The sequence below is a fragment of the Gorilla gorilla genome, chromosome X (assembly GCF_029281585.2).
Source record: "Gorilla gorilla gorilla isolate KB3781 chromosome X, NHGRI_mGorGor1-v2.1_pri, whole genome shotgun sequence".
Taxonomy (NCBI): domain Eukaryota; kingdom Metazoa; phylum Chordata; class Mammalia; order Primates; family Hominidae; genus Gorilla; species Gorilla gorilla.
The window spans coordinates 89,910,993-90,055,171 of record NC_073247.2 but is presented as its reverse complement, the minus strand read 5'-3'; the positions used below and the strand labels follow the sequence as shown (position 1 = coordinate 90,055,171).

The 144,179-nt window shown below is 37.6% G+C and overlaps 1 protein-coding gene across 1 annotated transcript; it reads left to right on the top strand.

The window, feature by feature from the left end:
• Window positions 1-49,276: 49,276 nt before the first annotated feature.
• CYSLTR1 (cysteinyl leukotriene receptor 1) lies at window positions 49,277-112,062 on the top strand. The gene is made up of 3 exons (XM_031005919.3): window positions 49,277-49,784; window positions 98,969-99,055; window positions 108,700-112,062. Exon 3 carries the CDS (start codon window positions 108,727-108,729, stop codon window positions 109,738-109,740), a length of 1,014 nt encoding a protein of 337 aa, XP_030861779.1. The 5' UTR covers window positions 49,277-49,784; window positions 98,969-99,055; window positions 108,700-108,726; the 3' UTR covers window positions 109,741-112,062.
• Window positions 112,063-144,179: the final 32,117 nt, after the last annotated feature.

Below are 144,179 nucleotides of genomic sequence, written 5' to 3'. Positions count from 1 at the left end.
GTCCCCCTGTATCTAAAATAGAAGTTGAAGTTTAAAAAATAAAAAAGTTCCTCTGCATCTAAGTAAGTTTGTGAAATATAACCTGCTTTTTTCAAGAAAGGCATTGTCTGTTCAGACATATGTTGGGCAAATGGCCTTTGATAAAATAAGAGACTCTATTGGTCTTTGATAAAATAAGAGACTCTATTGTCTTGAGTTTTATATACCCACCCTGATATTGAATATTTTGGTTGCTTTGTTCACTTAAGTTACACACTGAGAGCCTACTATGTACCAACCACTGAGTAAGGTAGCAAGGATACAAGACAAAACCACAGCACCTTCCCTTAAGTTCACAATCCCATGGGGAAGAAAGACATGAATACTAGCCATTAAAACACAATGTGGTAAGTGTTGTAATGGATAGTGTAAAGATTTCCTTCGCATGTCACGATGTCAAGATTTTCCTCACTGCCTTTTGATACCTTTTGTTTAGAAGGGTAGATGTGTAGCAATAAAATGTAGATGAACACAGCAATGAGCAATCAAGATGGGAGAGGAAGAATTGAAAACATTGGGGAGAGGAGCTTTTCTCAGACTGGTGAATAATTGAATGTGGGCAAGGAAAAATCCTCCCATACCAATTAGAGTCCAGAACAAGTCCACAGACTGACATAGTCAAGAAAACCTTGGCCTAATGAGAAAATACTATTCTAAGAGCCAGGGTTGAAATCAGCTGCTGTCCAGGCAAACAGTGAGGGAATCATCAAAAACAGTAAAAGAATAGAAACTAAACAATAAGACTGTCAGAGAAGTACCTGAGGAGAGGAAGAGAAAGAGGGAGAGGAAGATAAGAGTCCAGGCAGATGATCATAATGGGATTACATTGGTGAAATAAAATTGATTTCAGACTCTCTAAAATAGATTCCTCTCCATTTACCTTGTCAGTCAACCTTACTTATAAGTGGTGTGCTAAAATTTCCTAGCTCCTCATTTTTCCAGGAAAACAGGAGGACTATTTCTAGTGCTTTTATGGGACTGCTAGGTCACTATATAAATAATATGTGTGAAAACTTGTGCCAAGATTATTATCTTAAGCTTACAATCATTATTATTAACAAAATAGGTAAGACTACTAAACAGGATCCCAAACCCTCCCAAATTCTCTTCTACCTGCTGGCTGATACTTAAAATTGAGCTTCATTACCTTAACTCAAATTATTAGATTACTTACTATGTGCCAGGGACTGCACTAGAAATACAAAGACACCTGAAACCTATTCTTTTTCTTTTTACTTTTATTTTATGTTCAGGGGTACATGTGCAGGTTTGTTATATAGGTAAACCTGTGTCATGGGAGTTTATTGTACAGATTATTTTGTCACACAGGTACTAAGTATAGTACCCAATAGTTATGTTTTCTGACTCTCTTCCTCCTCCCACTCTCTACCCTTAAGTAAGCCCCAGTGTCTGTTGTTGTGACACAAAGTAAGTTCTCATGAGTTCTCAGCATTTAGCTACCACTTATAAGTGAGAACATGTGATATTTGGTTTTCTCTTCCTGCATTAGTTAGCTAAGGATAATGACCTCCAGCTCCATGCAAGTTCTGGCAAACGACATTATCTTATTCTTTTTCTGGGCTGCATAGTATTCCATGATGTATATCTACATATTTTTATTTATCCAATCTGTCACTGATAGGCATTTAGGTTGATTCCATGTCTTTGCTATTGTGAATAGTGCTGCAATTAACATTCATGTGCATATGCCTTTATGGTAGAATGATTTCTATTCCTTTGAGTATATACCCAGTAATGGGATTGCTGAGTCAAATGGTAGTTCTGTTTTTAGCTCTTTGAGGAATTGCCACACTGCTTTTCATAATAGTTAAAGTAATTTACACTCCCACCAACAGTGTATAAGTGTTCCCTCTTCTCCACAACTTCTCCAGTATCTGTTATTTTTTGACTTTTTAATAATAGCCATTCTGACTGGCATTAGATGATATCTTATTGTGGTTTTGATTGGCATTTCTCTAATTATCAGTGATATTGAGCTTTTTTTCATATGCTTTTTGACCACATGTATGCCTTCTTTTGAAAAGTGTTTATTTCCTTTGTCCAGTGTTTAATGCGTTTGTTTATTTCTTGTAAATTTGTTTAAGTTCCTTCTAGATACAGGATATTAGACCTTTGTCAGATGCATAGTTTGCCAATATTTTCTCCCATTTTGCATGCTGTCTGTTTACTCTGTTGCTAGGTTCTTCTGTTGTGCAGAAACTATTTAGTTTAATTGGATCCCATTGGTCAATGTTTGCTTTTGTTTCCATTGCTTTTGGCATCTTTATCATGAAATCTCACCCATTCCTATGTCAAGAATGGTATTGCCTAGGTTGCCTTCCAGGGTTTTTATATTTTCGGGTTTTACATTTAAGTCTTTAATTTGTCTTGAGTTGATTATTGTATGTGGTGTAAGGAAGGGGTCCAGTTTCAATCTTCGGCATACGGCTAGCCAGTTCTCCCAGCACCATTTATTGACTAGGAAATCCTTCCCATATTGCTTGATTTTGTCAGCTTTGTCAAAGAACAGATGGTTGTAGGTGTGTGGTCTTATTTCTGGGTTCTCTATTCTGTTACATTGGTCTATGTGCCTGTTTTTGTACCAATACCAAGCTATTTTGGTTACTGTGTCCCTGTAATATAGTTTGAAGTTGGGTAATCTGATGCCTCCAGCTTTGTTCTTTTTGCCTAGGACTGTCTTGGCTATGTGGGTTCTTTTTTTTTTTTTTTTGGTTCCATAGAAATTAAAAAAAATTTTTTTTAGTTCTGTGAAGAAGGTCATTGGTAGCTTGATAAAAATAGAATTGAATCTATAAATTGCTTTGAGCAGTATGTCCATTTTAATAATATTGATTCTTTTTAACAATACTAGATACCAGCTTTATTGGCTTCAAAGCACTATACATTTTCTATTTTTTTATTTCCAACATTTATTTTAAGTTCAGGGATACATGTGAAGGATGTGCAGATTTATTTCATGGGTAAAAGTTTGCCACGGTGATTTGCTACACAGATCATCTTGTCACTCAGGTATTAATCCCAGCATCCATTAGCTATTCTTCCTTATGCTCTTCCTCTGCCCACCACCCTATGACCAGGCCCAGTGGGTATTGCTGCCCCCGCCATGTGTCCATGTGTACTCATCATTCAGCTCCCACTTATAAGTGAGAACACTCAGTGTTTGGTTTTCTGTTCCCACGTTACTTTGCTAAGGATAATAGCCTTCAGCTTCATCCATGCCCCTACAAAAGGCATGATCTTGTTCCTTTTTATGGCCACATGGTATATATGTAGCACATTTTCTTTATCCAGTTTATCATTGGTGGGCATTTAGGTTGATTGCATGTCTTTGCTATTGTGAATAGTGCCACAATTAACATATTCATGCATGTATCTTTATAATGGAATGATTTCTATTCCTTTGGGTATATACCCAGTAATAAGATTGCTGGGTCAAATTGTAGTTCTGTCTTTAGGTCTTTGAGGAATCACCACGCTGTCTTCCACAACAGTTGAACTCATTTGCCCTTCCATCAACAGTGTATTAGCATTCCTTTTTTTCCACAAACTCACCAGCATCAGTTGTTGTTGTTGTTGTTGTTTGACTTTTTAATAATAGCCATTCTGACTTGCATGAGATGGTATCTCATTGTGGCTTTCATTTGCATTTCTCTAGTGATCACTGAAGAGCTTTTTTTCATATTTGTTAGCCGCATGCTTGTCTTCTTTAAGAAGTATCTGTTTATATCCTTTGCCCACTTTTTAATGGAGTTGTTTGGTGTTTTTTTTTTCTTGTAAAATGGTTTAAGTTTCTTATAGAGGTGGATATTAGACCTTTGTCAGATGGATAAATTGCAAAAATTTTCTCCCATTCTGTAGCTTATATGTTTACTCTGTTGATAGTTTCTTTTGATGTGCAGAAGCTCTTTAGTTTAATTAGATTCCATTTGTCAATTTTTGCTTTTCTTGAAATTGCTTTTGGCATTTTTAATCATAAATTTTTTTGCCTGTGCCTATGTCCTGAACATTGCCCAGGTTTTCTTCTAGAATTTTTATAGTTTTGGGTTTTATATTTAAGTTTTTAATCTACCTTGAGATGATTTTTGTATGTGGCATAAGGAAGGAGTCCAGTTTCAATCTTCTGCATATGGCTAGCCAGTTCTCCCAGCACCATGTATTAAATAGAAAATCTTTCTGTTCCATTGGTCTATGTGTCTGTCCTTGTACCAGTGCTATGCTGTTTTGATTACTGTAGCCCTGTAGTATAGTTTGAAGTTGGGTAGCATGATGTCTCTAGCTTTGTTCTTTTTGCTTAGGACTGCCTTGGCTATTCAGACTCTTTTTTGTTTCCATAGGAATTTCAAAATAGTTTCATCTAGTTCTGTTATGAATGTCAATGGCTGATGTTGGTGTACAGGAATGATTTGTGTACATTGAAACTTTGCTGAAGTTATTTATCAGGTAGAGAAGCTTTTGAGCTGATACTGTGGGGTTATCTACATATAGAATCATGTCATCTGCAAGCAGGAATAGTTTGACTTCCTCTCTTTCTACTTGGATGCCCTTTATTTCTTTCTCTTGCCTGATGGCTCTGGCTAAGACTTCCAATAATATGTTGAATAGAAGGAGTGAGAAAGAGCATCCTTGTCTTGTGCTGGTTTTCAAAGGGAATGCTGCTAGCTTTTCCCCATTCAGTATGATATTGGCTGTGGGTTTGTCATGGAATGTTCTCATTATTTTGAGGTATGTTCCTTCAATACCTAGTTCATGGAGGGTTTTCAACATAAAAGGATGTTGAATTTTATTGAAAGCTGTTTCTGCATCTATTGAGATAATCATGTGGGTTTTGTCTTTAGTTCTGTTTATGTGATGAATCACATGTTGATTTGCATATGTTAAACCAACCTTGCATCCCAAGGATGAAGCCTACTCGATTATGGTGCATTAGCTTTTTAATGTCCTGCTCCATTCAGTATGCAAGTATTTTGTTGAGAATTTTGACATCAGTGTTCATCAAGGATATTGGCCTGAAGTTTTCTTTTTCTGCTGTGTCTTTGCCAGGCTTTGGTAGCAGGATGATGCTGGCTTCATAGAATAAGTTAGAGAGAAGTCCCTCCTCCTGAATTTTTTGGAATAGTTTCAGTAGGAATTGTACCAACTCTTCTTTGTATACCAGGTAGAATTCAGCTGTGAATTCATCTGGTCCTGGACACTTTTCTTTTTTTTTTTGGCTGGTAGGCTATTTGTTACTAACTCAATTTTGAAGCTTGTTATTGTTATTTATCTTTTCAGGTAATTAATTTCTTTCTGGTTCAGTATTGGGGGGTGTGTATGTGTCCAGGAATTTATTCATCTCTCCTAGGTTTTCTATTTGTGTGCATAGAGGTGTTTGTAGTAGTTTCTGATTGTTGTTATTATTTCTCTGGGATCAATGGTAACATCTCCTTGTAATTTCTAATTGTCTTTATTTGAATCCTCTCTTCTTTAATAGTCTAGCTAGCAGGCTATTTATGCTATTTTTTTTTTCAAAAAACCACTCTTGGACTCATTTATCTTTTGGATGATTTTCTGTGTCTCAGTTTCCTTCAGTTCAGCTCTGATTTTAATTATTTCTTGTCTTCTGCTAGCTTTGGGATTGGTTTGCTCTTGCCTCTGTAATTCTCTTAGTTGTGATGTTAGGTTGTTAATTTGACATCTTCCTTACTTTTTGATGTGGACATTTAGTGCTATAACTTTCCCTCTTAACACTTCCTTAGCTGTGTCCCAGAGATTCTGGTATGTTGTAATTTCTGCCTTAATTTCATTATTTACCCAGAAGTCATTCAGGAGCATGTTGTTTAATTTCCATGTAATTGCATGGTTTTGCACATTTTTTTAGCCTTGCCTTCTATTTTTATTTCACTGTAGTCCAAGAATGTGTTTGCTGTAATTTTGTTTTTTTTTTAATTTGCTGAGGATTGTTTTATGTGTTGTTGTGTGGTCAGTTTTAGAGTATGTGCCATGTTGTGATGAGAGGAACATATATTCTGTTGTTTTAGAATGGAGAGTTTTGTAGAGGTGTATCAAACCCATTTGGTTTAATGTTGAGTTAAGGTCCTGAATATCTCTAATTTTCTGCCTTGATGATCTGTCTAATACTGTCAATGCAGTGTTGAAGATTCCCACTATTGTTGTGTGGGAACCTAAATCTCTTTTTAAAATAGGGCAACAGAGTTGTGAGGCACCTTTCCAAGCCCTACCTCTGAAACAAAATTTCTAGACACACCCTGGGCCAGAAGAGCATTCACGGCATTGAAGGAAAGGACCCAGTCCTGGCAGCAGTCATCACCTGCTAATTGAAGAGCCCTTGGCCCTGAATAACCAGCAGCACTACCCAGGTACTCCATCAAGGGCCTTGGATGAATCTCTGAGAATTCCTAGCTTCAGGTGAGACTAAGCACATTACCACCTGTGCTGGCAATAGGATAAAACCTCTTCTGTTTGAGAAAAGCAGAGGGAAAAGTAAAGGAAACTTTGTCTGCACATGAGGTACCAGCACAGCCACAGTGGTTAGGACACCAAGTAGGTTCTTGGGATTCCTGATTCCAGGACTTGACTCTTGGATGGCATTTCTGGACCTGTTCTTGGCTAAAAGGGAGACCACTGACCTGAAGGGTGGATCCCAGGCCAGGCCAGGAAGCATTCACCACAAGCTGACATAAGAGCCTTTGGACATTAGGGAACATCAGTGGTAGTCTGGCATTACTCCCTGTAGCCTGTGATGACAGTGACTATGAGGTGAGGCTCCTCTGCCTTTGGAAATGGGAGGAAAGAGGAAGAAAGACAATGTCTTGTGGTTTGGGTGGCAGCTTAGCACCCAAACACAAGTACCATACCAGGTAGACCTCTATGGTTTTTTACTCTAGTTCCTGACTCCCAAACAGTACCTCTGGATTCATGCAGAGCCTGTGGAAGCTTGCAACCCTGAAGGAAAGGACAGAAACCTGACTGGTTTTGCCACTTTCTGATTGTAGAGCCCCAGGGCCTTGAACAAACATGGGCAATAGCCAGGGAGTTGTTATGGTAGGCCTTGGGTGAGACTCAGGGCTGTGCTGGGTTTAGGTGACTCAGTGCAGTCATAATGGTAGTGGCCACAAGGGTGCTAGTGTCACTTCACCCCCATCTTTAGGTGAATGAGAACAGAGAGAGACTCTGTATATTTGGGAAAAGGTAATACAAAATAACAAGAGTCTCTGTCTAGTAATCCAGAAAATTCTCCCTGATCTTGTCTAAGAACATCAAAGTAGTACCTCTATGAGTCTGTAAGAACCACAGCATTACTGGACATGGGATGCCCCCTAATGCAAACATAGCTTAGATCGTAACACCGAAGTCCTTTCAAATATCTGGAAAACCTTGCCGAAAAGGACAGGTACAGACAAGCTCAGGCTGTGAAGACTACAATAAATAACTAACCTAACTCTTCAATGCCCAGACACTGAAGAATATCCACAAGTATCAAGACCATCCAGGAAAACATTACTTCATTCTATGACCTAAATAAGGCACCAGGAACCAATCATAAAGAAACAGATATATGTGACCTTTTAGACACAGAATTCAAAACAGCTGTGTTGAGGAAACTAAGATAAATTCAAGTTAACACAGAGAAGGAATGCAAAATTCCATCAGGTAAGTTCAACAAGATTTTGAGATAATTTTAAAAAATCAAATGGAAGGCCAGGCACAGTGGCTCACTCCTGGCCTGTAATCCCAGCACTTTGGGAGGCTGATTCAGGTGGATTGCTAGAGCTCAGGAGTTTGAGACCACCCTGGGCAACATGGTGAAACCCCGCCTTTACCAAAAATACAAAAATGTAGCCATGTGTGGTGGCATGCATCTGTGGTCCCAGCTACTTGGGAGGTTGAGCTGGGAGGATTGCATGAGCCCAGAGGGGAAAAGGTTGCAGTAAGCTAAGATCACACCACTGCACTCTAGCCTGAATGACAGAGTGAGACTCAGGCTCAAAAAAAAAAATCAGGCAGAAATTTGGGGGCTGAAAAATGCAATTGGCATACTGAAGAGTGCATCAGAGTCTTTTAATAACAGAATTGATCAAACAGAAGAAAGAATTGGTGAGTTCAATGAAAGGTTATTTGAAAATACACCATAAGCAGAGATTTTTAAAAAAGAATAAAAAAACACTGAAGCACGCCTACAGGACCTAGAAAATAGCCTCAAAAGGGCAACTCTAAGAGTTAATGTTACCAGGCGCATTGGCTCATGCTTTAATACCAGCACTTTGGGAGGCCGAGGCAGGCAGATCACCTGAGGTCAGGAGTTCCAGACCAGCCTGACCAACATGGAGAAACCGTGTCTCTACTAAAAATACAAAATTAGTCAGGTGTGGTGGTGCATGCCTGTAATCCCAGCTACTCGGGAGGCTGAGAAAGGAGAATCACTTGGATCTGGGAGGTGGAGGCTGCAGTGAGCTGAGATCGTGCCATTGTGCTCCAGCCTGGTAAACAAGAGTGAAACTCCGTCAAAAAAAAAAAAAAAAGTTAATGACCTTATGAGGAGGTAGAGAAATAGGTAGGGATAGAAAGTTTATTCAAAGGAATAATAACAGAGAACTTCAAAAACCTAGGGAAAGATATTAATATCTGAGTACAAGAAGGTTATAGAACACCACACAGATTTAACCCAAAGAAGAATACCTCAAGGCATTTAATAATCAAAATCCCAAGGTCAAGGATAAATAAAGGATTCTAAAAGCAGAAACAATTAACATTCAATGGTGCTCCAATATGTCTGGCAGCAGACTATTAAGTGGAAACATTACAGGTCAGGAGAGAGTGGCATGATATATTTAAAGTACCAAAGAAAAAAAACTTTGACCCTAAAATAGTATATACAGTAAAAATATTCTTCAAATATGAAGGAGAAATAAAGGTTTTCCCAGAGAAACAAAAGCTAAGGAATTTCTTCAACACCATACCTGTCCTACAATAAGTGCTAAAGAGAGTACTTCAATCAAAAATAAAGGGCATTAGTTATACACAAAGAACCATCTGAAGGTACAAAACTCACTAGTAATAGTAAATACACAGAAAAACACAGAATATTGTAACACCGTAAGTCTTGTGTGTGAACTACTGTTATCTTACGTAGAAGACTAAATGATGAACTAATCAAAATAATGACAACTTTTCAAGACATGATAAATATGATAAGATATAAATGGAAACAGAAAAACATTAAAAGGAGAAGAGATGAAGTTAAGAAATAGAGTTTTTATTTTCTTGCTTGTTTGTTTTCCAATAAATTGGAAAATATTTTTAAAAATGGATAAATTCCCAGATACATAAAACCTACCAAGAGTGAACCAGGAAGAAATTCACAACCTGAACAGGCAAATAACAAGTAACGAGAATGAAGCTGTAATTAAAAGTCTACCAGTAAAGAAAAGCCCAGGACCTGATGGCTTCACTGCTGAATTCTACCAAACATTTAAAAAAGAACTAATCCCAGTTCTATTCAAAACCACTCCAAAAAGTAGAAAAGGGACAAATATTTCCACTCATTCTATGAGGCCAGTATTACCCTTATACCAAAACCAGACAAAGATATATTAAAAAAAAACTGCAGGTCAATATCTCTACTGAATATTGACACAAAAATCCTCAACAACAACAACAACAACAACAAAAAGCAATCCAAATTCAATAGTACATTAGAAAGATCATTTATCATGACCAAGTGGGATTTACCCCAGCGATGCAAAATGATTCAACATGCTCAAATCAATCAATGTGATACATCATATCAAGAGAATGAAAGATAAAACTATATGATCGTTTCAATTGATGCTGAAACATTCTCAAAAGAAGACATACAAATGGCAAACAGGCATATGAAAAGGTGCTCAACATCACTGATCATCAGAGAAATGCAAATAAAAAATACAATGAGATATCATCTCAACCATTTTAATATGACTTTTATCCAAAAGACAGGCAATAACAAATTCTGGTGAGAATGTGGAGAAGAGGGAACCCTCATATGCTGTTGGTGGGAATGTGAACTAGTATAACTATAAAGAGCAGTTTGAAGGTTTTTCAAAAAAACTAAAAATAAAGCTACCATATAATCCAGCAATCCCACTGCTGGGCAAATACACAAAAGAGTAGCTGCATTGCTCACAGTAGTCAAGATTTTGAAGCAACCTTCATGTCTATCAACAGATTAATGGATTAAAAAAATGGTACTTATACACAAAATGGATTACTATTTAGCCATAAAAAAGAATGAGATCCTGTCATTTGCAACAACATGGATGGAACTGGAGACCATTATGTTAAGTGAAATAAGCCAGGCACAGAAAGACAAACATTTTATGTGCTCACTTGTGTTATCTAAAAATTAAAACAATTGAACTCATGGACCTAGAGAGTAGAACGACAGTTTCCAAGGCTGGAAAGAGTAGTAGGGGGAATGTAGGTGAGGTGTAGATGGTTAATGGGTCCAAAAATATTAGTTAGAAAGAATGAATAAGACCTACACTTTGATAGAACAATAAGGTGACTACAGTCAATAATAACTTAATTCTACATTTTTAAGTGACTAAAAGAGTGTAATTAGATAGTTTGTAACATAAAGACTAAATGCTTGAGAAATGAATACCCCATTCCCCATGATGTGCTTATTTCACATTGCATGCTTGTATCAAAACATCTCATGTACCCTATAAATATATACATCTATTATGTACCCACAAGAATTAAAAATATTTTTTAATTTTACAAAAATATCCAATAAGTTATGAAAATAATAATAAGTCGAGACTTGTGTTGCCATTTATTTACATATTAATCAAAATGTATCACATGCCTGCATCATGACAGGTCCTGTGCCATGTGATGGAATATGATGAGACAGACATGGAGACTGCCCTCATGGGGATTATATTTCAATGTGAGGAAAGCTATAACTAGCAAGTAAACAAATTGAAAGATAATTAGAAACCGTGGCATGTACTACGAAGGAAATACAGAATGATGACACAGAGCATAACTGTTTAAGGTACTTTGGATATTATAACATAGAATCAAGTTATGATAATCAAAAGAGGGTGGTACAGAGTAGACTAATTAAGAAAAATATAAAGTTCAAGAAGAGAGACTCAGAGTGAAATCAGCAAAATGGCAATGTAGACGGCTCCAAATGCACGGTATCTTTACAAAAACATCCCCCCCCCCAAAAAAAAAAAAAGAAACTGTCAGAAACAACTTCATTAAACCTCTGGACACTAGTTAAAACTACAGCAACCAAATGAATGCTGAAGCAAGAAATAGATAAAAAGAGTAGGAAAAAAAATCTTTGCATTTTTTACTTGCCCTTGCTCCACCCAGTCTCCAACTAAATGACAGTCTTAAAGATGGATGTCTTATTCTGAGTATGGGACCCTGTTACCTGACTCTGGAAGAAACATAGCAGACCTTAATCATAAATTATTTGTCTCTTCTAACCTACTTGTGAACTACCTTAAAGACTGACAAAAGATATTCATCTTTATTTCACCTAACTCAGAATTTACTCAGGGCAGAAAAGAAGCATACATCTATAGAATAAAAGGCAAATAAAAACCTGAAACTACCTGGAGAAAAATAAAGCAGTTAAGACATATAATAGAGCACATAAAACATAGAAGGAAAAGCTGGAAAGAGAGCTTCACTGGGAAATTAGAGTATTCAAAAGTGCCCCTGAATACTAAGGATTTTAGAAAGCCATGTATGTGCCCAAGGTATAATATATAATCAGAAAAGCCCCAAGAAGACCCTAAGTTTTCACTGCTCGCTGATTTCTTTACTCACATGCAAACAGAAAGTAAAGTATAAGGGACAGTTGTAAACACTTTAGCTAAGTGTTAAACAAGTGTCTGAACAACATGCAAAGCCTGAGAGAGAAATTTTTGTTTTTGTTTTATTTTGCTTTTGTCATTCAAGGATGTCTATCGAAACACTAACTGAACATAACTTAAAGGAACAGAAACTTCAATGATCTCAGGGAAGACAATCTCTACAAAATGAGTTGGAAAAAGTCATAAACAAGTGGATGATTGCAGACTTTAACAATTTAAAATAGAAAATCTTGGGGAGAATAATCTGATTTCCAGAGTCACCATATTATAATATTGAAATGGCCACTTCTCAACAAAAAGAATCACAAAGTATACAAAGAAAAAGGAAAGTATAATCTATTCAAAGAAAAAAATAAATTCATAAAAGCTATTACTAAGGAAGCCCAGACATTGGCTTACTCTACAAATATCTTAATTCTATTGTCTTAAGACAATATATATCAAAGAATTGAAGCAAACTGTGGAGAAAGAACAAAAGAAAACCAGGAAACCAATATATGACAATTAAGAATATAAATAAAGGAATATAAATTACTTTTTTGAATAAAATAAAAATTCTGAAATTTTGAAATAAGAAATTCACTACAGAAGTTTAACAGAGGGTTTCCACAGCAGATTTGACCAAGTAGAGGAATCAGTGAACTTGGTAAGACAATGGAAATGATGCAGTCTGAGAAGCAGAAAGAAAAATGAATTGAAAAAAATAAACGGAGACTAAAAGACTTGTGGGATACCATCAAGCAGAGCAACTTAGGAGATTGAGACCATCCTGGCTAACATGATGAAACCCCGTCTCTACAAAAAAATACAAAAAATTAGTCAGCTGTGGTGGTGGGTGCCTGTAGTCCCAGCTACTTGGGAGGCTGAGGCAGGAGAATGGCATGAACCTGGGAGACGCAGCTTGCAGTGAGCCGAGATTGTGCCACTGCACTCCAGTCTGGGCGACAGAGCAAAGACTCCATCTCAAAAAAAAAAAAAAAAGAATATAACTTACACATTACACATTACACATTACACACTAGAAGGAGAAGAGATAGAGAAAGAACAGAGAGATTATGTTTAAAAAAAAAGACTGAAACTTTCCTAAATTTATGAAACACATGAATCTACACATTCAAGAAGCTCGATTAACTCCAAGTAGAATAAACACAAAGAGATTAACATGAAGAAACATTATAATCAAACTGCCAAAAGAAAAATACAAAAAAACTTGGAAGCAGCAAGAGAGGAGTGAATTGTCACATCCATGGAATCCTCAATAAGGCAAACTGCTAATTTATCATCAGTAACCCTGGAAGCCAGAGGCAGTGAAATGACACCTTTAAAATGTTGAAAGAAAAAAACCGTCAACCAAGAATTCTGTATCTGTAAAAATTATTCTTCAAGAATAAAGGATAAATTAAGACTTTCTCAGATAAACAAAAGTTGAGAGATTTGGGTTAACCAGAGCCTTACAGATTGAACTGAAAGGACACTAGACATTAACTCAAAGCTATTCAAAGGTATAAATATCACTAATAAAGATACTACATAAATAAATAACAAAAGCCTATATTATCATATTTGGGGTTGGTAAAATCACTTTTTATTTCCTACATAATTTAAAAGACAAGTGCATAAGGACCATTTACAAATATATTTTATTGGGCACACAGTATGTAAAGATGCAAATAATGACAATAACTTAAAGGGGATAATGGAGATGTATAGGTGCAGAGTTATTGTATTCTATTGATGATAAGTTGGTGTCTATTCAAACTAGGTTGTAATAAATTTAGGATGTAAAATGTAATCCCCATGTAACAACTAAAATATTGAGAAAATATTTACATAATAAAGTGAGAAGAAAAATTTTAAAGTACAGTAAAAAGTCAACTAAATACAAAAAGGGCAGTGATAAAAAATGACCAAAAATTACGAAAGATCATAAAAACAAATAGCAAAATGAGAGAAATCTTTTCTTATCAGTAAACAGAAGTAAATTGCACTCTCTAATTAAAATGTATAGATGTGCAGAACGGATACAAAGAAATAATCCAAATATATCCTATCTAAAAGTGATTTACTAATCCATAAATATATACATCTACTATGTACTCAAAAAAATTAAAATTTTTTTTAAATTTAAAAAATAAAAATAATGTGGATTTACTTTATAGATCCAAACACACAAACAGGTTGAAATTGAAAGGTTGGAAAAAAAGACATTTCATTCAAATAGCAGCCAATTAGAAAACCCAGAAATAAATTCACACTTTTACAAGCAGCTAATTTTCAACAAAGGCACCAAGAACATAATTTTGGAAAAGGACAGTCTCTTCAATGAATGATTCTGAGAAAACTGGATATCCATATGCAGAAGAATAAAATTATACCCCTTATTACTCATCATTCCAATGTTAAACTCAAAATTTATTTAAAAACTCAAACATAAGACCCAAAAGTATAAAACTACTAAAAGAAAACATGGGAGAAATGCTTCACATCATTGTCTGGGCAAAAGTTTATGGATACAACCTTAAAAGTGCAGGCAACAGGGCAACCCCCTTTGGGTCCCCTCCCATTTTATGGGAGCTCTGTTTTCACTGTGTTAAATCTTGCAACTGCACACTGTTCTGGTCCATGTTTGTTACAGCTCAAGCTGACCTTTAGCTCGCCATCCACCACTGCTGTTTGCTGCTGTCACAGACCCGCTGCTGACTTCCTCCCCTCTGGATCCAGCAGGGTGTCTGCTGTGCTCCTGATCCAGCGAGGTGCCCATTGCCGTTCCCGATCAGGCTAAAGGGTCGCCATTGTTCCTGCACAGCTAAGTGCCTGGGTTCATCCTAATCGAGCTGAACACTAGTCGCTGGGTTCCACAGTGGTCTTCCATGACCCATGGCTTCTAAGAGAGCTATAACACTCACCACATGGCCCAAGATTCCATTCCTTGGAATCTGTGAGGCCAAGAACCCCAGGTCAGAGAACAAGAGGCTTGCTGCCATCTTGGAAGTGGCCCACCACCATCTTGGGAGCCCTAAGAACAAGACCCCCCACCTGGAAACATTTTGGCGACCACAAAGGGACCTTCAAAGCAGTGAGTAATATTGGACCACTTTTGCTTGCTATTCTGTCCTATCCTTCCTTAGAATTGGAGGAAAATACTAGGCACCTGTCAGCCAGTTAAAAATGATTAGTGTGGCCACTGGACTTAAGACTCAGGTGTGAGACTGTCTGGGAAAGGGCTTTCTAACAACCCCCAACCCTTCTGGGTTGGGAGCATTGGTCTGCCTGGAACCAGCTTCTGCTTTCAATTTTCCTGGGGAAGCTGAGGGCTGACTAGAGGCAGAAAGCTGTCATCCGGAAGTCCCAGCATTAGCCAGTTGAGATCAAGGCACAGCCAGAAGTCTCTACTCAACAGTCACCCATGTGTGTGCCCCTACCTTTCCTTCTGACCCATACCTCCTTGGTCCTGACCATGAATTTCTTGAAAGTATAGCCCCAAAATTCTCCTGACCTCTGAACCTGCTTCCTGAGATCCCTGTCTCCTAGATACTAATGCTTCAGACTTTCACTTCCTCTCCCAAGTATTAGAGCAGTTTGTATCTCCAAAGGGATCTAAGGAAGCTCTATGCTGTGTCCTTAGGCCCCTAGGCTATGAACCCAGGGAGTCTTGTCCCTGGTGTCCCTCCCACTTTAGGCATACAGCTCTCAAAATGGGCAGTTATGTGGGACCCATGCCCCACCACCCTTGCCAGGGCCTTAGAACTGATAGCCCCATACTTTAACAACTGGAACTGGGTCTACAACAACATAATAGATCAGGATGAAAGAAAATTGAGTAAATAAAAGAGAGGTGCATATTCCTATAGTGGCAAATGGGGGCAACGAGCAAACATCCTTCTACTATGTTTCCAAAATCCATCTACAAAGACAGAAAGGAGAAAGAGAGAAAGAGAAAGGTAGAAGTGGTAAAGAAAAAGCAGTGTACCCTATTTATTTAGAAGCCGGGGTAAATTTGAAACTTATAATTGATAACTGAAGGTTTTCTCCATGACCCTATAACACTCCAATACCACTTTGTTATCAGTGTAAACAAGGGCATAGCCCGAAAGCACTGAGGCCACTGACAACCAGTAGCCTTCCTATCAAAAATCCTTAACCCAGGAACCCACAGATGGCCCAAATGCATTAAATCTGTAGTGGAAACTGCTTTGCTAATGGAAGAAAGTAGAAAATTAGCCTTTAGAGGAAAACTGTTTGTGAGCACACCTCACCAGTTCAGAACTATCCTAAGTCAAAAAAGCAAAAAGGTAGCTTACTAACTCAAAAATCTTAAAGTATGGGGCTATTCTGTTAGAAAAGGATAATTTAACATTAACCACTGGAAACTCCCTTAACCCAGCAGATTTCCTAACAGGGGATTTAAATCTTAAATATCATACAAAGGTCCGAGCAGACCTAGGAGGAACTCCCTTCAGGACAGGACAATAGATGGTTCCTCCCAGGTGATTGAGAGAAAAACAAAATGGGTATTCAATAATTGAGGGAAACTCGTAGAAACACAGTTAAGAAAATTGCCTAATAATTGGTCTGCTCAAACGTGTGAGCTGTTTGCACTCAGCCGAGCCTCAAAGTACTTACAGAATCAAAAAACTCTATCTCAATCCTGACTCAAAAGGTTACCTACACCCTCTCTGAAATGAATTTGCATAAGAACAGTTGTTTGTAGGAATGCATCTTGATGGGGCAACTGGGTTATTATGAAATACTCAGGAACCCAGCCCAGCTCTAGAACTCACCCCTGAGCCAAAGGCAATGTTGGGCATGCTGGCAAAGGACCACTGGAATCCAGCAGCCTAGATCCCTTTCTTTGTGGTGAAGGGGGGAAAACAGATACAGGACTGCTACATCAGTGAGCGTAACTAATCTGATGAGCAGAGGTCCATGGGTGGTTACACACCCTGGAAAGGAATAAGCATTAGGACCATAGAGGATGCTCTAGGACTAATGCTCATTGGAAAATGACTAGGGGTGCTGGCATCCCTATGTTATTTTTTTTCAGATAGGAAACATTCCCCCCAAGGCAAAAACGCCACTAAGATGTATTCTGGAGAATTCAGCCCAGTCAGAGTGTATGTACCTTTTTCCCTGTCAGACTTGAAGCAAATTAAAATAGACTTAGGTAAATTTTCAGATAACCATTATGGCTATATTGATGTTTTACAAGTGTTAGGACAATCCTTTGATCTGACATGGAGAGATATAATGTTACTGCCAGGTCAGACACTAACCCCAAATGAGAGAAGTGCCACCATAACTGCAGCCTGAGAGTTTGGCGATCTCTGGTATCTCATTTGGGTCAATGATAGGATTACAACAGAGGAAAGAGAACAATTCCCCACAAGCCAGCAGGCAGTTCCCAGTGTAGACCCTCACTGGGATGCAGAATCAGAACATGGAGATTGGTGCCACAGACATTTGCTAACTTGTGTGCTAGAAGGACTAAGGAAAACTAGGAAGAAGACTATGAATTATTCAGTGATGTCCACTATTACAGGGAAAGGAAGAAAATCCTACTGCCTTTCTCGAGAGACTAAGGGAGGCATTGAGGAAGCATACCTCTCTGTCACCTGACTCTACTGAAGGCCAACTAATCTTAAAGGATAAGTTTATCACTCAGTCAGCTGCAGACATTAGAAAAAACTTCAAAAGTCCACCTTAGGCCCAGAGCAAAACTTAGAAATCCTATTGAACTTGACAACCTCGGTTTTGTATAATAGAGATCAGGAGGAGCAGACGGAATGGGACAAATGATATAAGAAAAAGGCCACTGCTTTAGTCATGGCCCTCAGGCAGCAGACTTTGGAGGCTCTGGAACACAGAAAGCCTGGGCAAATAGAATGCCTAAAAGGGCTTGCTTCCAGTGCTGTCTACAAGGACGCATTAAAAAAGATTGTCCAAATAGAAATAAGTTGCCCTCTCGTCTATGCCCCTTATGTCAAGAGAATCACTGGAAGGCCCACAGCCCCAGGGGATGAAGATCCTCTGAGTCAGAAGCCACTAACCAGATGATCCAGCAGCAGGACTGAGGGTGCCCAGGGCAAGTGCCAGCCCATGCCATCACCCTCATAGAGCCCCGGGTATGCTTGACCATTGAGGGCCAGGAGGTTAACTGTCTCCTGGACACCGGCGTGAGCTTCTCAGTCTTACTCTCCTGTCCCGGAAAACTGTCCTCCAGGTCTGTCACTATCCGAGGGGTCCTAGGACAGCCAGTCACTAGATACTTCTCACAGCCACTAAGTTGTGACTGGGGAACTTCACTCTTTTCACACGCTTTTCTAATTATGCCTGAAAGCCCCACTCCCTTGTTAGGGGGAAACATTCTAGAAAAAGCAGCGGCCATTATACACCTGAACACAGGAGAAGGAACACCCGTTTGATGTCCCCTGCTTGAGGAAGGAATTAATGTGCATTAATACTCACCATTCTAACTGGCATGAGATGTATCTCATTGTGGTTTTGATTTGCATTTCTCTGATGACCAGTGATGATGAGCTTTTTTTCATATGTTTGTTGGCCACATAAATGTCTTCTTTTGAGAAGTGTCTGTTCATATCCTTCGCCCACTTTTTGATGGGGTTGTTTTTTCTTGTAAACTTGTTTACAAGTTCCTTGTAGATTCTGGATATTAGCCCTTTGCCAGATGGGGAGACTGCAAAAATTTTCTCCCATTCTGTAGGTTGCCTGTTCACTATGATGAAAGTTTCCTTTGCTCTGCAGAAACTCTTTAGTTTAATTAGACCCCATTTGTCAGTTTTGGCTTCTGTTGCCATTGCTTTTGGTGTTTTAGTCATGAAGTCTTTGCCCATGCCTATATCCTGAATGGTATTGCCTAGGTTTTCTTATGGTTTTAGGTCTACATTTAAGTCTTTAATCATCTTAAGTTAATTTTTGTATATGGTGTAAGAAGGGGTCCAGTTTCAGTTTTCTGCATATGGCTAGCCAGTTTTCCCAACAACTTTTATTAAATAGGGAATCCTTTCCCCATTGTTTGTTTTTGCCAGGTTTGTCAAAGATCAGATGGTTGTAGATGTGTGGTGTTATTTCTGAGGCCTCTCTTCTGTTCCATTTGTCTATATATCTGTTTTGGTACAAGTACCATGCTGTTTTGGTTACTGTAGCCTTGTAGTATAGTTTGAAGTCAGGTAGCATGATGCCTTCAGCTTTGTTCTTTTTGCTTAGGATTGTCTTGGCTATGCGGGATATTTTTTGGTTCCATATGAAATTTAAAGTAATTTTTTTAATTCTGTGAAGAAAGTCAATAGTAGCTTCATGGGGATAGCAATGAATCTATAAATTACTTTGGACAGTATGACCATTTTCACGATATTGATTCTTCCTATCCATGTACGTGAAATGTTTTTCCAATTGTTTGTTTCCTCTCTTATTTCCTTGAGCAGTGGTTTGTAGTTCTCCTTGAAGAGGTCCTTCACATCCCTTGTAAGTTATATTCCTAGGTATTTTATTCTCTTTGTAGCAATTGTGAATGGGAGTTCACACATGATTTGGCTCTCTGATTGTCTATTATTGGTGCATAGGAATGCTTGTGATTTTTGCACATTGATTTTGTATCCTGAGACTTTGACAAAGTTGCTTATCAGCTTAACTAGATTTGGGGCTGAGATGATGGGGTTTTCTAAATATACAATCATGTCATCTGCAAACAGAGAAAATTTGACTTCCTCTCTTCCTATTTGAATGCATTCTATTTCATTCTCTTCCTGATTGCCCTGGCCAGAACTTCCAATACTATGTTGAATAAGAGTGGTGAGAGAGGGCATCCTTGTCTTGTACCAGTTTTCAAAGGGAATGCTTCCAGCTTTTGCCCAATCAGTATGATATTGGCTGTGGGTTTGTCATGAATAGCTGTTATTATTTTGAGATATGTTCCACCAATACCTAGTTTATTGAGAGTTTTTAGCATGAAGTGGTGTTAAATTTTATCAAAAGGTTTTCTGCATCTATTGAGATAATCGTGGTTTTTGTGATTGGTTCTGTTTATTTGATGGATTACATTTATTGATTTGCATATGTTGAGCCAGCCTTGCACCCCAAGGATAAAGCCAGCTTGATCATGGTGGATAAGCTTTCTGATGTGCTGCTGGGTTCGGTTTGCCAGTATTTTATTAAGGATTTTCACATCAATGTTCATCAGGGATATTGGCCTGAAATGGTCTTTTTTTCTTGTGTTTCTGCCAGGTTTTGGTATCAGGATAATGCTGGCCTCATAGAATGACTAGGGAGGAGTCCCTCTTTGTCTATTTTTTTGAATAGTTTCAGAAGGAATGTTACCAGCTCGTCTTTGTACCTCTCGTACAATTCGGCTTTGAATCCGTCTGGTCCTGGGCTTTTTTGGTTCGTAGGCTATTAATTACTGCCTCAATTTCAGAACTTGTTATTGGTCTATTCAGGGATTCGACTTCTTTCTGTTTCAGTCTTGGGAGGGTCTATGTGTCCAGGAATTTATCCATTTCTTCTAGATTTTTTAGTTTATTTATGTAGAGGTGTTTATAGTATTCTCTGATGGTAGTTTGTATTTCTGTGGGATGAGTAGTGATATCCCCTTTATCATTTGTTATTGTGTCTATTTGTTTCTTCTCTCTTTTCTTCTTTATTAGTCTGGCTAGTGACCTATCTATTTTGTTAATCTTTTCATAAAACCACCTCCTGGATTAATTAATTTTTTGAAGGGTTTTTCATGTCTCTATCTCCTTCAGTTCGGCTCTGATCTTAGTTATTTCTTGTCTTCTGCTAGCTTTTGAATTTGTTTGCTCTTGCTTCTCTAGTTTCCTTAATTCTAATGCTAGTGTGTCAAATTTGATCTTTCCTGATTTCTTTTGGGCATTTAGTGTTCTAAATTTCCTTCTAAACACTGCTTTAGCTGTGTCCCAGAGATTCTGGTACATTGTGTCTTTGTCCTCATTGGTTTCAAAGAACATCTTTATTTCTGCCTTCATTTGGATATTTACCCAGTAGTCATTAAGGCACAGGTTGTTCAGTTTCCAGGTAGTTGTGTGGTTTTGGGTGAGTTTCTTAATCCTAAGTTCTAATTTTATTTCACTGTGGTCTGAGAGACTGTTTGTTATGATTTCCATTCTTTTGCATTTGCTTAGGAGTGTTTTACTTCCAATTATGAGGTCAATTTTATAATAAGTGTGATATGGTGCTAAGAAGAATGTGTATTCTGTTGATTTGGGGTGGAGAGTTCTGTAGATGTCTGTTAGGTCCACTTGATCCAAAGCTGAGTTCAAACTGTGAATATCCTTGTTAATTTTTTGTCTCATTGGCCTGTCTAATATTGACAGTGGGGTGTTAAACTCTCCCTGTATTATTGTGTGGGATTCTAAGTCTCTTTGTAGGTCTCTAAGAACTTGTTTTATGAATCTGGGTGCTCCTGTATTGGGTGTATATATGTTTAGGATAGTTAGCTCTTCTTGTTTCATTGATCCCATTACCATTAAGTAATGCCCTTATTTGTCTTTTTTGATCTTTGTTGGTTTAAAGTCTGTTTTATCAAAGACTAGAATTGCAACCCCTGCTTTTTTTTTTGCTGTCCATTTACTTGTTAAATATTGCTCAATTCCTTTATTTTGAGCCTATGTGTGTCTTTGCATGTGAGATGCATCTCCTGAAGACACACACCGATGGGTTTTGACTCTATCAAATTTGCCAGTCTGTGTCTTTTAATTGGAGCATTTAGCCCATTTATATTTAAGGTTAATATTGTTATGTGTGAATTTGATCCTGTCATTATGATGCTAGCTGGTAATTTTGCCCATTAGTTGATGTGGTTTCTTCATAGTGTCGATGGTCTTTACAATTTGGTAGGTTTTTACAGTGGCTGGTGCCATCTTTCTTCTCCATATTTAGTGCTTCCTTCAGGAGCTCTTGTAAGGCAGGCCTGGTGGTGACAAAATCTCTCAGCATTTGCTTGTCTGTAATGGGTTTTATCTCTCCTTCACTTATGAAGCTTAGTTTGGCTGGATATGAAATTCTGGGTTAAAATTTTCTTTTTCTTTTTCTTCTTTTTTATTATACTTTAAGTTTTAGGGTACATGTGCACATTGTGCAGGTTAGTTACATATGTATACATGTGCCATGCTGGTGCGCTGCACCCACTAACTCGTCATCTAGCATTAGGTATATCTCCCAATGCTATCCCTCCCCACTCCCCCCACCCCACCACAGTCCCCAGAGTGTGATATTCCCCTTCCTGTGTCCATGTGATCTCATTGTTCTATTCCCACCTATGAGTGAGAATATGCGGTGTTTGGTTTTTTGTTCTTGCGATAGTTTACTGAGAATGATGATTTCCAATTTCATCCATGCCCCTACAAAGGACATGAACTCTTCCTTTTTTATGGCTGCATAGTATTCCATGGTGTATATGTGCCACATTTTCTTAATCCAGTCTATCATTGTTGGACATTTGGGTTGGTTCCAAGTCTTTGCTATTGTGAATAATGCCGCAATAAACATACGTGTGCATGTGTCTTTATAGCAGCATGATTTATAGTCATTTGGGTATATACTCAGTAATGGGATGGCTGGGTCAAATGGTATTTTTAGTTCTAGATCCCTGAGGAATCGCCACACTGACTTCCACAATAGTTGAACTAGTTTACAGTCCCACCAACAGTGTAAAAGTGTTCCTATTTCTCCACATCCTCTCCAGCACCTGTTGTTTCCCGACTTTTTAATGATTGCCATTCTAACTGGTGTGAGATGGTATCTCATAGTGGTTTTGATTTGCATTTCTCTGATGGCTAGTGATGATGAGCATTTTTTCATGTGTTTTTTGGCTGCATAAATGTCTTCTTTTGAGAAGTGTCTGTTCATGTCCTTCGCCCACTTTTTAATGGGGTTGTTTGTTTTTTTCTTGTAAATCTGTTTGAGTTCATTGTAGATTCTGGATATTAGCCCTTTGTCAGATGAGTAGGTTGTGAAAATTTTCTCCCATTTTGTAGGTTGCCTGTTCACTCTGATGGTAGTTTCTTTTGCTGTGCAGAAGCTCTTTAGTTTAATTAGATCCCATTTGTCAATTTTCGCTTTTGTTGCCATTGCTTTTGGTGTTTTGGGCATGAAGTCCTTGCCCACGCCTATGTCCTGAATGGTAATGCCTAGGTTTTCTTCTAGGGTTTTTATGGTTTTAGGTCTAACGTTTAAATCTTTAATCCATCTTGAATTGATTTTTGTATAAGGTGTAAGGAAGGGATCCAGTTTCAGCTTTCTACATATGGCTAGCCAGTTTTCCCAGCACCATTTATTAAATAGGGAATCCTTTCCCCATTGCTTGTTTTTCTCAGGTTTGTCAAAGATCAGATAGTTGTAGGTATGCGGCGTTATTTCTGAGGGTTCTGTTCTGTTCCATTGATCTATATCTCTGTTTTGGTACCAGTACCATGCTGTTTTGGTTACTGTAGCCTTGTAGTATAGTTTGAAGTCAGGTAGCGTGATGCCTCCAGCTTTCTTCTTTTGGCTTAGGATTGACTTGGCAATGCGGGCTCTTTTTTGGTTCCATATGAACTTTAAAGTAGTTTTTTCCAATTCTGTGAAGAAAGTCATTGGTAGCTTGATGGGGATGGCATTGAATCTGTAAATGACATTGGGCAGTATGGCCATTTTCACGATATTGATTCTTCCTACCCATGAGCATGGAATGTTCTTCCATTTGTTTGTATCCTCTTTTATTTCCTTGACCAGTGGTTTGTAGTTCTCCTTGAAGAGTTCCTTCACATCCCTTGTAAGTTGGATTCCTAGGTATTTTATTCTCTTTGAAGCAATTGTGAATGGGAGTTCACTCATGATTTGGCTCTCTGTTTGTCTGTTGTTGGTGTGTAAGAATGCTTGTGATTTTTGTACATTGATTTTGTATCCTGAGACTTTGCTGAAGTTGCTTATCAGCTTAAGGAGATTTTGGGCTGAGACAATGGGGTTTTCTATATATACACTCATGTCGTCTGCAAACAGGGACAATTTGACTTCCTCTTTTCCTAATTGAATACCCTTTATTTCCTTCTCCTGCCTGATTGCCCTGGCCAGAACTTCCAACACTATGTTGAATAGGAGTGGTGAGAGAGGGCATCCCTGTCTTGTGCCAGTTTTCAAAGGGAATGCTTCCAGTTTTTGCCCATTCAGTATGATATTGGCTGTGGGTTTGTCATAGATAGCTCTTATTATTTTGAAATACATCCCACCAATACCTAATTTATTGAGAGTTTTTAGCATGAAGGGTTGTTGAATTTTGTCAAAGGCTTTTTCTGCATCTATTGAGATAATCGTGTGGTTTTTGTCTTTGGCTCTGTTTATATGCTGGATTACATTTATTGATTTGAGTATATTGAACCAGCCTTGCATCCCAGGGATGAAGCCCACTTGATCATGGTGGATAAGCTTTTTGATGTGCTGCTGGATTCGGTTTGCCAGTATTTTATTGAGGATTTTTGCATCAATGTTCATCAAGGATATTGGTCTAAAATTCTCTTTTTTGGTTGTGTCTCTGCCTGGCTTTGGTATCAGAATGATGCTGGCCTCATAAAATGAGTTAGGGAGGATTCCCTCTTTTTCTATTGATTGGAATAGTTTCAGAAGGAATGGTACCAGTTCCTCCTTGTACCTCTGGTAGAATTTGGCTGTGAGTCTATCTGGTCCTGGACTCTTTTTGGTTGGTAAACTATTGATTATTGCCACAATTTCAGCTCCTGTTATTGGTCTATTCAGAGATTCAACTTCTTCCTGGTTTAGTCTTGGGAGAGTGTATGTGTCGAGGAATTTATCCATTTCTTCTAGATTTTCTAGTTTATTTGCGTAGAGGTGTTTGTAGTATTCTCTGATGGTAGTTTGTATTTCTGTGGGATTGGTGGTGATATCCCCTTTATCATTTTTTATTGTGTCTATTTGATTCTTCTCTCTTTTTTTCTTTATTAGTCTTGCTAGCGGTCTATCAATTTTGTTGATCCTTTCAAAAAACCAGCTCCTGGATTCAATGATTTTTTGAAGGGTTTTTTGTGTCTCTATTTCCTTCAGTTCTGCTCTGATTTTAGTTATTTCTTGCCTTCTGCTAGCTTTTGAATGTGTTTGCTCTTGCTTTTCTAGTTCTTTTAATTGTGATGTTAGAGTGTCAATTTTGGATCTTTCCTGCTTTCTCTTATGGGCATTTAGTGCTATAAATTTCCCTCTACACACTGCTTTGAATGTGTCCCAGAGATTCTGGTATGTTGTGTCTTTGTTCTCATTGGTTTCAAAGAACATCTTTATTTCTGCCTTCATTTCGTTATGTACCCAGTAGTCATTCAGGAGCAGGTTGTTCAGTTTCCATGTAGTTGAGTGGCTTTGAGTGAGATTCTTAATCCTGAGTTCTAGTTTGATTGCACTGTGGTCTGAGAGATAGTTTGTTATAATTTCTGTTCTTTTACATTTGCTGAGGAGAGCTTTACTTCCAACTATGTGGTCAATTTTGGAATAGGTGTGGTGTGGTGCTGAAAAAAATGTATATTCTGTTGATTTGGGGTGGAGAGTTCTGTAGATGTCTATTAGGTCCGCTTGGTGCAGAGCTGAGTTCAATTCCTGGGTATCCTTGTTGACTTTCTGTCTCGTTGATCTGTCTAATGTTGACAGTGGGGTGTTAAAGTCTCCCATTATTAATGTGTGGGAGTCTAAGTCTCTTTGTAGGTCACTCAGGACTTGCTTTATGAATCTGGGTGCTCCTGTATTGGGTGCATATATATTTAGGATAGTTAGCTCTTCTTGTTGAATTGATCCCTTTACCATTACGTAATGGCCTTCTTTGTCTCTTTTGATCTTTGTTGGTTTATAGTCTGTTTCATCAGAGGCTAGGATTGCAACCCCTGCCTTTTTTTGTTTTCCATTTGCTTGGTAGATCTTCCTCCATCCTTTTATTTTGAGCATATGTGTGTCTCTGCATGTGAGATGGGTTTCCTGAATACAGCACACTGATGGGTCTTGACTCTTTATCCAATTTGCCAGTCTGTGTCTTTTAATTGGAGAATTTAGTCCATTTACATTTAAAGTTAATATTGTTATGTGTGAATTTGATGCTGTCATTATGATGTTAGCTGGTGATTTTGCTCGTTAGTTGATGCAGTTTCTTCCTAGTCTCGATGGTCTTTACATTTTGGCATGATTTTGCAGCAGCTGGTACTGGTTGTTCCTTTCCATGTTTAGTGCTTCCTTCAGGAGCTCTTTTAGAGCAGGCCTGGTGGTGACAAAATCTCTCAGCATTTGCTTGTCTGTAAAGTATTTGATTTCTCCTTCACTTATGAAGCTTAGTTTGGCTGGATATGAAATTCTGGGTTGAAAATTCTTTTCTTTAAGAATGTTGAATATTGGCCCCCACTCTCTTCTGGCTTGTAGGGTTTCTGCCAAGAGATCCACTGTTAGTCTGATGGGCTTCCCTTTGAGGGTAACCCGACCTTTCTCTCTGGCTGCCCTTAACATTTTTCCTTCATTTCAACTTTGGTGAATCTGACAATTATGTGTCTTGGAGTTGCTCTTCTCGAGGAGTATCTTTGTGGTGTTCTCTGTATTTCCTGAATCTGAACGTTCGCCTGCCTTGCTAGATTGGGGAAGTTCTCCTGGATAATATCCTGCAGAGTGTTTTCCAACTTGGTTCCGTTCTCCCCATCACTTTCAGGTACACCAATCAGACATAGATTTGGTCTTTTCACATAGTCCCATATTTCTTGGAGGCTTTGCTCATTTCTTTTTATTCTTTTTTCTCTAAACTTCCCTTCTTGCTTCATTTCATTCATTTCATCTTCCATTGCTGATACCCTTTCTTTCAGTTGATCGCATCGGCTCCTGAAGCTTCTGCATTCTTCACGTAGTTGTCGAGCCTTGGTTTTCATCTCCATCAGCTCCTTTAAGCACTTCTCTGTATTGGTTATTCTAGTTATACATTCTTCTAAATTTTTTTCAAAGTTTTCAACTTCTTTGCCTTTGGTTTGAATGTCCTCCCGTAGCTCAGAGTAATTTGATCGTCTGAAGCCTTCTTCTCTCAGCTCGTCAAAGTCATTCTCCATCCAGCTTTGTTCCATTGCTGGTGAGGAACTGAGTTCCTTTGGAGGAGGAGAGGTGCTCTGCGTTTTAGAGTTTCCAGTTTTTCTGTTCTGTTTTTTCCCCATCTTTGTGGTTTTATCTACTTTTGGTCTTTGATGATGGTGATGTACAGATGGGTTTTCAGTGTGGATGTCCTTTCTGTTTGCTAGTTTTCCTTCTAACAGACAGGACCCTCAGCTGCAGGTCTGTTGGAATACCCTGCCGTGTGAGGTGTCAGTGTGCCCCTGCTGGGGGGTGCCTCCCAGTTAGGCTGCTCGGGGGTCAGGGGTCAGGGAACCACTTGAGGAGGCAGTCTGCCGGTTCTCAGATCTCCAGCTGCGTGCTGGGAGAACCACTGCTCTCTTCAAAGCTGTCAGACGGGGACGTTTAAGTCTGCAGAGGTTACTGCTGTCTTTTTGTTTGTCTGTGCCCTGCCCCCAGAGGTGGAGCCTACAGAGGCAGGCAAGCCTCCTTGAGCTGTGGTGGGCTCCACCCAGTTCGAGCTTCCCGGCTGCTTTGTTTACCTAAGCAAGCCTGGGCAATGGCGGGCGCCCCTCCCCCAGCCTCGCTGCCACCTTGCAGTTTGATCTCAGACTGCTGTGCTAGCAATCAGCGAGATTCCGTGGGCGTAGGACCCTCCGAGTCAGGTGTGGGATATAGTCTCGTGGTGCGCCGTTTTTTAAGCCGGTCTGAAAAGTGTAATATTCGGGTGGGAGTGACCCGATTTTCCAGGTGCGTCCATCACCCCTTTCTTTGACTCGGAAAGGGAACTCCCTGACCCCTTGCGCTTCCCAGGTGAGGCAATGCCTCGCCCTGCTTCGGCTCGCACACGGTGCGCACACCCACTGGCCTGCGCCCACTGTCTGGCACTCCCTAGTGAGATGAACCCGGTACCTCAGATGGAAATGCAGAAATCACCCGTCTTCTGTGTTGCTCACGCTGGGAGCTGTAGACCAGAGCTGTTCCTATTCGGCCATCTTGGCTCCTCCCCCCTTAAAAAATTTTTTTAAAGAATATTGAATATTGGTTCCCACTCTCTTCTGGCTTGTAGGGTTTCTGCTGAGAGATCTGCTGTTAGTATGATGGGCTTTTCTTTGTGTGTAACCCGGCCTTTCTTTCTGGCTGCCCTTAACATTTTTTCCTTCAATTCAACCTTGGTGAATCTGACAATTATGTGTCTTGGGGTTGTTCTTCTTGAGTAGGCTGTGCATACTTGCAGATGACATTATTTATATAGAAATTACAAGGAATCTTAAAAGGTCCTAGAACTAATAAGTGAGCTTATGAAGCCCATAGGATACAAGGTCAACATATAAAAATCAACCATATTTTTATACTAACAATGAACTCATGAAACCAAATTTTAAAATACAATCACATTTACAGTTACTTCAAACAAAATGAAATACTTAGTTATGAATCAAAAAACACATATGCAGGACTATTATGCTAAAAATTACAAAGTGTTGACCAAAGAAGAACAAAGAAATTGATGAAGAGATAAATTATGTTCATGGAGTAAATGATTAAACATAGTAAAGATGTCATTTTTCTGCAAATTAATCAATAGGCATAACACAATATCAAAATCTCAGCAAGGGTTTTTGTAGACAGAGAAAAGTTTATTCTAAAATTTATGTGGAAAGACATGAGACTTAGAATAGCTAAGACAATATTGAAAAAGAAAAATAAAGTGAAACAATCACTCTACCCAATTTTATGAATTTATAAATTGCTAGATTAATAATTACAATGCGCTATTGGCATATGGATAGACATGTAGATCACTGCAAACAAACAGAAAACCTAGAAGTAGATCCATACACTTATACCCACCTGATCTTTGACAAAGGTACAAAAGCAAGTCAGTGAAGGAAGATAGCCTTTTCAACAAATGACACCAAAACAATTAGAATCCATAGGCAAAAATAATAATAATAGTCTCCATCAATGCCTCATACCTTATACAAATATATATATTTTTTGAGATGGAGTCTTGCTCTGTTACCAGGCTGGAGTGCAGTGACATGATATCGGCTCACAGCAAACTCCGCCTCCCAGGTTCAAGCAATTCTACTCCCTCAGCCTCCCAAGTAGCTGGGATTACAGTCACACACCACCAGGCCCAGCTAATTTTTGTATTTTTAGTAAAGACAGGGTTTCACCATGTTGGCCAGGATGGTCTCAATCTCTTGACCTCATGATCTACCCACCTCGGCCTCCCAAAGTGCTGGGATTACAGGTGTGAGCCACCACGCCTGGCCACCTTATACAAATATTAACTCAAAATGGGTCACAGAGTTAAATATAAAACATAGAACTATAAAATCTTTAGAAAAAAGCACAGGAAATCATCTTCAGGATCCAGGGCTGAGCAAAAATGTCAAAGTTGACATCAAAAGCATAAGCCATAGGAGAAAAAATTGATAAATTGGACCTCATTAAGTTAAAAATGTTTGTTCTGCAAAATAGCCTGTTGAGAATAAGAAAAGACAAGCTACAGATTTAGAGAAAATATTTGCCAAGACATATCTGACAAAGGACAGGTGTCAACAATATATAAAGGATCCTCCAAATTCAATAATAATAATAGCAATCCAATTAGAAAATGGACAATAAAATTATAAATGAAAAAAGAGTCATTATAACTGTTACCACATAAACAGAAAGAACCATAAGAGATTGCTATAAACAATTATATGCCAACAAATTGTATAATCTACAAGAAATGGATCAATTCCTAGAAACATAAAACCTATGAAGACTAAATAATAAAGAAATAGAAAATGTGAACATACCAATATGGAGTAATGAAATTGAATTGCTAATCAAAAACTTCCCAATAAAGAAAACTTTAGGACCAAATAGCTTTACTGGTAAATTCTATCAAACATTTAAAGATTAATTTTTAACAATCTTTCTCAAGTTATTCCAAAAAAATTGAAGAGGAGGAAACATTTTTAAACTCATTTTACAAGGCCAGAATTACCCTCATACCCAAACCAGATAAGAATACTGCAATAAAAGAAAATTCTTTTTTCAAAGAAAAAAATCCAAAAGACAGAAACTTTGAAAACAAGGAACATAAGCCCATCCAGATGAGGAAAACAAAATATGCAAGAACTTTGGCAACTCAAGAAGCTACAGTGTCTTCTTACCTCCAAAAACTGCACTAGTTTCCCAGCAATGGTTCTTATCCAGGCTGAAACGGCTGAAATGTCAGAATTCATAATATGGATAGGAACAAATATAATTGGCATTCAGGAGAAAGTCGAAACCCAATCCAAAGAACCTAAGAAATAAAAACAAAAAAATACTGGAGATAAAAGATGAGATGATCATTTTAAGAAAAAAAACACAGATGATAGAGATGAAATACTCACTTCAATAATTTTATTAGATAATAGCAAGTATTAACAGGAGAATCAATCAAGCCAAGGAAACAATATCATAACTTGGAGAACAGTTTTTCAAATAAACTCAATCAGACAAAAATAAAGAAAAACCAAAAAGAAGAATAAAGAGAACTTCTAAGAAACATGGTATTATGTAGAGAGACAAAATCTATTACTCACTGGCATCTCTGAAAGAGAGGGAGAGAAACCAAGCAACTTGGGAAATATACTTGAGGATACTATCCACAAAAATTTCCCCAACCTCACTAGGGAGGCCAACATTTAAATCTAGGAAATGCAGAGAACCCCAGCAAGATACTATACAAGATAACCATTCCCATGACACATTGTCATCAGATTCTCCAAGGTCAATATGAAAGGAAAAATATTAAAAGCAGCTAGAGAGAAGGAGCAGCTTACCTACAAAGGGAACCTTATCAGGCTAACAGTGGACTTCTCAGCAGAAACTCTATAAGCCAGAAGAGATTTGGGGTCCATATTCAGCATTCTTAAAGAAAAGAAATTCCAATCAAGAATTTGCTATCAAGCCAAACTAAGAATCATAAGTGAAGGAGAAGTAAGATCCTTTTCAGACAAGCAAATGCTAAATGCATTCATTATCATCAGACCTGCCTTATAAGAAGTCCTTCAGGGAGTGCTAAATATGGAAAGGAAACACTGCTACTTGCCACCAGAAAAATATACTTAAGTATGAAGACAATGGACACTATAAAGCAACCACACAATCAAGTCTGTATAATAACCAGCTAACAATACAATAACAGGATCAAACCTATACATATAAATATTAACCTTGAATTTAAATGGGCTAAATATCCCAATTAAAAGGCACAGAGTGGCAAGCTGAATAAAGAGGCAAGATCCAACTGTATGTTATCTACAAGAGACCTGTCTCACGTGCAGTGACATCCATAGGCTCAAAGTAAAGGGATGGAGAAAAATCCACCAAGCAAATTGAAAACAGAAAATAGCTGGAGTTCCTATTCTAATTTCAAAAAAGTCAGACAATACCAACAATGATCTAAAAAGACAAAGAAGGGCATTACATAATGATAAAGGATTCAATTGAATAAGAACACCCAACTATCTTAAATATATATATACCCAATACAAGAGCACCCAGATTCATTAAGCAAGTTCTTAGAGACCAACAAAGACACTTAGATAACCATACAATAATTGTGGGAGATGTGAACACCCCACTGATGGTATTAGATCATTGAGGCAGAAAACTAACAAAGATATTCAAGATCTGAACTCAACATTTGACCAAATGAACATCTACAGAACTGACCAAGTAGACATCTACAGAACTCTCCACCTCAAAACAACAGGATATACATTCTCTTCATCTGCACAGGGCATCTACTCTAAAACCGACCACACAATTGGCCATAAAACAATCCTCAGCAAATTCAAAAAACAAAACAAAACAAAATCATACCAAACACATTCTCGTACCACAGTGCAAGAAAAATAGAAATCAATACTAAGAAAATTGTTCAAAACCATACAATTACATAAAAATTAAACAACCTACTCCAGAATGACTTTTGGGTAAACAATGAAATTAAGACAGAAATCAAGACATTCTTTGAAATTAATGAGAATGAAGATATAATACATCAGAATCTCTGGGACACAGACAAAGCAGTAAGAGGGAACTTTATAGCACTAAATGTTCACATCAAAAAGTTAGAAATATCTCAAATTAACAACCTAACATCACACATAGAAGAACCAGGGAAACAAGAGCAAACCAACCCCAAAGCTAGAAGAAGACAAGAAATAACCAAAATTAGAGCTGAACTGAAGGAAATTAAAATACAAAAAAAAAAAAAACCATTTAAAAGATCAATGAATCCAGAGGTTGCTTCCTTGAAACAATTAATAAGATTTTTAGATTACAGAACACTGGCTAGATTAATAAAGCATAAAGAGAGAAGATCTAAATGAACATAATCAGAAATGACAAAAGGGACATTATCACCAACCCTACAATAATAAAGAAAACCCTCAGAGACTGCTACAAACACTTCTATGCACAAAAATAGAAAACTTAGAAGAAATGGATAAATTCTTCAAAAGATACAAGATCTCAAGATTGAACCAGGAGGAAATTATATACCTGAATAGACCAAAAATGAGTTCTAAAATTGAGTCAGTAATAAAAAGCCTGCCAACCAGAAAATGCCCAGGACCATATGGATTTACAGCTGAATTCTACCAGATGTATAAAGAAGAGTTGGTACCATTCCTACTGGAACTATTCTAAAAAGTTTAGAAGGAGGGACTCCTTTCTTAATTCATTCTGTGAGGCCAGCCTCATCCTGATACCAAAACCTGGCAGAGACACAACAAAAGAAAACTTCAAGCCAATATTCTTGATTAACATATATGTAAAAATACTAAAAAAAAAAAACAAAAATACTAGGAAACCAAATCCACCAGCACATCAAAAACTAGTCCACCATGACCAAGTAGGTTTTATCCCTGGGATGCAAGATTGGTTCAACATACACAAATCAAAAAAAGTGATTCACCACATAAACAGAATGAAAAACAAAAACCGCATTATCATATCAATAGATGCAGAAAAAGCTTTTGATAAAATTCAACATCCCTTCATGTTAAAAACCCTCTACAAAGGAGGCATTGAAGAAACATACCTCAAAATAATAAGAGCCAACTATGACAAACCCATAGCCAACATCATACTGAATGGGCAAAACCTAGAAGCATTCCCTTTGAGAACCAGCACAAGACAAGGATACCCACTGTCACCATTCCTATTCAACATAATACTGGAAGTCCTGCACAGAGCAATCAGGCAAGAGAAAAAAATAAATGGTAACCAAATAGGAAGAGAGGAAGTCAAGCTAGCTCTCTTTGCGGATGATACAATTTTATACCAAGAAAACCCTATAGTCTCTCCCCCACAGCTCCTAGCTCTGATAAACAAACTTCAGGAAAGTTTCAGGATACAAAATCAATGTACAAAAATCAGTAACATTTCTATACATAAGCAACATCCAAGCTGAGAGTCAAATCAGAATGCAATCGCATTTACAATAGCCACAAAAAGAATAAAATACCTAGGAATAAAGCTAACAAGGAAGATGAAAGATCTCTACAATGATAATTACAAAACACTGCTGAAAGAAATCAGAGTTGACACAAACGGAAAAACATTTCATGCTCGTGGATAAAAAGAATCAATATTGTTAAAATGACAATACTGCCCAAAGCAATTAACAGTTTCAATGCTATCCATATCAAATTCCCAGTGGCATTCTTCACAAAATTAAGAAAAAAACATTTTAGAATTCATGTTGAAACAAAACAGAGCCCAAAACCCAAGGCAATCCTAGGCAAGAAGAACAAAGCTGGAGGCATCAGATTACCAACTTCAAATTATACTACAAGGCTACAGTGACCAAAAAAGGATGGTACTGGTACAAAAATAGACACATAGAACAATGGAGCAGAAAAGAGAGCCCAGAAATAAAGCCACACACCTACAACTATCTGATCTTCAACAAAGTCGAGAAAAACAAGCAATGGGAAAAGGAGTCCCTATTCAACAAATTGTGCTGGGATAACTGGCTACCCATATGCAGAAGAATGAAACTGGATCCCTTCCTTAATCCATATACAAAAATCAATTCAATATGGATTAAAGACTTAAACATAAGACCTAAAACTATAAAAGCCCTGAAAGATACCTAGGAAATACCATTCTGGACATAGGCCTGGCAAAAATTTCATGATGAAGATGCCAAAAGTAATTGCAACAAAAAGAACAATAGACAAATGGGACCTAATTAAACTAAAGAGCTCCTGCACAACAAAAGGAACTATCAACAGAGTAAACAGCCAGTCTACAGAATGGGAGAAAATATGCATTTGACAAAGGTCTAACATCCAGAATCTATGAGAAACTCAAATGAATTTACAAGCAAAAAACAAACAACTTCATTAAAAGGTGGACAAATGACATGAGTAGACATTTCAAAAGAAGACATACATATGACCAACAAGCATATTAAAAAATGCTCAACATCACTAATCATCAGAGAAATGCAAATCAAAACTACAATGAGATACCATCTCACACCAGTCAGAATGGCTGTCATTAAAAAGTCAAAAAATAACAGATGTTGGTGAGGTTGTGAGGAAAGGGGAATGTTTATATGCTGTTGGTGGAAATACAAATTAGTTTAGCCATTGTGGAAAGCAATGTAGAGATTTCCCAAAGAACTTAAAATAGAACTACCATTTGACCCAGCAATCCCATTACTGGGTATATACCCAAAGGAATGTAAACCATTCTTCCATACACATATGAATGCCAATGTTCATCACAGCACTAGTTACAATAGCAGAGTCATGGAATCAATGTAAATGCCCATCAACAGTAAACTGGGTAACAAAAATGTGGTGCATATATGCCATGGCAGCTGTAAAAAAGAATGAGATCATGTCCTTTGCAGCAATATGGATGGACCTGGAGGTCATAATCCTAAGCGAAATAAGATAGAAACAGAAAACCAAATACTGCATATTTTCACTTGTAAGTGGGAGTTAAAAATTGAGTACACATGGACAGAAAGAAGAGAACAACAGACACTGTGGCCTCCATGACTGTGGAGGGTGGGAGGAGGGAAAGGATCATAAAACAACCTATCTGGTACCATGCGTATCACCTGAGTGATGAAATAATGTGTACATCAAATCCCCATGACACATAATTTACCTATATAACAAACCTGTAAATGTACCCCTGAACCAAAAATCAAAGTTAAAAATACAAGAAAATTTTTGAAAAGGAAACCATAAAGAGTCCATGAAAAAAAAACTGTTAAAACTAATAAACAAATGCAGTAAAGTTGTAGAATACAAAATCAACATACAAAAATCAGTTGTATTTCTATATACTAACAATGAACCCTCTGAAAAAGAAATTAAGAAAACTATCCTGTTCATGACAGCATCAAAAAAATACTTATTTATATAGAATGCTATCAGCACTTCCTGCTTAAAACAGGAAGGAAGAGAAGAACTGACAGTTATAAACCCAAAATGAGTAAAATGAGGCCTTTTAATCTCGGGAACAAAAAGACAGACTCTTACGGCTACCACTTTGACTACTCATGACTGCAGCTTGTTTGTTAGTTTGTTTAAATTATATTGGACTCAAGACAGCCTGGAGATTGAATAATTGTCAGATTCAAGAATGTGCTTCATTTAGAAATCAAAGTGAGCGTTAGAACCATTTCAGAGGAGAAAGGATGCCAATAATATCTTGCTGCAAAAAAAAAGTTCAATGTTACCTAACAAGAGCATTCCATAACTGACACTAAGCTGATAAATAATAATCTTAGAATTTTATAATGCATTCCCATTTTCAAAGTGCTTTCACAGACCTCATTTGATCAACAGTGAGAATCATAAAAGCAATAGTTGAGGCTCTATATTAAGAGATTTGACAAAAGTTATCAGTTTGAGTGCCTGAACACCATAATCCTTCACTCCTCATCCTATTAAGTGTGTTTTCCTATTCTCCTGGTTCTATTATTTCCATAAAGGAAAATGTTCAACCAACCAGTAACCACATATTTGCCCCCCAACCCAGCACACAACACACAATTTGGCCCACAGTTTTTCTGTATGGGTGAGAAATAAATTGTTAGGCACAACTTCATGGAAGAAAAGGCAATCTACAAACTGACAAAATGAATCTGAGGTTGATCCACAGATGCATGACCCAAACCAAAAATGATGAAACTAAACAAGCTGAGCCCTTGTTCTATAACCATAGCTATTATACTTCTAGGGATCCAGCTTAGCCTCATGAGACACATATTTTTATGTGTTCTCTGAAGTCCAGGAAAAAATATCTGCATTTTTGTTTGTTTTAGTCAAGGTCAAAGCCTTGACCAGGCAATACAGACAGAACAGGGATGCACATATTTATTAGGAAATAATCAACATCAGGAAAAGCACTTCTGATCATCTGTAAGCAAAACCAAAAGAAAAATCACCAAACAAGGATAAAATGAAAGGCCTGTGGAAATACTATACCCCCCAAAACATCAAGATTATGTTTTGTATTCAAATTTGTAACCAATGTTCCCTGAAGACTCACCTATACAAACTACCAAGTCAGCAGAGTTAAGATGTAGGAAAGTTCTTAATGCTCCAAACCAGAAATCATTCTTTCAGACAGTGTCTAATTCCAGTCTGGCAACTTTAAAATATAAATAACTCTGAGAGAGCAAAACCATAGTGTAAATAAAAATAAAGCTACATTTACTGGAAACATACTTTGTGCCAGGCACTGTTACATTTAAGGCTTTTAACCACCCCATAACATAGTCAAATTATTGGCCCCGTTTTACAGACAAGGAATCTGGGGAACCAAGAGCTGGAAGTTGGATAACTTGTCCAAAATCACAACCAGTAAATGGTGAAACAAAGATTCCGCCCAAATTTATTTACCTCCAAAGCATAAGCTATTAATAACTAGGGCATACAGCCTCTCAGAATGCTGTTTCTTCTGCAGCACTCTACCTCCTCTAGGGGAGGGGATGCTGAAATGAAAAAAGAAAAAGAGGGAGTAGGTGAAAATATATTTGATTTGCTTCAAAAATTTTGCCCAAGCTAGTACTGTTGGTATTTTTTGAAAGCCAGGATGTTTCATCAAGAGAGGTGAAGCTAGGTTAAGGGCTGGGCCCTAAAATCAAATATTTAAATCAATTTCCCTTGGCTAGAGGGTTAGCTGGTCCCTGCTGAGGTAAAGGAAATATGCCAAAGACAACTTCAGAGCATGTCTCTGGGGAATTTCCCCTGTTACTAGGAAACAACCGAGAGGTTGTTTTTACAGCTATTTACAGTTCACAAGCACTTTCAGGTGCATTAGCTCACTGTTCCCAGTGCAGTACAGGGTGGATAGCATTATCCCTTTAGTCTTATTAATTACAAATGAGAAAACTGAGACTCATAAGATGTAAGTGACTTGCTGTGCCCCAGGTCATACCAAAAGTGATGGAGCCAAAATAAACCTAGGTCTTGGGATTCCAATTTCAAGCCAAGTGAATGTTTTCCATTTACCTTCAGAGAACTCCAACAGCTAAGCCAGTTTTACAAATAGAACTTCAATTGTCCCTAAGCCTTGTTCTTACACAACTCCCTAACACACAAAAACAAGCAGGAAATACATACAAATAACACCTGGCAGATGCTGCCGTTGTGGTAAACATAGCTCCATACGTAAAAGTGGTCCTTTGCAACTAGATACTCAATGGCAATAATTCCCTGCCCTGGGAGGATAACACCCTTCAAGACCCCAAGTTATCTCAAGTTACCCAAATATGTCTCTCCAAGAAAATATTTATAAGAAGGCATGCAGTATTTTGGGTGAGAGAAGGCATTGGGTAGGAGAGGAGGATGAAGATATAGGCAATAAAATAATTTTATCTGCATAATACCTTACAGTTTATAAAGCCCTTTCATGTCTTTCATATTATTTGATTTTTAAATTCTGTGAAATAAACAGAGCCAAGATTATTGTGATTATTTTTTCTAATAAGAACACTAAGACTCAGAATGATGGAATAATCTATCCAAGGATGGAAAAAAAAGTCATCTTGAGGGAGCCTCAAGGCTTTTGAGGGATCCTCTCTGGATTCAGTTTCCTCATCTATAATATGAAAGGGTGGGACTAGATTTATTTATTCAACCAATCAAACAAAGCAACACTACAACTAATTTGCATCATAAGTTTCCTCATATGTAGAATAAGAGGAAGACATGGATGCTCTCCCTGGTTCTCTTCAGCTCCAACATTCTATGGAAATAGAATCTGCAGGACTCTAGAACTCACCCAGATTTGCAGAGCAAGCTGAAATTTGGCCCAGGCTGTCTGTCTCCCAAACCTGCCTGGTGAGTAAGAGTGGGGGCGGGTTGACTGTATAATCTAGACATCCTCTCTGTATCCTTCCCATGCCCACCAACCCAGGGCGTTAAAGTCACCATTACCTGCATCTTCTCATTGTATAATCCATGGTATGTTTTTCACATCCAATTCTCCCCATCGATAGCGGATGATCTCTCCTATGACAGTCAGTCTTTGGGCCAATTCTCGTTAATGAATCTGAATTTTTTCAGAATTTTTTTTTCTTTTTACTTTTATATTTAGGTTCAGGGGTACATATACAGGTTTGTTACGTGGGTAAATTATGTGTTACTGAGGCTTGGTGTACAAATGATTTTGTCACCCAGGTAGTAAGCATAGCACCTGATAGGTAGTTTTTTGACCCTTGTCCCCTCCCAAACTCCCCCCTCAAGTAGTACCCAGTGTCTATTGTTCCTATCTTTATGTCCATGTGTGTTCAATGTTTAGCTCCCACTTATAAGTGAGAACATGCATTATTTCTAAGCTTGACACATTTTTTTTTCCTTTTTTTTATTTTTTATTTTTTTATTATACTTTAAGTTTTAGGGTACATGTGCACATTGTGCAGGTTAGTTACATATGTATACATGTGCCATGCTGGTGCACTGCACCCACTAACTCGTCATCTAGCATTAGGTATATCTCCCAATGCTATCCCTCCCCCCTCCCCCCACCCCACAACAGTCCCCAGAGTGTGATATTCCCCTTCCTGTGTCCATGTGATCTCATTGTTCAATTCCCACCTATGAGTGAGAATATGCGGTGTTTGGTTTTTTGTTTTTGCGATAGTTTACTGAGAATGATGGTTTCCAATTTCATCCATGTCCCTACAAAGGACATGAACTCATCATTTTTTATGGCTGCATAGTATTCCATGGTGTATATGTGCCACATTTTCTTAATCCAGTCTATCATTGTTGGACATTTGGGTTGGTTCCAAGTCTTTGCTATTGTGAATAATGCCGCAATAAACATGCGTGTGCATGTGTCTTTATAGCAGCATGATTTATAGTCCTTTGGGTATATACCCAGTAATGGGATGGCTGGGTCAAATGGTATTTCTAGTTCTAGATCCCTGAGGAATCGCCACACTGACTTCCACAATGGTTGAACTAGTTTACAGTCCCACCAACAGTGTAAAAGTGTTCCTATTTCTCCACATCCTCTCCAGCACCTGTTGTTTCCCGACTTTTTAATGATTGCCATTCTAACTGGTGTGAGATGATATCTCATAGTGGTTTTGATTTGCATTTCTCTGATGGCCAGTGATGATGAGTATTTTTTCATGTGTTTTTTGGCTGCATAAATGTCTTCTTTTGAGAAGTGTCTGTTCATATCCTTCACCCACTTTTTGATGGGGTTGTTTGTTTTTTTCTTGTAAATTTGTTTGAGTTCATTGTAGATTCTGGATATTAGCCCTTTGTCAGATGAGTAGGTTGCGAAAATTTTCTCCCATGTTGTAGGTTGCCTGTTCACTCTGATGGTAGTTTCTTTTGCTGTGCAGAAGCTCTTTAGTTTAATTAGATCCCATTTGTCAATTTTGGCTTTTGTTGCCATTGCTTTTGGTGTTTTGGACATGAAGTCATTGCCCACGCCTATGTCCTGAATGGTAATGCCTAGGTTTTCTTCTAGGGTTTTTATGGTTTTAGGTCTAATATTTAAGTCTTTAATCCATCTTGAATTAATTTTTCTATAAGGTGTAAGGAAGGGATGCAGTTTCAGCTTTCTACATATGGCTAGCCAGTTTTCCCAGCACCATTTATTAAATAGGGAATCCTTTCCCCATTTCTTGTTTTTCTCAGGTTTGTCAAAGATCAGATAGTTGTAGGTATGCGGCGTTATTTCTGAGGGCTCTATTCTGTTCCATTGATCTATATCTCTGTTTTGGTACCAGTACCATGCTGTTTTTGTTACTGTAGCGTTGCAGTATAGTTTGAAGTCAGGTAGTGTGATGCCTCCAGCTTTGTTCTTTTGGCTTAGGATTGACTTGGCAATGCAGGCTCTTTTTTGGTTCCATATGAACTTTAAAGTAGTTTTTTCCAATTCTGTGAAGAAAGTCATTGGTAGCTTGATGGGGATGGCATTGAATCTGTAAATGACATTGGGCAGTATGGCCATTTTCACGATATTGATTCTTCCTACCCATGAGCATGGAATGTTCTTCCATTTGTTTGTATCCTCTTTTATTTCCTTGACCAGTGGTTTGTAGTTCTCCTTGAAGAGTTCCTTCACATCCCTTGTAAGTTGGATTCCTAGGTATTTTATTCTCTTTGAAGCAATTGTGAATGGGAGTTCACTCATGATTTGGCTCTCTGTTTGTCTGTTGTTGGTGTATAAGAATGCTTGTGATTTTTGTACATTGATTTTGTATCCTGAGACTTTGCTGAAGTTGCTTATCAGCTTAAGGAGATTTTGGGCTGAGACAATGGGGTTTTCTAGATAAACAATCATGTCGTCTGCAAACAGGGACAATTTGACTTCCTCTTTTCCTAATTGAATACCCTTTATTTCCTTCTCCTGCCTGATTGCCCTGGCCAGAACTTCCAACACTATGTTGAATAGGAGTGGTGAGAGAGGGCATCCCTGTCTTGTGCCAGTTTTCAAAGGGAATGCTTCCAGTTTTTGCCCATTCAGTATGATATTGGCTGTGGGTTTGTCATAGATAGCTCTTATTATTTTGAAATACGTCCCATCAATACCTAATTTATTGAGAGTTTTTAGCATGAAGGGTTGTTGAATTTTGTCAAAGGCCTTTTCTGCATCTATTGAGATAATCATGTGGTTTTTGTCTTTGGCTCTGTTTATATGCTGGATTACATTTATTGATTTGCGTATATTGAACCAGCCTTGCATCCCAGGGATGAAGCCCACTTGATCATGGTGGATAAGCTTTTTGATGTGCTGCTGGATTCGGTTTGCCAGTATTTTATTGAGGATTTTTGCATCAATGTTCATCAAGGATATTGGTCTAAAATTCTCTTTTTTGGTTGTGTCTCTGCCCGGCTTTGGTATCAGAATGATGCTGGCCTCATAAAATGAGTTAGGGAGGATTCCCTCTTTTTCTATTGATTGGAATAGTTTCAGAAGGAATGGTACCAGTTCCTCCTTGTACCTCTGGTAGAATTCGGCTGTGAATCCATCTGGTCCTGGACTCTTTTTGGTTGGCAAACTATTGATTATTGCCACAATTTCAGCTCCTGTTATTGGTCTATTCAGAGATTCAATTTCTTCCTGGTTTAGTCTTGGGAGAGTGTATGTGTCGAGGAATGTATCCATTTCTTCTAGATTTTCTAGTTTATTTGCGTAGAGGTGTTTGTAGTATTCTCTGATGGTAGTTTGTATTTCTGTGGGATCGGTGGTGATATCCCCTTTATCATTTTTTATTGTGTCTATTTGATTCTTCTCTCTTTTTTTCTTTATTAGTCTTGCTAGCGGTCTATCAATTTTGTTGACCCTTTCAAAAAACCAGCTCCTGGATTCATTGATTTTTTGAAGGGTTTTTTGTGTCTCTATTTCCTTCAGTTCTGCTCTGATTTTAGTTATTTCTTGCCTTCTGCTAGCTTTTGAATGTGTTTGCTCTTGCTTTTCTAGTTCTTTTAATTGTGATGTTAGGGTGTCAATTTTGGATCTTTCCTGCTTTCTCTTTTGGGCATTTAGTGCTATAAATTTCCCTCTACACACTGCTTTGAATGCATCCCAGAGATTCTGGTATGTTGTGTCTTTGTTCTCGTTGGTTTCAAAGAACATCTTTATTTCTGCCTTCATTTCGTTATGTACCCAGTAGTCATTCAGGAGCAGGTTGTTCAGTTTCCATGTAGTTGGGTGGCTTTGAGTGAGATTTTTAATCCTGAGTTCTAGTTTGATTGCACGGTGGTCTGAGAGATAGTTTGTTATAATTTCTGTTCTTTTTCATTTGCTGAGGAGAGCTTTACTTCCAACTATGTGGTCAATTTTGGAATAGGTGTGGTGTGGTGCTGAAAAAAATGTATATTCTGTTGATTTGGGGTGGAGAGTTCTGTAGATGTCTATTAGGTCCGCTTGGTGCAGAGCTGAGTTCAATTCCTGGGTATCCTTGTTGACTTTCTGTCTCGTTGATCTGTCTAATGTTGACAGTGAGGTGTTAAAGTCTCCCATTATTAATGTGTGGGAGTCTAAGTCTCTTTGTAGGTCACTCAGGACTTGCTTTATGAATCTGGGTGCTCCTGTATTGGGTGCATATATATTTAGGATAGTTAGCTCCTCTTGTTGAATTGATCCCTTTACCATTATGTAATGGCCTTCTTTGTCTCTTTTGATCTTTGTTGGTTTAAAGTCTGTTTTATCAGAGACTAGGATTGCAACCCCTGCCTTTTTTTGTTTTCCATTTGCTTGGTAGATCTTCCTCCATCCTTTTATTTTGAGCCTATGTGTGTCTCTGCACGTGAGATGGGTTTCCTGAATACAGCACACTGATGGGTCTTGACTCTTTATCCAACTTGCCAGTCTGTGTCTTTTAATTGGAGAATTTAGTCCATTTACATTTAAAGTCAATATTGTTATGTGTGAATTTGATCCTGTCATTATGATGTTAGCTGGTGATTTTGCTCGTTAGTTGATGCAGTTTCTTCCTAGTCTCGATGGTCTTTACATTTTGGCATGATTTTGCAGCGGCTGGTACCGGTTGTTCCTTTCCATGTTTAGCACTTCCTTCAGGAGCTCTTTTAGGGCAGGCCTGGTGGTGACAAAATCTCTCAGCATTTGCTTGTCTGTAAAGTATTTTATTCCTCCTTCACTTATGAAGCTTAGTTTGGCTGGATATGAAATTCTGGGTTGAAAATTCTTTTCTTTAAGAATGTTGAATATTGGCCCCCGCTCTCTTCTGGCTTGTAGGGTTTCTGCTGAGAAATCTGCTGTTAGTCTGATGGGCTTCCCTTTGAGGGTAACCCGACCTTTCTCTCTGGCTGCCCTTAACATTTTTTCCTTCATTTCAACTTTGGTGAATCTGACAATTATGTGTCTTGGAGTTGCTCTTCTCGAGGAGTATCTTTGTGGCGTTCTCTGTATTTCCTGAATCTGAATGTTGGCCTGCCTTGCTAGATTGGGGAAGTTCTCCTGGATAATATCCTGCAGAGTGTTTTCCAACTTGGTTCCATTCTCCGCATCACTTTCAGGTACACCAATCAGACGTAGATTTGGTCTTTTCACATAGTCCCATATTTCTTGGAGGCTTTGCTCATTTCTTTTTATTCTTTTTTCTCTAGACTTCCCTTCTCACTTCATTTCATTCATTTCATCTTCCATTGCTGATACCCTTTCTTCCAGTTGATCGCATCAGCTCCTGAGGCTTCTGCATTCTTCACGTAGTTCTCGAGCCTTGGTTTTCAGCTCCATCAGCTCCTTTAAGCACTTCTCTGTATTGGTTATTCTAGTTATACATTCGTCTAAATTTTTTTCAAAGTTTTCAACTTCTTTGCCTTTGGTTTGAATGTCCTCCCGTAGCTCAGAGTACTTTGATCGTCTGAAGCCTTCTTCTCTCAGCTCGTCAAAATCATTCTCCATCCAGCTTTGTTCCGTTGCTGGTGAGGAACTGAGTTCCTTTGGAGGAGGAGAGGTGCTCTGCGTTTTAGAGTTTCCAGTTTTTCTGTTCTGTTTTTTCCCCATCTTTGTGGTTTTATCTACTTTTGGTCTTTGATGATGGTGATGTACAGATGTGTTTTTGGTGTGGATGTCCTTTCTGTTTGTTAGTTTTCCTTCTAACAGACAGGACCCTCAGCTGCAGGTCTGTTGGAATACCCTGCCGTGTGAGATGTCAGTGTGCCCCTGCTGGGGGGTGCCTCCCAGTTAGGCTGCTCGGGGGTCAGGGGTCAGGGAACCACTTGAGGAGGCAGTCTGCCCGTTCTCAGATCTCCAGCTGCGTTCTGGGAGAACCACTGCTCTCTTCAAAGCTGTCAGACAGGGACATTTAAGTCTGCAGAGGTTACTGCTGTCTTTTTGTTTGTCTGTGCCCTGCCCCCAGAGGTGGAGCCTACAGAGGCAGGCAAGCCTCCTTGAGCTGTGGTGGGCTCCACCCAGTTCGAGCTTCCCGGCTGCTTTGTTTACCTAAGCAAGCCTGGGCAATGGCGGGCGCCCCTCCCCCAGCCTCGCTGCCGCCTTGCAGTTTGATCTCAGACTGCTGTGCTAGCAATCAGCGAGATTCCGTGGGCGTAGGACCCTCCGAGTCAGGTGTGGGATATAGTCTCGTGGTGAGCCGTTTTTTAAGCCGGTCTGAAAAGCGCAATATTCGGGTGGGAGTGACCCGATTTTCCAGGTGCGTCCGTCACCCCTTTCTTTGACTCGGAAAGGGAACTCCCTGACCCCTTGCGCTTCCCAGGTGAGGCAATGCCTCGCCCTGCTTCGGCTCGCGCACGGTGCGCGCACCCACTGGCCTGCGCCCACTGTCTGGCACTCCCTAGTGAGATGAACCCGGTACCTCAGATGGAAATGCAGAAATCACCTGTCTTCTGCGTCGCTCACGCTGGGAGCTGTAGACCGGAGCTGTTCCTATTCGGCCGTCTTGGCTCCTCCCTAGCTTGACACATTTTTAAGTGAGTGTAGCTAATCTCCCTAATTAAGGAAAGGCCTAGCTCTCACTGAAGGTCTTTGCCTAATTCCTCCATTACTGTTCCTCTCTTGTAGCAAAAGTTGAGGTAAGAGCAAGTCTAACTGGCTCCAGTTCCTAGGCTTGGAGTCCATGAAGCAGGTTTCCTGACCACACACACCCGCAGACTCTCTGTCACCTGAGCTGCCAAAATTTCCTCCAACCCAGCCCACTTCCCCATCCATACTCATCTCCAGCTGAACTCAGGGGCAAACACTAAGCAGCAGGAAGTAAAGCTGGAGCTCATCATAATCATGACACCTTTCATTTATATAATTTTTTGTTTTTTGTTTTTTTGTTTTTTTATTGAAACTTTATGAATATTTTCTCTTTTGGTCTTGCCAGGAGAGAAAGGCAAGAACTGCAAAAATTTATGTAAAGGAGCTCTCTCATCCATGCTAACCAGATCCCATGCCCCCCAAAACACTTTAAAGCCCACAAATAGAGTCGCACACACTCAATGTGCTTGAACCATGCTCAGAGATCCACACTGAATATAAATAAATATGTAGAGGTAGAAACAAATCTGCTTCCTCTTCATTAGATGCCCAAAAACCTGGATTCTTTTCCCAGCTTTGGCGCTTAATTATATGAACTTGTACTGATATTCTTTACCCCAAGCTAGGTATTAATTTTAACAACTGTCCTAACTTTGTGCTGTTCAATGCAGTAGCCACATTCACATGTGGCTATACTACTGAGTGCCTGAAATGTGGCTAGTGTAATTAAAATACAGAACTATTTATTTATTTTATTAATTTACATTTAAATCTAAATAACCAGGTGTGGCTAGTGGTTACTGCATGGCTAGTGGTGACAGCACAGAATAATGTATATAGTAATGTAACATTATTTAGATGATCTGTACCATCCTTCCTAGGTGGTCTGTGCTGTTCTGTTCACAGGGTTCATTCAACCTCATCCAGCACTCTCAGTTGGAGGGCCCTTGCCTCACTAAAAATGACAATCCAGGGTTGTTTTATACCCATGGAATAGGCCCTGGGGCAGGAAAAAGAAAAGTTGTAATAGCCATGTTTCCACAGCCAGCCTGATTTTTTTCATTGTCTCCGTGTTTCTATAAGCTGGAACTAAAAGGTGAATCATGGCTATTCTAGTCTGTGTGAATGAATGTGATAAAAGAAAAGCCTTAGACAAATTAAAGTTAACAGAGTTTAATTGAGCAAAGAACAATTTGTGAATCAGGCAGTCTCCAAACCAGAAAAGGTTCAGAGAGGCTCCAGTGCTGAGGTATGGTTGAAGATTTATAGATAGAAAAAGGAAAGTGATGTACAGCAAGTCAAAGTGAAATACAGAAACAGCTGGATTGGTTACAGCTTGGCATTTTCCTTATTTGAACATAGTTGGAACAGGAGATTACCTTCGTTTGGTCAATCTTGATGACTGGTACAAGAGTAGGTTACAGTCTGTTTATACTTCTAGTTAGGTTATAGTTCACTATGTACAGAGAAACCTTTAGGCTGAACTTAAAATATTTCCAGGAGACAGCTTTAGGCTAAACTTAATTTAACAAGCGTATATGTCTGTATAGAGCTGGGCTTTGAGTATAGTCACGCTCTTTACCCTTCCAAAGTGCAATTAGTATTGGCTGTGAAAAAATTTCAGTCCTGGAGAAAGAAAAATTACTGTTTTTGATTTTGTGGTAAAATAATGGCATCTTGAGAGAGCCTCTTTCTAGCCTGCTTTTTCATCTATAATATGAAAGGGTTGGACTAGATTTATTTATTCAACAAACCAAACAAGGCAATGAGCTAACAGCTGAGGGCACAATGATGAATCAGACATGTCATACCCTCACAAATTCAATTTAATATAAAGTCTGAACCAGATGATGATTTTTCATTACCTCTTTCAGCTCTGAGTCCACATAAGCTATGAATCCTGTCACTTACGTGTGAACGCTGTTGTGACTGAAAATTCTTTATCTTGCTACCCAAGTCTTACTTCATTGAGACAGATTTCCCATCCAACTACATGTTATCCCCCCTCTCCCTCACCACTCCCTATTTGGTCTTCCCTACCTCAATAAGAAAGTAAGAACTGAAGGAGTCTGGGAAAATGAGCAAGAGTAGAGAGACAGCAGCAGACAGGTATCATTCTGGGCACTTCAACCTTTCCTAAAGTGAAAGAGAATGTGAGAGTAGATATGTAATGAAGACGGATGGATGGGAAGAGAAAAGATAAAGAGATGAAGAAAGGAGACAAGGAGTCTGATGTCATTTATAGCAAGTGTGGTGTAAATTGATCCAGCTGTACAAGGCAAAGACCCATTTGGGAATGGGTGAATCACTGCCTTTCCCATTGCTCAAGAACAGAAAATTAGCTAATGAAAGAAACAAGTAGGGGAGCACAAAGAAGAATCACAAGAAACACCCTCTCTGCCACAACTATTTTGGTGCCAACTTGAAGCTCAAGGATTGAAGGGGGCCTGCCCCTCCACGCCTGTGGGTATTTCTCATCAGGTGGTACGAGAGACTGAGAAAAGAAATGATACAGAGATAAAGTATAGAGAAAGAACAGTGGGCCCAGGGGACCGGCAGCCTCAGCATGTGAGGACCTACACCAGCGCTGGTCTCTGAGTTCCCTCAGTATTTATTGATCATTATTTTTACTATCTTGGCAAGGGGAGTGTAGCAGAGCAACAGGTGGGGAGAAGGTCAGCAGGAAAACGTGAGCAAAGGATCTGTATCATGCATAAATTCAAGGAAAGGTAATGTGCCTGGATGTGCATGTAGGCCAGATTTATGTTTCACTTTATACAAACACCTCAGTGTAGCAAAGAGTAACAGAGCAGTATTTCTGCCAGCATATCTCGCCTCTAGCCACAGGGCGGTTTTATCCTATCAGAATAGAAAGAATGGGAATGGTTGGCTTTACAGGAGACATTCCATTCCCAGGGAGGAGCAGGAGACAGAAGCCTTCCTCTTATCTCAACTGCAAAGAGACCTCCCTCTTTCACTACTCCTCCTCAGCAGAGACCCTTTACGGGTGTCGTGCTGGGGTATGGTATCAAAGCAGAAACAATTTTTCTTGGTACAGATCAAAATGGAATTTCTTGTGTCTTCCTTTTCTACATAGACACAGTAACAATCTGATCTCTCTTTCTTATCCCCACAAAGGATCTAGCTCCTTTCTCTTTTCTTCATTTCCTGAGTATGAATTGCCCTTCCACTGTAGCTCAAAATGGCTGTAACATTTCAGACTGGAGGAAAAGTGATAATTCACTCTTTGTCTCACTTATAAATTTTCCTGTAGATATTTGGGGATCCAAACTCAGTTGAAGAAATACTAGTTTGAATGTCAGTTTAGTTACTAAAACTCCCTAGGAGAGGATTAGAAAGTTTAGTCTTGAATCCAAATGTTAACATCCCTTCAAATGTGGTTGGATAGCCTTTTCCTCCAACTATCACCATCACCACCACAATCCAGAACTCTCTGAAAAGAGATAAAGATTCAAGGGCCTTAAAGCGATTGCCCCAGGTTGGTTGTGAGGTAATTCTTGTACCTAAAGATACAAAATTTGAGTAAATGACTTTGTTCGTACAGCAGGTAGCAAGCCAGAAGGCTACTGCTGGGCTCATATTTTACAAGTACATGAAACTAGTTGTTAGTTATGGGGCATGTTTACAAAGTGTTAACATCAACATATTTATGCCCATCTCCATATAGAATCTTCTTAATATAACTCAAGATAATTGATGTAACAAATTCACATCATGATCTTATCAATTTGGTTTTTAACATCAAAGTTCTGCCCCAGGCTTCAATCAGCACATACCAGACTGCTATGTCCCTATTCTCCAGAAGCCATATCGAGCACCCCACAGCTCTAACACCTCAGAGCCTAGTCAAAGGCCAAGAACACTTGCCTGATCCCCCAAATTTCCAACACAGGACCATTGACAGCAAGCCCAGTCATTCCAGATCATCTTCAGTGGGACAAAAAAAGAAAAAAACAGTTTTAATCCAATGGAGGCAATTTATTGTTATGAAGATTTCAGGAAACAAAGCTCAAAAAGGAACCAGAAAGGAAAAGGCTTTTCAGAATGTGGATAGAGCCACAAGTGTCATTAAGGAGAGAGAGAGAGAAACAGAGAGATGAAATTTATGTTGCTTAAGATCAGGTTTCACATAACGCCAGTTATATTAGCATATACTGGCAGGATTATCTTTCCCCACCTACAAATAGTCTAATGACCTCACAATCACAGAAATCACAGAGAACTAAGCTGAAGAGAGAACACTCCTCCCTGCTTCCCATCTTAGAGCAGCTGAATAATTTCCTGAGAATTCTATTCCTGAAGCTAGGAAGAAAAGTTTATTTATACATACACGCAATCTGCAAGTCTCCAGTTTCTATTCTTCCTTCCTCTCTGACCCTTCTCCTCCCCCACTTTGCACCAGAGAAGTCAGACTCCGGGAGTGCTTTCACAGTTTGAAGGCTAATCTGAAAGAGGAAGAAGAATCTGTATATCTGTATATATTGGCTAGCAAATGTGCCCCGCTCTCTCCCCTCTTAAAAATAGCAGCAACCCATCTTTGCAAAGAAGCTTGCCTATAGAGCAGGCACTCTGTGAATGGACTGTGCTTTTACGACACTACAGGGTATCAAGATACTGTGCAGCTCACCAGCAAGGATTAATTGCAAGGACTGGTAGATCGAATTTACTGAAGACTTGGAGCTTGCTTCTGAGAACAAACGCAAAAGGACAGTGAACTGTGGACCCTGAAGTTAGCAGGTAAGGAGACTCAGTATTCAGTACTAAGACCAGAACAGTATGTAGTAAAATGTTGCTGATGGTAAATTTTAGCAAATTCCCAGGAGTTTGGGGATAAGTTATCTGCCTTGCCTGCTTTAAGTTTGGGTGCTAGTATGAATTCTTTCTGCTTTATTTCTTAGCCAGAAATCTGATAATATGATCAGTCTGTCAACAAATATTGCTCAGTGCTTCTGCTAGGGCTCAACGTGGCAAAATACAGAGGAGACACACTCCGCAAGCCTCCAGTGCCTTTATAATTAAGCCAGAAATGTAAGACATATTTTCAAATCCCCATTTTGAGGGTTCAGTGGAGTTTCTCTAATGTAGTGACATTTTCCTTCAATATGGAAAATAAATATGTAGTAATTACTGAAGCTAAACCAGTGGAGAGTAAAATTTTCACAAGGTAGTTTCACATTTGTTATCCCACCTGAACCTTTCAACATCCTATAATTTAGACAAGGTAGGTGTTACTGTCCATGTTTATGAATGAGAAAATTGACTCAGAGAGGCTAAAAAATTTTCTTGAAACACACCGTACAACTAGAAAGTGGCCAGTTCTGGCCAGAGACTGTAAAAATAAAGCTCTCTCAACTATAAATGAATAGAAGAAAATTGCATGATCTATTTAGTAACTCAGACACATCTGGTGTAGACTAAGTTTACACAGAGCCAAAAATTCATACATTTTAATAAAATCTTTAGCCAGGAACATTTTTCTACTTAGCGACAAAAAAGGCTGTTTTCAAGAGGAAACAAATGGGTTTGTAAGTTCCACCTACTGAATTCAGTGGTTCTGCTTTCCAGTATTCTGATTATTTTGAAACCTAGAGAGAAGCTATGATACCATATGTCTAACAAATGATTATTTTAAAAGAAATTGTAACTAAATCTCAACTAGATTGTACACTATTTTAAAAACAAAAATATTTATATTTTTACAATGCATTATAAAATACAAAGGACTGTATTACATTTAAAATACATTAGGAAAATTTGTTACAAGACAATTTTAACTTTATTACAGAAGTCTTAATCATTCAGAAATGTTTTCTGTTGTTTACTATTAATGGCTCAATTCTAACTAAAAGCTATCTGTTTTTACATCATAAACAACCTCAAGTGCTATGTTTACATTCATCCATGATAAAAAATTGTTCCCCAGTTCCCCTAAGTATTGACTACACCAACCAATCAGGGTTCCTCCAAATAAAATAAGTCAGTTTGGGAGCCAGTAAGCACACAGATAATGGTAGGTTAAGAAAAGTTTGCTATTTGCTTTTAGACTTAATCTAGCATGTTAGTGTATTCCTAATCCAGAATCATCAATTCTCATTTTCTACTACCTCCCCTTAATGAAATTTTGATGCATTTAGAAACTACTTAGCTGTCATATAAGCAAGACTCTTCCACAGTATAGAAAATTATAAATTTGTATTTTCAGTATAATTGACCAATAATAAAGGATAATAAAGGGAAGGTGCTGATTCTTAAGGTACATACCCAACCTTGTGAATTCAATACTATGAATGGTAACTATCATAATCTCCCAAATAACATTGCCCTGTATGGACATCTACTTTGGTCCATTTTGTTATTCTCATGTTCCTAACACCTAACAGTGGCTGCTCTAAACTACCTTGCTGCATGGATTTCAATGGGAGAGAAACGGGGTAACTGGGATAACTGGGAGTTCACCCTTGCTTTGTCATGTAAACAACTGGGTGTTCTCTGGCAAGTTAACAGCCATTAGTATTTCTTGGTTCCTTTGTGTATCTAATGCAGTAATGAGCTGATAGGAATATTTTCTAAATCTCTTAAAATGATAAATATAAAATCTGAAAGCGACTTGAAAATACAAACCACCATCAGAAGGATTTTGTTTAAATTCCATTCATTCCAGGTGGATAAACATATAACAAAACTGACTGCATGGAGAGACAGTAGGGCTAGCTACTTTCTACTCCCTAGACTATATTGCTAGGTCAGGGACATCACTCTAAGTCTCAGCAACTTCATCCTACTCTTAGGACCTGTCAGTAGCATCAAACGCTCTGGATTATAGTTGTCACTAGCCCTACAATACTTATGCACACCTCAATGTGAACTCTAAAAGGAATAAAATATTTAAGAGTAGTATTTAAAAAGTATTTCTGTGAAAGCACTATCCACCTTTTGTTGTTACTACTTTAACCAAGCCCTTTGATTCTTAGGATTATATGCTAAGGATTAAAATAGTTTTTTGCAGCAAGTTTTGAATGCAACACAATATCCCACTACTCTTTCATAAAACCACTTGTTCAATCACAGATTTGGTTATAATACAAATCACGTTTTTAAAATATATAAGTATGTATAGTTGTGTGTGTGTGTGTGTGTGTCTAAAATAGAAAGACCTAAAGTCACTTTTATCTCTCACTCCAGTGTTATTTGCGTTTCAGGCCACATGAACATCTATGTGGTATGATTTAAGGGTCAGTGAGAAAAGCTTTCCCAGTTCAATCAGATATGAACAAACTGTTGAAAGATATATTTATATTAGTCAACCCTACAAAAGATAGATTAGTCAGTATGCCAATTTGTTGCTTTGCAGTGCAGAAATAAAACTGTTGGCTGGGTGTGGTGGCTCACGCCTGTAATCCCAGCACTTTGGGAGGCCGAGGTGGGCAGATCACAAGGTCAAGAGATTGAGACCATCCTGGCCAATATGGTGAAACCCCATCTCTACTAAAAATACAAAAATTAGCTGGGTGTGATGACGCATGCCTGTAGTCCCAGCTACTCGAGAGGCTGAGGCAGGAGAATTGCTTGAACCCGGGTGGCGGAGGTCGCAGTGAGCCGAGATCGCGCCACTGCACTCAAGCCTGGCGACAGAGCGAGACTCCGTCTCAAAAAACAAACAAACAAACAAACAAAAAACTGCTAAGAAGTCTGATAGACTCATAGCAAGAAGTACATATCCTCATCCCTACAGAAAAGGCAATAAAGAAAGCCATTCCTTTATCTAATTTGATTAGATAAATCCAGACATCTTAGGTCCATTAATTCATGTTACAATCAAGGTGCTAAAACACCCTCAGATGGCAATTACTTTTGCCTTTAATTAAGATTTCTTTATGGATTAGTAGAAAAGGCCACTGTATAAATTCTTCTATCCTGCTGCTTCATTCTGTCTCATCCCACTCCATCTCATCATGACCTCTCCTTTCTCTGTGCCCCACAGTCCTTCTTCTAGATTGGGGGGGGGCGGTGGGTACATACGGAAGAAAAGAGAAAAAAATACTTTAAATATGGGGGATAAGTTAGGAAGAGGTCCTTATAGAAATAGAGGAAAAGAGAGAGAAGAGTAAACATAAGCCCTTGGACATTTAACACATAGTTGATTTTCCTTTTGATGAATAAAATGTCATTATCTTGCTTAGAGTGCTTTCAGAATCAATACATCCCAGACATTTGAGCTCCTACATACGTGTAACTGATAGAAAAGAAACAGGAGTTCAGATCTAGACTTAAGGTCCTTGAGCTAAAGAAAAAATAGGAGACATTTGGGCATTCTTTTATTTTTCATCAATCCCTTTTCCCTAAAAGTGAAAGAAAAATCCAGTTCTGAATAGCATTTCAAGATGTCTAAAGTATATGACTTGTTAAGATTTCTCATAAATTTCAGATTAACAGTGTTTGTTTCTACAAAGGGTTGTCTTTGTGTTGTCATGGATTCACCAAGCTAAGTAGAATTGAGCTAATAATAACAACACTCAAACATCTCAGATGTGTCTTACATACTTATTCCAAAGTTCCTAGGAAATGTTCAGGCCTCAGAAGGTAATAAGGCTTCTTTTCATTCCAAATTGGTTACCATTTGTGTTTGATCTGAATTTGAATTCTTACTTAAGACAAAGGGCCTTAAATAAAAAGCAATCTCTTAGAGAACAACTATTTTGCAAGAGCCGGACATCTAAATGCCAAGATGATAGAAGCAGGCCTCAGAGTTAGCTGTGAGCAATGACCTCAGAACATCAGAGGATTCCAAGCTGCTGGTAATTAGGTAGAGAGTTATAGAGGTATTCCTGGAAAAAGGCCCTCTAGTTAGTGCTTTACAAAAAGTTCAAAAGTATGTGTGTAGGTTGCAACACATTTCTATCACCCAAACTAGGGGTGAAAGTATCCTCCACTATACACTGTCACCCACACTCATGCACTCCTCAAGATCTCTATTGCCTTTTGTTAACTTTCATTTCCCTTAAGTTCTGGTCTTATGCATCCTTTTAATCTGATTACACAGGATAAAGCATTTTTGGCACAGTACAATGGAAGGGGACACACTGTCATTAGTTCTGAATGCCACAGTCCAAGGTCCTTTTTGGTTTGACAGTGTCATGTGCTTAGATTCCAACTGTCTGACAACAGAATGGCCTGAATTGATGGGTTTGACGTTCTCCTCTTAAGGAGAATAAGAGACTACAGAAGAAACACCTGAGAGCTGTCAGCAATGAAGTATCAGTTCCCCCATAGTTTTTAAAACCAATGAGAATACATATCCTTGGAAATGTATTCCCAAAAAGCATATCCCTGTGAGCAGCACATCCCTGGAAATATGAAGTAAGAAAGCTACTTATTGTAATGATAGGGCTAAAGTGATCACAGACGGAAGGATCATTCTGCCCTCCTCCCCCAAATCTTTTACTACGATGGAAGAAAGTCACTGGGATCATTAGCATAGCCTGATGGTTTGTAGATTAAATCTCCATAGAGGATGAGTAGCTTTACTGTAGTCAATCAATAAACAATCACTCAATAAACATCAAATACACATTTTCCTATGTGCAAAGAGAGATATGATTGTGGGGTGGTGTGGTCAAAGTAGGTGAGCCTTATATGAATAAGAAAGAGAATAATAAAAATTTACATTTTAAAGAGCTTTGTAATTTACAAAACATTCATATTTGTTGACTCTCCTATTCATTCAGATATTGATTCAACAAACATTAATGAGTGCCTACTGTATCAAAAGATTAATACAGCATTGTCCCTAACCTCCCTGAGCTCAGAATTACAGGATGGCACAACCAACTTTTTTTCATTTGACAATAATAGGCTACATGGAGAGGAGGAAAGAGGGCACTGGGGAGTTGGTCAAATAAAAACAGGGCTCCACTGAGCTGCACCCTCTTTAAATATGTTTTCTGCATCCTGCCACTGCTCAGCAGCAGAAGAGGAAGTATCGGTTTTAGGAGCCCTGAGTCCCAGCCTCCCCACTTCTTCTTCTGCTTTGGCCCTGCCTTCATCACCCCACTCCTGCTGGCACTCCTCCAACACATACAGACTATCTATCCAGTGCATGCTAGCATTTACTAGAAAGGTAAAGGAAATCTTGGCAGGCATATAACTTAATAGAATCACAAAAGTACATCCAGATACTGATTTAATCTTTTTGTCTCTGCTGTTGGTTCAATCCAAAAATACCCATCAGTCTCATTCAGACCTATAATCAAACACATCCTTGAGTCTTTGCATTTCCATTAGTCTCTGACATATGGCAATTTTGAACTCTCCTCCAGCCCCACGAGACCACTTATGCCTTTTTTTTTTTTTTTTTTGAGACGGGGTTTCACTCTTGTTGCCCAAGCTGGAGTGCAATGGCAAAATCTCGGCTCACCACAGCCTCCACCTCCCGGGTTCAAGCAGTTCTCCTGCCTCAGCCTCCTGAGTAGCTGGGATTACAGGCATGTGCCACCACGCCCAGCTAATTTTGTATTTTTAAGAGAGATGGTGTTTCTCCATGTTGGTCACGCTGGTCTCAAACTCCCAACCTCAGGTGATTCACTCACCTTGGTCTACCAAAGCGCTGGGATTACAGGCATGAGCCACTGCTATGCCTTCTTTGTTTTAACATCTTTGCCTCCCTTTCTGCCCAAATGTGTAGATTCAATCTGCTCCACCCCCTTTCCTTTCTTCTCTGGTGATTTGTAAAGTGCCCATCCATGAGTCATGGTCCCCTGCACTCTGTGAATTTTCAGGCTAATTAGATTCTACCCTACTAGATATATCCACATTTTACTATCACTTTACACCATTATTTAGATTCTTGCATAACAGCACCTGCACTTACACACACACACACACACACACACACACACGCTCCTTCCTCTGATCCTAGACATCCACCCTGGGAAATTAGATACTCTGTTACTCAAAAGCTCTTAAGACCACAAAGTTGCTCTTCAAAGTTGCCCAATTAGGAGAGGAAAAGAGCAACAAATGAAGAAAGCAACTCACTGCTACTAATGAGCTATGAGCTTACTGTCTAAATGGGTGTGACAGACATGTAAGCAAAAAGAGTAATTACAGCAATAACAGAAAAACAGAGAGCCAAATCATGAGTGAACTCCCATTCACAATTGCGTCAAAGAGAATAAAATACCTAGGAATCCAACTTACAAGGGATGTGAAGGACCTCTTCAAGGAGAACTACAAACCGCTGCTCAATGAAATAAAAGAGGATACAAACAAATGGAAGAACATTCAATGCTCATGGGTACGAAGAATCAAGATCGTGAAAATGGCCATACTGCCCAAGGTAATTTATAGATTCAATGCCATCCCCATCAAGCTACCAATGACTTTCTTCACAGAATTGGAAAAAAACTACTTTAAAGTTCATATGGAACCAAAAAAGAGCCCACATTGCCAAGTCAGTCCTAAGCCAAAAGGACAAAGCTGGAGGCATCACGCTACCCAACTTCAAACTATACTACAAGGCTATAGTAACCAAAACAACATGGTACTGGTAGCAAAACAGAGATATAGACGAATGGAACAGAACAGAGCCCTCAGAAATAATGCCACATATCTACAACTATCTGATCTTTCACAAACCTGACAAAAAACAAGCAATGGGGAAAGGATTCCCTATTTAATAAATGGTGCTGGGAAAACTGGCTAGCCATATGCAGAAAGCTGAAACTGGATCCCTTCCTTACACCTTATACAAAAATTAATTCAAGATGGATTAAAGACTTAAATATTAGACCTAAAACCATAAAAACCCTAGAAGAAAACATAGGCAATACCATTCAGGACATAGGCATGTGCAAGGACTTCATGTCTAAAACACCAAAAGCAATGGCAACAAAAGCCAAAATTGACAAATGGGATCTAATTAAACTAAAGAGCTTCTGCACAGCAAAAGAAACTACCATCAGAGTGAACAGGCAACCTATAGAATGGGAGAAAATTTTTGCAATCTACTCATCTGACAAAGGGCCAATATCCAGAATCTACAATGAACTCAAACAAATTTACAAGAAAAAAACAACCCCATCAAAAAGTGGGCAAAGGATATGAACAGACACTTCTCAAAAGAAGACATTTATGCAGCCAACAGACACATGAAAAAATGCTCACATCACTGGCCATCAGAGAAATGCAAATCAAAACCACTATGAGATAGCATCTCACACCAGTTAGAATGGCAATCATTAAAAAGTCAGGAAACAACAGGTGCTTGAGAGGATGTGGAGAAATAGGAACACTTTTACACTGTTGGTGGGATTGTAAAGCAGTTCAACCATTGTGGAAGTCTGTGGCGATTCCTCAGGGATCTAGCACTAGAAATACCATTTGACCCAGCCATCCCATTACTGGGTATATACCCAAAGGATTATAAATCATGCTGCTATAAAGACACATGCACACATATGTTTATTGTGGCACTATTCACAATAGCAAAGACTTGGAACCAAGCCAAATGTCCAACAATGATAGACTGGATGAAGAAAATGTGGCACATATACACCATGGAATACTATGCAGCCATAAAAAATGATGAGTTCATGTCTTTTGTAGGGACATGGATGAAGCCGGAAACCATCATTCTCAGCAAACTATCACAAGGACAAAAGCCAAACACTGCATGTTCTCACTCATAGGTGGGAATTGAACAATGAGAACACTTGGACACAGGAAGGGGAATATCACACACTGGGGCCTGTTGTGGGGTGGGGGGAGGGGGGAGGGATATCATTAAGAGATATACCTAATGTCAAATGACGAGTTAATGGGTGCAGCACACCAACGTGGCACATGTATACATATGTAACAAACCTGCACGTTGCGTACATGTACCCTAAAACTTAAAGTATAATAAAAAAAAAGAAAATTAAACAACTTTAAAAAAAGAGTAATTACAGCACTGTAATAAATGAACCATGCACATGGGAGTATTCATAGAGAATGATAACTTCAACCTAAATCTTGAAGTATAAGTAGAAATTTGCCAGGTTCACCTCTTGATTATTTAAGTGTCAAAGAGGATGCATAGATCACCTTCAAGTAGCTAAGGCATAATGAGATAAGGATGCTGAACTAAGTTGGTTAAAAAAAAAAAAAGAAACAAAGGGTCAGGAGGCATTGCAAAATAAGAATCAACAGGACTCGAGGGATAAAATAAGGTTAGGGTGGAGTCAAAGATGACTGCCAGGTTCTATGCCTGACTTACTGGAAGACTATTACTGTCATTGAAAAAATAGAAACATAAGGTTGGGAAGTTAATTTTGAAGAGAAGGTTGTATTTATCTGAAAATATGTTTGAAATTTTTTAAAGGACAAGAGATCCAAGTAGAGCAATCTAATAAGCAGCTGAAAATAATAGACTAAAGTTTAGGTAAGTCATTTGTGGCTGTGGTGGACAGAGATTTGTTATTTGCATGAAAGTTTTCTTTTTATTTTTAACTTCTTCTTAAGTTCAGGGGTACATGTGCAGGATGTGCAGGTTTGTTACACAGGTAAATGGGGTTTGTTGTACAGATTATTTTGTCACCAAGGTATTAAGCCTAATATCCCTTAGTTATTTTTCCTGATCCTCTCCCTCTTCCCATCCTCCGCCCTCCAATAGGCCCCAGTGTGTGTTGTTCCTTTATATGTGTCCATGAGTTCTCATCATTTAGCTACCACTTATAAGTGAGAATATGCGGTGTTTGATTTTCTGTTCCTGCATTAGTTTGCTAAGAATAATGGGCTCCAGTTCCATCCATGTCCCTACAAAGGACATAATCTCATTCCTTCTTGTGGCTGCATAGTATTCCATGGTGTATATGTCACACATTTTCTTTATTCAGTCTATCATTGATGGGCATTTAGGTTGATTCCATGTCTTTGCTATTGTGAATAGTACTGCAATGAACATACACATGCATGTGTCTTTATAATAGAAGAATTTATATCCCTTCAGGTATATACCCAGTAATCGGGTTACTGTGTCGAATGGTATTTCTGTCTCTAGGCCTTTTAAATTTAATTTTAATAGTATTGGGGGAACAGGTGGTTTCTGGTTACATGGATAAGTTCTTTGGTGATGATTTCTGACATTTCAGTGCTCCCATCACCCAGGCAGTGTACACTGTACGCAATGTGTAGTCTTTTAGCCCTCACTCCCTTCCCACCCTTCCCCGAGTCCCCAAAGTCCATTATATCATTCTTACATCTTTGCATCCTCATAGCTTAGGTCCCACATATAAGGGAGAATATATAAATGTTTGGTTTTCCATTCCTGATCTACTTCACTTAGAATAATGGTCTCCAACTCTGTCCAGATTGCTGCAAATGCCATAATTTCATTTATTTTTATGGCTGAGTAGTATTCTATGGTGTAGATATACAACATTTTTTATACAGTCATTGGTTGATGGGCATTTAGGCTGGTTCCATATTTTTGCACTTGTGAATTGTGCTACTATAAACATGCATGTGCATGTGTCGTTTTCATATAATGACTTCTTTTCCTTTGGGTAGAAACCCAATAGTAGTATTGCTGGATCAAATGATAATTCCACTTTTAGTTCTTTAAGTAATCTCCATACTGTTTTCCATAGTAGTTGTACTAGTTTACATTTCCACCAGCAGTGTAAAAGTATTCCCTTCTCACCACACCCATGCCAACATCTATTATTTTTTAAATTTTTAATTAAGTCTTATAGGAGTAAGGCAGTATCTCATTGTGGTTTTAATTTGCATTTCCCAGATAATTAGTGATGTTGAGTATTTTGTCATATGTTTGTTGGTCATTTGTATATCTTCTTTTGAGAATTGTCTATACATGTCCCTTTTCCACTTTGTGATGGGATTATTTGTTTTTTTCTTGCTGATTTATTTGGGTTGTTGTAGACTTTGGATATTAGTTGTTTGTCAGATACATAGTTTGCAAATATTTTCTCCCATTCTGTGGGTTGTCTGTTTACTGTACTAATTATTTCTTTTGCTGTGCAGAATTCTTTTAGTTTAATTATGTCTCATCTATTTATTGTTGTTTTTGTTGTATTTGCTTTTGGGTTCTTGGTCATGAAGTCTGCCTTAGCCAACATCTAGAAGAATTTTTCCAATGTTATTTTTTAGAGTTTTTATGGTTTTGGGTCTTATATTTAAGTATTTGATGCATCTTGAGTTGATTTTTGTGTAAAGTGAAAGACAAGGATCCAGTTTCATTCTTCTACGTGTGGCTTGCCAATTATTTCAGCAACATTTGCTGAATAGGATGTCCTTTCCCAGTTTATGTTTTTGTTTGCTTTGTTGAAGATCAGTTGACTGTATGTATTTGGCTTTATTTTGGGGTTCTCTATTCTGTTCCATTGGTCTACATGTCTATTTTTATACCAGTACCATGCTGTTTTGGTAACTATAGTCTTGTAGTATTGTTTGAATTTGGGCAATGTAATGCCTTCAGATTTCTCCTTTCTGTTTAGTCTTGCTTTGGCTATGCAGGCTCTTTTTTGGTTACACATAAATTTTTGGATTTTTTTTCTAGTTCTGTGAATAATGATTATGGTGCTTTGACAGGAATTGTGTTATATCTGTAGATTGCTTTTGGCACTGTGGTCATTTTCACAATATTGATTCTACCCATCCATAAGCATGGGATGTGTTTCCATTTGTTTGTGTCATCTATGATTTCTCTCAGCAGTGTTTTGTAGTTTTCCTTGTAGAGATCTTTCACCTCCTTGGTTAGGTAGATTTCTAAGTATTTATTTTTTGCAGCTGTTGCAAAAGGGATTCAGTTATTGATTTGATTCTCAGCTTGGTCGTTGTTGGTGTATAGCAGTGCTACTGATTTGTGTACATTGATTTCGTATCCTGAAACTTTACTGAATTCGTTTATCAGATCTTGGAACTTTTTGGATGAGTCTTTAGGGTTTTCTAGGTATACAATCATACCATCAGTTAACAGCAACACTTTGACTTTTTTACTGATTTAGATGTCTTTTATTTCTTTCTCTTGTCTGATTGCTCTGTCTAGGACTTCTAGTACTCTGTTGAATAGAAGTGGTGAAAGTGGGCATCCTTTTCTTGTTCCAGTTCTCAGCGGGAATGCTTTCAAATTTTCCCATTCAGCATAATGTTGGCTGTGGGTTTGTCATGGATAGCTTTTATTATCTTAATATATGTTCCTTCTATGTCAATTTTGCTAAGGGTTTTCATTCCTAAATGAATGCTGGATTTTGTCAAATGCTTTTTCTGCATCTATTGAGATAATTATATGCTTTTTTCTGTTTATATATCACTTTTATTGATTTGTGTATGTTAAACCATCCCTGCACCCCTGATATGAAACTCACTTGATCATGGTAGATTTTCTTTTTGATATGCTGTGGGATTCAGTTAGCTAGTATTTTCTTGAGGATTTTTGCATGTATGTTAATCGGGGATATTCGTCTGTAGTTTTTCTTTTCTTGTTATGTCCTTTTCCGGTTTTGGTATTAGGATGATACTGGCTTCATAGAAAGATTTAGGGAGGATTTTCTCCTTCTCTATCTTTTAGAATAGTTTCAGCAGGATTGGTACCAATTCTCCTTTAAATGTCTGGTAGAATTCATCTGTGAATCCATCTGGTTCTGGACAATTTTTGTTAGCAATTTTTTTGTTACTGTTTCAATCTCCCTACTTGTTATTGATCTGTTCAGAGTTTCTATTTCTTCCTGATGTAATCTAGGAGGGTTGCATATTTCCAGGAATTTATCTATATCTTCTAGATTTTCTAGTTTGTGTGTATAAACGTGTTCACAGTAGCCTTGAATGGTTTTTTGCATTTCTGTGGTATTGGTTGTAATATCTCCCATTTCATTTTTAGTTGAGTTTATTTGGATCTTCTCTCTACTTTTCTTGGTTAATCTTGCTAATGGTCTATTAATTTTGTTTAACTTGTGAAGACCCAGCTTTTTATTTAATTGATCTTTTGGGGTTTTTTTTGTTTCAATTTTATTAAGTTCTGCTCTGATCTTTGTTATTTCTTTTCTTCTGTTGGGTTTGGGTTTGGTTTGTTCTTGTTTCTCTAGTTCCTTGAGGTGTGATCTTAGATTGCCTCTTCATGCTCTTTCAGATATTTTGATCTAGGCATTTAATGCTATAAGTTTTCCTCTTAGCACTGCTTTTTCTGTATCTGCGAAGCTTTGATAAGTTATGTCACTATTATTCGGTTCAAAGAATTGTTTAATTTCCATCTTGATTTCATGGTTGACCCAAAGATTCTTCAACAGCAGATTATTTAATTTCCATGTATTTGTATAGTTTGGAAGGTTCCTCTTGGAGTTAATTTTCAGTTTTATTCTATTGTGGTCTTGAGAGGATACTTGATATGTTTTGATTTTCTTAAGTTTATTGAGACTTGTTTTGTGGCCTATAATATGGTCTATCTTGGAGAAAGTTTCATGTACTGTTGATAAGAATGTATATTCTGCAGTCGTTGAGTATAATGTTCTGTAAATATTTCTTAAGTCCATTTGTTCTAGTGTACAGTTGAAGTCCATTGTTTCTGTGTTGACTTTCTGTCTTAATGACATGTCTAGTGCTGTCAGTGGAGTATTGAAGTCCCCCACTATTATTATGTTGCCATCCATCTCATTTCTTAGGTCTACTCGTAATTGTTTTATGAGGTTGGGAGCTCCAGTGTTAGGAGCATATATATTTACGATTGTGATATTTTTCTGTTGTGCTATTTTATCATTATATAAGGTCCCTCTTTGTCTTTTTTTACTGTTATTGATTTAAAATCTGATTTGTCTAATATAAGCACATCTACTCCTGCTGGCTTTTGGTTTCCATTTGCATGGAATATTTTTCCACTCCTCTACCTTAAGTTTATGTAAGTATTAATATTTATGTGCTATATGAGTATCTTGAAGACAGCATACACTTGGTTGGTGGACTTTTATCCATTCTGCCATTCTGTATCTTTTAAGTGGGGCATTTATGCCTTTTACATTCAATATTAATATGGAGATGTGAGGTACTGTTCCACTCATCATGCTAACCTGTTGCCTAAATACCTTGTTTTGTTTTGTTTCTTTTTCATTTTGTCAGTGTTTTATAGGCCCTCTGAAATTTATGCTTTAAGGAGGTTCTCTTTTGAGGTATTTTGAGGTTTTGTTTTAACATTTAGAATTTCTTTTAGCATTTCTTGTAGTGCTTGGTAGTGGAGAGCTCTCTCAGCATTTGTTTGTCTGAAAACCACTTTATATCTCCTTCATTTATGAAGTTTAGGTTTGCTGGATACAAAATTTATGGCTGAAAATAATTTTTTTCAAGGAGGCTAAAGATAGGACCCCAATCCTTTGTGGCTATAAAGTTTATGCTGAGAAATCTGCTGTTAATCTGACAGGTTTTCCTTCATAGGTTACCTAATGTGATGATCTTTTTGCAGTTAATTTCCCAGGAGTTCTTTGAGCTCCTTGTATTTGCATGTCTAGATCTCTAGCAAGACCAGGGAAATTTTCCTCAATTATTTCCTCGAATAAGATTTCCAAACTTTTAGATTTCTCTTCTTCCTCAGGAACACCAATTTAACATAACCTCAAATTTCTTGGAGGCTTTGTTCATTTTTTTATTCTTTTTTCTTTGTCTTAGTCTGATTCATTAATTCAAAACTGCATCTTCGAACTCTGAAGTTCTTTCTTCTACTTGTTCTAGCATATTGTTGAAACTTTCCACTGCATTTTGTATTTCTCTAAATGTGTCTTTCATTTCCACAAATTGTGATTGTATTTTCTTTAAGATATCTATTTCTCTGGAGAATTTGTTATTCACATCTTGTTCTTTTTGTTTAAGTTGATTTTCACCTTTCTCTGGTATCTCCTTGCATAGCTTAATAATCAATCTTCTGAATTCTTTATCTGGCAATTCAGAGATATCTTCTTGGTTTGGATCTATTGCTGCAGAGCTGGTGTGAACTTTTGGGGATGTTATAGAACTCTGTTTTGTCATATTACCAGAATTGCTTTTCCGATTTCTTCTCATCTGGGTAGACTGTTTCTTAAAATTGTTATTGAATTTATTTTTATTGAACTGTGGTTTTTTGGATTTTGGGGGTTTTGTCCCTCTTAAGGATTTGACTTCAATGTTTATTTTAGCCTAATTTGATTCTTGATGCTTACTCTGTATGAGATCCTTAATTATAGTGTCTTTGTGCATTGTCTTTTCCCAATGCTGGTTGTAGTAGTTAGATTCTTGGTGTGTGGTCAAATTTACTGTCTCCTGTGGAGTTGAAATGACAGGGATCTCTCAAAGCTTATCGCATTCTCTCACGGTGTACACTTTATTTATTCATTTAATTTTTTCCACGTGTTTTATTTACTGAGTTGATGATTCGGGCTTCAGGCATCAGGGAGGTAACCCTGGGTAGGCACCAGTTGTGGCTAAGGCAAGCAGGTAGATGTAATATCCAACAGTGGGCCAAAGTCTCAGCCTTGATGAGGGTGTATGGGGGAGCTCTCAATTAGATGTGCTAAGATTTTATCATGGTGAAGAATGGGAGCTACCTTACCTCTTCTGCTAGGTCTTCAGGAAAGCTATTCACCTCACAGCCTCAATCCTGTTCTAGTGTTTCAGCTATTCGGATCAGACAGGCATCTCCTTTCATCTATAGAAATTTTGATATTTCAAGTAGGAAGGAATTGTGACTGCCTCTTGTGCAGGCCTGAATCTGGAGTGTGCTCCTTCTGTGGGGCTGTGCCCACCCTGGATTTTTCCAGAAAGGCTGTCTGTAGGTGCCCCCACACTGCATTCCTTTGGGGAAGCCCCAGCTGTGTCTGCAGTGGAGTGCCAGAGGGGAACAAGAACCCCTTCTCCAAGTCCCTTCATGATCACAGAGACTACCGGCCTGTTGGGGTATAAGTGCAGACTTCTCCTACTGCACCCAGCACTGCAATTGTGCCTCTGCTGTGAGAAACTACCCACCAGTGGAAAGATCTGAACTCAAGTCCTGCTGTTCAGATTCTTTTGCACCACAAGGTGATCCCTTGATGTGGTGTTCTCTCCCTTCCCCTATGGATGGGGCTTTGTGAGAGCCAAACTGCAGAGATTGTTACTGCTCTTCTGGGTCTATCCACCCAGTGCGGATACCAAGCTCTGGGGTGGTGCTGGGAAATGTCTGCAAAGAGTCCTGTGAGGTTATCTGTCTTTAGGTCTTCCAACCATGGATACCAGCACCTGCTGTGGTTGAGGTGGCAGGGGAGTGAATTAGACTCTGTGAGAGTCCTTGGTGTAGATATGATTAGTGTGCTGGTTTTCTGAAATGCTGGTTATGCTAGCAGTGAAGTTGTACAGTGGACAGACTCAAGACCTCTGGTTAGTCAGGAGATTGCAGGTGGTGGTATTTTCTGTTGTTTCCTTCTTCCTAGGAGCAGGGTTATTCTGCCATGTGTTCCTGTAATGGCCTGAATTGGTTGGCTTCCAGCCAGGAGGTGGTGCTTGCAAGAGAGCACCAGCTGTGGTATTAGCAGTGGGATATAAGCTTGTCCTATGTTGGCCGTGGGAAGTATTCTCATTACTCAGGTGATGGGCAAGTCCATAAAGCTCCCAAGGGTGTATGTCTTTTGTGTTCATCTACCAGGGCAGGTAGAGAAATACCATCAGCTGGGGGTAGGGTTAGGTGGGTGTGAGCTCAGACTCTCCTCTGGCAGGGCTTTCCAAAGCCACCATGAGGAATGGGGATATGGTTCTCAGGCCAATAGGATTATGTCCCAGAGGGGATTATAGCTGCTTCTATTGTGCCATATAGTTCACAAGAGAAGTGGGGGACAGCTGGTAGTGAAAGGCCTCACCCACCTCCCACACAGTTGGCAAGGCCAGCCTCGCTCCCATAGTGTTCCACTAATGGTGCCAAGTTTAGATCCAGGCAGCTTGCTTGTGCAGAACTCAGAACTTTTCCCAGGCCATAAGCTTCCCCGCTGAGCAAGCAAACTTGGCTTTCAGGTCTCACCCCTTCCTATCTGCCCACAGTGTCAGCTGTGGCTTCTGCATTCATATCTGCAGCAGTTCCCATTTGCTCCCTGGCTTCTGCTCAAGAAAGTTAGTGCCCAGTTGAAACTGTTGCAAAATCCAGTTGGAAACTTCTTACACCCTGTGACCCCTCCCTAATTCCACTGGGTGCCTTCCCCAAAGGCCCCTGTGACATACAGTCAGGGATGGCTTCCCTGGACTCAAGCTGGATAATGGGAGTGCCTATAAGGCTCTTCCCACTGCTACTTTTACCTTGATGGTCTTGGATAAGATGTGGGAAAATTCTACAGATTGCCAGGCAGAGATTCTTGTTCTCTTCCCTTACTTTCTTACAAACAAATGTAGTCTCTCTGTCTCTCCATCGTGAACCACCTAAAGCTGAGGGTGGAGTGACACAAGCATCCCTGTGGCTACCACCACTATGACTGTGCTGGGTCAGCACAGCACTGGGTATCACCCCAGGCCTGCTGTAACCACTCCCTGGCTACTGTCTATGTTTACTCAAGGCCCTGGGGATCTATAATCAGCAGGTGGTAAACCCAGCCAGGCTTGTGTCCCTCTCTTAATAGCAGTAAGTTTCCCCCTTCTTTGGGTGGGTCCTGTGGTGCCGTTCAGGAGTCAGGGACTAGAATCAAAATGCTTAGATGTCTACCTGGTGTGCTATTGCACTGCACCTGAGTTGGCACTCAAATTACAAAATGCAGTCCTTCCCACTCTTCCCTCCCCATTCCAAAGCAGAGAAGCCTCATCTCATGGCCACCATAACTATAGACCCATGGAGACTACTGCCAGACTACCACCAATGTTCCCTTAAGGGCCAAGTTCCCTTCAGTCAGTTTGTAGTCAATGCTGCCCAGCCTGGGACTCACCCTACAGAACAGTAGGCTCCCTTCCAGCCCAAGAAACATACAGAAATGCCATATGAGAGCCATATACTTGATTTGAGGACCCTGAGAGGTCATTTGGTGGTCTACCTCCCTGTGGCCAAGCTGGTATATAAGGTGTAAGACCAAATTCCCCTCACTTTTTTCTCTCCCTTCCGAAGCAGAAGGAATCTTGCCTCAGCCACCAGAGCTTGGAATATGCTGAGTTTCACCTGAAGCCAGCAGCTCTGTGTCACCAAAGACCATCAGCAATGTACCTGGATATCATTTCTGTTTATTCAAGGCCCAAGGGCTCTTCAGTTGGCCGGTGATGAGTGTTGCCAGGACTAGGTCCTTCCCTTCAAGGCAGCAGATTCCCTTCAGAGTATGTCTAGAAATGTCATTCAGGAGCTAGGGCCTGGAATGGGGGCCTCATAGCTCTAGCAGGTGCCCTATCCTGCTATGGATGAGGTGGTATCCAAGATGCAAGATAAAGTCCTCCCCACTTTTCTCTTTTGTCTCTTCAAGCAGAAGGAAGGCATCTATTTTGGACTTGCAAGCTGTGCAGCCTGGGATAAGAAGAAGGATGATATAAGCACTCTCTTGGCCTGGTTGGTGTCTCTGTAGGTCACATGCTCCCCTAGTCCACTGTATCTGGGCACAGTTTAGCACTAGGACTTTCCTAGGAGTTGCAGTCCTTGCAGCCTAGGCTGCCTTTCAAGATTATTTAGAGCCCCAGGGCACTTTACCCCTGGTGGCAAGGCATGCAGGAACTCAAGTTCTGACTGTTGGAGTGAGTAATTCTCCCCTGACTAAGCCTGGTTTAAATGCTCTCTCTGTGGGCAGATGTCAGTTGAGTTTCATCCAGTTTTTCTTTCTGCTCTAATAGGACAGCACTGAGTTCAATGCCTCACAATTTCTGCACTCTCCCTCTCTGGCACACAGAAACACTCTTCCTACCACACTGTCACTGCTAGGGAATAGGAGATTAGTGGCATTGGTAATTCAAAGCTGTTTTTTCTACCTTTTTAGTGCCTCTTTCTGCAATATGAAATTAAAACCAGGTACTATGAGTACTCACCTAATTTTTGGTTCTTATGAAGGTGATTTTTTTGTAGCTAGTTGTTAAAGTGACATACCTGCGGGGAAGACAATTGGTGGAGCCTTCCATTCTGCCTTCTTGCTCCATCCTCTGATACAATTACTATTTTTGAAAAGTACAAAGAAGAGCTAGAGACAAATTAAGTGAAAACAGAAATTTGAATTCTGTGGGTGAATCATCAACTCTCTAGTCAACTGTTCTCCAAGGTTCTAACATCCTGAGAATACACTGTACTTCCTTCCTCCTAATTCTTCCACATCTGACCTTTCTAACCCTTTATTTACTGTGCCTTCTGAAACACCCTTTCCATTATGAGTAAATTCTCCTATGTCCTAAACCTCTTCAAAGAATTCTCTCACCGTGTCCTTGCCTTAAGCTAACCTTGGTCTTTCTCATCAAAAGTATGCTGCTTATTTTTCTACATCCCATATACTGTGAGCCAGAATCTATTAGCTGTCTCTTGGCTCGCTGATGCTACTCTAAATCATTATTTTTCTACCATAATGCAAAAAGACATTCATCTATGTCACCCTCTAATCTTTCTTATTCACATCGTCTGTCAACCTCTTAGACAGTTCTCCTCTCTACCCCCTAAATTCTATGATCACTTTGGTAACATCATCTTCCACGTGAACAACCAACCCAACAAACTGACTTCAATTTTTCTTACCACCTTATCTGAAACAATGTCCATTCACATTCCATCTTGGTTACTCATTCCATGCCCACGTCCAGGGCCTTATTTATCAATACAGAACTGAAATTTGGAACTCCAATGTACAACACTCTGACTAAAACCCATAGACTTTCAGATCTCTCACACCCCCTTTTACCACTACACCAGTTCATACATCTCAGTGAGTCTTCAAGTCTTTTGTGCCCTCCCTTTTCTGCCAATCTATTAAATTTCTTCATAATTTTACTTTTAGCTATTATTTTGGTTGCATTCTATTGTTGCTAATTTTATTTTTTCTGGTTTCAACTTTTATTTAGATTAAGGGGTACATTGTGCAGTTTGTTACATGAGTATACTGCATAATGCTGAGGTTTGGGGTACAAATGATCTCAACACCCGGGTAGGGAACACAGTACCCAATAGGTAGTTTTTCAACCCATGCCCACTTCCCTTTCTCCCCCATCAGGTAGTCCCCAGTGTCCATTGTTCCAATATTTATGTCTATATGTATTCAATATTTAGCTCCCACTTGTAAGCAAGGAAATGTGGTGTTTGATTTTCTGTTCCTATGTTAATTTGCTTAGGATAATTGCCTCCAGCTCCGTCCATGTTGCTGCAAAGGACATGATTTTGTTTTTTTATATAGCTGCATAGTACTTCATGGTATATATGTACCACATTTTCTTTAACCAGTCTATCATTGATGGCCATTTATGTTGATTCCACATCTTTGCCATTGTGAATAGCAGTTTGATGAACATGTGCATGGATGTATTTTTTGATAGACTTAATTATTTTCCCTTGGCTATATAGCCACTAGTGGGGTTGCTGTGTCAAATAGAGTTCCATTTAAAGTTTTTCAACAAATCTCCAAACTGCTTTCCATAGTGACTGAACTAGTTTGCATTCCCACTAACAGTGTATAAGCACTCCCTTTTCTCCACAGCCTCATCAGCATCTGTTATTTTCTAGCTTTTTACTAATTGCCATTTTGACTGTTGTGAGATGGTATTTTACTGTGGTTTTAATTTGCATTTCTCTGGTGATTAGTGATGTTGAGTATTTTTTATGTTTGTTGGTTGCTTGTACATCTTCTTTTAAGAAGGGTCTGTTCCTTTTCTTTCCCCATTTTTAAATTGGATTATTTTGTGCTTGTTGATTTATGTTCCTTATAGATTCCGGATATTAGCCCTTTGTCAGGTGTACAGCTTGCAAATATTTTCTCCCATTCTGTAAGCTGTACATTTACTTTGTTGGTAATTTCTTTTGCTTTGCAGAAATTCTTTAGTTAAATTAGGTTCTACTTGTTTATTTTTGTTTTTGTTGGAATTGATTTTGGGGACTTAGCCATAAATTATTTGCCAAAATCAATGCTGAGAAGGGTGTTTCCTAGGTTTTCTTCTAGTATTTTTAAGGTTCGAGGTTTTCCATTTAAAACTTTAATTCATCTTCAGTTAATTTTTGTATATAGTGAGGTATAGGGTCCATTCTTTTGCATATGGCTAGCCAGTTATCCCAGCACCATTTGTTGAATAGGGAGTCCTTTCCCCATTGCTTATTTTTGTCAATTTTGTCAAAGATCAGATGGTTGTAGGTGTGCAGGTTATTTCTGGGTTCTATATTGTGTTCCATTGGTGTATGTGTCTGTTTTTGTACCAGTATCATGCTATTTTGGTTACTGTAGCCTTATAGTATGGTTTGACGTTGAGTAATGTGATGACTCGAGCTTTGTTCCTTTTGCTTACAATTGCTTTGGTAAATCAGGCTTTCTTTGGTTTCATATGAATTTTTAGAATTCATTTTTCTAACTGTGAAAAATGACATTGGTATTTTGATAGGGATAACATTAAATCCATAAATGGCCTTGGGCAGTATGGCCATTTTAACAATATTGATTCTTCCACTCTATGAGCATCGAATATTTTTCCATTTATTTGTATCATCTCTGATTTCTTTTAGTAGTGTTTTGTTATTCCCTTTGTAGAGCTCTTTAATCTTCTTGATTAGATAAATTTCTAGCTATTTCAATTTTTGTGGCTATTGTAAATGGAATTGTGTTCTTGATTTGGTTCTTAGCTAAAATGTTTTTGGTATACACAAATGTGACTGATTTTTGTACATTGATTTTATATTCTGAAACTTTACTGAATTTTTTTGTTAGTTCTGGGAGTTTCTTTGCAGTGTCTTTAAGGTTTTCTATGTATATAATCGGCAGCAGCAGAGAGATAGTTTGACTTCTTCTTTTCCTATTTGAATGCCTTTTATTGCTTTGCCTTGCCTAATTGCTTTGGCTAGGAGTTCTTTGGAAGCATTCTTAACTTCCTTACTCCATTGTCCTTTCATAACATTTGCTCTGTGGCCCCCAGTTTTAGATCAATTGAAACATTTGTATATTTTCACTCCTACACCCAGGGTGCTTGCTGAGCACTACTGGAATAAATCACACAATCATGCAGACTGGGGCTGTTAAAAATTCACATTCTCAAACCTCAATTGGGCCATCAGTCCCTTCTTGGTCATATTTCTCTCCCATTCTCCAGAGCCAATTATTCCAACCTCCACCAATCTTTCAATGAGCTGAACCCTACTGCAGCCCATTTCTTTTTCTCAGCAGATAATATTGTCTCTTATTTTATCAAGAAAATTAAACCTCTCAGGGATGGGCAACCTCTATATTTACAGCTCTACTTCCTCTTTCCCTTATATATCAGTATTGTTTTCTCACTCTGCATGCTGTAGTAGCTTTCAGTTCCCTAGAAGATAAACTCAAATTATCTAGAATGGTATATAACACCCTTTAGGATCTACTTTCTGCATTTCTTTTCTACCTAATTTCTCACTTTTAAGCCCCATAGTCCAATCACACACACACACACACACATGCCCAAACACACACACACGCACACACATACTACTTTCATCTTATATTTTAGCCATATCAAAATGTTAGATGTTCCTTAAATATGCCAGGCTATTTCACACCTCCATTCCTTGCTCATTCTACTTTCTTCTCCTACCTAGGATACTCTTCCCCATATGCCCCACCCTTCTCTCTTTTATAAAGCCTTTTCTACAAATACATGCACCCATTTACTACTTTTATGCTTTGTGTCCTTTATCAACTTCTATCACGCAGCTGTAATAATGCAGTGCATTTATTTGTTAACATACTTGTGTCTTCTAGTAGACTGTAAGCCCTTAGTGGGCAAGGTCTGTGTCTTGTTTTCCAAATATCTAGCACCGAATTGATACATATTAAGTGGCTAATCCATCCCCTTTAATATAACTAGTATTTCAAAGTAATACAGAGCATCTAGAAAGTTTTTAGGGAAGAGATGATGTAAGAGATTGTCTTAACGATGGTTAGAATTACATATAATAGTGATGAGGACAAAGGGCATTTTATAAATGGCAATACAGCATTTTGCCATCCCTAAAATGCCCTGAGCAAAGAAAAAGAGACAAAACGAGAGATGGAGCTATTCATAGCATAATTTGCATGATACACATATGGTAAACAACAGGAAAGTAACTCTATGCAGTTAGGAGGGAATATTATTGTAGTCTTGAATAGTTCTTTGAGCTTAATTAATAGGCCACTGGAGACCTCTGAGAGGGAAAGGATATGATTTGAACTGTGCTTTAAGAATAATTCAGCATAAGTGATAAGGACAGATTGAACAGAAGATAAACAAGAAAATTAAAAAGAAATTTGTAAATTTTAAATTCAGCAAACGGTATTCCCACATTGTAAACAAAGAGCAAAAATAATGGATCAATCCCTGCCTTTTGTGCAGTCCTTTGTACAACAGTTTATTTAACTGTCATGAGTTATAGCAGTATTTGAATTTGTCTTGTGCCAGTGTCTATTGAAAGGCTTTGTGGAATCTGAAACTTAATTATATGGTTTAGTGAAAATAGCACTGGACTGTGAGTGAGGTGTCTTTACTCTGCCACTAATTCTGTCTGTTACTTTCAGCAGTCATTTTAACTTTCCGGGTCATGAGGGGAGTGTATTAGGTGTTCTCCAAGTGCTCTTCCATCTCTAACATTCTATAAAACTAAGTCATTCAATCCCAAACAGAGATTTTTATAGCCTCTTCTGGTAGCTTCCTTTCACTGAGTAACTCTGCTTGATAATTGTTTTCAGTAACCTGACACATACTCCTTTTTATTACCTGTTCAAAGTGACTTGGTTCACCTCACAGTTGTGTGGGAACATAGCTGTCATCTCTTTTCATATTATTCACTTCGTGATCATATTTGGTCTCAAATCCTTGTGAAAGCCTGAATACCAGAACACTGATAAGTTACTCTTTGTCATGCCATTTCTTATTCTAAAGGGTGCCCAGGAATTACTGGAAGAATTTTTCAAAGAATTGAATACACCTTAGAGAATCAAAGTTCATATTACGCTAATAGGTTTATAGTAACAGGAGGGATCCTGAAAAGTCATTCAGTACCATCTAATGGGACAGGAATTATACCTTTTCCTGTAAACAATAAGGGGCTTCTAAAAAGGGAGAAGGTGTGATCAATGTGGTGTTCATTGCTGATATACTTTTCACACTTATACCAATTTTTCTTCTCTCTCTCCCACCTTCTCTCTCTAGCTCTACTTGCAACTAAACAGTACATTTCTTGACTGGTATTTGACAAACTACACAAATTTACTTGGCATTCACCTTAGTTATACCTCCTATCTCATTTAATTTTTCAGTTATTCAGATTTTTAACTTCCATCCACCAGTTGACAACATCTGCATAAAATAATGACTCTCTTTCCTTGCCTATAATTGAGGATATTAATAACGCAGTGGTAGACAAAGCCCAATCCTGTGAAATATAGCTATATCTCTCCCAGGGAAACACAGATCAGGTGTCATCCTCACACATAATCCCTGCCACCAATTCAATGCCAAGCAGTAACACCTAGTGAGGGCTTACCATGTCCCAAGCCCTGAGTTAAGCTCTAAGAGAGCACAAAGATGAGTGAAACCTGCTCCCTGTCCTAAGGAGTTTCAGTTAAGAAGTGCTAAGCCAAGTACATAAATGGACATAATAGAGGCTTAGAAAAATATTTTTGAATTAATGCATATAATAATACTAGGCAGAAAGTAGTAAGTTCTATGGTTAGACCATATTTTATAAAATTTAAAGTTTCAAATCAGGCTGGTGGGCTCTTTACAATTCCAGTTTGATTTTTTCTTAGTACACCTTAGTATTTAATATAAGCTGATCTTGTCAGTATCTTTACCAAAATCTTTCTAGATATAAAAATTAAACTTAGAGGCTCCATTTCCAGCCCTATTATTTAAACTTTCACTTGAACCTCAGTAAATTTAGCTGAATTAATTAAATTAATAGTTTGGGGTAATTAAGGCTTAGGTAAACAAGATTCAGCAGACATTTCTTTTTATTTATGACAAAACCATAAACCATTAATCATATAATCAAAATCAGTTTAATTCAATCCAATTTAATTCAATTAATAACTTTTCACATACCATTTACATACACAGTTATAAGGCCACTTCCATTTCATTCTACTCACTAAGAATAGATACATGGCTATGTATTTCTAAGAGGAATGTAACTACATTACTGTTTTCTGCAACACTTGGGGAAATAAGGTACAGTCTGCTCCTCCACACCAATCAGGCAACTGGACAGTTTTGTTTCCCCATTGAGTCCTTCCTTAATGGTACCATGTGCTTTTTTTTTTCAAGAGCTTCTTTCAGCACTACAAAAACCTCCCTTTACCTTGGAAACCTCAACTGCATCCCCAGATTTTGCTAAACTTTGGCATAGAAACCTCACCTGGACTCAGGCCAAAGATCCCTGATAAACTCTTTTTGTGGAGCATTTATATGCAGACTCTACACTGTTTCACTCCCACCTTGCCAGAAATATGTCTAAGTAAATATTCACCTGAAGCACCTTGACTATCACTCAAACATTTTTATTTACAAGTCCTCACTTCTGCTGCTGCCACTCTTAAGGATTTTTATAGCTTGGCTTTAGAACACATTTTCCTCCTTAGAAAATCCCTCCTAGACATTCACTCTTTGGTAGGCAAAATTCAAAGATGACCCCAAGTATTCTTGTCCCCTGATGTACAAGTCCTGTATAAACTCCTCCCCTTGAGTCTGAGTGGGACCTGTGGATATAATGGGATTTCATTTCTTGATTAGGTTACTAATTCATTGATTTTCAGTTTATCAAATAGTGGATTATCCTGGGCCTACTATTCAGATGAGCCCTTTAATAGGAGGTCTAGACATCAGAGAAAGTATCAGAAAGATTTGGAGGAAAGATATCTCTCCTGATGGCCTGGAAGAAAACAAACAGCAATGTTGTAAGATAATAAGACCATGTGTCAAGGGCCTGAGGGTAGCCTTTAGGAGATGAGAGTCATCCCTGGTCAACAGCTAGCAATAAAATGGGACCTCAGTCACACAACTGCAAGGAAAGAATTCTGCTAATGACAAATCATCTTGGAAAAGGACCTTAATTAAGCCTCAGAGGAGATACTAGTTCTAGCTGACAATTTGATTGCAGTGTTGTGAGATGCTAAGCAGAAGACCCAGTTAACATTTAACTAAACTCCCAACCCACAGAAACCATGAGAAAATAATTGGATGTTGTTTTTAGTTGGTGGTAATTTGTTACACTATAGAAAACTAACACATCTTCACATCTTCTTTCTTTTCCTCTTTTTATTCACAATGACAATCCAAACAGAGGTTGAAAAGTCACGTTAAAAGTTTTAATCCTTGTAATTTAGTTAAAAATTTATTACTTCGTTGAAAATATTTTCTCCCAGATCACCACTGGCCTCCTAATTACCAAGTCCAATTATCATTTTACAAACTTCATTCTCTTTGGTCTTTTGGAACATTTCAAACCAATGACCACAATCTTTCTTAAAAACCACTCCTTTGGATTCTACAATACTACACATTTTTCATTTTTTTCCTCTCTGATACCCTTTTGCTGTCTTTTCTCCTTTATTATCTTCATTTTACAGATGAGGAAACAGTATCAGAGAAGTTAAGTAACTTGCCCAATGTCACACAGCTAAGTGAAGAAATAATGATTCAAACTCAGACCAATCTTGGACAAAGACTATTGTGTTATTGCCACTTTATCCATATTGTCTTTGCTTCATTAGAAAATTAAGCTAATTTTTCTCCTTTCTTAAAGGAGAAGTGATTTACTATAACTAAAAAGAAGTCTTTATTTATAAAACAGGGCACTTACTATAAATAAGAGATGGTATAGAATAAAACTAAAAACCCTCGATGGAGGCTCGGTGCAGTGGCTCATGCGTGTAATCCCAGCACTTTGGGAAACTGAGGCAGGCAGATCACCTGAGGTCAGGAGATCGAGACCAACCTGGCCAACATGGTGAAACACGGTCTCTACTAAAAATACAAAAATTAGCCAGGCATGGTGGCGGGCACCTGTAATCCCAGCTACTCGGGAGGCTGAGGCAGAAGAATTGCTTAAACCTGGGAGGCAGAAATTGCCGTGAGCCAAGATCATGCTATTACACTCCAGCCTGTGTGACAGAGCGAGACTTCCTCTCAAAAAAAAAAGAAAAACCCTCAACGACCATAAGTTCTAGTGTTTTGATTTTTAGATCCCACAAATAAGTGAGAACATGTGATGTTTGTCTTTCTGTTCCTGGCTTATTTCTCTTTTCACTTAACATAATGATATCTAGTTCTATATATGTTGTTGCAAATTACTGGATCTAATTTTATGGCCAAATAGTATTCCACTGTGTATATGTACCACATTTCCTTTATCCATTCATCTGTTGATGAACACTTAGGTTGCTTCCAAATCTTAGCTATTGTAAATAGTTCTGCCAAATGCCCATTGGCAGATGAATGAGCAAAGAAAAGGTGGTATATGCATAAAATTGAATATAATCCAGCCATAAAAAAGGAAGGAAATTCTGTAATATGCAACTGCATGGATGAGCCTTGAGGGCGTTATGCTAAGCAAAATAACCCAATCACAGAAAGATAAATACTGCACTTATTCCACTTAAATGAAATATCTAAAATAGTCAAATTTATAGAATCAGAAACTAGAATGGCACTTGCCAGGGGCTGCTGGGAAGGTGAGGAATGGGCATAAAATTTCAGTGAAGCAAGATGAATAAATCTTAGGATCATCTTCTAAGCAATGAAATATCCATTTTGATGTTGCTATTTATCCAATCTAGAAAAAAATAACTTTTTTTCCTTATAAGTAATATCTTGGAAGGTACTCAAGTATATCTGATGTCTCCAACAACCCTAATCAGGGGAGCTGTCAGGGACAACTTTGATCAGCAGGGTGAGGGTGGAAGTTTGTTTGCTTTTAGGGATTTGGACTCTAAAACAATCTCAAGAGATTGCCTTAATTCTGGAATTTGGTTCCCAGAAGACTGTGAGAAAATTTCCAAAAATATACAAAAAAGAGCAGTTGTTTTACTAAAGTCAAAGGCTTTATTTATTGCACTTTGTTGGAGCAAAACAAATTACAAACGTTTTTACTTGGGGCAAAGAGGACTCATTTGTTTAGGTTATTAAGGGCCCAAGAACCAAAATGGTCCACATTAAAGAAGAGATATACTTTCCTGGGAATCAAAGCCTGTTAGAAATTCTATAGAGTAGATTTCAGGCATCAGCTAAGATATGAACAAATGGATCATTGGATGTGGAATCCTGAAACCATACTGTTTCTAGACCAAACTGAGGGTCGGGCTGATATTTCTCCTGGCCCAATAACAAGATGTAGATGCACTGGGGGAAGAGAGCTTTTATTTCTGTAACCGATTACAGGGAGAAAGCTTAGAAATTATCACCAGACCAACTCAAAATTACAAAGTTTTCCAGAGTTTATATACCTTCTAAGCTATATGTCTATGTGTAAGTGTGCATTCATCTAAAGACACAGCAATTAACTTATTTGAATCTATAACTAAGGTCTGAGTTTTGAAGATCTTCCTCTGGAGCCTCAGTAAATTTACTTAATCTAAATGGGTCTAGGTGCTGAGGTGATTACCCTTATCTTGTCTCCTGCTAAATCACGGAGGTTTGGGGAGTTCCTTTAGACCCCAATAAACTTCTTTGTGGAGGCCTAGGGAGTTTCTTCAGACCCCCAATAAAGTTTGTTTAATCCTAAATGGGTCCTGTTAAGAATTCCTTCATTATTTTGTCATGCTTTAAGGCCCAGGAAAAGCCTAGGCGAAACTCTTGGTGGACTCTTTGTTAAATTCCAGCTTTCACATAAGGGCACTGGGTTTTAATATTTAACTTAACCACTCAGTCAGTATTGAAATAGTTATTATGGAGGCCTGCGTTAGTGAAACCTGGCATGCCACAATACGATCAGGCAGGATGGGCTTCTCATACAACAAATGATAAAAATGAGCTATCAAATACGATTTCAGGAGTTTCTCTCAGAAGGCCTGAAGAATGGTGGTGCTATGGTCAGAACCAGAGATGGCATAACTTGTAAAACAAAAAGGATAAGTCCAGGGAGAAAGACCTGTGGGCTTTGACAAGTGAGACAACTTTAAATCATAAATTTAGCACTTTGTTTAGAAATCACTTTCAAATCTAGAACTGTGCTGCCTTTAGAGTGCCTGACCAAGCCTGTATTCTGAGCACAGCTAATACACTCAAAGAAGAATTGAGTCTTTCTCTCAGATATCACCTTGAAGTTCAGGGAACATCTAGTAGTCTTAAGTCAAGATCACAATCAACTTATGTCAATGTTTCTCTTCATTGAAGCTATAAATCTCTTATCCTACAGCTCTCAAAAAACAGAAATACCCTGATTCACAGATTTATAGTATGGTAGTTTAGAAGGGACTTCAGAGATCATATAATTCAAGCCCTATTGTATAACAGATAAGTGAAGAGATCATAAAAAAAGAAGTGATTTGCCCAAGATCACTCAATTAATCATCCACTGAAGCCTGAGGTATAATCCAAATCTTTGGCCTAATAGTCCTATGAATTTTCCACTATGTTTATTGTCTTTCTCCACATAACGATTGTCACTGATTTTGACAAGACATCAATTAAATCATACAGAAAATGGATTAACTCAAATAAATTAATATTTAAAGGGCACTGTACTACATACAGCAGGATATACCAAAAGAATGACTTATTCATTGCCTTGACAGTCTAGTGGGACTGGGGTAGGATTAATGGGGAAGTTTAAATTGAATGACCAAGGACTCGAGGTGGAGCAAGATGGTAAAATAGAAGGTTCCACTGATTGCGCCCACACACACCTCACAAGGACACCAATTTAACAACTATCTACATAGAAAAAACACTTTTGTAAGAACCAAAAATCAGGTGAGCACTCAGTACCTGATTTTAACTTTGTAATGCTGAAAGAGGCACTGAAGAGGTAGAAAAAACAGTCTTGAATTGCCAACGCATCCCTCCCACATCTCCTAGCAGTGGCAGCATGGTGCAGAGAGTATTTCTTTGTGCTCGGGAAGAGAGAGAGCAGCAATTGTGAGGCACTGAACTCAGTGCTGTCCTGTAAGAGCAGAAAGGAAAACTGGATCAAACTCAGCTGATGGCCACCCATGAAGGGGGCATTTAAACCAGCCCTAGGCAGAGGGGAATTACAGACTGCAGCAGTCAGAACTTGAGTTCCCACAAGTCTTGATGCTGTGGGCTACAGTGTTCTGGGGCTTGAAGTAATTTTGAAAGACACTCCAGGCCACAAGGACTGCAACTCCTAGGAGAGTCCTAATGCTGAACTGGGACCAGAAACAGTGGACCTGGGGGGTGGTCTCATGACCTACTGAGACAACAGCTGGGGTGGCTAAGAGAATGCTGGCATCATTCCTCCCCTAACCCCCGGCTACACAGCTCATGGCTCCAAAACAGACCCCTTACTTTCACTTCAATAGAGGACAGAGAAGAGTTGGGAGGACTTTGTCTTCCATCTTGAATACCATCTCAGCCACAGAGGATAGGGCACCAGTCAGAGTCATGAGGCCCTTTTCCAGATCCCAGTTCCTGGACATTTCTAGATACACCCTGGGCCAGAAGGAAGTCTGTTGCCTTGAATGGAAGGACCCAATCCTGTCAGTATGTACCACCTAATACCTAAAGAGCCCTTAGGTCCTGAATAACCAGCAGTAATACACAGCTACTATGTCAAGGGCCTTTGGTGACACTCTGAGACTTGCTATCTTCAGATGAAACTCAGCACATTATCAGCTGTGGTGGCTATGAGGCAAGACTCCATCTGCTTGAGAAAAGCAGAGGGAGAAGTAAAAATGACCTTGTCTTGCACCTCAGGTACCAGCTCAGCCAGAAAAAAAATGTAAGGCCCCAGTGTGGTCTTTAAGGTTCCCTGATTATAAAACTTGGCTCTTGGATAGCATTTCTGGACCTTCCCTGGGCCAGAGGGGAGCCCACTGCCATGCAGCGTGAGTCCAAGGCTAGGCAGCATTCACCACAAGCTGGTAAAGAGCCTTTAGGCCTTAAGGGAACATTGACAGTAGTCTGGGAGTACACACTTTGGGCTTGAGGTGGCAGTGACCATGGGGTGAGGCTCCTCTGCCTTTGAAAAGGGGAGATGATATGGTTTGGCTGTATCCTCACCCAAATCTCATCTTGATTTGAAACTCCCACAATTCCCATGTGTTGTGGGAGGAACCTGGTGGGAGGTAACTGAATCATGGGGTTGGGTCTTTCCAGTGCTGTTCTTGTGATAGTAAATAAGTCTCATGAGATCCGATGGTTTTATAAAGAGGAGTTCCCCTGCACAAGCTTTCTCTCTTGCCTGCCACCATGTAAGGTGTGGCTTTTGCCTTCTGCCATAATTGTGAGGCCTCCCCAACCACTTGGAACTGTGAGTCAGTTAAACCTCTTTTTCATTATAGATTACCCAGTCTCAGGTATGCCTTTATCAGCAGCATGAAAACAGACTAATTACAGTAACTTGGTACTGGAAGAGTGGGGTGCTGCTGTAAAGATACCCAAAAGTGTGGAAGCAACTTTGGAACTGGGTAACAGGCAGAGGTTGAAACAGTTTGGAGGGCTCAGAAGAAGAAAGGAAGATGTGGAAAGGAGAACTTCCTAGAGACTTGTTGAATGGCTTTGACCAAAATGCTGATAATAATATGGACAATCAAATTAAAGCTGAGGTGGTCTCAGATGGAGATGAGAAACTTGTTGAGAACCAGAATAAAGGTGACTCTTGCTATGTTTTAGCAAAAAGACTCGTGGCATTTTGCCCCTGCCCTAGAGATTTGTGGAACTCTGAACTTGAGGGAGATAATCTAGGGTATCTGACAGAAGAAATTTCTAAGCAGCAAAGCATTCAAGAAGTTACTTGGGTGCTGTTAAAAGCATTCAGTTTTAAAAGGGAAACAGAGCATAAAAGGTCAGAAAATTTGCAGCCTGATGATGCAATAGAAAAGAAAAACCCATTTTCTGAGAAGAAATTCAAGTTGGCTGCAGAAATTTGAATAAGTAATGAGAAGTCAAATGTTAATCACCAAGACAATGGGGAAAATGTCTCTAGAGCATGTCAGAGACCTTTGCAGCAGCCCCTCCCATCACAGACCCAGAGGCCTAGGAGGAAAAAATGGTTTCATGGGCCAGGCCCAGGACCCCCCTGCTTTGTGAAGCCTAGAGACTTTGTGCCCTGCATTCCAGCCACTCTAGCCATGGCTAAAAGGAGCCAAGGTACAGCTTAGGCTGTGGCTTCACAGGGTGCAAGCCCTAAGCCTTGGCAGCTTCCATGTGGTGTTGAGCCTGTGGGTGGACAGAAGTCAAGAATTGAGGTTTGGAAACCTCCAGCTAGATTTCAGAGGATGTATGGAAATGCCTGGATGTACAGGCAGAAATTTGCTGCAGGGGCAGGGCCCTCATGAAGAACCTCTGGTAGAGAGAGCTCGTACAGGGGAACTCCAATTTAGAAAAACATCAGACTTCATAAGACTTATTCACTATCATGAGAACAGCATGGGATAGACCTGCCCCCATGATTCAATTACCTCTCACCAGGTCCCTTTCATGACACATGGGAATTATGGGAGCTACAATTCAAGATGAGATTTGGGTGGCAACACAGCCAAACTATATCACTGTTTGTTTGGAAGAAAGTAAAGGAAGAGAACAAGTCTCTGTCTGGTAATCTAGAGAATTCTCCTGGATCTTGCACAAGGAACCTCTATGTGTCTGAAAGAACCAAAACATTGCTGGGCTTGGGGTGCCCCCTAAAGCAGATACAGTTTAGATTTCAACACCCAAGTGCTCTCAAATATCTGGAAAGCCTTCCCAAGAAGGGCAGATAAAAACAAGCCCAAACTGCAAATGCTGAAATAAAAACCAAATTTTTCAATGCCCTGACACAGATGAACATCCACAGGTATCAAGACCATCCAGGAGATCATGACCTTGCCAAATGAACTAAATAAGTTTCCAAGGACCAATATTGGAGCAACAGAGATACGTGACCATTCACACAGAGAATTCAAAATAGCTTTGTTGAGGAAACTCTAAGAAATTCAAGATAACACAGAGAAGAAATTCAGAATTCTATAGGTAAATTTAACAAAGATTAAAGTAATTTAAAAGAATCAAATAGAAATCCTGGAGCTGAAAAACGAAATAGACATGTTGAAGAATGCATCAGAGTCTTTTAATAGCAGAATTGATCCAAAGAAAGGATTAGTAAACCTCAAGACAGGCCATTTGAAGATACATAACCAGAGGAGACAAAAGAAAAAATAATAAAAAACAATGAAGCATTCCTACAGGATCTAAAAAATAGCCTCAAAAGGGCAAATCTAAGAGTGAATCTAAGAGTGATTAGCTTTAAAGAGGAGGTAGACAAAGAAATAGGGGTAGAAACTATGTTCAAAGGGATAGTATCAGAGAACTTACTATATCTAGAGAAAAATATCAATATCCAAGTGCAAGAAAGTTATAGAACACCAAGCAGATTTAACCCAAAGAAGACTACCTAATGGCATTTAATAATCAAAATTTTCAGAGGTCAAAGATAGAGAAAGGATATGAAAAACAATATGAGGAAAGTAACAAATAACATACAATGAAGCTCCAATACCTCTGGCAGCATACTTTTCAGTGAAAATCTTACAGGGCAGGAGAGAGTGGCATTACATATTTAAAGTGCTGAAGGAGAAAAATTCTACCATAAAATAGTGTACCTGGTGGAAATATCCTTCAAACATGAAGGAGAAATAAAGACTTTCCCAGACAAAAAAATAACTGAGAAATTTTATTATCATCAGACCTGTCCTATAAGAAGTGTTAAAGGGATTACTTCAATTATGAAAAGAGTACATTAATGAGCAATAAATAATCACTTGAATGTACAAAACTTACTGGTAATAGTAAGTACACAGAAAAACACATAATATTATAACATTGTAACTCAGTGTGTGAACTACTCATATATAAGTAGAAAGATTAAACAATGAACCAATCAAAAATAATAACTACAACAACTTTTCCAGACATATTTGGTACAATAAGATATGAATACGAACAACAAAATGTTAAAAAGTTGGGGGATAAAGTTAAGACATAGAATTTTTATAAGTATTCTTCTTGCTTTTTTGTTTGTTTGTTTATGCAAATAGTGTTAAGTTTTTATCAGGTTGAAATAATAAATTATAAGATAGTATTTGCAGGCCTCATGGTAACCTCAAACCAAACAACGTACAATGGATACACAAAAAATAATAAGCAAGAAACAATCATATCACCAGCAAAAATCACCTGCACTGAAAATGGGAAGAAAAAAAGAAGGAAGAGAAGAATATAAAACAACCAGAAAACAAATAACAAGACGACAGGATTATCTCCTTACTTATTAATAATGACATTGAATGTATATGAACTAAACTCTCCAATCCAAAGACATAGACTGGCTGAATGGATGAAAAAACAAGATCCATTGACCTGATGCTTACAAGAAATACACTTCACTTATAAAGGCACACATAGACAGAAAATAAAAGAATGGAAAAAAGACATTCCATGCCAATAAAAAAACAAAAAGAGCAGGAGTCACTATACTTACAACAGACAAAATAGATTTCAACCCAAAAATATAAAAGACAAACAAAGTCACTAAATTATCTTAAAGGGGTCAATTCAGCAAGAGGATACAACAATTTTAAATATATATATGCATCCAACAAGGGAGCATCCAGATATATAAAGGAAATATCATTAGAGATAAAGAGAGACATAGGCCCCAGTACAATAATTGTTGGAGACTTCAACACCCCACTTTCAGCATTGGACAGATGCTCCAAACAGAATATCAACAAAGAAAATCAGACTTAATCTGCACTACACACTAAAAGAATCTAACAGATATTCACAGAATATTTCACCCAAGAGCTGCAGAATACACATTCTTTTCCTCAGTACGTAGATTATTCTCAAGGATAAACCATATGTTAGGTCACAAAACAAGTCTTAAAACATTCAAAAAATTGAAATAATATCAAGAATCTTCTCTGTCCACAATGGAATAAAACTGGACATTAATAACAGGAGGAATTTTGGAAACTATACAAATACATGGAAATTAAATAATATGCTCCTGAGTGACCAGTTTGTCAAGGAAACAAGAAGGAAATTGAAAAAATTTTTGAAACAAATGATAATGGAAACACAACATACCAAAACCTATGGGATATAGCGAAAGTGATACTAAGAGGGAGGTTTATAGCTGCCAGTGCCTACATTATAAAAAACAGAAAACTTCAAATGAGCAATCTAAAAATGCATCTTAAACAACTAGAAAAGCAAGAGCAAAGCAAACCCAAATTAGTGGAAGAAAAAGAATAATAAAGATCAGATAAGAAATAAATGAAATTGAAGTGAAAAAACAGTATGAAAGATCAATGAAACAAAAAATCAGTTTTTTGAAAAGTTAAGCAAAATTAACAATCCTTGAGCTAGACTAAGAAAAGAGAGAGATCCAAATAAATAAAATCACAAATGAAAAAGGAGACATTACAACTGATACTGCAGAAATTCAAAGGATTATTAGTAGCTACTATGAGCAAGTATATGCCACGAAATTGGAAAATCCAAAAGTAATGGACAAATTGCTAGACACATGCAACCTACCAAGACTGAACCAGAAAGAAACCCAAAACCTGAACAGATCAATAACAAATAACAAGTTTGAAGTTATAATAAAAAGTTTACCAGTAAAGAAAAGCCTGAGACCTGATGGCATTACTGATGAATTCTACCAAACATTTAAAGAAGAACTCATATCAATATTCAAACTATTTCAAAAAATAGAGGAGAAGGGAACACTTCCAAATTTATCCTAAGAGGCCAGTATTACCTTGATACCAAAACCAAACAAACATACATCAAAAAAGAAAACTAAAAGCCAATATCTCTGATGAATATTGATGCAAAGATTATCAATAAAATACTAGCAAACCAAATTTGACAATACATTACAAAGATCATTCATCTTGACCAAGTGGGATTTATCCCTGGAATTCATGGTTCAACATGTACAAATCAATCAATGTGCTACATCATATAAAGAGAATAAAAGACAGAAAACATACAATCATTTTAATTTTATGCTGAAAAATATTTTGGTAGAATTCAACATCCCTTCATGATCAAAACTCTCAAAAAACTAAGTATAAAAGAAACATGCCTCAAGTAATAAAAGCCCTATTACAACAGACTCACAGCTAGAATTTTACTGAATGAGGAAAAACTAAAAGTCTTTCCTCTAAGATCTGGAACACAACAAGGATGCCCACTTCCACCACAATTATTCAACATAGTACTGGAAATCCTAGCTAGAGCAGTCAGAAAAGAAAAAGAAATAAAGAGCATCCAAGTTAAAAAGGAATAAGTCAACTTATCCTTGTTTGCAGATGATATAATCTTATATTTGGAAAAACCTAAAGATTCCACAAAAAAATCATTAGAACTGAAAAATAAATTCCATAAAGTTGCAGGATACAAAATCAACATACAAAAATCAGTAGCATTTCTATAAGCCAATGGTGAACAATGTGAAAAAGAAATTTTAAAAGTAATCCTATTACAAGAGCCACAAATAAAATTAAATACCTAGGAATTAACCAAAGAAGTGAAAGATTTCTATAAGAAAACTCTAAGATACTGGTGAAAGAAATTGCAGAGGATACCAAAAAATAGAAAGATATTTCATTTTCATGTTTTGGAATAATCAATATTTTTAAAATGTCCATACTACCAAAAGCAGTCTATAGATTCAATGCAATTTCTTTCAAAATATCAATGACATTCTTCACAGAAATAGAAAAAACAATGCTAAAATTTATGTGGAAACACAACAGACCCAGAATAGCCAAAGCTGTCCTAAGCAAAATAAGAAAACTGGAGGAATCACATTACCTAACTTGAAATTATACTATTGAACCATAGTAACCAAAACAGCATGGAACTGGCATAAAAACAGACAGGTAGACCAACGGAACAGAACAGAGAACCCAGAAACACAATCACTCACCTATAGTGAACTCATTTTCAACAAAGTTGCCAAGAACATACACTGGGGAAAAGACACACTCTTCAACAAATGGTGCTGGTAAAAATAAATATCCATAGGCAGGAGAATAAAATGTGACCCCCATCTCTTACCATATACAAAAGTCAAATCAAAACGGATTAAAGACTTAAATCTAAGACCTCAAGCTTGAAACTACTACAAGAAAACATTGGGGAAATGCTCCAGGACATTGTTCTGGGCAAAAAAATTATTGAGTAATACCGTACAAGCACAGGCAACCAGAGCAAAAAATGGACAAATGGGATACTATCAAGTTAAAAATCTTCTACATGGCAAAGGAAACAATCAACAAAGTGAACAGAAAACCCACAGATTGGGAGAAAATATTTGCAAACTACCCATCTGACAAGAGATTTATAACCATAATATATAAGGAGTTCAAACAATTGTATAGGAAAAGAAATCTAATAATTTAATCAAAAAATGGGCAAAAGATTTGAAAAGACATTTCTCGAAAGAAGACATACAAATGTTAAATAGGCATATGAAAAGGCGTTCAACATCATTTATCATCAGAGAAATACAAATCAAAACTGCAATGTGATATCATCTCACCCAAGTTAAAATTGTTTATATACAAAAGACAGGCAGTAACAAATGCTGGTGAGAATGTGAAAAAAAGGAATGTCTTATACACTGTTGATAAGAATGTAAATTAGTACAACCACTATGGAGAACAGTTTGGAGGTTCCTCAAAAAACCAAAAATAGAACTCCCATATGATCCAGCACTCCCACTGCTGGATATATACCCCACCCCCGCGAAAAAAAAAAAAAAGGAAATCAGGATACCAAAGAGATATCCGCACTTCTGTTTGTGGCAGCACTATCACAATAGCCAATATCTGGGAACAACCTAAAGGTCCATCAACAGCTGAATGGATAAAGAAAAAGACGGTGCATATACAAAATGGAGTACTATTCAGGCATAAAATAATGACTTTAATACTGTCATTTGCAACAACATGGATGGAACAGAAGATCATTATTTAAGTGAAATAAGCCAGGCACAAAAAGATAAACATTGGTTCCATTCCAAGATGGCCAAATAGGAACAGCTCTGGTCTGCAGCTCCCAGCATGATCAATGAAGAAGATGGGTGATTTCAGCATTTCCAACTGAAGTACCTGTTTCATCTCATTGGGACTGGTTGGACAGTGGGTGCAGCCCATGGAGGGTGAGCCGAAGTGGGGCAGGGTGTCACCTCACCTGGGAAGTGCAAGGGGTCATGGGATTTCCCATTCCCAGCCAAGGGAAGCTGTGACAGACTGTACCTGGAAAATCAGTACACTCCCACCCAAATACTGTGCTTTTCCCATAGTCTTAGCAACTGGCAGACCAGGAGATTCTCTCATGTGCCTAGCTCGGCAGGTCACACACACACAGAGCCTTGCTCACTACCAGCACAGCAGCCTGAGATCAACATGTGAGGCTTCAGCCTGCTGGGTGGAGGGGCATCCACCATTGCTGAGGCATGAGTAGGTAAACAAAGCAGCTGGGAAGCTCAAACTGGGCAGATCCCACTGCAGCTCAGCAAGGCCTACTGCCTCTTTAGACTCCACCTCTGTGGGCAGGGCGTAGCTGAACAAAAGGCAGCAGACAACTTCTGCAGACATAAATGTCCCTGTCTGACAGCTCCAAAGAAAGCAGGGGTTCTCCCAACATGGTGTTTGAGCTCTGAGAATAGACAGACTGCTTCCTCAAGTGGGTCCCTGAAGCCCGTGTAGACTAACTGGGAGTCACCTCCCAGTAGGGGCCGACAGACACCTCATGCAGGTGAGTGTCCCTCTGGGATGAAGCTTTCAGAGGAAGGATCAGGCAGCAATATTTGCTGTTCTGCAATATTTGCTGTTCTGCAGCCTCCACTGGTGATACCCAGGCAAACAGCGTCTGGAGTGGACCTCCAGCAAACTCCAGCAGACCTGCAGCTGATGGTCCTGACTGTTAGAAGGAAAACTAACAAACAGAAAGGACAGCCACACCAAAACCACATCTGTACGTCATCATCATCAAAGACCAAAGTCAGATAAAACCACAAAGATGGGGAGAAACCAGAGCAGAAAAGCTGAAAATTCTAAAAATCAGAGTGCCTCCTCTCCTCCAAAGGAACGCAGCTCCTCACCAGCAATGGAACAAAGTTGGATGGAGAATGACTTTGACAAGTTGAGAGAAGAAGGCTTCAGAAGATCGATAATAACAAACTTCTCCGAGCTAAAGGAGGATGTTTGAACCAATCACAAAGAAGCTAAAAACCTTGAAAAAAGATTGGACAAATGGCTAACTAGAATAAAGAGCATAGAGAAGACCTTAAATGACCTGATGGAGCTGAAAACCATGGCACATGAACTACATGATGCATGCACAAGCATCAGTAGCTGATTCAATCAACTGGAAGAAAGGTTGTCAGTGATTGAAGATCAAATGAATGAAATGAAGCAAGAAGAGAAGTTTAGAGAAAAAAAGGGTAAAAAGAAATGAATAAAGCCTCCAAGAAATATGGGACTATGTGAAAAGGCTAAATCTATGTCTGATTGGTGTACCTGAAAGTGACGAGGAGAATGGAACCAAGTTGGAAAACACTCTTCGGGGTATTATCCAGGAGAACTTCCCCAACCTAGCAAGGCAGGCCAACATTCAAATTCAGGAAATACAGAGAATGCCAAAAAGATACTCCTCAAGAAGAGCAACTCCAGGATACATAATTGTCAGATTCACCAAAGTTGAAATGAAGGAAAAAATGTAAAGGGCAGCCAGAGAGAAAGGTCGGGTGACCCAAAAAGGGAAGCCCATGAGACTCACAGTGGATCTCTCAGCAGAAACTTTACAAGCCAGAAGAGAGTAGGGGCCAATATTCAACATTCTTAAAGAAAAGAATTTTCAATCCAGAATTTCACATCCAGCCAAACTAAGCTTCATAAGTGAAGGAGAAATAAAATACTTTACAGACAGGCAAATGCTGAGAGATTTTGTCACCACCAGGCCTGCCCTAAAAGAGCTCCTGAAGGAAGCACTAAACATGGAAAGGAACAACCAGTACCAGCCACTGCAAAAACATGCCAAATTGTAAAGACTGTTGATGCTCTAAAGAAACTGCATCAAGTAATGGCCAAAATAACCAGCTAACATCATAATGGCAGGATCAAATTCACACATAACCATATTAACCTTAAATGTAAATGGTCCAAATGCCCTCAATAAAAAGACACAGACTGGCAAATTGGATAAACAGTCAAGACCCATCAGTATGCTGTATTCAGGAGACCCATCTCACGTGCAAAGACACACATAGGCTCAAAATAAAGGGATGGAGGAATACTTACCAAGCAAAGGGAAAGCAAAAAAAAAAAAAAAAAAAAAAAAGCAGCAGGGGTTGCAATCCTAGTTTCTGATAAAACAGACTTTAAACCAACAAAGATCAAAAGAAACAAAGAAGGCCATTACATAATGGTAAAGGGATCAATTCAACAAGAAGCGCTAACTATCCTAAATATATATGCCTCCAATACAAGAGCAGCCAGATTCATAAAGCAAGTCCTTAGAGACCTACAAAGAGACTTAGACTCCCACACAATAATAATGGGAGTCTTTAACACCCCACTGTCAACATTAGACCGATCAATGAGACAGAATGTTAACAAGGATATCCAGGACTTGAACTCAGCTATGCATCAAGCAAACCTAATAGACATCTACAGAACTCTCCACCCAAATCCACAGAATACACATTCTTCTCAGCACCACATCGCACTTATTCTAAAATTGACTGCATAATTGGAAGTAAAGCACTCCTTAGCAAATGTAAAAGAACAGAAATCACAACAAGTTGTCTCTCAGATAACAGTGCAATCAAATTAGAACTCAGGATTAAGAAACTCACTCAAAACTGCTCAACTACATGGAAATTGAACAACCTGCTCCTGAATGACTACTGGGTACATAACGAAATGAAGGCAGAAATAAAGATGTTCTTTGAAACCAATGAGAACAAAGACACAACGTACCAGAATCTCTGGGACACATTTAAAGCAGTTTGTAGAGGGAAATTTATAGCACTAAATGTTCACAAGGGAAAGCAGGAAAGATCTAAAATTGGCACCCTAACATCACAATTTAAAGAACTGGAGAAGCAACAGCTAACAAATTCAAAGCTAGCAGAAGGCAAGAAATAACTAAGATCAGAGCAGAACTAAAGGAGATAGAGACACAAAAAAACCCTTCAAAAAAATCAATGAATCCAGGAGCTGTTTTTTTTTTAAAAGATCAACAAAATTGATAGACCGCTAGCAAGACTAATAAAGAAGAGAGAAGAATCAAATAGACACAATTAAAAAACAATAAAGGGGATATCACCACTGACCCCACAGCAATACAAACTACCATCAGACAATACTAAAAACACCTCTATGCAAATAAACTGGAAAATCTAGAAGAAATGAATAAATTCCTGGACACATACACCCCGCCAAGACTAAACCAGGAAGAAGTTGAATCTCTAAATAGACCAATAACAGGTGCAGAAATTGAGGCAATAATTAATAGCCTACCAACCAAAAAAAGTCCAGGACCAGATGGATTCACAACTGAATTCTACCAGAGACAAAAACAGGAGCTGGTACCATTCCTTCTGAAACTATTCCAATCAATAGAAAAAGAGGGAATCCTCCCTAACTCATTTTATGAGGCCAGCATCATCCTGATACCAAAGCCTGGCAGAGAGATTAAAAAAAAAAAAAAAGATTTTTAGACTAATATCCCTGATAAACATCGATGCAAAAATTCTCAATAAAATACTGGCAAACCAAATCCAGCAGCACATCAAAAAGCTTATCCACCACGATCAAATCGGCTTCATCCCTGGGATGCAAGGCTGGTTCGACATATGCAAATCAATAAACATAACCCATCACATAAACAGAACCAACAATAAAAACCATATGATTTTCTCAATAGGTGGAGAAAAGGCCTTCAACAAAATTCAACAGCCCTTCATGCTAAAAACTCTCAATAAATTAGGTATTGATGGGATGTATCTCAAAATAATAAGAGCTATTTATGACAAACTGACAGCCAATATCATACTGAATGGGCAAAAACTGGAAGCATTCCCTTTGAAAACTGGCACAAGACAGGGATGCCCTCTCTCACCACTCCTATTCAACATAGTGTTGGAAGTTCTGGCCTGGGCAATCAGGCAAGAGAAAGAAATAAAGGGTATTCAATTAGGAAAAGAGGAAGTCAAATTGTCCCTGTTTGCAGATGACATGATTGTATATTTAGGAAATCCCATCATCTCAGCCCAAAATCTCCTTAAGCTGATAAGCAACTTCAGCAAAGTTTCAGGATGCAAAATCAATGTGCAAAAATCACAAGCATTCCTATACAACAATAACACACAAACAGAGAGCCAAATCATGAGTGAACTTCTATTCACAATTGCTACAAAGAGAATGAAATACCTAGGAATCCAACTTACAAGGGATGTGAAGGACCTCTTCAAGGAGAAATACAAACCACTGCTCAATGAAATAAAAGAGGACACAAACCAATAGAAGAACATTCCATGCTCATGGATAGGAAGAATCAATATTGTGAAAGTGGCCATACTGCCCGAGATAATTTCAATGCCTTCACCATCAAGCTACCAATGACTTTCTTCACAGAATTGGAAAAAACTACTTTAAAGTTCATATGGAACCAAAAAAGAGCCAGCATTGCCAAGACAATCCTAAGCCAAAAGAACAAAGCTGGAGGCATCACACTACCTGACTTCAAGCTATACTATAAGGCTACAGTAACCAAAACAGCATGGTACTGGTACCAAAACAGGTATACAGACCAATGGAACAGAAGAGAGGCCTCAGAAATAACACCACACATCTACAACCATCTGATTTTTGACAAACCTGACAAAAACAAGAAATGGGAAAAGGATTCCCTATTTAATAAATGGTGCTGGGAAAACTGGCTAGCCATATGTAGAAAGCTGAAACTGGATCCCTTCCTTACATCTTATACAAAAAGTAATTAAGATGGATTAAAGACTTAAATGTAAGACCTAAAACCATAAAAACCCTAGAAGAAAACCTAGGCAATACCATTCAGGACAAGGGATTGGCAAAGCCTTCATGACTAAAACACCAAAAGCAATGGCAACAAAAGCCAAAATTGACAAATGGGATCTAATTAAGCTAAAGAGCTTCTGCACAGCAGAAGAAACTATCATCAGAGTGAAGAAGCAACCTAGAGAATGGGAGAAAATTTTTGCAATCTACCCATCTGACAAAGGGCTAATATCCAGAATCTACAAAGAACTTAAACAAATTTACAAGAAAAAAATAAACAACCCCATCAAAAAGTGGGCAAAGGATATGAACAGACACTTCTCAAAAGAAGACATTTATGCAGCCAACAGACACATGAAAAAATGCTCATCATCACTGGCCATCAGAGAAATGCACATCAAAACTACAATGAGATACCATCTCACGCCAGTTAGAATGGCGATCATTAAAAAATCAGGAAACAACAGATGCTGGAGAGGATGTGGAGAAATAGGAACACTTTTACACTGTTGGTGGGAGTGTACATTAGTTCAACCATTGTGGAAGACAGTGTGGCGATTTCTCAAGGATCTAGAACTAGAAATACCATTTGACCCAGCAATCCCATTACTGGGTATATACCCAAAGATTATAAATCATTCTACTATAAAGACACATGCACACATATGTTTATTGTGGCAATATTCACAATAGCAAAGACTTGGAACCAACCCATATGTCCATCAATGATAGACTGGATAAAGAAAATGTGGCAAATATACATCATGGAATACTATGCAGTCATAAAAAAGGATGAGTTCATGTCCTTTGCAGGGACATGGATGAAGCTAGAAGCCATCATTCTCAGCAAACTATCACAAGGACAGAAAACCAAACACCGCATGTTCTCACTCATAGGTGGGAACCGAACAATGAGAACACTTGGACACAGGGCGGGGAACATCACACACCAGGGCCTGTCGGGGGGTGGAGGGCTGGGGGAGGGATAGCATTAGGAGAAATACCTAATGTAAATGATGAGTTGATGGGTGCAGCGAACAAACATGGCACATGTATACCTATGTAACAAACCTGCACATTGTGCACATGTACCCTACTACTTAAAGTATAATTTAAAAAAAAAGAAACATTGCATGTTCCCACTTATTTGTGGGATCTAAAAATCAAAACAATTTAACTCATGGATATAGACAGTTGAAGGGTGGTTACCAGAGGTTTGGAAGGGTAGTGAGAGGAGGTGGGGATGGTTGATGGACACAAAAACATTAGTTAGAGAGAATGAATAAGACCCAGTATTTGACAGAACAACAGAGTGACTATAGTGAATAATAATTTATTTGTACATTTTAAATAACTAAAAGAGTAAAATTGGATTGTTTGTAACACAAAGGACAAATGCTTGAGGAGAAAGATACCCCATTCTTCATGATGTGATTATTATGCATTGCATGCCTGTATCAAAACATTTCATGTACCCTATACATATATACAGCTATTATGTCCCCACAGAAATGAAAAATAAAAAAATTTAAAAACATAAATTGAATGACCACAGAGAACACTAATGACAAAGCAACAAATGGAAATTATCAAGAAAGGTACAGACAAAATACTGTGGCATTTCAAAGAAGAGAAATGTAAAATTGGATTAAAAGGATCAAGAATGGCTTACTACTTCACTAGAAACAAAAAAGAAGTATTATTACAATTTCACTTAGTAGAAGATACCAGTCTGGGGACTACCTGGAGACACTTTTGGATTACTAGCTGTTCCTGGACCTCACTTAGCACAATAGTGTATAATTGATTCTTGTTCATACAATTCTATTGCAGCAACAATATAGTTGTATGGTATATGTGTTGGCACCTTATTTTTTTTTTCAAGAGACAAGGTCTCAGTCTGTCACCAGGCTGGAGTGCACTGGTACAATTATGGCTCACTGCAGCCTTGACCTCACGGGCTCAAGTAATTCTTCCCCTCTGAGCCTTCTGAGTAGCCAGGACTACAGGCACTATGCTGCCATACATGGCTAATTATTTTATCATTTTTTTTTGTTCTTTGTTTTTTTCTGAGAGAACTAATTTTTTTTGTAATTATCTTACCATTCATGTCCCTTAAAAATAGCTGTACTGAGGTAGAACTGACATGCAGTAATCTGCACACATTTAAAGTGCACAATTTGATGAGTTTTCACACATGTATATACTTATGAAACCACCATCATACTCAAGATAGTGAATATATCCATCACCCCAAAGTATCTCCTTTGTAATTTCTCCCTCCTGTCTCTAGTTATGGGCTCTCCCCTTCCTACCCTGTTCCTATTCCCAGGGATCTGCTGATTTGCTCTTCATCACTATGCACTAGTTTATCTAGAATTTTATATAAATGGAATCACACAGTATGGATTCTTTTTTGTCTGGCTTCTTTCACTCAGTATAATTGTTCTGAGATTCATCCACATTGTTGACTGTATCAATAATTTCTTCATTTTTAGCAAAAACTCCAGCGTTTTAAAGGTATAATTTATACATCATAAAATTCGCCCATTGTAAGTGTACAATTCAATTATTTATAGTAAATTTCCAGAACTGTGCAGTCATCACCACAATGCAATTTTAGAACACTTTCACCACCCCCAGAAGATCCTTTGTGTCCAGTTGCAATTATCCCTGCTCCCACGTGTGGATTCAGGCAACTATCACCTGTCTCTATAGTTTTTCTTTTTGGGATATTTCAGATAAATGGAATAAGCAAAATGTGGTCTTTTGCATATAGCTTTTCCATTTAGCAAATGTTCTTGAGTTGATACATGTTGTAGCATGTATCAGTACTTCCTCGTGACTTCGAGTAAAGCAAAAATTTCTTAGATATGGCACCAAAATCACAATCTATAAAAGAAAAGTTGATAAATTGGATGTTATCACAATGAAAACTTCTGTTGTTTGCAAGACACTGTTAGGAGAATAAAAACGCAACCCATAAAATAGTAGCAAATATTTGCAAAGCATATATTTGATGTAGGTACTGTGTCCAGAACATATAAAGAACTGTCATACACAATAATAAGAAAATAAACAACCAATGAAAAATGTGTGAAATATCTGAATAAGCATTTCACCAAGGGAAATATATGTATGGCAAATAAGCACATGAAAAGGGGCTCAATATCATTCACGCAAATCAAAATCAAAATGAGATATCACAACACACATAGTAGACGGATATAATTTAAAAGACTGACCATACCAAGTGTTAGCATATGGAGATATGGAGGGGATACCAAGTAGTATACCCACATTACTCACCTTAAAAAGCAGTTTGTCAGTTTTTTTAAAAGTTTAAACACCGCGTGTTCTCACTCATAGGTGGGAATTGAACAATGAGAACACATGGACACAGGAAGGGGAACATCACACTCTGGGGACTGTTGTGGGGAGGGGGGAGGGGGGAGGGATAGCATTAGGAGATACACCTAATGCTAAATGACGAGTTAACGGGTGCAGCACACCAACATGGCACATGCATACATATGTAACTAACCTGCACTTTGTGCACATGTACCCTAAAACTTAAAGTATAATAATAAAAAAATAAAATAAAATAAATAAAAGTTTAACATACACCTACCTTGTAATCCAGCTACCCAAGAAAAGTGAAAACATGCCCATATAGAGACTTGTACATAAATGTTTGTGGCAGCTTTATCTGTAATAGTCAAAACTTGAAAGCAACTCATATGTCCATCAATGAGTAAATGTATAAACAATTTGTATATCTATATAAATAATGAAATCCTATTCAGCAACATTTTTTTATTTTTTGTAGAGTGGTCTTGCTGTGCTGCCCATGCTTGTCTCGAATTCCTGACCTCAAGCAATCCTCCCATCTCACCCTCCCGAAGCACTGGGATTACACAACTAACCTGGGGCCTGACATTCTTAGAAAACCTCTGGGCTCTCTTATTTACCTTGTACACTAGAGCTTGACCAGGTTATAGGTTCAATCGATGCTAAGGGCTGATGCAGAAAAAGTATCCTCTTCCTTATAAGAATAGGGGCTCCTTAAATATTTGTTAACCTGAACTGAATTGGACTTAACATGAGCCGAATAAAAGATCTGAGTAGTTCATGAATTAAACAATTAAAATCAAAATCATACAACCACATTTGACTTCATTAACTCACCTTTACCCTCCCTATCACCCAGATAACAATGGTAGAGCCCAGTATTGGCAGAGCTCCTGTCAGAGACGAGTCCTCAAGGAACTGAAAAGGAAAGAGAAGCAAGGAGTGAAAATATTGAGTGCCTACTATGTGCAAGGCTAATTCATAAAGGAACCATAGAAGACCCTTCAGAATCCCAAACTTGAAAAATACTACACGGTTGCCCAGACAATGTGACATTTACTCGCTTGTGTATGTAAAGATTGGACTAAATTGTAATTGCACAGCCACCATGGAAATGGATAACTAGATAGTGCATTAAGCTGGTAATATTAAACTTCTCATAGGTGGGTCTTAGAAATTCATAAACTTTCTTTCTTGTCCCACGCTAGGGAAAAATATAAGCTTTGTCTAAACACAAAACCAGGACAGAGCCAAGTTAATTTTCTTCACAGATGAGTAGAATCATATAATTTCAGGATCAGAAAGGAATTTTTTTTTTTTTTTTTTTTTTTTGGAGACGGAGTCTGGCTCTGTAGCCCAGGCTGGAGTGAAGTGGCGCGATCTCGGCTCGCTGCAAGCTCCGCCTCCCAGGTTCACGCCATTCTCCTGCCTCAGCCTCTCCGAGTAACTGGGACTAAAGGCGCCCGCCACCATGCCCGGCTAATTTTTTGTATTTTCAGTAGAGACAGGGTTTCACCGTGGTTCCTATCTCCTGACCTCGTGATCCGCCCGCCTTGGCCTCCCAAAATGCTGGGATTACAAGCGTGAGCCACCGCACCCAGCCAGAAAGGATTTTTATACATTCAACATTCAGTCACTAGAACTTTATTGATGTACGGAGACCCGGGACAAGCTAAACAAACTTAAAAAAATATGTTTATTGCCTGATTGACAAAATATAAAAGACAACTCTGAGTAATTTTGCACCAGCAACACACACTTTACCCAGACTGTAGTAGGTTACATATGTCAACTTCTTACCTAGAGAAAAAGGAACAATTTGGAGAGGGAGAAGAAAGTGGAGAAGATCTAAGAAATGATTATCTGAGTACAAGGGGGGTTCGAACTCCAATATTGCAGCTGTAGGTTCAGATTTCTACTTTTAACACTAGACTATATTTTTTATTTTTGCATTTCTTTTATTTTCCGTTTGATTTTCTTTTTTTTTTTTTTTTTTTTTTTTTAGTAGAGTTCTTTTAGAAAGTTCCAGCCTGTTTCTACTGGTTAAGAATAAACTGAAGGGGCCAGGTATAGTGGCTCATGCCTGCAGTCCCAGCACTTTGGGAGGCTGAAGCGAGCAGATCACCTGAGGTCGGGGAGTTCGAGACCAGCCTGGCCAACATGGTGAAACCCCATCTCTACTAAAAATACAAAAATTAGCTGGGTGTGGTGGCGTATGCCTGCAATCCCAGCTACTCAGGAGGCTGAGGCAGAAGAATTGCTTGAACCCGGGAGGCAGAGGTCAGAGTGAGCAGAGATCATGCCACTGCACTCCAGCCACTCCAGCCTGGGCAGAGTGAGACTCTGTCTAAAATAAATAAAATTTTAAAAATTTAAAAAAAAGAATAAACTGAAGGAAAATGTTTATTTTGTTAGCGCTTGGACCACAGATAAAGGAATAGTAGCTAGCCTCTGGAGGCCTTGCAGGCAGGAATTAAAGTTGCCATAGGATGACAAAAACTTAGAAGAAAAGCATTCAGTTTGCTCCTCCTTCAAGAAAGCCCATCTCTGCTCATCTCTTGGAGATTTATTATACTTTGTTAGATTATTGAACATAATTTAATTGAAGAGAAGAGATATATGCTTATGAAAAGTTAACTACAAACAGTTAATCTCCAAAAGTATATAATATATGCCAAATTAGTGATATAAACATTACATGCTATTATAGTTTATAAGGAGAAGAGTGCAAGGTTCTTTAAGCCATTCATCCTTTAAGGAAAACTATTTCTAAGCCATCCCAGACAATATACTCGATATTTTTAATGTTCTAACACCTATTCCTAGCAATCCAGATCCCTGGATGTAAAGTTCCAAATTACTTCCCCTCTTAACTTTAAAACCAAGTGTTTAGAAGAGAAGATAGAGGAAATACCCTGGTTTCATAGAGAGAGGAATATTTTATAATAGTGTGTTCATTTTTAGATACAGATGCTACATGCACACAGCAGCAAACATCTGTGATGAGCCCTTGTCTGTATTCCAAGTTTCCCCCTGGGACTGTAAAAACAGATGGAGAAAAAAGAAGGAGACACAGAATTCAGTGACTAGCCCTAAATCTGTCAGTAAAGATTTGATGCCCCATTACACACTCTGGATCTGTACATAAGGCTGCTAAGTTCTTATGACCCTTCTGGACTGCTTCTACAGTTGTTAACTTCCTTTTCAATCTTATGATTTCAGCGTGGGCTTCCTCTAATATTACACCATAAAAGGCATTGATCACCATAAGAAGGAACATTTGTGAAGGTACTCCAGTGCCAGAAAGAGGTATACCTGAATTTTCCAAATGAACTTTGCTTTTTCAACTTGCAGTTATCTTTACAAAGTAACTTACTTCATTATTCTCATGAAAATAAAATCAATTCTATTTATGTTTGTTGCTAGCTTTTATTAACCCATTTGTTTTCTGCTAAGACGGCTTTTACAATACTGTATTGTAAACTCTTCACACTTCTAGGCTATCATTCCTATCCCCCACTAGAAAATGAGCTGCTTGAAGGCAGGGATGAGGTCTTAAGTATCTTATATTTCCAAAGAAACTCTCTGTATTCATCTAGTGGAGGGTAACATTATTGGGGGATCACGGTAAATTCTAAAAAACAAATTAAATGCTGTTTCATACAAGTAAAGCCATAATCTGTGAAATGAGTGGCTTGTAGTAAATGATCTCTACCATTCTAGGATTCACTACTTGCTTAAAAGTTTTACAATCTTCTTTTTATGGCTTAATACAAATTGTTGACTACATTATAAATAAACAACTGAACCTAAATATTGAAATTTTAGAAAAGTTTATTTTGGTCTGCAAGGACTGGGAAGTTATTAATGAGACTATAGACCATCTGTTTCTTTGTATATTTTTATAGTTATTTATCAGTTTTATTTAGCATCTTTCAAAGATGTGAGAATTTCAAATTTAATTATAACATGTAATGGACAAATGATTAGTCTATATCAATGATATGGGTGGGATTTTTTATTTTTTAGATACAGGGTCTCACTGTTTTGCCCAGGCTAGTCTCAAACTCCTGTGCTCAAGCAATCCTCCTGCCTCAGCCTCTTGAGTAGCCAGGATTACAGGCATGTGCCACCACAACTGACATTATCTGTGTTTTTTAACATTATGGTTAGCCTTATGACTTAGTACTTTCCTTGATATATTAGGAAGCAACTTTACTTACACAGCAACTTCAGACTCTGACATTGGAAAGATTTTAATTTATATTGGAATGAAAATATAACTCCAAATAGTTTTAAATGACAAATAATACCTTCAAATGTTAAACTTGTCCTATCATTAATTTAGTATTCACTCAACACTTACTGAGCATTTATGGGCAAGATACATATGTGCTAGGCCCTGTGTGGGATGCTTTTTTATATATCAACCAGATAGTCTGGGAGATAAGATATACAAATCATTGATTTGCAAGATAGATTTAAGTTTCTCTAGAAGTTCATCAAAGACAGAAATTACTTCAGAAAGAGGCTGAGGGAAGACTTAGTCAAGAAAGTGTAATTTGAGCTGAATGATGAGTAGTTTTTGCATATGCAAAGAAGGAGGAAAGGGCATTTCAGGAAGGAGGAAAGGCCATTTCAGGAAGAAAGAAAGACAGTGAAAAAAGCCAGGCGGGAAAGCTTATGGCACATGTCACTGGTATACTAAAATAGTTGTTTCTTCTAACTATACAGTGTACAAAAGAGAGAAGTGAGAGAGAAACTTGGAAAGGTAAATTGCACCCAGACTGTAGAGAGCCTTAAATATCAGGCCAAGAAGTCTAGATGTTATTCTGAAGGCATTCTAAATCACTGAAGATTTTAAGGAAGACATGTTATAATTAAAAACTACAATGTGTAAAAAATTATTCCGGAAAGGGTTTGTAGCAAGATAGATTGAGAGTTGATAGTGGTAGGAAGGTCTGCTGGTAATTATCTAATACCTTTCAAGTGTGGCTCATCTATAATATGAACAAGTTCTGAGGAGTTAATGTACAGTATGGTGGCTGTAGTTAATATTATATTATTTACTTGAAATTATTATATTATTTACTTGAAATTTGATATGGAAGATCTTATTTCAAAACCACAATGAAATACCATCTCACACAAGTTGGAATGGCTGTTATTTAAAAATCAAAACATAAGGCAAGCCAGGCATGGTGGCTCACACCTGTAATCCCAGCACTTTGGGAGGCCAAGGCAGGCAGATAACCAGAGGTCAGGAGTTCAAGACCAGCCTGGCCAACATGGTGAAACCCAGTCTCTACCAAAAAAATACAAAAATTAGCCGGGCGTGATGGCACATGCCTGTAACTGTAATCCGTTACTCGGGAGGCTGAGGTGGGAGAATAGCTTGAACCCAGGAGGCAGAGGTTGCAGTGAGCCGAGACTGTGCCATTGCACTCCAGCCCAGGTGACAGAGTGAGACCCTGTCTCAAAAAAAAAATTAAAACATAATAAAACATAGTAGGTGCTGGTGAGATTGTGGAGAAAAAAAAACACTTATACACTGTTGGTGGGAGTGTAAATTAGGTCAGCCATTGTAGAAAGTAGTGTGGCAATTCCTCAAAGAGCTAAAAATAGAACTATCATTCCACCCAGCAATTCCATTACTGGGTATATACCCAAAGGAATATAAATCATTCTACCATAAAGACGTGTGCATGCATATGTTCATTGCAGCACTAGTCACAATAGCAAAGACATGCAATCAACCTAAATGTCCCTGAATAGAAGACTGGATAAAAAAATGCAGTATGTATGCACCATGAAATACTATGCAGCCATAAAAAAGAATGACATTATGTCCTTTGCAGGAACATGGATGGAGCTGGAGGCCATCATCCTTAGCAAACTAACACAGAAACAGAAAACCAAATACCACATGTTCTCACTTAAAAGTGGGAATTAAATGGTGAGAACACATGGACACAAAGAAGAGAACAACAGACACTGGGACCTACCTGAGGGTAGAGGCTGTGAGGCAGGAGAGGATAAGAAAAAATAAGTAATCTGTACTAGGATTAATACCTAGGTGATGAAATAATCTGTACAACAAATGATTGTATAGATAAAAAAGAACACATGACACAAGTTTACCTATATAACAAACCTGCCCATGTACCCCTGAACCTAAAATAGAAGTGAAAAAAAAGAAAGTAGATCTTAAGCATTCTTACCCCACCCCCCAACACACACACACACGAATGGTATATGAGGTAATGGATGTGTTGATTAACTTTGTTAGGGAAATGATTTCACAGCGTATACTCACATGAAATCATCACATTGTACAACTTAGAATATGCAATTTCTGTTTGTCAAGTATATCTCAGTAAAGCTGAAAAGGGCTATTACCAAAATTTTCAACAGCACTATCTAGTGCATTACAAGATAATATTGCCCAGTTTAGAAAAAACACTTGACATGGAACTAAGAAAAAGATTAACTTTAGGCAGTTTTTTTTCTTCCACAACTACACCTGAGTTCACAACCAATGGTGAATGAGCCAGGTAACTAGAAAGCAAACTGAGAAATAATGCAGGAGTTTGGAATAGGAGTTACGTTTTTCTCTATGGCCTCAGAATGATTCTTCTTCAATTTTGAGGGGTGGGGAGGATTCAGGGGCTACAAGTGCAGGTTTGTTACATGGGTATATTGTGTGATGCTAAGGATTAGGGTACAAATGGTTCCATCACTGAGGTAGTGAGTATAGTGCCCAATAGGTAGTTTTTCAGCCCACAATCCTCTCCCTTCCACCCTACCTCCTATGGTAGTCTCCAATGTATACTGTTCCCATCTTTATGTCCATATATACCCAATGTTTAGCTCCCATTTACAAGTAAGAACATGCAGTATTTGATTTTCTGGTCCTGCGTTAATTTTCTTAGGATAATGGCCTCCAACTGCATACATGTTGCAGCCAAGGACGTTATTTAATGCTTTTTTATGGCTGCCTAGTATCAAATAGTGTATACATACCATGTTTTCTTTATCAGTCCACCATGGACAAGCATCTGAGTTGATTCCATGTTTTTGCTATTGTGAATTGTGCTGCAATGAACACATGAGTATATGTGTCTTTATAGAAGAACAATTTATACACCTGTGGGTATTTACCCAGTAATGGGATTGTTTGGGTAAAAAGGTAGTTCTGTTTTATGTTTTTTCAGAAATCTCCAAACTGCTTTCCACAGTAGCTGAACTAACTACCAGCAAGGTATAAGTGTTCCCTTTTTGCAACCTCGCCGACATCTATTATTTTTGTTACTTTTTAATAACAGCCATTTTTACTGGTGTGAGATGGTATCTCACTGTGGTTTTGACTTGCATTTCTCTGATTAGTGATGTTGAGCATTTTTCGTATGTTTGTTGGCTGCATCTATGTCTTGTTTTGAGAAGTGTCTGTTCATGTCCATTGCCCATTTTTTTAACAGGTTGTTTTTTTTGCATGTTGATTTAAGTTTCTTATAGATTCTGGATATTAGACCTTTGTTGGATGTATAGTTTGCAAATATTTTCTCCCATTCTATAGGTTGTCTGTTTACTCTGTTGATAGCTTCTTTTGCTGTGTGGAAGCTCTTTAGTATAATTAGATCCCAATTGTTAATTTTTGCTTTGCTGCAATTGCTTTTGATGTTTTCGTCATGAAATCTTTGGAAGGTACTATGTCAAGAATGGTATTTCCTAAGCTTTCTCGTAGGGTTTCTATACTTTTAGGACTTATGTTTAAGTCTTTCATTCATCTTGAGTTGATTTTTGTAGATGGTGAAAGGATGGGGCCCAGATTCAATCTTCTGCATATGGCGCTAGCCAGTTATCTCAGCACCATTTTTTTGAATAGGAAGTCCCTTCTCCATGGCTTGTTACTGTTCACTTTGTTGAATATCAGATGGTTGTAGGTGTGCAGATTTATTTCTGGAATCCCTATTCTGTGTCATTGGTCCATGTGTCTGTTTTTGTACCTGTATTATGCTGTTTGGTTACTCTAGCTTTGTACTGTAGTTTAAAGTAGTGTGATGCCTCCGGCTTTGTTATTTTTGCTTAGTTTGCTTTGGGTGTTCAGGCTCTTTTCTGGTGCCATATGAATTTTAGAAGTGATTTTCTTAATTCTGTGAAAAGTGATGTTGGTAGTTTCATAGGAATAGCATTAAATCTGTAAATGGGCAGTATGGCCATTTTAACAATATTGATTCTTCCCCTCCAGGAGCATAAAATGTATTTCTATTTGTTTATATCATATCTGGTTTCTTTGAGCAGTGTTTTGTAATTCTCATTGTAGAGATCTTCGACCTCCCTTGCTAGCTGTATTCCTAAGAATTTTACTCTTTTTGTGGCTATTGTGAATGGGCTTGTGTTCTTGATGTTTTCCATGTTGCTTGCTCTCTCTCCCTGTCTTTCTGGGATGCCAATGAGTCATGGGTTCAGTCTATTTACATAATCCCATATTTCTCGGAGGTTTTGTTCTTTCTTTATTTTTTTCCTTATTTTTGTCTGACTGAGTTATTTCTGAGAACTGATCTTTGAGCTCTGAGATTCTTTCCTCACCTTGGTCTATTCTGCTGTTAATATTTCCATTTGTACTATGAAATTCTTGAAAAGAGTTTTCAGCTCTAGAAGATCAGTTTGGTTCTTTCTTAAAAGGGCTATTTTATCTTTAACTCTTGTATCATTTTATTGGATTCATGAGCTTCTTTGAATTGGGTTTCAACTTGCTCCTGAATTTCAATGAGCTTTGTTGCCATACAGATTTTTGAATTCTATGTCTGTCATTTCAACTATCTCAATCTGGTTAAGAGTCATTCCTGGGGAGCTAGTGTGGTCATTTGGAGATAAGAAGATACTCTGGATTTTAGAGTTGTCAGAGCTCTCCCACTGGTTCTTTCTTGTTTGTGTAGGCTGATGTCCCTTTAAGGTTTGATGTTGCTGTTCTTTGCATATGGCTTTTTGCTTTTATATTATTTGATGCCCTTGAGGGTTTGACTGTGGTATAACTTAAGTTTAGTCAACTGACTGTTTCTGGATACTTTCAGGGGTCCAAGATTCAGCCCACTCCTCCTGAGCTGTGTGTTTTAGCCTTGGTGGGCTGGGACCAGGCCCACAATTTTTTCACTGGTCCCTCAAGATTAAGGACCTGCTGTGCTGGAGGAACCAAGGTGTTCCCAGTCTACTGACAACAACACATCAATAGGGACTGCCAGCAAAAGCACTTCAGGGGTGTGGGGGGTTGGCAGTAGGGTCTTTGCACATGTACTGGTGAAGTGGTGGGGAGAGGCTGCAGGCAGCTGCATGCTAGTGGCAGTCTATCTACAAAAGCTCTCCGACTGTTATGCAGGGTCATCTGGTGAAAGCGCTATGGTGGTGGCTGCTAGCAAGTTCTTTGGCTGGGCAGCTGATGCTGTGCTGCAAGCAGGTGTGGCCAGGCAGGGACCCTGGGAGAGTCCAGCAGACAAGGAGGTCCTCAGATCATACTACCCCTATCCTATGAGCAAGATAGCCCTACTCTGTCCAGGTCTGGCAGCCAACAAAGGATGAAGCTACTTAGAGGAGTATGGCGATCCTTGGGGAATGTGTAACCATGGCCATGCTCCACTATAGTCATTCTGGTGCCAAATACTCTGGGCTCTGTGAAGGCTGGATTTCTGTCTCTGCCAACTCTCTGAGAAGTTCTCCCTGCTAGCTCAAATGTCCGTGGAGATCATGGGGTCTCCTGCAGCTAAGATTCCAAATGTCCATGGCCCAAATGTCCTTGGGGCACTCCATACCTATTTCACTCATCTCTTCCCCAGGAGCTGCTCTGGGCCAGGAATGAGTCCTAGTACTTGTTACCCCTGTGCAGCATTCTCAGCTTCCTCCCCTTACAGCCCAGGGTCTCCATCCTCCATCTGTCCACTTTCAATGCCTTTTTTCCAAGGATCAATTTGGAGTGTGCCAATCTTCTTCACAGTCTGGTCTTTTGGTGGAAGAAGCTCTTTCTGACTGCATATAATTGGCCATCTTGGCTCAGATAATCTATCCAATTTTTATCTTATACCAAAAGTTCTTGGTAATAATAATAATAATAATGACTTTTTTAATGAAAGGTAAAAAATTGAACAACTAGCTGGGATGGCTAGATGGATGGACGCTACATCCTCAATAGCAAATATAATTGTTAGCGGTAGTAAACCTAGGAAGTTACATCCTACCTGCAACAACTACCATAGCTATCTGTTTCTGTATCCCTAGTAAAGATCAGTCCCCTTCATGGCTGGCAGTTTTTGCATACTCAAGCAGTCTTCCCACCTTGCAAACCCCAACACGTCTCTTACAAGGGAGCAGGAGTTGTGTAAAAGGCCAACATAAGACTTCAATCAAAGATTATCTGATATGTTACATATTGAGTCCCTTCAACCTTTGTAAAGAATAAAAGAGGATAATCTAGAGAAACATGAGAGAAATCATTACTTCTACACTACAGTATCTCACCTCAAGCCTTCTCTGATCAGAACTTATTGACTGCCCTCAGTGAGAGCTGAAATAGACTAGAGGAAGTAACAACTATAAGAGAAATCCTTCCTATAAGAGAAATAACTGTATATTGCTAAACAGTAAAGTCTAGGAAGTCTAGAAAGAGAACAAGAATGAATGGCTACAACGTTTTTCTCACCAAACAAGTATATTCCAACTACTTGTACTACATCTTTCTTCAGAGCCTTAAATAATGGTGCAGATTTTAGAAATGTATTTTATCACTCTGAAACATTTTTCTCATCATTAAATAACTATATGGCTTCTAAGGTTTCTCTTACCATGGAGTTCTGCAGTTATAGGTAGAGTCAACCATGTTCTAGATTAATACTCTCCCCCAGGGAGGGAGTTTCATTAACAGCAAATTAGATTATTTTCCATAGGTATGGGTGGCACTCAACAGATATTACAAAGGAAGCCTTCTTCTTGAGGGAACCAAGCATTTTCTTTTATTATTATTATTATTATACTTTAAGTTCTAGGGTACATGTGCACAACGTGCAAGTTTGTTACATATGTATACATGTGCCATGTTGGTGTGCTGCACCCATTAACTCATCATTTACGTCAGGTGTATCTCCTAATGCTATCCCTCCCCCCTCCCCTCACAGCATGACAGGCCCCAGTGTGTGATGTTCCCCTTCCTGTGTCCATGTGTTCTCATTGTTCAATTCCCACCTATGAGTGAGAACATGCGGTGTTTGGTTTTCTGTCCTTGCGATGGTTTGTTCAGAATGATGGTTTCCAGCTTCATCCATGTCCTTACAAAGGACATGAACTCATCATTTTTTATGGCTGCATAGTATTCCATGGTGTATATATGCCACATTTTCTTAATCCAGTCTATCATTGTTGGACATTTGGTTTGGTTCCAAGTCTTTGCTATTGTGAATAGTGCCGCAATAAACATACATGTGCATGTGTCTTTATAGCAGCATGATTTATAATCCTTTGGGTATATACCCAGTAATGGGATGGCTTGGTCAAATGATATTTCTAGTTCTAGATCCTTGAGGAATCGCCACACTGTCTTCCACAATGGTTGAACTAGTTTACAGTCCCACCAACAGTGTAAAAGTGTTCCTATTTCTCCACATCCTCTCCAGCACCTGTTGTTTCCTGACTTTTTAATGATTGCCATTCTAACTGGTGTGAGATGCTATCTCATTGTGGTTTTGATTTGCATTTCTCTGATGGCCAGTGATGATGAGCATTTTTTCATGTGTCTGTTGGCTGCATAAACGTCTTCTTTTGAGAACTGTCTGTTCATATCCTTTGCCCACTTTTTGATGGGGTTGTTTCTTGTTTTCTTGTAAATTTGTTTGAGTTCTTTGTAGATTCTGGATATTAGCCCTTTGTCAGATGAGTAGGTTGTGAAAATTTTCTCCCAGTCTGTAGGTTGCCTGTTCACTCTGATGGTAGTTTCTTTTGCTGTGCAGAAGCTGTTTAGTTAATTGGATCCCATTTGTCAATTTTGGCTTTTGTTGCCATTGCTTTTGGTGTTTTAGACATGAAGTCCTTGCCCATGCCTATGTCCTGAATGGTAATGCCTAGGTTTTCTTCTAGGGTTTTTATGGTTTTAGGTCTAACATTTAAGTCTTTAATCCATCTTGAATTACTTTTTGTATAAGGTGTAAGGAAGGGATCCAGTTTCAGCTTTCTACATATGGCTAGCCAGTTTTCCCAGCACCATTTATTACATAGGGAATCCTTTCCCCATTTCTTGCTTTTGTCAGGTTTGTCAAAAATCAGATGGCTGTAGATGTGTGGTATTATTTCTGAGGGCTCTGTTCTGTTCCATTGATCTATATCTCTGTTTTGGTACCAGTACCATGCTGTTTTGGTTACTCTAGCCTTGTAGTATAGTTTGAAGTCAGGTAGCGTGATGCCTCCAGCTTTGTTCTTTTGGCTCAGGATTGATTTGGCAATGTGGGCTCTTTTTGGGAGGCAAGCATTTTCATCCAGATTTTATTATCTAAAATAATTCAGAGATTTTCCAATAAATAGGTATTGATATATATATATTCATACATGTGAAACTGCTTCTTAAAGCTTTTCTCTAATAGAAAAACAAGTTCATTTGAAAGGAAAACCTACCGAATTGTACTACAGTAGTATGATTTAAAATACAGGAGGGCTGTTTTACCTAGGTCTTGAAGATTTAGAGGAAGTCCATCAGAAAAACATGGGTGGGAAAGGACAAAAAAAGTTTTCTGGATGCCTGTAGGACACAGACTCTTCTCTGGAGGATAAGGTACAGCTGAATCCCTCCTCAATGCCTCACTACTCTTGCTTGCTGCTGTGGTCAAAAAGTATACATAGTGACACTATGAAATGAAACATTAGTACTTCCTGTAATTTATGGTCTAGTTAAAATTGACAATTTTTTTTATTTATTGTAGGCACAAAGCAGACATTCGTAGAGAAACATGGATGAAACAGGAAATCTGACAGTATCTTCTGCCACATGCCATGACACTATTGATGACTTCCGCAATCAAGTGTATTCCACCTTGTACTCTATGATCTCTGTTGTAGGCTTCTTTGGCAATGGCTTTGTGCTCTATGTCCTCATAAAAACTTATCATGAGAAGTCAGCCTTCCAAGTATACATGATTAATTTAGCAGTAGCGGATCTACTTTGTGTGTGCACACTGCCTCTCCGTGTGGTCTATTATGTTCACAAAGGCATTTGGCTCTTTGGTGACTTCTTGTGCCGCCTCAGCACCTATGCTTTGTATGTCAACCTGTATTGTAGCATCTTCTTTATGACAGCCATGAGCTTTTTCCGGTGCATTGCAATTGTTTTTCCAGTCCGGAACATTAATTTGGTTACACAGAAAAAAGCCAGGTTTGTGTGTGTAGGTATTTGGATTTTTGTGATTTTGACCAGTTCTCCATTTCTAATGGCCAAACCACAAAAAGATGAGAAAAATAATACCAAGTGCTTTGAGCCCCCACAAGACAATCAAACTAAAAATCATGTTTTGGTCTTGCATTATGTGTCATTGTTTGTTGGCTTTATCATCCCTTTTGTTATTATAATTGTCTGTTACACAATGATCATTTTGACCTTACTAAAAAAATCAATGAAAAAAAATCTGTCAAGTCATAAAAAGGCTATAGGAATGATCATGGTCGTGACCGCTGCCTTTTTAGTCAGTTTCATGCCATATCATATTCAACGTACCATTCACCTTCATTTTTTACACAATGAAACTAAACCCTGTGATTCTGTCCTTAGAATGCAGAAGTCCGTGGTCATAACCTTGTCTCTGGCTGCATCCAATTGTTGCTTTGACCCTCTCCTATATTTCTTTTCTGGGGGTAACTTTAGGAAAAGGCTGTCTACATTTAGAAAGCATTCTTTGTCCAGCGTGACTTACGTACCCAGAAAGAAGGCCTCTTTGCCAGAAAAAGGAGAAGAAATATGTAAAGTATAGTTTAAACCCATTTCCAGTCCAAACAATGAAAATAGTTTCCCAAATAAGTATTTTGTCAAATCATTTACAAAAAAAATAAAAATTTTAATTAATATTTTACAAATACTTAACTATTTGGGCCTACAAATCTATCTCATTTATGCATCCACATGATTAGATATTTATAGATATTTTAAGTGCTAAAAATTCGGTCCACAACTATGAACTGAATTATAAATAATTTTGACCACTCACCAGAATTTGGAGAATATTTGTATCTTTGCACTATAAAATATGTCTTATATTAAAGTTTTCCTCTTCAAATAAAAGCTTTACAAAGGATAAAATATATAAAATTAGTCAATATAAAATACATGCAAGCTAAAAGTTATAAAATATAAAACTAGATATAAAATTGGCAAATAGTTCTGAATCATTCTAACATATTCCTTTGCATGTATGCCATCAGATGAGAACTGGAGATGACTCAGGAGCTACATAAAGCGTACTGTCACCCTTCTTTGTAGTACTGATTCACTAGGCAAATTAGGGCCATTTCTTCCAAAAGAGAATGTAAAAGTGCTAGAACAGACTAGTATTCAGCTAAAGGGTCCTAAAAGCACCATACAATGTTCAATATGGAAACAGGAGAAATCTGGTCAAAGGCCAGTTTGTCTCCAATTTTCTTCTGCCTTTGCCTCAGGCTCCCAAAATTGAATAGTGGAGTTTTAGCTGCTCAGTGAGGTTCCTGTAGAGATTTCTCTCCATCCATGACATATAATTCTTCCTTAAGAAGCCAGACAACTGGCACTCCTATATATAAACAGAAGTAATTAAAAACTTATCTGAAGAAAAGGAAAAGGAATCTACTTTTCTATATGCCAGTTGCTGGGATCAAAATAAACTACAAAGGATTTATGAAGAAAATTGTGAATGTTCATGTTACAAATTCTTTTAAGAAGTGCATACATTTATGTATATGTATACAACTATATGTAAGAGATTTTGCTGTATGATATGCATTATGGGTGAAAGTTCACTATAAGTTTTATTACTGCTTTATTACTTTTTATTGGTATGTTGACAGGAATATCATGGATATGTTTACAGTGACTTTTATATTACAGTGGACGCTTTGATCTTAAAACAGCCACAACAAGTCATCTACGGCTGAAATACAATATTCGTGGACAAGCTTTTGCTGAAGTGTAGTGTGTCCTTTAAGTTTGTTTTTTAAAAGGTACATTACCTCAGAGGAAATAAATGATAACTATAAAGAAAAAAGAAACCTTTGGGAAAATTTTCTATCTGAATCTGCCATGTGTACATTATTTCTATTTCATTTCTAATGTTGTAGTCCCTTGGGGAAAAAAATTACAAAACATAAACAGAAAGGACCTCTAAGGCATAGTAATAGCTTGTGCCCATTTATTTTTAATATACCTGTGACCTGGCCATTTCTATGCTCTTACCCTATACTATTTTTCCCTTGCTGGAGACAAACATCAAACATAATATTTATCACAAAATTCAATCCTCATTTCTCATTTACTGGGCCTTCTGCTATACAGCAAGCAGCATAGTATGGTAGAAGAGCACTAGATTGGAATCCAGAAGACCTGGATGCTAACCTGGTCTCTATTGCTTACTAGTTATGTAACTTTAAGCAAATGACATAAACTCTAATCCTCAGCTTTCTTATTAGTAAAATGGTAATAATAATACTTATCCTGCATTTTTATAGGGCATTTGTGAAACTCAAATGAGATCAGGAATGTTAAAGTTTTTAAAAATATATAACAAGATATAATGTTTAAGTATTTAGAGGTAGTTCTGTTACTTAAAATTACTGAGTCATATTTACTACATGGATTCTCAGATTTGAAAGAATTTGAACAAAAATAGCCATAGTTAAATCCTACTCCACATCAAAGAATCTTGTGGGTTATTTATTTCTTCCAGGCTTTTGCCTATGTTATCATTTCCAGTCATAGTCCCACTTCCTCCCACACAGCAACATACCATAAAACCTTCAATTACTTGCAAGCCCATCATAAATTTGCTTTTTTTCATGTCTTATGTACTTATAGCCTCTACCACACTCCATAGTACTTAATGTTTTCACCAATTTTTCCACGTGTTAATATTGTCTCCCAAAGTGGAGTTATCACTTTGTGGAATTATAAATTCCTTGAGGTTGAAAATTATGTATTTAAGTGGTAGTATCTAACATTTAATAAACTCTGACTATATACTATATTCTATTTTAAGTGTTTTACCCATATCAATGAATTTTATGCTTACAACTGCCCTGCAAGGTATGTACCATTATTATGCCTGCTTTGCTGAATTAAAAACTGAGGTGAGGTCATGGAACTTGCTCAGTCAGTCAGCTAGTAAGCACCAGAACCAAGGTTCAAACCCAGGCAATCTGATTTCACAACCCATGTTCTTAATTTGCTATAATATCCTGCTGGACCATTTTCAGGCAAAAAGCTTCAGCTGTGGGAGAGAAATAGGTTCTACAGATCTGTTTTTCAACATTATGCCTATAGTTAACAATACAATATTGTATATTTAAAAGTTTGTTAAGAGGATATATTTCATGTAAGGTGCTCTTACCACAGTAAAAGATATACAAATACAGAGAGAAAGAGAAATATAGAAAATTAAAGTTTATTTTTTAATGATATTTAAATGACTTATTCATTTATTTTAAAAACTAGGTTTAATTAAACTACATGCTTATACTTTTTAATTATATAAACACATGAACCATGACCTAAAGCCTATTATTTTAGTTGGAAGAACGTATTAAGAATATTATATCCTGGCGAGGCGCAGTGGCTTATGCCTGTAATTCCACCATTTTGGGAGACCAAGGCAGGCAGATCACGAGGTCAGGAGTTAGAGACCAGCCTGGCCAACATGGTGAAAACCCCATCTCTACTAAAAATACAAAGATTACCTAGGCGTGGTGGCGCGCACCTGCAATTCCAGCTACTAGGGAGGCTGAGGCAGGAGAATTACTTGAACCTGGGAAGCAGAGGTTGCAGTGAGCCAAGATCGTGCCACTGCACTCCAGCCTAGGTGACAGAGCAAAGCTCTGTCTCAAAAAATATATATATAATATATATAACATATATAATATATAATATATAATACACAATATATTATATATAAATATATTATATATTATATATTATATATATTATATATTACATATTATATATTATATATATTATATATTATATATTATATATTATATATATTATATATTATATATATTAATTATATATTATATATATTATATAATATATATTATATATTATATATATTATATAATATATATTATATATTATATATTTTATATAATATATATTATATATTATATATTTTATATAATATATATTATATATTATATATTTTATATAATATATATTATATATTATATATTTTATATAATATATATTATATATTATATATTTTATATAATATATAATATATATTATATATTTTATATATTATATATTATATATTATATATTTTATATATTATATATTATATATATTATATATTATATATTATATATTATATATATTATATATTATATATTATATATATTATATATAATATATAATATATAATATATATTATATATAATATATAATATATAATATATATTATATATATTATACATTATATATAATATATATTATATGTATTATATATTATATATATTATATATTATATATAATATATATTATATGTATTATATATTATATATATTATATAATATATATAATATATATTATATGTATTATATATTATATATATTATATAATATATATAATATATATTATATGTATTATATATTATATATATTATATAGTATATATTATATGTATTATATATTATATATATTATATAGTATATATTATATATAGTATATATTATATATAGTATATATATTATATAGTATATATTATATATAGTATATATTTATATATTATATATTTTATATATTATATATTATATATAGTATATATTATATATAGTATATATTATATATAGTATATATTATATACTATATATTATATATATTATATATTATATACTATATCTTATATATATTATATATTATATACTATATATTATATATATCATATATTTTATATATAATATATTATATATAATATATATCATATATTTTATATATAATATATTATATATAATATATATCATATATATTATATATAATATATTATATATTATATATATTTTATATATAATATATTATATATAATATATATATTTTATATATAATATATTATATATAATATACATATTTTATATATAATATATTATATATAATATATATGATATATTTTATATATAACATATTATATATAATATATATTATATATTTTATATATAATATGTTATATATAATATATTATATATAATATATATTATATATTTTATATATAATATATTATATATAATATATATTATATATTATATTTTATATATATTATATATTATATATATTATATATTACATTTTATATATATTATATATTATATATATTATATATATAGTATATTTATATATTATATATTATATATATTATATATAGTATATTTATATATTATATATTATATATATTATATATAGTATATTTATATATTATATATTATATATATTATATATAGTATATTTATAGATATTATATATTATATATAGTATATTTATAGATATTATATATTATATATATTATATATAGTATATTTATATATATTATATATAGTATATTTATATATATTATATATTATATATATTAAATATATAGTATATATATTATACATTATATATTATATATAGTATATATATTATATATTATATATTATATATATTATATATGTATATATATTATATATTATATATTATATATATTATATATAGTATATATATTATATATTATATATTATATATATTATATATAGTATATAATATGTTATATATATTATATATATAGTATATATATTATATATTATATATATTATATATATAGTATATATATTATATATTATATATATTATATATATAGTATATATATTATATATAGTATATTTATATATATTATATATTATATAGATTATATATTACATATTTATATATATTATATATATTATATATATTATATATTTATATATTATATATTATATATTTTTATATATTTATATATTATATATTATATATTTTTATATATTATATATATTATATATTTTTATATTATATATTATATATTTATATATTATATATTTATATATTATATATTTATATATTATATATTTATATATTATATATTTATATATTATATATTATATATTATATTTATATATAATATATATTATATTTATATATTATGTATTATATATTTATATATATTAAATATATTATATATTTATATATATTATATATATTATACATTTATATATTATATATATTATACATTTATATATTATATATTATACATTTATATATTATATATTATACATTTATATATTATATATTATACATTTATATATTATATATTATATATTCATATATATCATGTATAATATATTCATATATATCATGTATATAATATATTCATATATATCATGTATATAATATATTCATATATATCATGTATATAATATATTCATATATCATGTATATAATATATTCATATATATTGTATATAATATATTCATATATATTATATAATATTCATATATATTATATAATATTCATATATATTATATAATATTCATATATATTATATATAATATATTCATATATATTATATATAATATATTCATATATATTATATATAATATATTCATATATATTATATATAATATATTCATATATATTATATATAATATATTCATATATATTATATATAATATATTCATATATATTATATATAATATATTCATATATATTATATAATATATTCATATATGTTATATATAATATATTCATATATGTTATATATAATATATTCGTATATGTTATATATTATATATTCGTATATGTTATATATTATATATTCATATATATTATATATTCATATATATTATATCCTAGAACATTGACATTAGAAGGAGCTTCACATTTGTGATTCCTAATGGCCTTCACACTCATTCTTTTGGTTGTAAATGGTCCTTTTAAATATTATCAGCTATCTAAACTCTCATTATATACTTAGTTTTTTATTTTGCTCAGCCAATATGGTTTATGTATATCAAAAAATATTTCAAATCTTGAAAGAATACTCTGCATTTTCACCTACAAAATAAACATAAATAGTTCTGTGTACTCATCTTAACTGTAAACTTTGGTTTTCTTGGTTGTCAAAACCTCCTAGCCTTTCACCTTAGTGACGTAATTTTGCATTTTAATTGTCCTTTTAAGATAATTAAATATATATATATATATATTTCAATATCTACTTCTTACTAACACTTTAGTGACTCCAAAGGTAGAAATTTGGAAGCTTGAAAGGTGAGATTAGATCTCAGCAATGTAAATTTGTGAGCTCTTTTTGGTAAGCACTACTGCACAGAAGGTAGGAAAAGAAGCTCATTTGTCACATTCTACCTCATATGTACAACCCCGGTTAGATTGGCTTTGCCTGATATTAAAACAGCAAAATGTTTCTGAGAACCAAATCCAAAACATTTTCTTTGATCCACCAAGAGCTCTGTTACTCCAGATAAATCACAAGACAACTTCTAACTCCTCATTCATCTGCTTATTAGTTCCCTTTTCTCTGCACTATATGTAATCCCTTCACATAATCCCCTCCATGGTAACTCTGCTAAATCACAAAAATATATTTCTTTTCTAAATTACAAAGGCATAACTTAAACTTTATCAAACAGATTTACATGGAACACTGGCTCAAATGACATTTAAATTTGTATCCCCAAGAATCTGACCCTTACAGTTTCTCTTGATAGCTAGTCACTTGATCTAAGAAATCTTTTGCATGTCACTAGCACTATCTTAGAACTTTAACCCAATTAAATTATCCTTATGGAAAACTGTCCTTTTGGTGTACAAAGTTATTTGCTGGCTATCCAAATGGCAAAACAAAGTAAAAGTATGCCCTTGCCTCGTTGCATCGCACTCTGGGTAAATAAAAAGTAGCATGTTTGTTTCTGAATACCCATAACTGCTTTTGGTTTGGTGTTTTTTCACCTTCCTAACTTGAAAGCGTAATGATCTCTTGAAGACCCAGACAGTTATGAAAATTAAAGAATGAAAAATAATGTTTTACATCCCATTAAAAACCAGATTATTCTTTCTGCAACTTGGCAAAGAATAATTCAAATTACTACCTAATTCTAGTTTCCCTTTTAAAAAAAGGTTCAAACAACTGACAAGAAACCAAGAAAATTTATCCCCTTTTACTCTTCCAAATAGTTTTCCCTTTTACTGGATAAAAGTTATAGTAGCTCAGCATAAGATTTAGCTCTTTATTCGCTCCACAGGAGTTTTTGTCACTAAAACAGCACCAACAACTCTTCATGTATATCAGGCTTTGAATTTAAGTCTAATTATAAAAGCATTGCAAATCAGATCCTATAGTCCTGCAGGGCTTGATTTCTGACTCTGTCTTTTCCCACTACGCCATATTTAGTACTCAGCATAACTGGCATCTTGAATGAACCCTTTCTTCCCCTGTTTTGGGAAGGTCCTGTTGACAATCTATATTCTAATATTGTCAGAATATTGGAAGAAGCCTAAAATTCCTTGATTCAAGGGAGTGAGAAGCTAGTGTATTAACAGAGAAATTGGGCCTTTCTCAAGGCTAAAATAATTAGGGACCCTTAAGGTGAGTGTTCATATCATTATAAAACCCCAGGAAGCACCATGGAATGTTTGAAAGAGGCAGTTGAGGTGATATTAGGACAATATATGTACAGGGGCACTCAAGGGAGTGCCCAAATGGATGACAGGAGATCTGGTTAGTTTGTACAGTCTTCTCTCTTGTCAAGTGCATTATTTATCAATAAACTTCAGAATATCCATTTTTTTGCTTACTTGCCAGAAAGACAAAATATTGACTAGTTGATTAGAATATCATCTGCTTCGTTATTTCACTTTTTACTATATATTATTCAACTGGTTTTCTGGTACAGATTCTTTTCTGGTGAGTTTGGACAAGACGAGCTAGTTTCCCTGTGGCCCAAACCCCATACCCTTTCCTCTCAGCTCCAAACCATCCCTGAAAAAATAAATTGACAAAAGATAGAAGTTTCTAATATGAATGTATTGGAAGCCTCAACTCTGGGATAGAGAAATACTGCAACCTCAAAGTCTTGTTTATTAAGCTATTCCTCAATATTGCAAATATGGTTATGGTACTTTAAAAGTAGACACTATAAAAAAAGTAGATACTATAATCACCTTGACTGTGTCTCCATATAACTGTTGAATAATTTGACTAATTAAGAATCTTACAATCTGGGAATTGAAAGAGACCCTAAAGATTGTGTAGTTCGGACTCCCATATATTGTTTGATTACCCTCTAGGGCTTTCTGCCAAGTGGCTACTTAACCTGTTCTTAAAAATGACAGGAACTCAAAACCAGAAAAGGAGAAAAAAAGAGTGAAAGATCAAAAAAAAAAAGAAAAGAAAGAATTGGGGCAATGAATAGACAACAGTTATAAATATAGTAGTTATTAATCCAACTATATTGATAATCACCTTAAATGTGAATAGTAGTCTAAATACACAAACTAAAAGACAGAGACTGTGAGACCGAATTTCTTGAAAGACCAACTCCATGTTTTCTACACAATACTCACTTTAAATATAAAGACAGAGATAGATTAAAATTAAAATAATGGAGAAAATATACCATGATAGCACTAATCAAAAGAAAGAACATACATATATCAATTCTGAAAAGGAGACTTCAGAGGAAGGGAAATTATCAGGGATTAAAAGGGGCAGGGGTTTCCAAGATGGCGAACTAGAAACCGCTGTGGTCAGAGGCTCCCACTAAGAAGAATGAAAAGAGCAAGTGAATCCTGCACCAGCAACTGAGGCATTCAAGTTCTCTCATTGGGACTAACTAGGCAGTTGGCACAACCCATGGAGAATGAGGAAAAGCAGGGTGGTGCGACAGCCCACTTGGGAGCCACAAGGGGCAAGGGGAGCTCCCACCCCTAGCCAAGGGAGGCAGTGAGCGATTGTGCTACCCCACCCAGGAAACCAGTCTTTTTTCCATGTATCTGTGCAACCTGTGGATCAGGAGGTCCCCCTCATGAGCCCATGCCACCAGGGTCTTGGGTCCCAAGCACAGAACTGTGCAGATTCTCAGCAGCCATTCAGCTGGAGACTGCCTAAGATTATTGAATTCCCATGGGAAGGGTTGGCCACCATCACTGTGGCTGCCTGCTGCCTAAGACAACTGAGCTCCTCAAGGGAGGGGCGGCAGCCATCACTGCAGCTGCCTGTTGCCTGAGAGGGCTGAACTCCCAGGCGAAGAGGCAGCAGCCATCACTAAAGCTCCAGTCTGCCATTTTTCCCCTGCCAGAGCCAGGGAGATGGGGCAGTTTGGACCCAGGAGGAATTCTCCACGATGCAGCACAGCAGCTGTGGCAGATCATGGCCAAACTGCCTCTTTAGGCTGGACCCTGACCCATCCCTCTTCACCAGGTGGGGCCTCCCTGTGTAAATTTCAGCAACTCCAGCCAGGGGATTATGAACAGAATTCTGATCTCCCTGGAATGGACCCCCTGAAGGGGAGGGTGGCCGCCATCTCCACAGATCAGCAGACTTAGTCTTTCCCCTGCTGGCACTGAGGAATCCAGGCAGTCTGAATGAGTGGAATTTTTCCCCAGCACAGTGCACCACCTCCCCCAATGGACAGCCAGAGTGCTTCATTAAGCAGGACCTTGATCACATGCCTCCTGACTGGGTGAGGCCACTCAACAGGGGTTGCCAGACAGCTTACATAGGAGTGTTCCAACTGGCATCAGGTTGGTGCCCCTCTAAGACGGAGCTCCCAGAGGAAGGAGCAGGCTGCAATCTTTGCTATCTGCAGCCTCCAGTGGTGACACCTCCAGGTGCAGGAGGGACCCAGGTGAATAGGGTCTGGAGTGGACCCCTAGCAAACCACAGAAGCCCTATGGAAGAGGGGCCTGACTGTTAAAAGAAAAACAAACAGAAACCAATAACAACAACAGCATCAACAAAAAAGTCCCCACAAAAAACCCATCTGAAAGTCAGCAGCCTCAAAGATTGAAGCTAGATAAACTTATGAAAATGAGAAAGAATCAATGCAAAAACACTGAAAACTCAACAAGTCAGAGTGTATCTTCTCTTGCAAAAGATCACAACACCTCCCCAGCAAGGGCACAGAACTGGGCAGAGGCTGAGATGGATAAATTGACATAAGTAGGCTTCAGAAGGCCACTAATAATGAACTTCCCTGAGGTAAAGGAGCATGATCTAACCCAATGCAAAGAAGCTAAGAACCGTGATAAAACACTACACAAGCTGTTAACCAGAATAACCAGTTTAGAAAGGAACATTAATGACCTGATGGAGCTGAAAAACACAACACAAGAACTTCACAATGCAAATACAAGTATAAATAGCCAAATAGACCAAACAAAGAATTTCAGAGCTTGAAGACTATCTTGCTGAAATAAGACAGGCAAACAAGAATAGAAAAAAAAAAACAGAATGAAAAAGAATTAATAAAACATCTGAGAACTATGGATTATGTAAAAAGACTGAATCTATGACTGATTGGGGTACCTGAAAGAGACAGAAAGAACAAAACCAAGTTGGAAAACATACTTCAGGATAACATCCAGGAGAACTCCAACCTAGCTAGAGGGGTTAACATTCAAATCAAGGAAATCCAGAGAACCCCAGTAAGATGCTCCAAGAGAAGGTCAATCCAAAGACTCATAATCATCAGATTCTCCAAGGTCAAAATGAAGGAAAAATGCTAAGGGCAGGCAGAGAGAAAGGCTAGGTCACCTACAAAAAGAAGCCCATCAGACTAACAGTGGACCTCTTTGCAGAAACCCTACATGCCAGAAGAGATTGGGTCAAATATTCAACATTCTTAAAGAAAAGAATTTCCATACCAGAATTTCCTACCTGGCCAAACTGAGCTTCATAACCAAAGGAGAAATATTTGTTTTTTCAGACAAGCAAATGCCAAGGGAGTTTGTCACCACTAAGCCTGCCTTGCAAGAACTCTTGGAGGAAGCACTAAATATAGAAAGGAAAAATTGTTACCAGCCACTACAAAAACACACTGAAGTACAAAGACCAATGACACTATGAAGCAATTACATCAACAAGTCTGCATGGCTGGGCGTGGTGGCTCACACTGGTAATCCCAGCACTTTGGGAGGCTGAGTTGGGAAAATTACATGAGGTCAGGAGTTCAAGACCAGCCTGACCAACATTGTGAAACCCCGTCTCTACTAAAAATACAAAAAAATTAGCCAGGTATGGTAGTGCATGCCTGCAGTCCCAATTACATGGGAAGCTGAGGCAGAAGAATTGATTGAGCTTGGGAGGCAGAGGTTGCAGCAAGCTGATATCATGCCACTGTACTGCAGCCTGGGCAACACAGCAAGAATCCCTCTCAAAAAAAAAATACATATATATATATATATGCAAAATAACCAGCTAGAACCATTATGATGGAATCAAATTCACACATAACGTATTAACCTTAAATGTAAATTGGCTAAATGCCTCAATTAAAAGACATAGAAGGGTAAGCTGTACACAGAGTCAAGATCCATCAATATGGTGTCTTCAAGAGACCTATCTTACATGCAAAGACAAACAGAGGCTCAAAATAGGGGATAAAAAAATTTACCAAGGCAGAAAAAAAGATGTTCTTTGAAACCAACAAGAACAAAGACACAACATACCACAATCTCTGGGACACATCCAAAGCAGTGTGTGGAGGGAAATTTATAGCACTAAATGCCCACAAGAGAAAGCAGGAAAGATCTAAAATTGACACTCTAACATCACAATTAAAAGAACTAGAGAAGCAAGAGCAAACACATTCAAAAGCTAGCAGAAGGCAAGAAATAACGAAGATCAGAGCAGAACTGAAGGAAATAGAGACACAAAAAAACCCTTCAAAAAATCAATGAATCCAGGAGCTGGTTTTTTGAAAAGACCGACAAAATTGATAGACTACTAGCAACACTAATAAAGAAGAAAAGAGAGAAGAACCAAATAGATGCAATAAAAAATGATAAAGGGGATATCACCACCAATCCCACAGAAATACAAACTACCATCAGAGAATACTATAAACACCTCTACACAAATAAACTAGAAAATCTAGAAGAAATGGATAAATTCCTCAACACATACACCCTCCCAAGACTAAACCAGGAAGAAGTTGAATCTCTGAATAAATCAATAACAGGCTATGAAATTGAGGCAACAATGAATAGCTTACCAACCAAAAATAGTCCAGGACCAGACGGATTCACAGCCAAATTCTACCAGAGGTACAAAGAGGAGCTGGTGCCATTCCTTCTGAAACTATTCCAATCAACAGAAAAAGAGGGAATCCTCCCTAACTCACTTTATGAGGCCAGCATCATCCTGATACCAAAGCCTGGCAGAGACACAACAAAACAAGAGAATTTTAGACCAATATCCCTGATGAACATCGATGCAAAAATCCTCAATAAAATACTGGCAAACCGAATCCAGCAGCACATCAAAAAGCTTATTCACCATGATCAAGTGGGCTTCATCCCTGGGATGCAAGGCTGGTTCAACATACGCAAATCAATAAACATAATCTAGCATATAAACAGAACCAAGGACAAAAACCATATGACTATCTCAATAGATGCAGAAAAGGCCTCTGACAAAATTCAACAATGCTTCATGCTAAAAACTCTCAATAAATTAGGTATTGATGGGAAGTATCTCAAAATAATAAGAGCTATCTATGACAAACCCACAACCAATGTCATACTGAATGGGCAAAAACTGGAAGCATTCCCTTTGAAAACTGGCACAAGACAGGGATGCCCTCTCTCACCACTCCTATTCAACATAGTGTTGGAAGTTCTGGCCAGGGCAATCAGGCAGGAGAAGGAAATAAAGGGTATTCAATTAGGAAAAGAGGAAGTCAAATTGACCCTTTTTGCAGATGACATGATTGTATATCTAGAAAACCCCATCATCTCAGCCCAAAATCTCCTTAAGCTGATAGGCAACATCAGCAAAGTCTCAGGATACAAAATCAATGTAAAAAAAATCACAAGCATTCTTATACACCAATAACAGACAAACAGAGAGCCAAATCATGAGTGAACTCCCATTCACAATTGCTTCAAAGAGAATAAAATACCTAGGAATCCAACTTACAAGGGATGTGAAGGACCTCTTCAAGGAGAACTACAAACCACTGCTCAATGAAATAAAAGAGGATACAAACAAATGGAAGAACATTCCATGCTCATGGGTAGGAAGAATCAAGATCATGAAAATGGCCATACTGCCCAAGGTAATTTATAGATTCAATGCGATCCCCATCAAGCTACCAATGACTTTCTTCACAGAATTGGGAAAAAACTACTTTAAAGTTCATATGGAACCAAAAAAAAGCCCGCAGCGCCAAGTCAATCCTAACCCAAAAGAACAAAGCTGGAGGCATCACGCTACCTGACTTCAAACTATACTACAAGGCTACAGTAACCAAAACAGCATGGTACTGGTACCAAAACAGAGATCTAGATCAATGGAACAGAATGGAGCCCTCAGAAATAACGCCGCATATCTACAACTATCTGATCTTTGACAAACCTGAGAGAAACAAGTGATGGGGAAAGGATTCCCTATTTAATAAATGGTGCTGTGAAAACTCGCTAGCCATATGTAGAAAGCTGAAACTGTATCCCTTCCTTACACCTTATACAAAAATTAATTCAAGATGGATTAAAGACTTAAATGTTAGACCTAAAACCATAAAAACCCTAGAAGAAAACCTAGGCATTACCATTCAGGACATAGGCATGGGCAAGGACTTCATGTCTAAAACACCAAAAGCAATGGTAACAAAAGCCAAAATTGACAAATAGGATCTAATTAAACTAAAGAGCTTCTGCACAGCAAAAGAAACTACCATCAGAGTGAACAGGCAACCTACAACATGGGAGAAAATTTTCACAACCTACTCATCTGACAAAGGGCTAATATCCAGAATCTACAATGAACTCAAACAAATTTACAAGAAAATAACAACCCCATCAAAAAGTGGGCGAAGGACATGAGCAGACACTTCTCAAAGGAAGACATTTATGCAGCCAAAAAACACATGAAAAAATGCTCACCATCACTGGCCATCAGAGAAATGCAAATCAAAACCACAATGAGATACCATCTCACACCAGTTAGAATGGCAATCATTAAAAAGTTGGGAAACAACAGGTGCTGGAGAGGATGTGGAGAAATAGGAACACTTTTACACTGTTGGTGGGACTGTAAACTAGTTCAACCCTTGTAGAAGTCAGTGTGGCGATTCCTCAGGGATCTAGCACTAGAAATACCATTTGACCCAGCCATCCCATTACTGGGTATATACCCAAAGGGCTATAAATCATGCTGCTATAAAGACACATGCACAGGTATGTTTATTGCAGCACTATTCACAATAGCAAAGACTTGGAACCAACCCAAATGTCCAACAATGATAGACTGGATTAAGAAAATGTGGCACATATACACCATGGAATACTATGCAGCCATAAAAAAGGAAGAGTTCATGTCCTTTGTAGGGACATGGATGAAATTGGAAATCATCATTCTCAGTAAACTATTGCAAGAACAAAAAACCAAACACCGCATATTCTCACTCATAGGTGGGAATTGAACAATGAGAACACATGGACACAGGAAGGGGAACATCACACTCTGGGGACTGTTGTGGGGTGGGGGAAGGGGGGAGGGATAGCTTTAGGAGATATACCTAATGCTAAATGACGAGTTAATGGGTGCAGCACACCAGCATGGCACATGTATACATATGTAACTAACCTGCACATTGTGCACATGTACCCCAAAACTTAAAGTATAATAATAATAAAATTAAAAAAAAATAACAGATGCTGGTGAGGCTGCAAAGAAAAGGGAATGCTTGTAAACTCATAAACTGTTGGTGGGAATGTGAATTAGTTCAACCAGTGTAGGAAGCTGTTTAGAGATTTCTCAACGAATATTAAACAGAATTACCATTTGACACAGTAATTCCCTTACTGGGTAGACACCCAAAGAAAAATAAATTGTTCTCTAAACAAGACACATGTCTTCATATGTTCATTGCAGCACTATTCACAATAGCAAATACCTGGAATTAACCTAGGGGCCCATCAATAGTAAGTTGGATAAAGAAAATGTTAGTGGGTGCAGTGCACCAGCATGGCACATGTATACATATGTAACTAACCTGCACAATGTGCACATGTACCCTAAAACCTAAAGTATAATAAAAAAAAAAGAAAATGTGGTGTATATATACACCACAGAATACTATGTGGCCATATAAAAGGATAAAATTGTGTCCTTTGAAGCAACATAGATGCAGCTGAAGGCCATAATCCTACCCAAATTAACAGAGGAATGGAAAACCAAATATCACATGCTCTCACTTATAAGTGGGAGCTAAACATTGGGTACATATGGACATAAAGATGGCAACAATAGACACCAGGGACTACTAATGGAAGAAGAGAAAGCAGAGAAAGGGCTAAAAAACTACCTATTGCATCCTATGGTCACTTCTTGGGTGACAGGATCATTTTTAACCCAAACCTCAGTGTCACAAAATATAGCCATGTAACAGCCTGCACATGTACCCCCTGAACCTAAAATAAAAGTTGAAAAGATATTTTTAAAAGAACTGGTTCTTGAAAAGTAAGTAAAATTAGAGAGACAGAGCAAGATGACAGAATAGACAGCTCCATCAATCGTGCCGCCTAGAAGGACACCACACAGAAAAAAAAAAAAAAAAAAAAACACCTGCATAAGAACCAAAAATCAGATAAGCACTCATAGGACCTCGTTTAAACGTCATATTGCTGGAAGGGGCACTGAAGAAATAGAAAAAACAAACCTGAATTGCTGACACCACCCCACCCCCACCCCAGAGGTGCTGAAAGCATCTCTGGGCACTGGGGGAGGGAGAACACAGTAATTGTGAGGCATTGAACTCGGTGCCCTCCTGTTAGAGCAGAAAGAAAAAGCAGATCCAGCTCAGCTGTTGCCCACCCACAGAGGAGGCATTTAAACCAGCCCTAGCCAAAGGAAAATCACCTATCCCAATGGTGCAAACTTGAGTTGTGCCTGAAAACCTCGCCACCGAGGGCCAAAGTGCTCTTGTTCCCTAAGTAAACCTGAAAGGCAATCTAGGCCACAAGGACTGCAACACTTAGGTGAGTCCTAGGCCTGAACTAGGCCCAGAAACAGTGGACTGGGAGGGCACATGACATACTGAAAGACCGGCTGGGGCAGCCAACGGTGTGCTGGAATCACCCCTTCCCTAACCCCAGGCTGCACAGCTCCCAGCTCAAGAAAATATCCCCTCTTTCCGCTTAAGGAAAAGAGACAGAAAAGTGGGGATGACTTTTTTTTGTATCTTGGATGCCAGCTCAGCCACAGCAGGATAGGGCTCTGGTCAGAGTCATGAGACCATCGTTCCAGGCCCTAGCTCCCAGATGACATTTCTAGACACACCCTGAACCAGAAGAGAACCTGGTGCCTTGAAGGAAAAAACTCAGTCCTGCCAGCATTTAGCACCTGCTAACTGAAGATTTCTGGGGCCCTGAATAACCAGCAGCAATACCAAGGTGCTACATCCAGGGCCTTGTGTGAGCCTCTGAGACTTGTTGGCTTCAGGTGAGACTGAGCACATTACCAGCTGTAGTGGCTATGGGACAAAACTCCTCCTGCTTGAGAAAAGCAGAGGGAAAAGTTAAGGGAACTTAGTCTTGAACATTAGTTACCAACAATACCACAGGGTGTGGTAAAGCACCAAGCAGGCTCTTAGGGATCCCATTTTCAGGACATGAGTCTTGGATGGCATTTCTGGACTTGCCCTGGGCCAGACGGGAATCCACTGCCCCGAAGGGTGAGTCCTAGGTAAGGCAGCATTCACCACAAGCTGACCAAGAGACCTTGAGGCTTAAGGAAACATCAGTGGTAGTCTGGTAGTATTCCTCATGACAAGAGTTGGTGGTAGTCACGGGGTGTAACTTCTCTGCCTTTGGAAAGGTGAGAGAAGAGTGAGAAGAACTGCAACTTGTAGTTTGAGTGCCAGTTCAGCCGCTACACAGTAAAATACCATGTAAACTGCTAAGGATTTTTACACTAGTCCCTGACTCCCTCCCAGATGGCACTCCTAGACCCACCCAGGGCCTGGGGGTCCTCTCCAAGCTGAAGGTAAAGATATAGTCCTGGCTGGCTTTGCTACCTGCTGATTTTAGAGCCCCAGGGCATCAAGTGAACATAGGCAATAATGAGGGAGTCGTTACAGCAGGTCTTGGGTGAGACCCAGTGCTGTGCTAGCTTCAGGTCTGACCTAGAGCAGTCATAGTGGTGGTGGCCACAGGGGGTTTTGTGTCACTTCACCCCAAGCATTTCATGACTTAGAACAGAGAGGGAGACTGTTTGGGAGAAAGTAAGGGAAGGGAACAACAGTCTCTGCCTAGTAATCCAGAGAATTCTCTTAAATCTTATCCAAGACCATCAAGGCAGTACCTCTATGATTCCGCAAGAAACACAGCATTACTAGGCTGCAAGTGCTCCTTAAAGCAGATATATCTTCGATAACACATAAGTTCTTTCAAATATCTAGAAAGCCTTCACAAGCAGAACAGCTACAAATAAGCTCACACAATAACAATTAAAATAAATACCTAACTCTTCAGTGCCCAGACACTGAAAAACATCTACTAGCGCCAACACCATCCAGGAAAATATGACCTCACCAAATGAAATAAATAAGGCACAAAAACAGGTCAAAATCCTGGGACCAATCCTGGAGAAACAGAGATATGGTACCTTTCAGATAGAATTCAAAATGCAATTAGCTTAGTGAAGACTGCATCAGAGTCTTTTAACAGCAGAAATGACCAAGCAGAAGAAAGAATTAGAAAGCTTGAATACAGGCTATTCAAAAATAAACAGAGGAGACAAAGAAAAAAGCATTAAAAAAATGAAGCATGCCTACAGGATCTATAAAATAGCCTTTAAAAAGCAAACCTAAGAGTTACTGGCCTTAAAGAGGAGGTGGAGAAAGAGATATGGATAGAAAGTTTATTAAAAAAAAATCAGGTAACTTCACAAACATAGAGAAAGATAGCAACATTTATGTACAAGAAGGTCATAGAATACCAAGCAGGTTTAACCAAAAGAAGACTACCTCAAGGCACTTAAATCAAACTCCCAAAGGTCAAGGACAACAAAAGGTTCCTAAAAGCAGCAACACATAAGTAACAAACAACACACAATGGAGCTCCAATAGGTCTGGTAACAGACTTTTTGCTGGAAACCTTATAGGTCAGGAGAGAGTGGTGTGAATTATTTAAAAGTGCTAGAAGAAAAAAAATCATTACCCTAGAATAGTACAGCCAGCAAAGATATCTCTTAAGCATGAAGAAATAGAGATTTTCCAGACAAACAAAAGCTGAGAGATTTTATCAACACCAGACCTATCCTATAACAAATACTAAAAGATTTCTTCAATCTGAAGGAAAAGTACGTTAATGAGCAAGAAGAAATCACATGAAGGTACAAAACTACTTGCAATAATAAGCACACGGGAAAAAAAAACAGAAAAGTATAACAGTAATTGTGGTGTGTACACTTTTCTTAAGTAGAAAGACTAAATGGTGAACCAATCAAACATAGTAGCTTCAACAACTGTTCAAAACATATATAGTTAAAAAAAGACATGAAGAGAAAAAACAAAAAGTTAAAAAGTAGTGAAAGATAGTTAAAGCTTAGAGCTTTTGTTTTCTTTTTAAGTGTTTGTTTATAAAATCGGTGTTAAATTGTCATCAGTTTAAAATAATGGGCTACAGGATAGTAATTGCAAGTCTCATAGTAACCTCAAATTGAAAAATATACACCAGATACAAAAAATCAAAAGTAAGAAATTAAATTGTACCACCACAGAAAATCACCTTCACTAAAAGAAAGCCAGGAAGAAAGGAAAGAAGGAGGTGAAGAAATAACAAAATGGCAGGAGTAAGTCCTTACTTATCAATAATACCATCGAATTTAAATGTACTAAACTCTCCCATGAAAAGACATAGACTGGCTGAATGAATAAAAAATAAGACCCAATAGACTGTTGCCTACAAGAAACACACTTCACCTATAAAGACAAACTTAGACTAAAAATAAAGGGATGGAAAAATATATTCCATGCCAGTGGATACCAAGAAAGAGCAGGAGTTACTATACTTATATCACATAAAATATATTTCAAGAAAAAAACTATAAGAAGAGACAAGGTCACTATATAATGATAAAGGGGTCAGTTCAGCAAGAGTGTATAACAAGTTTAAATACATACATACTCAACCATAAAATACCCAAATATATAAAGCAAATATTATTATAGAAAAAGAGAGAGTGCCCAATACAATAATAGGTGGACACTTCAATTCAACACCTCACTTTCAGCATTAGACAGCTCTTCCAGACAAAAATATCAACAAAGAAACATCAGATTTAATTGATGCTATAATACATATGGACCTAATAGAAATTTACAGAACATTTTATCCAAAGGCTGGAAAATACACATTCTTCTCCTCAGCACATAAATCGTTCTCAAGGATAGGCCATATGTTAGGTCTCAAAACAATTCTTAAATCATTCAAAAAACTTGAAATAATTTCAAGTATCTTCTCTGGCCACAATGTAATAAATCTACAAATCAATAACAAGATGAATTTTGGAAACTAAACAAACACATGTAAGTGAAAAATATTCCATGTTCATGGATTGGAAGAATCAACATTGTCAAAATGTCCACACTACCCAAAGCAGTCTACATATTCAATGCAAATCCTACCAAAAAACCAAAGACATTCTTCACAGAAATAGAAAAGAAGATCCTAACATTTATATAGAACCAGAAAAGACCCAGAATAGCCAAAGTTATTCCTAGCAGAAAGAAAAAAACTGGAGCAATCACATTACCTCACTTCAAATTATACTACAGAGCTATAGTAACCAAAACAGCATGGTACTGGCATAAAAACAGACACATAGACCAATGAAACAGAATAAAGAACTCAAAAGCAAATCCACATAAATACAATAAACTCATTTTTGCCAAAGTTTCCAAGAAAATACACTGGGGAAATGACAGTTTCTTCAACAAATTGTGCTTGGAAAAATGGATATCCACATGCAGAAGAATGAAACGTGACCGCTATCTCACACCATATACAAAAATCAAATCAAAATGGATGAAAGATTTAAATCTAAGACTTCAAACCATGAAACTACTATACGAAAACATTAGGGAAACTCTCCAGGACATTGGTCTGGGCAAAAATTTTCTAAATAATACCCCACAAGCACAGATAAATCAATTTAAAAGCTCCTGCACCACAAAGAAAACAATATAGTGAAGAGACAACCCACAGAATGGGAGAAAATATTTGCAAACTACCCATCTGACAAGGGATTAATAACCAGAAATATATAAGGAACTCAAACAACTGTATAGGAAAAAAATCTAATAATCCAATTTTAAAATGGGCAAATGATTTGAATAGACATTTCTCAAAAGAAGACATACAAATGGCAAATCAGCCTATGAAAAGGTGCTCAACATCATTCATCATCAGAGAAATGAAAATCAAAACTAAAATGAGATATCATCTCACCCCAGTTAAAATGGCTTTTATCCAAAAGACAGATATTAAAAAATGCTGGAGAGGATGTGAAGAAAAGGTAACACTCATACATTCTTGGGGGGAATGTAAATTAGTATAACCACTATGGAAAACCGTTTGGAGGTTCCTCAAGAAACTAAAAATTTAGCTACCATGTGATCCTGAATTCTTACTGCTGGGTATATACCCAAAAGAAAGAAAATTGGTATATTGAAGAGATATCTGCACTCCCATGTTTGTTGCAGTACTGTTCACAATAGCCAAGTTTGGAAGCAAACTAAATGTCCATCAACAGATGACTGGATTTAAAAATGTCTTATATATATATAATGGAGTACTATGCAGCCATAAAAAATGAGATCCTGTCATTTGCCACAACATGGATGGAACTGGAAGTCATTATGTTAAGTGAAATATGTTATACATAGAAATACTAACTTTGCATGTTCTCATTTATTTGTGGTTGCTGAAAATGAAAACAATTCAATTCATGGACACAAAAAAGTAGAAGAATGTTTACTGGGAGCTGGAAATCTTAGTGGGGGGTGGGGAGCAGGGGGAAGTGGGAATGGCTAACGGGTACAAAAATATATAGTTAGAAAGAATGAATAAGACCTAGTATTTTGGAGCTCAACGGGGTGACAATAGCTAATAATAATTTAATTGTACCTTTTAAAATAACTAAGAGAGTATAATTAGATCATTTCTAACAGAAAAGATAAATGTTTAATGAGATGGATACCCCATTTTTCACAACGTGATTATTGTTTGTTGCATGTCTGTATGAAATTTTTAATGAATCCCATAAATGTATACACCTATCATGTACCTACAAAAATTTTTTGAAAAAGAAAGAAAACATTATTACAAAAATATAGAGAGAGAGATTGGCAGAATAAATGTTTAAAATGTGATCCAATCATATGCTGCTCACAAAATCTCTCCTTATCTGTAAAAACACATAGATTGAAATTAAAGAGATGGAAAAATTATTCTATGCAAACAGAAGCCAAAAGCAAGCAGGAGTAACAACACTCATATCAGATAAAACATACTTTAAATCAAAAACAGTAAAAATAGTAAAAGAAGATCATTATATAATGATAAAAGTGTCAATTCAGCAAAGGGCTATAAGAATTTTAAACATATATGCACCCAACACTGGAACATCCAGATTCATAAAGCAAATATTATTGGACCTAAAGAAAGAGATAGACAGCAGTACAATAATAGTGGGGGACTTTGATTCCCTACTCACAGCATGGGACAGATCATCTAGATGGACAATCAACTTTAAATCAAATAAACCTAACAGACATTTACAGAACTTTCTACCCAACAACTACAGAATATGCATTATTCTCATCAATAGAACATTCTCCATGATAGACCATATGTTATGCTACAAAACAAATCTCAACAAATTTTTTAAAATCAAAATTATATCAAATATTATCTCAGACCACAGTGAAATAAAAGTAGAAATCAATACCAAGAGAAACTCTGCAAACTATACAAATACATGGAAATTAAACCACATGCTCCTGAATGATCATTGGATCAATGAAGAAATTAAGAAAGAAATTGAAAACATTTTTTAAAGCAAACGAAAATGGAAACAGAACATCCCAAAACCTATGAGATATGGCAAAAGTAGTGGTAAGATGGAAGTTTATAGCATTAAATGCCTACATGAAAAAAGAGGAAAAATTATAAATCAACAACTCAATATTGCACCTCAAGGAGCCAGAAAAGCAAGAACAAACCTAACCTAAAGTTAGCAGAAGAAAAATATAACAAACATCACAACAGAAGTAAATGAAATAGAGACGAAAAAATACAAAGGATCAACAAAACAAAAAGTTGGTTCTTCAAAAAGATAAACAGGCCAAGCACAGTAACTCATGCCTGTAATCCCAGCAATTTCAGAGGCCAAAATGGAAGGATTACTTAGCTCAGGAGTTCAAGACAAGCCTGAGCAACAAAGTGAGACTACCATCTCTACAAAAAATAACAACAAAAATTAGCCAGGTGTGGTAGGACCTGTAGTCCCATTTACACGGGAGACTGAGGCAGAAAGATAGCTTGAGCCTGGGAGGTTAAGACTACAGTAAGCCATGATTATGCCACTTCACTCTAGCCTGGGTGACAGAGCGAGATGTTTTCTCAAAATAAATAAATAAACAAAATTTATAAACTGCTAGCTAGACTAACCAAGAAAAGAAGAAAGAAGATCCAAATAAATAAAATCAGTTACAAAAAAGAGACATTACAATTAATACCACAGTAATAAAAAAGATCATCACAGGCTATTATGAAAAAGTATATGCTCACAAACTAAAAAGCCTAGAGGAAATGGATTAATTCCTGGAAACATATAATCTTCCAAGATTGAACCAAGAAGAGATAGAAAAGGTGAATAGTTCAATAACGAGTAGTGACATTGAATCAGTAGTTAAAAACCTCCCAACGAAGAAAATGCCAGACCAGATGAGTTAACAGCTGAATTCTAAATAAGTAAAATAAAAGGAAAGCTAATAACAATCCTCCAAAAACTATTTCAAAACACTGAGGAGAAACGAATTCTCCAAAGCCGGTATCACTATGATACCAAAACCAGGCAAGAACATACATGAAAGAATAAAACTGCATGCCAATATCACTAATAAACATAGGTGCATAAATTATCAATAAAATACTACCAAACTGAATCCAACAGCACCTCAAAAAGATAATACAACATAATCAAGTGTATTTCTTCCCAGGAATGCAAGGTTGGTTCAACATACGCATATCAATAAATGTAATACAACACATGAACAGAATAAAGGACATAAACCAGATGATAATCTCAATAAATGCATAAAAAGCATTGATGAGATTATTTTCTATTTAGAAAACACTAAAGACTCTGCCAAAAAAAAAAAAACTCTTAGATTTGACATGTCACTTCAGTGAAGTTTCAGGATGCAAAATCGACGTGCAAAAATCAGTAGCATTTCTGTACACTAATAATGATCAACCTGCGAAAAAAATCAAGGAGACACTCCCCCTTACTAAAGCTACAAAAAAAAAACCTAGGAATATATTTAATCAGGGAGTTGAAAGAGCTCTACAAAAAAAAAAACTACAAAACACTGATAAAAGAAATTATAGATGAAAAAAAGTGGAAAAAACATTCGTTTTCATGGATTGGAAGAATTACTATTGTAAAAATGAACATACTGCCTAAAGAAACCTACAGATTCAATGCAATCTCTATAAAAACCAATGTCATTTATCACAGAATTAGGAAAAACAATCCTGAAATTCATATGGAACCAAAAAAGAACTCAAATAGCCAAAGCAATCCTAAGGAAAAAAGAAAAAAAATAGCTACAGACATTCCATTGCCTGACTTCAAATTGCACTTCAAGGCTAGAGTAATTATAACAGCATCATGCTGGTATAAAAATAGATGCATAGATCAGTTGAACAGAATAGAAAACCAAGAAATAAAGCCACATGAATACAGCTAACTGATCTTTCACAAAGTTGAAAAGAACATACACTGAGGAAAGGACACCCTTTTCAATAGGTGCTGGGAAAATTTGATTGCCATATGCAGAATAATAAAACTGGACCCCTATTTCTCACCATGTACAAAAGTCAACTCGAGATGGATTAAAGACCCAAATGTAAGACCTGAAACTATAAAAATACTAGAAGAAAACCTAGTAAAAAGTCTTTTGGACACTGATCTAGGCCAAAAAATTATGAATAAGACCTCAGAAGCACAAGCAACAAAAACAAAAATAAGTAAATGAAACTTAAACTGAAAATATTCTGCACAGCAAAGGAAACAATAAACAGAGTTAAGAGACAACATACAGAATGACATAAAATATTTGCAAACTATGCATCCAACAGGGGACAGATATCCATAATTTACAAGGAACTCAACAAAATAAAAACAACCCCATTAAAGAGTTTTAAAAGGGCATGAATAGATATTTTTCAAAAGAAGACATACAAATAACCAACAAGCATATGAAAAAAATGTTCAACATCACTTATTATTAGAAAAATGCAAACTAAAACCACAACGAGGTATCATCTTATAGGACTTAGAATGGCTCATTAAAAATGACAAAAAAAATAACATGTTGGAGGATTTGAAGAAAGAAAATGCCAATACACTGTTGGTGGGAATGTAAATTAGTATAGCCTCTATGAAAAACAATATAGAGATTCTCAAAGAACTAAAAATAGGACCACCAATCAATCCAGCAATCCCACTACTGGGCATTTACCCAAAGGAAAAGAAATAACTATATTTAAAAGATAGCAGCATATATATATAATATATATTTATAACAGCACTATTCAAAATAGCAAAGACATGGAATCAACCTTAATATCCATCAGTGGATGACTGGGTAAAGAAAATGTGGTATATATACACAATGGAATACTATTCAGCCTTTAAAAATAATGAAATAATGTCTTTGTCAGTAACATGAATGGAACTGAAAGCCATTATCTTAAGTGAAACCACCCAAACACAGAAAGACAACAATCACATATTCTCACTTATAATGGGAGGTAAATAATGTGTATATGTGAATGTAGAATGTGGAATGATAAGACAATGGAGACTCAGTGATAAGGGGGTTTGAGGCGATGAAGGATGGGAAATTACTTAATTGGTACAATGTACATTATTTGGATAATGGACACTCTAAAAGCCCTGACTTCACCACTACACAATCTATTCATGTAACAAAATTACATTTATACTCCATAAATTTATATAAGCAAAAACTATTACTATTACAATTTAGAGTTTTACTGTAGATTTTAATTAATATTTTATAGGTTATTTATGGATTTATAATTTATAAACCACTAAATATCAATCAATAATTAAAGCAGATACTAAACCTTTTATTACTAAGCCATTGAAAGAGTTATTCCATTTTTATTAACTATTTATAAATTATTTTAGTCCACAGAGACAACATATTATTCAATTTCAAATAAGATTTGAAATTATGATTGTAGTGTATAAACAATATTTGTAAAAAAATTTTTGAATAGTTAATGCACTCATATGGTTCAAGAATCAAAAAACAGAATGAGTATTTGGTGCACAGACTTCTCCACCTCTCTGTCCAGCCACCCATTTTCCCCTCCTGGAAGCAGACAATATGGTCAGTCACCTGTGTATCTTTTCACAAACATATTAGCAAATGCCTACATATATGTGTTTTTATACATTCACTCTATACCTTTTTCAGAAAAAATGGTAGAAGACTGTAAATATTTCCCAATTTGTACATGTGTGTTCAATTAACAATGTGTCTTTTTAAATATTTTAACTTTTATTTTAGTCAGGGGTACATCTGCTGGTTTGTTACATAGGTAAACTACTGACTCAGGGGTTTGGTGTACAAACTATTTCATCACCTGGGTACTAAACATAGTACCCAACAGGTGTTTTTTCCCAAATCTCTTTCTCCTCCTTTCTACCATTTCTACAATGGTAGAAAGCACTGTGGCAGAAAGCTTATACACCAGCAATGTATAAACATTCCTTTTTCTCTGCAACCTCACCAGAATCTGTTATTTTTGTCTTTTTTAATAATAGCCATTCAAACTGTGTGTGAGATGGTATCTCATTGTGGTTTTGATTTGCATTTCTTTAATGTTTAGGGATATTGAGCATTTTTTCATATCATTCTTGGCCGCATGTATGTCTTCTTTTGAATGGTGTCTGTTCATGTCCTTTGCCCACTTTTTAATAGGTTTGCTTGTTTTTTGCTTGAACATCTCAGTTCCTTATGGATTCTGAAAATTAGACCTTTGTCAGATGTATAATTTACAAATATTTTCTCTCGTTCTGTAGGCTGCATGTTGACTCTGTTGACAGTTTCTTTTGCTGTGCAGAGCTCTAGAGTTTAATTAAGTTCAATTTCTCAATTTTTGCTTTAGTTGCAATTGCTTTTGGCATTTTCATTATGAAATCTTTGCCAGTTCCTATGTCCAGAATGGTATTTCCTAGGTTATATTACAGGGGTTTTATAGTTTTGAGTATTATATTTAGGTCCTTAATTCATCTTGAGATGATTTTTGTATATGGTATAAGGAAGGCGTCCAGTTTCAATCTTCCACATTGATAACGTTTGGCTCTCTGTCCCCACTCAATCCCATCTCGAATTGCAATCCTCACGTGTCAGGGGAGAAACCTGTAATCCCCATGTATCAAGGGAGGGAGGTGATTGGATCATGGGGTCAGTTTCCCCAATACTGTCTTTATGATACTGATTGAGTTCTCATGAGATCTGATGGTTTTATAAGTGTCTGGCATTTCCCTTCCTGGCATTTTTCTTTTCTGCCACCATGTGAGAAAGGTCCTTGCTTCTCCTTCACCTTCCACTATGATTGTAAGTTTCCTGAGGACCCCCCCCAGCCATGTGGAACTGTGAGTCAATTAAACCTCTTTCCTTAAAAAATTACCCAGTCTTGGCTGGGCTCATGCCTGTAATCCCAGCACTTTGGGAGGCCGAGGCAGGCAGATCACCTGAGGTCAGGAGTTTGAGAACAGCCTGGCCAAAATGGTGAAACCCCATCTCTACTAAAAATAAAAAAATTAGGTGGGTGTGGTGGCATGCACCTGTAATCCCAGCTACCCAGGAAGCTGAGGCAGGAGAATCACTGGAACCCAGGAGGCAGAGGCTGCAGTGAGCCAAGATTGCACCACTGCACTCCAGCCTGGGTGACAGAGGAAGACTCCATTCCAAAAAAAAAAAAATTACCCAGTCTCGGGTATTTGTTTGTAGCAGTATGAAAACAACCTTTACATGCATATAGCTTGCCAGTTATACTAGCACCATTTATTTAATAGGGAGTTCTTTCCCCATTGCTTGTTTTTGTCAGCTTTGCTGAAGATCAGATGGTTGTAGGTGTGTGGCATTATTTCTGGGTTCTCTATTCTGTTCCATTGATCTACGTATGTTTTTGTACCAGTTTTGATCTATGTGTATGTTTTTGTACCAGTAGCATGCTATTTTTATTACTGCAGCTTTGTAGTACAGTTCGAAGTCAGGCAATGTGATACTTCCAGCTTTGTTCTTTTTACTTAGGATTATCTTTCCTATTTGGGCTCTTTTTGGGTTCCAAATTAATTTTAGAATAGTTTTTTTTTGAGTTCTGTGAAGAATGCCATTGGTAGTTTGATGGGAACAGCATTGAATTTGTACACTGCTTTGCTTTGGACAGTATGGCCATTTTAATTATATTAATTTTTCCTATCTATGGGCAAGGAATGTTCTTCTATTTGTCTATGTCATCTTTCATTTCTTTGAGCAGTGTTTTGTAATTCTTATTGTAGGGATCTTTCACCTCCCTGGCTAGCTGTAGTCCTAGGTTTTATTATTATTATTATTATTATTATTATTATTATTATTATTGTTATTATACTTTAAGTTTTAGGGTATTTTATTCTTTTGTGGCAATTTTAAGATTTCACTTCTGATTTGGCTCTTGGCTTGGGGGTGTTCATGTATAGAAATGCTACTGATATTTGTCCATTGGTTTTGTATCCCAGAACTTTGCTGAAGTTTCTTATCAGCTCAAAGAGCTTTTGAGCTAAGACTGGGGGTGGGGGGTGGTTCTTGGTATAAAATCATGTCATCTGCAAACAGGAATAGTTTTAGTTCCTCTCTTCTTATTTAAATGTTGTTTATTTCTTTGTCTTGCCTGATTGCTTTGGACAGAACTTTCAATATTATGTTGAACAGTAGTGGTGAGAGTTGGCATCCTTGTCTTGTGCCAGTTTTCAACAGGAAAGTTTTCAGATTTTGCCCATTCAGTATGATATTGGCTGTGGGTTTGTCATAGATGGATCTTATTATTTTAAAGTATGTTCTTTCAGTGCCTAGTTAATTCAGGGGTTTTAATGAGAACAGATACTGAATTTTATTGAAAGCCTTTTCTGTATCTATTGAGATAATCATAGAGTTTTTGTCTTTAGTTCTTTCATGTGATGAATCACATTTATTGATTTGCATATAGTGGATTAACTTCTTGATGTGATGCTGGATTTAGTTTGCTAGTATTTTGTTGAAGATTTTTGCATCTATGTTCATCAGGGATATTAGCCTGAAGTTTTCTTTTTTCTTGTGTCTCCACTAGGTTTTGGTATCAGTATGATGCTGGTCTCATAGAATGAATTGGAAATGAATTCCTCATCCTCAATTTTTTTGAATAGCTTTAGTAGGAATGTTACCAGCTTTTTTTGCACATCTGGTAGAATTTGTATGTGAATCCATCTGGTCTTAGGCTTTTTTTAGTTGGTAGGATATTTATTATTTATTCAATTTCAGAGTTCATTATTGGTCTGTTCAGGGATTCAATTTCTTTTTGTTTCAGTCCTGGGAAGACGTATGTGTCCAGGAATTTATCCATTTCTTTTAGATTTTCTAGTTTGAATAGAGGTGTTCATAGTAGCCTCTGATGGTTATTTGTATTTCTGTGGTGTAAGATTGGTAACATCTCCTTTGTCATTTCTAATTATCTTTATTTGGATTATCTCTTTTTCTTCTTTACTAGTCTAGCTAGTGGTCTATCTTATTAATTTTTTCAAGAACCACCTTCTAGACTCACTGATCTTTTATAAGGCTTTTTGTGTCTCTATCTCCTTTAGTTCAGTTCTGATTTTGGTTATGTCTTCTCTTCTGCTAGCTTTGAGGTTGGTTTGCTCTTCCTTCTGTAGTTCTTCTAGTTGTGATGTTAGGTTGTTAATGTGAGACCTTTCTAACTTTTTGATGTGGTTGTTTAGCGCTATACATTTCTCTCTTTTAACACTGCGTTAGCTGTGTCACAGAGATTCTGGTATGTTGTGTCTTTGTTCTCATTAGTTTCAAAGAAATTCTTGATTTCTGCTTTAATTTCATTATTTACCCAGGGGTTATTCAGGAGCATGTTGTTTAATTTCCAAATAATTGTATGGTTTTGAGTAATTTTTCTGGGCTTGACTTCTATTTTTATTGTGCTATGGTCCAACAGGGTGGTTGATAAGATTTTGGTTTTTTTGAGTTTGCTGAGAATTGTCTTATGTCCAACTTCATGGTCGATTTTAGAGTATGTACTTGTGGCAATGAAAAAATGTATATTCTATTGTCTTTGGGTAGAAAGTTTTATGGATGTCTATTAGGTCCATTTGGTCAAGTGTGGAATTCAGGTCTGGAATCTCTTTGTTAACTTTCTGCTCAATCATCTGTCTAATACTATCAGTAAGGTGTTGAGGTCTCCCGCTATTATTGTGTGTAAATCTAAGTCTGTTTGTAGGTCTCTAAGAATTTGCTTTATAAATCTGGGTGCACCTGCATTGGGTGCTAAGAGATTTAGGATAGTTAGGTCTTCCTGTTGGATTGAATGCTTTACCATTATGTAATGCCCTTGTCTTTTTTATCTTTGTTGGTTTAAAGTCTGTTTTGTCTGATATTAGGATTGCCACCCCTACTTTTTTTCTGTTTCCCATTTGCTTGATAGATTTCTCTTCATTCCTCTATCTTTGAGCCTGTGGGTGTCTTTGCATGTGAAATGGGTCTCTTGAAGACAGCATACCATTGGGTCTTGCTTCTTTATCCAATTTGCCATTCTATGACTTTTAATTGAGACACTTAGCCCATTTACATTTAAGGTTATTATTGATATGTGTGGATTTGATCTTGTCATTGTGTTATTAACTAGTTATTATGCATACTTGTTTGTGTGGTTGCTTTACAGTGTCACTAGTCTGTGTACTTAAGTGTGTTGTTGTAGTGGCTGGTAGTGATCTTTCCTTTCCATATTTAGTACTTCTTTCAAGAGCTCTTGTAAGGCAGGCCTGGCAGTAACAAATTGCCTCCAAATTTGCTTCTCTGTAAAGGATCTTACTTCGTCTTTGCTTATGAAGTTTAGTTTGGCCAGATATGAAATTATTGGTTGGAATTTCTTTTCTTTACAAATGTTGAATATAGGCCCCCAATCTCTTCTGGCTTGTAGGGTTTCTGCTGAGAGGTCCACTGTTAGTCATGGGTTTCTCCTTTTAGGTGACCTGTCCTCTTTCTCTAGCTGCCTTTAACATTTTTCTTTCATTTCAACCTTGGAGATGATTATGTCTTGGGGATGGTCTTCTTGTGAAGTATCTTGTGGGGTTCTCTGCATTTCCTGAATTTGGATGTTGACCTCTCTAGCTAGGTTGGGGAATTTCTCATGAACAATATTCTGAAATATGTTTTCCAAGTTGCCCCCTTTCTCCCCATCTTTTTCTAGGACATCAATGAGTTATAGATTTGTTCTCTTTACATAATGCTACAATTCTCTGGGGTTTTGTTCATTCATTTTTCTTCCTTTTTCTTTATCCTTGTCTGACTATCATATTTCAGAAAGCCAGTGTTCAAGTTCTGAAATTCTTCTCTCAGCTTGGTATATTCTGCTGTTAATACTTGCAATTGCATTATGAAATTCTTGTAGTGTCTTTTTCAGTTCTATCAGGTCAGCTACATTATTTCTATATTGGCAATTTCATCTGTCAGCCCCTGCATCATTTAATTGTGATTCTTAGCTTCCTTGGATTGGGTTTCAATGTTCTGAATCTCACTGCTCTTCATTCCTATCCATATTCTGAATTATATTTCTGTCATTTCAGCCATCTCAGCCTGATTAAAAAACCTTGCTGGAGAATTACTGTGATTGTTTGAAGGAAAGAATGCACTCTGGCTTTTTGAGTTGCCAGAGTTCTTATGCTGTTTCTTTCTCATTTGTGTGGGTTAATGTTTCTTCAGTCTTTGAAGTTTCTGTCCTTTGGATAGATTGCTTTGATTTTTTTCTTCTTTGATGCCCTTGGAGTTTTGATAAAGATATAAGGTGGGTTTCATTGACTGGCTTCAATATTAATCTGCTCCTGGGTCTTGGAGGAACCCCCTCCAATTACTGTCTCTGTGCCCATGTTTCTTTTCTTGAGAGTTCTGGTCCACAGGGCTCCCTCAGGCTGGGGATAAAGTTGGCCAAGTTGTGTCCTTGCCAGGTTGCCCCTAATTTGCCATTTTTTTGCTTCCTGGGGCAACATATGGTTATGTCCACCCACAAAGTTCAGCTGGATGTGAAACTGCTGGGTTGGAAACTCCAATGGGTGTGGCCCATCTGGCTATGGGAATGAGTGTGGGTGGGGTTGCCAGTCTTACTGTTTAGGTTTTTCCAGGGCAATAGGAGGCTGTGCCCCCTGGGCACATTCAGGCAGATGTAGAACAGTTGGACTGGATGCTCTAGCAACTGTTGTCCACCTAGATATTAGTAATGGGGTTCCGTAGGTTTATGCACCCTGACACTGGGACAACAGAAGGCTGCACCCTTCAGCTGAGTTCACACAGAAGTGGGGCTATTGGGTCAAAAGCTTGATGAAGTGTTGCCCACCTGGCTACCAGCAGTCAGGGCAGTTGGGGACTCATTCTTTATCATCCAGGTGTTTCCTGGAACATCAAAAACTGTGCCCTCTAGTCAAGCTCACACAGAAGCAAGTCCACTGGGATAGAAGCTGTAGTAGGTGTTGCCTGCCTGGATACCAGTGGTGGGGGTAGGTGGGCTCTCATGCTCTGCTGTCTGAGTGTTTCCTGTGACAACAGGAAGTGGCACCCTCCAACTAAGTTAACTAAAAAAGCATGCCTACTGTTCTGGAAGCTCTAGAAGGCTTTGCCTACCTGGCCACCAGTGGCAGAGGCAGGTGGGGTCTCGGGCTCTGCCATCCAAGTGTTTTCCACTACAACAGTAAGCTGCAACCTCCAGCTGGGTTTATGCAAAAGCAAGGCTGCTACGCTGGAGGCTCTAACAGCTGTCACCCCCACTGGCTACTAGTGGCAGGCATGGGTTGGGTCATTTGCTCTGCCATTGGGGTGTTTCCTGTGATAACAGGAAACTGGCCGTCCAGCTGAGTTCACATAAAATTGGGACCACTGGGCTGGAGGTTCTAGCAGCTGTTGTCCACCTGGCTACCAATGGCAGGGGAGGGTGAGCTCTCATGCTATGCCGTTGGGGTATTTCTTGTGACCACAGGAGCTATGCCCTCCAGCTAAGCTCACACAAAGGCAAGGCTTTTGGGCCAGAAGTTTTAGCAAGTGCTGCCCGCTCCTACCAGGTCAGAGTGGGTGGGGTCTCATGCTCTGCCATTAGGGTGTTGCCTGTGAAAAGAGAAAGCTGCTCCTTCCAGCTGAGTTCACACAAAAGTGGGACCACTGAACTGAAGGCCCCAGCAAGCATTACCCAGCTGGATATCAGTGGCAGAGATGGGAAGGGTGGCCAGATGAGTTCAGGCCAAAGCAGGACTGCTGGGCTAAAAGCTGGTGCTGAGCCCTGGCCCTGAGCAGTGGTGGAGCAATGTGGCACTGCACCTGTGGCCTCTGTTGGAGATGTGGCACCACTGCTGGTCTGCTCCAGGGCCCAAGGCTTGTGGAAGTCCCACTGGACTCAGGAGTTGCCCCCACAAAATGTCCAGGTGTCTCTCTGCCTCAGTCTAGAATCATGGTGGGGGTGGGTGCGTGGGAGGGCCAGGGTGGTTCTCCCATTCCAGTCTTACACAGGTGCCTCTGAAAGTGTGAATCCCCCTGAAGGCTCTCATTCACTCACCCTTTCCTGTGTTGAAGAGGTTCTCCTGGCTCTGTGCTGAGCCCAGACAGGCTGACGCCCAGCTTTGCTCCTTTCTGTTCTCTGTGTTTCTTTGCTGCCCTGGTGGATCCTGCTGTGGTTTCTCAAATAATAGGCCTGCAGAGTCTATGTTCAGTAGCCCTTCAATTTTCTCTCTGTGAGAGTGGTGAACATGAGCTCCTTCTAGTCAACAGTCTTAGCCCTGCCACCCCGAATATTTTAATTAGTAAAGGAACATTATTTATGCTTCAGCTAATTAAAATTCAATCAACCTTAGTTTAAGATTGAATTTATATATTTTAGGAATCTCCTGTTTAATGGTTAAATTATCTGTCGGTTAACAAATCTCTCACTTCATATTCTCTGAGTCTTTCAGAGAAATAGTCCCATACTAAGGCTAAATCCAATCTCTTTGTCTAGGTGGTTTCTGTAGCCTGCATGACAGATGAACCTTCATCTAGAAATAATACTCCTTTCTCCCTGCTTTTCACAGCAAGTTTACAGATCAATGGCTCTAGAGGCTGAAAAAACAGCACTGGAATATAGGAGTACTCACAGTAGCATTTTGTGACAGCTAGTTGACAACTCTACCCTAATCCCATGATGACTCTAGGACTCTTCCATAAAGGACCCACTAGTCCCAAATGCTTTCTAATCCATTTTGGCCTGCCTCCCTACCAAACATTCTATGCATGTACATAAGTTATTAGCTACCCAGAAAGAACATTTAGGCTACCCAGAAGATGACATAGACAGGAATATTCTTCCATGAACTTAGAAATCATATGTTTCCATGAGTGTAGGGGAAG

Coding starts and splice junctions, on each gene's coding strand:
- CYSLTR1 (XM_031005919.3), top strand. CDS start 108,727: ATGGATGAAACAGGAAATCTGACAGTATCTTCTGCCACATGCCATGAC.